The sequence below is a fragment of the Ascidia mentula genome, chromosome 4, assembly GCF_947561715.1.
Source record: "Ascidia mentula chromosome 4, kaAscMent1.1, whole genome shotgun sequence".
NCBI classification, from domain to species: Eukaryota; Metazoa; Chordata; class Ascidiacea; order Phlebobranchia; family Ascidiidae; genus Ascidia; species Ascidia mentula.
The window spans coordinates 2,946,568-3,068,814 of NC_138569.1; the positions used below are offsets into that span (position 1 = coordinate 2,946,568).

Genomic DNA, 122,247 nt, shown 5'->3' on the forward strand with positions numbered 1-122,247 from the left:
TGAGCTGTAAGAATGCTTTTCCGATTGAAACTGTTGGCTTAACACATAATTAGTTTTATATACTGTGTGTCGTCGCAGTTTGTTGCACCTTAAATTGAGCCGATGCTGGTGTTATAAATTTAATAAATCAGTCTTTCTCAATATGACCGATAAAATTAAAAAAACTTTGAAATCCAAAACACATCTTTTTGATAACTTTCACTTGCGTGCCAATTGTGCGATTAATTTCGTTAACATTATTACCAAAAATGAAGCGGTATAGATTTTGCTTTTGGAACCACACCAGCAGACAAAGTAAACAACACTTCACAAATCATTGTCAACCTATATGTTGTACTGTCCGCTTTGCAGGTTGCGGATTGTTAACATTTTACAATTTACAATTCTGGCCATTTTCGTAAACCAATGTCTCTTAAAACCAATCTTTTTCGAATAAGCTTACATGTTGTTAGCAGCAATTTACTTTCCGATTTTATCTCTGCCCTTTTCCGGGGAAAACAACCCCTAATACGACCATCTTACGTATGCGTTAAATAAGCGTAACTGTGCTTAATGCAGCATCAGGCGAATCACCCCGTGTCAATGCCAAGTTTAAGCTGCACTGGTATGCTTTTACGTTGACAGTTAACATTAGAGAAAACCCTTTCAGCATGCGACTTCAAAGATTTTCCACGATAGATATGGGCGTGTGCAGCAGATACAGTGACAAGCACGTCATGAGCAGCAGCAGTAAATTGTAAACATTCAACGTGTTATGACATTATTTCATACCCACAACTTTGCAAAATTTATGAAACTTGCATTACTAATTTATTTCTCCTCGATTGTGAAGAAGTGAAAGGGGCCAATTTGGCTTGAATTTATGAGTAAAATATCATACCACTATTCTGATCATTAAAACGCTTGGGTTTATCTGGGGTTAAAAGGCTTTGACACTAATTGTACATCGTGAAGTCGTGACGAAAACCTGCGAAATCATGAAGTAAAATCGTATTCTTTCCTGTTTAAATACATACTATTTACCCTCCAACCTTGATTATAAACAGAAAAATACCTTGGAATTGCACTGTAATAACAACACACGACTGACCCGTGCTGTGCTTTAGCGGTTCCGCATTTGCTGTAAACAAATACATTTCCATGCGTGAAGCGTTTACATGCAGATTCGACTTCGGCTCGCTGCGACTTGTGCCTTGTCGAGTCATAACATCAATATTGCTATTTCACTTAAGCCGGCGGAAAACAAGCAGTGCTTCTAGACTGGTTTTACAATAATTTCACGACGTCTGTCACCTCCTATGCTCGGTTGTTCAGAAAATGTTCACAATACGAAGCAGAATCTCGAGCCGACTGGCTATCTTCCGGTGAGTAAAGACCTGCACCATGAGTGTGCAAACTTTTCGACTCAATGGCCAGAAATTGTCACAAATTTGACAGGAGGGCCATTAGACCGCGAGAGAGTATAAAGTGGAGAAGGAATGTTCACGTTTACACTGTAGTTTTTATGAAGTAGCCTATAGACAATAATTTACGTTAAAAGTGACCGAAAAGCACAAGAACGTGCATGCACTATAATTAAAGTAAACTCGAGTGTGAACAAATTTCACAAAGGTCACTAATTTACCTCCTGAAGCTTGCTATGTCTGCCAGATTCTGCCCATGTCTGCCGTACGAAGGCCATACATGGAAATCTGTATCTAGTTTCAAACCCGGAACTGAAACTAAAACTGAAACGCCCAAAAATCGTCTCAGCAACAGTAACTTTTTTAAACTTGCCAATACAGCAGAAACGACACGCTGTAATAATTTCCCCCGAACATTCTGCTTACAACAAGTTGCAATAATAAGTTTCTATAAAATAGTATTTCTCAACCAGTACATAGACATGTATACGCCGAAAACCTTCCTTACGCAGCAAACTTTCATCAAACCTCAGTGCGCGAAACGACGAAAGCCGAAGAAAGAAAAAATAACAATAGATTATTACTTAGAAAAAAGAGTCCTCTTTGTCGCCCTGCACGTACAGTTTAAATCCCAGCAAACTGTTCTCTAATTTTGATATTCAAGGATTTCAGTAATTTCAGCAACTACCCCCGTCCCTTCATAGAAACCGATTCCGCGAACCTGGCGTCAAAATAACTTCCCATAAAACAATCGGAACTACATAGTAATAACTTCGCTGAATGACTCATAGCTTTGCCTGTAATTTGGAAGATCATTTGATCGACCTGTGCCGACAAGACGGGGATGCGTCCACAAACTCTTTCGAAACGTGTAAAAAACTTGCTACCTATGCTGAAGCTTGACAGCACCGATGTGAAAACCGCTTGAATTTAATTAACGCCTTGTCGCTGGTGGCGCCTGATCATCAACGAAGGCAAATTAATTCGTCGCGACCTTTTTTTAGCTTTTGTCGGTGGTGGTTTGAATTTAGGCTTTTATAAAGCGTGGAGCTAATACGATTGTTATGACGATTCAAAATTGTTTCAGAAACAGCGAAATTGTTTTCGTAATATCGCAAAATTTTTGCAAACTAAACCTTAAAACAAAAAAAAATTGTATGAAACACAATAAAACCTTTGTTCCAATAAAAACGGTACGCTGGGGGAGAGAGTACGCGAAGGTTAAAAAACAATGAAAAAGAAAAAACACCGACGCACTCCAATTCGCCGTTCTACGTAAGCTTAACACTGAACGAAGAAACATGACGCAATGACGTCACCTTCGACTTGAGAAGACCGCCTTCGACGACAAAACCGGCAATTGACGAACGGCGAGCCCGGATGCGGGCTGGCACACACGACCTGCGCATGGAACCTTTTCGAATCATCAGCAATTAGCATTAGGGCGCCACAATCGAGTGCGGTTGTTATGCTGACGCAGGAACCGCACCACAAGGCTGAAGAGCGCGATTTTAATGCTGGGTAAAAGAGCATTGCGACAAGCTATAGTTTCAATACACACTTGAATTGCCTTGTTTCTTTTCTTTCCGCAATGGTATTTCTGCGCGGGTGCGTGAAGCCATCTGAAAAAAATTTAACCCCAAGGCCATCTCTTTCCTTTTTTATCCAGTTTGGGGAAAAATCTTCTTGCTGAAAATGAATTTACGTTAGGGCTTCGGGCAAAAAGCTGTTTATTTTTGCTTTTAATGACCCGTCGCCAATATTCTAATTGATGTAATTCACATTTACACAGCGGGTTGGATCGATTTAGCCATGTTGGCATGACAAAACCCAATGTCAAAAATAGGACACTTTGAACAACGGATGCTAATCAATGGAATATAGGCTTTAATTGTGACTTTAGGAACATTTCAAGTTGGTTAAGAAATTCCGTGGTGTGCAATTAGGTTTTCTCACGAAACTTATTTTTACTACAAGGACCTGGTTATAGTAACCCAGCGTTGTTAACAGTTAATTGACTGATACTTTGAGAAACTCGTTGCTCGCGTGTCTGTAATGTTACTTGGACAAGAGTGATGTTGCAACAAAACTTCGAAAGCCTCGATTTGGGAATTGCGCGGTCTGAAACTATTTTCCACGAAACGTTATTTTTATGGCGTAATAGCAAGGTAACAGTATATTTGCATATTAATTACATTTTGTTACATTGGATAAGTGAAATTGCTGATGTCCTTGTAACCCACAAGATTCTAATGGGGCGTCGCGATACTTACACGCACTGTATAGTCTCTAAATAAAAAGATTTTATTAAAAAGACACTTTTCTAAGCGCGCAAAAGAAACCTTTGTAAGTGTCGTTGAAAAACGGCGACAATTTAACCCGATTCTGGTCTGACATTAACCTATAACGAAAGTTTTTGGCTGTCAAAAATATCGAAGTGACTGACATGAACCTGCCAGGTTATGTGTATTATGAAGACTAGGGTAGCGTATGACATTTTATACGTGTATGTTCGAAATTCATTGGATAAAAGATTCTTAAACGGCGACTAACCGCATTAATTCTGCGAATTTGGCGAGTGTATGTGAAGACCGAATCAAAACTTCGAGAGAAAGTGTTTAAGACTCTGGTGGTACGGACATAATATCGAGTGAATCTGCCATCTGCGTTGAACGGAAAGAAAGTAGTCTGGTAAATTTGTGGTTGGTCTGAAAGGACTGAAAGTAGAAGTGTGATGAGGTTTTTCTCCGTGTTGTTGTTAGTTTTCTTGGTGGGAAATGAACTACATTTTAGTGCGGCCAAGTCTGTGTTAAAGGATAGGAAGAAGGACCAAGGAAAACTTGACAAAGAGGTGCTGTTAGAGGACGAGGATTATGAAGATGATGTTCTCAACCTGGAACCAGAGGAGCAAAAGGAAAGGCTGAAGAATCTTGTTGAAAAAAAGATTGACTCAAACCAGGATGGGTGAGTGTTCTTTCACATATATTTTGAAGTGCGAAGTTAGTTTGTCAGTTAACATCTGTCCTGCCATTTAACCATTATTTGTGAAATATTATATCTAATTGCAGAGGTCAGCTTTCTTTCTTGGTAAGGAAAACAATGAAGTAGTATTAGGGTAGGTTATGAACTAAAATAAAGGCAATTGGGTAGATATGAACCCAGTAAAGTGTGATATAATAAATATTTTTGTTCTGATAGACGCGTGGATGAAAAGGAATTAAAAGCGTGGTGCGTAAAAGCATTCGATAGATTTGAAGTTGATGACCTGAATGAGGAGTTTCCGCTGATTGACACAGACAAAGATGGCAAGATTTCTTGGCCTGAAAATTGCAAGGATTCATTTGGACAGAATTACAAGGAAAATGATCCAAGAATCATGAACCCTGATGAAAATGATTCCGATGCAATGGAGATTGCAAAGCAGTACCGAAAAGAGAAAAGGTTGTTCAAAGTGGCTGATCATAATCAGGACAATTTGTTGGACTTTAATGAGTATCACAACTTTAAACACCCCAGAAGGGATAAACAACTCAAACTGGTCCTGATTCAAGATAAATTGCAGAATTCCGACAAAGATAAAAACAACGCTATTGACCTGAATGAGTTTTTGGATGACGAAAAGCACAGTTTGGAAGAAGGTGAAAAGGACGACACGGATGCTGAAGAGGAAAGGTTTCGGGATGAGTTGGACAAAGATGACAATGGTTTGCTTGAAGAAGAGGAGATAGTTGAGTGGTTGGATCCTTCCAATGAGGAAGAGGCTCATGAAGAAGCAGATCATCTGATGGAAGAATGTGACACTGACAGTGACAAGCAGTTAACCTTAGACGAAATTCTCTCCAACCACGAAATTTGGGTGGAAAGTGATGCTACAGATTATGGCAGACACCTTATGATGAATCATGATGAATTTTAATGTAAACAACTCAATATAGTTTGACTAAAAATTGTTGTTGTATTGTCCAGTGAACATGTGAATGTAAAACGCTCTTCATTTTCTTGCAGTATTAGTACAAGTATGAATTTGGTGCACTTTTTCTACTTCAATGTTGGCTTACTCAGTGAATATTTATCAAAATTGCATGTTTACAAATTCTTGGCTCCTAGTGGCAAAGCCCATTTTAAACACTTGCTAAAATATTTATCATGCAGTTACTCGCACCTATTTGTTGCAAACAATGTACATTGCAAAACCATAGTGCCTATCCACACTTAATAAAACCTCTACATTGAAAATACAGTTTATTCTTACGAAAGCTGCCTCAAAGTGAAATGGGATTTGAGTCCTATGTCCTCAACTTTTTTCTGTGTCACCGCAGGCAGCGTTGGAAGATCGATTAAGTTTTTAAAAAATGGTTCTTATAGGTTTTTTGTTGCTGGGAGTCCTTGCCTAAAGTGTGTTTTTGCCGTTTGTATGTAAAAGAACTATGAAGTAATTGCTCCCAGAAGAATTTGAATCCCTAATGTTATAAATATATTTACCCAAAGGCATGCCATTCTGACCCAAGGGGTAAAGTAACCCCCGGTTAAGAATATGTGGGTTTAAGTATTCTAAGTTGTCATAATGCAGCGCTTGCGTGTTAGTGGTAGCGGCAGCTGTATTTCGAATTACAAAAGCTCGCGGATAGCCTCAAGTGCGGAAATAATTGCCTGAGCAAAAAAATTATAGACCGTCAGTTTATCCTCGGCAGTTGTATTAAGTCGATGGCGGAAAATCGAAGAGTTAAGTGACCATCAGTTGAAAGGTAACAATGCATAAACAAGTACGCTGTCGCATTGAGATATGATATAATTAACTTTTCGCCACAGGAAACAGGATCTCCCAAGGTTAGCAATTATTATTATCCACGGATACGGTCTTAAAAGTGAAACATTCAGATTTTGTATGATATCCAGGTGGTTGTAGCATGCATTCTACAGGTCTTGTTACGCAAATTACTTCTATAAATTCGTATTTTTTAAATCAAATTCTCCGACTGGTTACAAACCCCGTTTTTTCGTTGCCCACGACACCGCGTGTTTCTTTTCATTTCCGCTGTATAGTCCATCACATAAAATTAATTTAAATAAGCGTTGGTTGGCTACCGTTGCTACACTTGAAAGAGGAATCGTTTGGGGGGCATGGCCCAACTTAAATATTCTAGGGACTCATTTTTGTTTCTTTTTGAAATATTAGCTATTGCATTTTTTGGTGAACGGATAATACGTCCTTCCATTCCCATTGCCGCGAAAGGACAAATGAATCAAATTTGTCGCTTATTTTTGGCACGTATTGCTATTTTACAGGCTGAGTCATTTTTTGCTTCATGATTTACTCGCCTCTAAACTCATAAAATACTTGGTCCCCGCCTATACTTTAGGCTGGAAAAGTCATCATTCACTCTTCTGGAAAGAAGAAAACCTTCGTAATGCTTTGAGTAGGATCTTACATTATCTCCATACATAAAATTGCACACTATAAATCGACCACAATTATTTACCTTGCGGCGTTTAAATCATCAGGTATAGGATTTGTCAAATGCCGCTTTGCCAACGGCCCATCCTCTGGCACTTGAGTTTCACGCTTTCAGAAAAACCGGATACCATTCGATTTTTGACAATGCGTTCTGTGTAGTTCTTTTGTTCCTGATTTCGCCACTTTATTGAAAGTTACGAATTATCGAGGATTGTTCTTGTGTTTATGTTATTTATTTGGGAGTACACGTTATCGAAAGCGCTGAATTTTGAACGGTAAGAAATTCTTTACATATTTCCAGCGCTATATAACTATACTTGTGCTGATAGGGTCCGTATTGTAAATTGTTACGTAACGGCATATCGCGAAGTTGTCTTCGTAAACCACATGACATCTTACTGTGTTTGTTAGAAGTGTAGAACAAGCAAATCAACCTACTGTGTTTTGCAGGTTTATTTCCATTTCTTGTCTGCAATAAAGCAAAAGTTTTCCTGGGTGAGTCAAACAAAGGAACCAAAGTGGAAGAACAAAACGAGGTCTTGACTCGATTTGAGGGGAGACGAAACACACATTCGCCTGCTGGAAATCCAAGGTACGCATCAGTCTAATTGGAAGTGTGCAGAGGATTATTTCACATGTTAGATTATCGAAATGGGTCGATAGGATTAATCCCAAATAGCAATCTACTAAGAGGTGAACAAGTATTACATTCAATCTCAATCACATGATTCGGTGAACGAAACGAGATGAGGTCGATGCATATTTATCCTCTGCTTACATGTTTCGCATTTTTACCCACAATCGCTCAAAAATATTCAACCTAATGAAAACATTGATTTGTCCATGCAATCAACATTTGCCTTTGCCAGAAAAATGCTCTAATTCCAAGTGTTGCATTTGTCAGTACTTTGACAAAAATTAAATTGTTGCTGTGAGTGGGCAGGGCATTAATTTTATGTGTAGGTAGACTTGTACAGCACAAGTTCCATCAAACTTTCAAAATGTTTTTTTTTCAACAGTCCAACCTTGGGAAATTCCTCCACCCAGCAGCGATGGGTTCCCCCAAGTTTCAGAGTAAGAGATTTGAGCATTGACCCAAACGATTCCATTTTACGCAAGACTCGAAGGTATTTACATGATCACACCAATTGATACTGATAATATGTGTTTGGTGATCAATTTTTTTTCCAGCATTTTAAACAAATTGACCCCTGAAAAATTTGACAAATTGTGCCAAGAAATTCTCAACATTGGAATTGACAACAAGGCCATATTAAAAGGAATTGTTATTTTGGTAAGCTTTTTTTATCAAACTGTTACAAAGTTTGCAATGTTAAAGTATGTAGCATCAGAGTTCTAAGATTTGATTAATTACAGATATATGAAAAAGCCATTGATGAGCTACGTTACAGCTCACTTTATGCAAATTTGTGTCGACGTCTGTATCATGAGGCCCCAAACTTTGACATCAACACCGCAGTAGTTCAAGGCAGACCTGCACCCAAGCCAAATGTTAGTTGTTTAAATTGTTATATTGTAGTTTTTTTATTGTCAGACTGAAAATTTTAAGTTCACTAAACTGATGAAAAATGACCAACGACACCACCTGTCAGAAACATAGGAAGTTTGCAAAACATGTTTCCAAGTTTTATTACACCTTCCTGCTCATACATTGTCCTAACTTCCATATTACTGTGTGTACGTTGGTGATAAATGCAAAAGTTTGTCTTTTTAAAGAATAAGTATTTCTAATACCATTGGGTATTATTTTGTTGTGATGTTTGGAAGTTAACATAAACGTAATTAACATTTAAAATTATTAGCTTGACAGTTGAAGCTAGATCAGGATCGAACATAACTGTTTATCACAAACTGCAGACCTTAATGCAGGATGCCTTTCATGCAGACATTACGTCGAATACTCATTGCCAAACTTCAAGATGAATTTGAAAACCGGAACAAAAAACTTGAGTTGTTCGACTCAAAGGAGGGAGACCTCACGCCTGATGAGGAAGAACAAAAATTACGAGCAAAACAGCACATGCTGGGAAACATTAAATTTATTGGTAAATTGCATCAAGTACTAACTTGTCTGTAATATATTTTACCTGTTTTTTTTTGTAATATAGTTTACCTGCTGTCCTAGCAATGTTGTCGCAACTAATAGCCAAACTATTGCTTAAGTATTTCCTGCGAATAGGATATGTTACTTCAAAAGTATTATTTGTGTTGCTGATATGCACGAGCACGAGCACTCTACAGACAGATGAATGAAATTATTTTTTTAGGGGAGTTGTACAGACTTGGTCTGTTGCATGAAAGCATCGTGCACAAGTGCATCAAGCAGCTTATTAATAAGAAAAAGAAAGGGACGGTCGATGACCTTGCTGAGGACCTCGAGTGTCTGTGTCAGATAATGACCACATGTGGTCGACGACTTGACCATGAAAAAGCCAAGGTTGGTGTGCTATGTCTTTATGAATGACATTGTAATTTACTTCCTTTAAACTAGGTACAAATATTTGGGTACCATGTTAGTTTTATTGACCAATGTCACCTTGGCAAAAACAAATTTATGCATTATTTTGTACCAGCAGAATTTTGTTTACAGACTGGTGAAGTAAAATGGTGCCATTTAGTGGCTTTTTAGTGAATGCTTCGCATGAATGTTTGTGCACTTCTAACAACATGCCCTTGTTCACTATTTCTACAGTTATTGATGGACCAGTATTTTGATCGTCTAAAAAAGTTGCAGAAGCGAAAAACAGAACTGCCATCGAGAATTCGTTTCATGCTGCAGGATGTGATTGAGTTGCGAGCTGCTGGGGTGCGTTCTGCTTATATTGTGTTTTAACTTGAATTCCAGGAAGTCAATGGCCAGCTTTTGTGTTAAAACTTGTATATACATTGTGGAACATGTGTTGGTTTGTCTGGTGTTTTGTAATTTTTGTGACTCTTAAAAGCTTTTGGTTTTATTTTGTATTTTTTCCTAAATATTCCATACATTTCTGAGCTGATATTATGACTCATTTGCTTTAAGTTTGTTTTAAGAAATAACCACCAATCTTTAATATGTCAGCTAATATTACATAAAAAAAAAACTTCAACATTTGTAGTGGGTTCCACGTAGCATTTATGTGCCACAAGGACCCAAAACACTTGGTGAGATTCGTGATGAGGTGGAGGAGATGTACCCAAGCCTGGTGTACGAAAGTCACGGTTACAGGCAGTCGCAGTCGAGACCTCCAAAATCCAAATTCGAAGACCACAAGGTTGCTGCTGGTCTTGGTTTCTTTCCAATGTCAAAAAAGCAACAATATGGTATGAAACAGCTACTTTTTCGCATGGCATGTGCAATTGCACATGTAACTGGCCCTACTTAACATGTGTAAAAGTGTAAGCATTTTGTACATTGTAAAGCAGTTTTTGAGTAACAATGTACTTGACTACATTATTGATAAAAGTACACATCCCTATTGAAGCACAACGAGGAGATGTGATTTTGTTTCATGAACTGTGTTGTTTCTGAACGGAAGTTGGTTAAAGCTTGTGGTGGAAACGCACACTTGAGTCATAACATGTTTTTTGACATAAACTTCTGCAATATTTAATTAGATGGTTTTGGAATGCCATCATCACCACCTCTCGTCCCACCAGCAAATGGAGAACCAACTAGTCCAGGGCCAGATTTTGACTTTTTTAGCTCACCGCCCAACACAAAAAGTAAGCTAATTATGTGAACACATTCAGACCTAAATTTACATCCAGTATAATGTAATTTTTGTAGAAAAAAAATTTTAGCTACAGAAGGACATTTAATTTGTTATTTTGATTCAATCCCAGCTTGTTTATTAAAGATAAACTATTACAGACAATACTGACAAGCAACTGGGAAAATCTACAGCCTCCCACAATCAGTTTGCACCTCCATATATGAACCAGATGAACCAACGAAATGGAAACCACTCATCATCGTATGTGCAACCATCCCAATTTCGCCAACCTCAACCACAGATGGCGTATAATGGATATGGGATGCGTTATCCGTCACCCGGTTTTATACCACCGATCAACAATCCACAGCAAGCCAACAGGCCAACCCATGCAACACCTTCAGAAATGACGACTGAAAGTTCAAAATCCCAGAAATCAAATAATTCCCGTGGTAAAAATTGTTACATCAATGCCTTTCAATGTTTTTTGGCTTACAGTACACCATAGATATTAAATTGTTTTTTGCTGCATACATAGGGGAATCCAAAATTGTCATAATATTTCCATAAAAACAACGAAAATTTCCTTAGTGAATACAGAGAAAAGCTGGTGGAAGAGTTAAAAGTTTTAAATGGAACACTGGTTAGGACCCAATATACATGAAGGATGATGTGTTTTACCTATCTACCTATGTACCTATCTCAAAATTCAATAAAAACATTCTTCACACAGGACACGGAAGGGTCCTCCCCCCACGAATGGTGAGACATCGCCAAGGCAACAACATGGATTCACCTCCTGACGAGGAATTGTCTTTCGGTAATTGTCATGATATAATTAGTTTTACTGAACACGGTAGACAATTAGACATAAATTATTGATCACCAGTTGTTGATGTGCTTTGTGTGACAATTGACATTGCCTTTTTTGGGTTGTTTTTTTGCTTGCCTTCAAACCAGACAACAGCAGCAACTATTCTTAGGCCCTCCAAAACCATTCACCAATACTCCAGTGACCTCCAGTCAAGCTCCAACCAAACAAATGTACAACAACTCATCTTCTTCGAACCCAAATTCTCGAAGTTACTCACCCAAAAGTGGTCATCGTGGATCCCCCACGAACATGAAATCAAATCCTATCGCGTCTGCAACAGCTAACACATTTCAACCCCCATACCAACATGTATTGGACAGAGCTCAGGTTGGAACCATTTTTCTAAGGAATGTAACAAATTAATTGGCCCCTGAAACTGAAATGCAGCAAAAAAATGGTTGATCTAGTCCAGTGGCTCCCAAACTAAGCCATGGTCCAGTAGTGAGCCACAGAGTTTTTCACAAGTGTTGGTAAAATGCAGTATTATGTACCATTATGAAAATGATAATTGTGCCATGTTGGAGTTGTTTGCAAAGTTGTAAATTTCACAGACAAAACCAACTCGGAAATCCAACTCAAATTCAAACATTGAGAAAAACAAAACCAAGAAAAGTTCGATGAACGTAAAGGATGCCAACGAGCTTGTTGACAGCTTGCTCACGCTAGAAAACTTCACAGATGTGAAATATAAAATCATCGCAGCTAAAATACCAAAAAGGTTTGTTGTACTTTAAACGACAACGCACCAAGAAACTTCATGTGTTTTTTCGTCTTTACTCAGACACATGACAATGATGTGTGAGAAGCTGTGCTTGCACGCCTTAAAAGGATCGGATTTGGACCGTGAGAATATGTGCAAACTTATTGAGGTGTTGGTAAAGGAAGGAGCAGTATCGGATGAAAACCTCCTTGAGGTAGAGTGCTGTTTCATGTTTTGATTTGGTGAAAAAAAATTTCATTGTTACTATTTCACTTAAATTTTTGAGATACTTTTTTAAGACTAAATGTCATAAAAACGTACAATTGTGATTATTGTTAAAAAACATGCTTACTTTCAATTCTCAGTTTTTTTATGGTGGTAATGTTGGTAATTAGTAGATTCCCAATAGGGTTTTGTTGTTGTAAATTCATCTCTATGAAAGGTCAACATCATTGTCATAATTATTGATAATTTGGTCATGGGAACTAACATAAATCAGAAAAGCAAGTTGTAATCCATTTCATCAATCCCACATTTGCGAAACCTTAACTCACCCAGCAACAAGCTACATTAAATATCAAACCTTATTGAATGGTGTGACTGTATGCTTGTGCTGCAGCAGTCAAACAGTACATTATTTCCTTCTTTCCTATTTTAGGCAATAAACAGTCTTTTCGAAAAGCTCAAAAACCTGGAAACGGAAATGCCTCGAATCAAATCACTGATGGCATCTTTACTGAGTCATGCTGTTTCATATAACCTTGTTATGCTGAGTCAAGTGGCAGAGGGCTTGGAGGGGGGTTATAATTTTCCACTTTTTCTCCTAATGCTTCAACACATGAGCAAAGCAAAGGGGCGTGATTGGTTGTCGAGCGTTGTCAAGGAGAGTAAAGTTGAAGTGATAAAAATGCTGCCAGGTTAGAGTTTGTTCATCAACTATAATCTTAAACCTTCTGCAGTACAACTACAAAGATATGCTGAAACTTATAACTTATTGGAGAAAAATTGTATTGCTTCCAAAACTAGTATGCTGTTCTGTTCTGTGTGTTTAAATCGTAAACTTGTTATGTTAATTCTGAGAATAAAAACACTGGCCCATACTGTTATTAACATTGCCATATTCTCAGAATTATGAGTATGAGTAAATCTGTGAATTGTGTTCCTTGTTATGTTAAGTTTTCATATAGTAGTACCACAGCAATTTTGCAGCTAACTACAAAAATGATGGGAGCTTAGACTTCCAGAATCTCTTGGTTGTATTAGCTTTATTGTCCACAAAGACTTAACTGAATCCTTGTTGCAATCGCATGATGTTTACCTCATATAAAACCTTACGAAAAACCAAACATTGCATTTTGTACAATGTACATACTGCCCATTCTGTAACTATGACAACAATGCTATCAAATTTTCAGAGGTGTCTCAGAACAAAAAGAGCATGCTTGAGATTCTGGAGATGAAAAACCTTTCTTTCCTCTTCCCTCTCTTGCACATGGAGGCAAGACTCGCTGCACAATTAAGCACAGACGCCACACCCCAGGTTGTGTATCGATGGATCAAAGACAACGTCGACTTGGAACTTCACGCCGATCCCGGTTTCATTAGTGTTCTCATGACAAGGTATAACTGCTCTATATATTTTGTGCGATTGGAGGTGGTTACGAGCATGATTATCATGTAAGCAATAGAGTAGTTACTTGGCCATAGTGTGTTCCACCCAACAGACGGTAGCGACTGCTAAGTCCCCTCAATGTGGAAGTCTTGGCTTGGTTATTTTGTCAGTGATCAGTCAGCAAGCTGATGCACAGATAAAAGTTCATGGACTGAAATAGTGATGCTGTCCAAAGCTTACAATAACAATTAAATTTTGAAATAAATTCGAAGACAACTACAACTGATTGTGATTTAGACATTGCTGCTGATACTTTCAATATCTAAAACACTGCTCCTTGTGGTCACAGCTGCCTTCAGTACATCACCAAACAAGCAAGCATGGCTCCTGGCATCGATCACACACAAACTGCACCCAAAGAAATTCAAGAGAAAGAGAAGTCTCTGCTGTCCGGGATTAAAGTTATTTTGCAGAAGTTCATCCATGACAAACCAGGCCTCCAACTTCGTGCACTTTATGCAGTGCAGGTTTTCTGCCATGCAGCGAAGTTTCCAAAAGGTAAGCAAGACATTGGCGATGGTAAAAGTTACTGTTTTAAAATGAAGATATCTCCATGCCGTCCTGTAAGTTGTACAACAGACTGCTTTGAAATGATAACTCAAAAGTAAATACTTCTGTTTGTCAGGTCTATTGTGTCTTTTTCACCAAAATCAAGACTTGGGAAACCCAGGTGATGTCTGCTTGGTATCAAATTAAAAGTGGCTTTTTTCTATGATTTCAAGGTCTCATGTTGAGGTTGTTCGACATGTTGTACCACGAGGACATCATCGACGAAGAAATCTTCCTTAAGTGGAAAGAAGATGTGAATGATGAGTTTCCTGGGAAGGGAAAGTCCCTGTTTCAGGTATAAACGTTTTTTTCAAGCTGTGAATCGGCGTGTTCCCCTTACAAGAAAAAACCCACAAAAATAAACCATACATAAATAAAAAAAACATGACGGTGACACATGTCATTTTTTTACTCAGAATTTTCATTTGTTTATTTGATATCATGGGTTGCTTATTTGTCACGGCAACTAATCTACGACCAATAGCCCAACAACATGTTGTTTGTATGCCATTGAGATTAAGTGACGCGCAATCCTTTTCCTCTTTCCTTGAAAGTTTTTTGTGTGAACAAATAAAAACATTGTGACCATACTACAATATTCTTAGCTATAGATGTGGGATATCCATTTTATTAAATCCGTTAACAGTGTTTCCAAAAACATTTCAACCGATGTGTTATTGAATCTACTTTATTTTCTTCAGGTCAACTCGTGGTTAACTTGGCTGGAGGAGGCAGACACTGAAGACGAGGATGACGAAGATTGAAGGAAATTACCGACTGAACATACAGTAAAGAATGCCTTTTGTACATTATTTTTACCGCAGTTGCAAGCAATCGTGTTTTTAAAATATCCCTTTGTCCGCAGTATCGTTTTTCTCTTACCGCCATCTACGTAAAACGTAAAACAATTGCTTGTGAGGCCAAGTTTGTTGTAAAAGTGTTGCTCTTTGACGTCACCATATGGGTAAACAATACGTTCTTTGCTCATAAATTAAAAAAAAATAAATTTAAAAAATCGGAACTGGCGAGTATGTTGCACATTTTTTGAAAACGTAATTTCGGAACAATTTACGGACGAAAAATCGGAAATTTCCAGTTGATATTTATTCGAGGTTTTTGCACTATCACTTTTGTAAATATAACCGCCATTGCTTTGCTAATGCTACCAAGATGGAGATTCTTACCTGCATAAAAAAACGCGCTTGCGACTTCACGCCCCTAACACCAAAGTTATATTGATTGCTTTTGAAAAAAAAAAGTATTTTGTTCGGTTTTCAAAATACTAAATACTGCAAAATACTGTTAGATTGTAAGTAGCATTGTACAGTGTTATTCGTTCGATCAGTTGTCGCTTTTTTTGCCTCGTCCCGCGTTAAACTACCAAGCCAGTACGCAAACGTGAAAACCTGAGAACTTTTTGCCATGAAACTCCGGTACTTGAGATCACTGGCGGTTTTTTATTCGCTGAAAATACGATATTTTGTCACCATATTAGTGATTTGTGAGCGTTTTTATCTGCCGACATGGAGTGAAATTTTGTTGTCAAGAAATCAGAATAAACTAAAATTAAATCGGAACTTTTGATTTTTGTACGAGGTCAATTCTCACCATTGTGGGATTTTGCAAAGTGTTACAAACCTCAAGGTTGCCCGGATCGAACGTTATGTAATTTGTTGTGGAAACAAATATGTTTGAAAGCCTCCAAGTAAGCTAGCGCCCCTTTTCGAAACCTCCGCCTTAACGACTTGTCTAACTTCATTAAAGACAAACGTTGCAAAAAATAAAAAGTTTCCAAATAAAAATAATCAATGAGAGCTGCAGACAGGGTGTATACACGCACTGTTTCGACCTGTAAGGTCTCATCAGTGCAGCTGTTGATGTGGCACTGTGCTAGCTGGTAGACTAATAATCGTCCGATTATGTTTACGCCGCGGCACAACTGACATTTTCTGGCGGCAGGTGAGTATACCGCGGCACAACAATTGTGCTAGTAGAGAAAATGTTGCCAATCACAAAAAATGCACCATGAGGGTGATATGTAATTTCACCAAGCACAAGCCCTACCTTTGTCCCAAATCTTACTGACAAAATAAACACTTTTACGAGATAATTTCTATTAATATATGCTAGACAAGCCGCTGTTATTTCTGGGCGATTTAATTTTATCGATATTTTTGCTGATGAGATCGTGTATCGTGGAGCAGGCGTTCCTCAGTTCAGCAACCATTAGTCGCAAACCAACGAACTGTTTTTCGTCCTCTTCCTCGACGAAACGAGCGTAATCCTTCACACCCGGTCTTTTAAGTAGCTGACTAACCACCTTGGCCCTGGAAAGAAAATACCCTGCTATTTCCTCTTGGTTCGAAATCAGATCCTGCTCCACAGTTTTCAGTTCATTCAGCGTCTCCTCTTGTACCTGTTTTGAAGGGAACTGTATGACTTGCACAGTACAAGGAAAAATTATAAATTTGCCGACGACAAACTGCTGCCCTGTCGAAATAATTCAACAGCTAGCCTATATATAATTTTGTTAAAAATTATGACATTTTATTATTAAAGCGCACTGGCCGTTTTCATTCGCAAAAAGTTTTAATATTTTTTTGCCAGATGTCAAAATGTCACTAGATTTATTTAGTGATTGGCGCAAAAGACGTTCTATGTTCGGTGACGCCAAGAACCACGAAATATCAGCAGTTTCTTGTTTCTTATTCCACGATAGAAATTTTAACGAGAAAGTCTGACCTCAACGCCAAAGTTGTTCCCGTCTTCGATCTTGGGAATGAGCAGCATAACCCACACTTTCACTGTGTTCACTGCCTCAATTAGACTCACAATTTCGGGTTTTAGCTTTTCTACCAATTTCACAATGAACTGGTTGCATGGAAAATCAAGGGATGCAACTTCGCCGCAATCTGGACGAAGCGAAACACTTCGAAGCGAATTTTCCGTTGATTCCCGAAGTTTGAAGATATTTCCCAAGTTAAATTCGTCGCATAGTAGCATGCCATCGAAATCGACGATTTTTTGGGGAAAAAAGTCCTTCACCAACGCCTCTGCGTCGTGGAAAATCCGGGTTTTGAAGTCTTGCTTCTGTTCCATTGCGTTCATTAATTTGTGGATGTCGATTTTGTGTTGCTAACGACATTGGAAAATGATTTGGTACCTCAAAAACTCCTTTCTTGCAAAACAAAACACGAATTGTTACCTAACAATTTGTATTTTCATGTTTCTGACAGGCATGCAGTGATGTGATATTACTTCCGCTCGGTTTTAATCTTTTATGTCAAATGCCGTCAGATCTTTATTCAGCGTATTTTTGCTCCAAAAAGGACTGAGTTTGTTAATTACCGCCATTACCCCGCTTTGATAAAATCTGAGTAAAGCACGCATGGACGCGTTCGGACGGAAAGTTTCTTCAATTTATGGCAAGCAACGGTTCCAGTCTGTTGCGCGTGTGTGTTTTTCGGCGAGGGCGCACATGGTGTGCGAGGAATGACCTTGCCGGGCGCATTGCGGCGAACGTGACAAAATTTGCGACTCCACTCGTTAACACGTGTGTGTTTACGCACTCTCTACAAACCCCCAGCAGCATTGGTTTCTGCGCCTTTCGGCGATGTAAGGGTGCCATTGTTCTGTGACGGTTTGATGCTGATTTTGTTTGTAAAATGTTTGTCGAAACTCGAATCAGGCGGTCAATATAATTGTTGTATTATGCAAAAAAAAACGTACTCTACTTATTTGCTTTATTTTGTGATTTATTTTTGAAAATATTTATTTTTTAAACTGTGACAAAATAGTTTAGGCTAGTATTTTACGCTCGTCCACAAATGATATTTTGTTTTAAAAATATGTTGCAGTATTAGCTGATAAGTGAAATGAAAGCATAGCTGTAGATTTTGTGAGATGTCAGCAGAATTTTTTGCTGGGAAAAGCATTTATTGACCTTGTTATAAGACATAAATATGAAACAGTGGCAGCAGTCCCACTTGATTATAACTGCCACCACTGTTCCAGTGGCACTGATTTTGTGTTGGTTGATATACAAGAAAACGTCCTCTTCAAAGGACAGGTCTCCTAATAAAAACAAAGAAAAGCTTGCAGCAAAATCTTCAAAAGACGATACAGTTGAAGATGTAGCTTCAGTACCAGAAGATGAGCCCTCTGCAGAACAAATGCCCCCAAGCCTGTTATCTGCACTGCCTGAAGGTGAAACAGAGCAAGAAAACCTGGTAACCCCAGAAGCCAGCCCTTCCCCCACCAGTTCAGTTGTCGATGAAATGGTAACACCTGAAAATGAAGACGTTTGCAATGCTAGTCATTCAAATGTTGTACCTCCTGCACAGGACACACCACTGCTCAAAACACATTCTCAAAACACTACTTTAGATGCTGACTACGACGTTGGAGTAATTGGCAGCGGAGAACCGATGATGCAGAAATTACTTGATAACAGTGCTTTTGAACAATGTTTGCTAGATACAAACAATGAGGCAATTTCTCAGAAAGACAGCTGCACAAAATCCCAGGACACTGAAGAAGAAAGGGAAGATACAAGCAAGTCTCCTATGGATCCATGCCAGACAGAACCTGAATTTAATGAAATGGAGACCCCAGGAAATGAGAAGACTGAAGCGGTCGATGAATTTTGCAAAGATGTTGCTACAACCGAGAATGAAACTCCAGAGGATGATAAACCTGATGGTGACGATAGTGAAGTGTTGAGTTCAGACTCACCGCTCTCCTCCGAGGATAATTCCCATGACGCTGATGACACGGTGTGTTTGGGTGAGGATGACAGTGTTTGCGAAAAAGATGTGGATATAAACGCAAACAATAATAACAACACTAAACCCGCATCTTCGGTCGTTGAAACCATGGATGTGAACGGTTCTGAAGACAGTGGGTGTGAATGCAAAACTGAAGCTGCCAGGGAAAAGGAGCCCTCCACTAATGGCTGGCACTCTAATAGCAATGTAAGTAAAATGGTTTGATTGAAGTTGTGAAGAATAGTTTTTGGACCTCAAATTATTTTGCTGCATCTCTTAATATTATGCTTTGTACACTAGGTGGCTGTATTGCTTTTTCATTGCATCAGCAACTGTGACGATGTTAGAGAAATGTAAACTTTGGTTGTTACTTTATATTTGCTTTACATTGTGTACTTTTTAAAGTAACAAGGTGTTTTTTGTTTTATAGTGTGAATCTGGGGAGGAAATCAGTGATGATTGCAGCACAAACAGCAAGAAATCCTCACATCGACCGAATGCATTGCCACCGCTTGACACGGAAACTAGTAACAGCAATGACAGCATTGAAGTCTTTGTTGAATTCCCATCCGTAAGTACAGTTTATTTTGTACCCACAGCCTGTAGTTAGAGTGAAAATGTATTTCTAGGAGCGTGTTGGTCTGCTCATAGGAAAACAAGGACGAAATATCAAACAGTTGAAACAGGATTCTGGTGCAGATATCTTTGTTCATGAAGCTCCAATGAGAGAAGACATCCAAGTGCTGCAAATTTGTGGTGTGTATTAAACTGTATTAACTAAATATATCCAAACTGGGTTTGATTTTATTGCTCGGAAGATTGCAAGCCTCACAAACGGTATAAGCCATGACTACCAATCAAGTAAATATGGTTTATACATAAATGTTTCATAAACATCTAAATTGAATCATTTGGGAATGATAGATTGTACAACTTTTACAAAAGAATGATGGACATACTGCATGGCATTGCACAGTTTTTAAAATCAAAACACCAAACATATGCTTCGTTTTTAAAGGTTTCTATCTTTTTTACTGTAGGAACGCAAAGTGAAATTGAAAGCTGTGTAAGTCGCATCAAGCGAAGATTTACTGACATCTCATTGAACCAGTTTGACACAAAGGATATGGTGATACCTTCACCCAACTCTGCCATGTCACCCATGAACACTCCGCCTCCAATGATGTATCCAGTTAGTAATATTTCACAGGTGAATTTATGGAAACTTTTATCTGGTGTAGTAGTTTTAAACATATTTACCATCATGATTCTAATTTGTATGTAGCTATTGTCACCTTGAAAATCAGTTTGCAAAATTTCTCTAGAAGTAATATTTTGTGATAGTAAGGAAAGGAAATAAAATATGTATATGCACCACAGTGTTATATACAAGTGTGTAACAAGTGGGGCAACACAAACTGTCCAGTATTTAGAGTTGTGCTGCTTCATGACAGGAAAGCATGCTCAGCTTCCTGTACATTGGGGGTTCAATGATTTATGACCTTTATGTAAATGTGCTGGGGGCATGCTTTCAATAAGTATCAAATATATTTTTTTTAAGTCTGTTAGCAATATTCCATTTACACAATTATAGTCAGTTTGGTATGTGAACGTCAAAAAATAGCTACCTTTACCACCATGACATACACTATGTTTTTTAATCTGTTACCTAAAAGGAATTTTTTTGCATAATGGTCACTAAATTAATTTTTTGATGAAGCTGCGACTCCCCGATGGCATTACAGTGGAGGTGATAGTTTCTGCGATAGCTGATGTCGATTGTGTGTTCGTGCAACAATTCACGCATCCCACCTTTCATGCGCTTGCAAATCTTGAAAGGGCAATGTTAATGTGCTACTCAGAACCCTCAACTCCTGACATACCCCATCCCGTGCAAGGTAAATTAGGTCTCTGTAATCATTTGTGTGACACTGTCTTGTTGTCTGTTGTCATTTTTCTCAAATTGTTGCATCACATTACTTTTTTACAGTTAATATGAAAATTGTTGACAAATTTGTGTGCAAAAAACTCATATTTTTGGTGCGCTGGTTGTTATTATTAAAATAATGCTTCTGTAAATGAGTGTTAAGTAAAGTTCATGTGTTATAATTTTAGATTGCTTAAGCATGCTTTGCCAATCATCATAATCGGAAGTTAATGTTCTGTGTGACAGTGAATGACATACAACTTGTTAATTGCTCTTGCTTCCTTGTTAAGGCCACATAAGATAGATTTTAACTTTCAAAACTTGATAAGCCTGCATTATTATGCCCCTACATTAAAAAAATAGCAACTATTGAAAACTAATGCTGTTTACAATGAAGAAGTTAAATAAGAGTAAAATTGTTTTGGTGAAATATTGAAATAACAAAATAAGAAGTATTTTCCTTTATATTTTGTTGTGCAGTGGGTCTCATATGTGCTGTCCAGCAACAGGATCTCTGGTATCGTGCACAAATTGTCCAAGTTTTTGAGGAAAGTGAAGACGTGACAATCAGGTTTATGGATTATGGAGGATACGCAACTGTCGCAGTCAAGGCCTTGAAACAAATTCGGTAAATTATTGAGAAATTGAATTCTGAATAAATATTTCAAAGTTTGTGTTTTAACAATTTGTCTATTTTTGATAAAAGGGCGGATTTTGTGACACTGCCATTCCAAGCTACTGAATGTTACATTGACAACATTGCACCACCAAAAGGTATATGTAGAAATCATAATTTCTGATCAATCAAGCTATTTTTTAAAGCTGCAAAAAGCTGCATGTTTGTGAAGTGTAGCAACTTTAACATAATATCTAGTTTCGGGAATATATACAAATATGCACAAATGAGAATACCCATATTTTTTGTTGAGTCATAAAGGGCGTGCCCAGTTCCCTAATATGAAAAGTCAATAAAAATAAAAGCAATACAGGCTTTAATTCCCTGAAATATATCTTGTACTAATCTTATACAACGCTACAGCAGGCAAAGTCAATTAATGCATCATCATGACCACATATTCCAGCCTAAATAATATTTTGATAAAATTTCCAACGCGAGATATTTTTAGATGACAAATTTTGTGAGGATTCTGTGAAAAGCTTGCAGGAAATGTTACAAGATGGAAGGTTCCAGGCTAGGGTGACTGGTTACAGAAGTGATGGCCATCCCCGTATTCATCTCTTCAAATGTCTGCCTAACAAGGTGAAGAGAAAAAGATCAGAGTTTTTGAAAATCTTTTTAAAGAAAACAAGAATTGTGTGAATTTATTGGTTTAGATTCCAAATTGGTGATGTAATAATGGGCTAAAACAGTGGCTCCCAACCGGGGAAGAATTCCTCCTCAGGGAGGAATTTCATGAGTTCAGGGGAGGAATTTCATAAAAACTTTAAGATTTTTTTTGCATTGAAAATGTTACCGCACTAAATATCTTCTTCAGATAGGTGCAAAATATTTAGCAAAGATTACGGTTTTAGTAATATGGGGAGGAATGAATAATTCCAAAATGGGCAAAGGGAGGAACGTAACAAAAAAGGTTGGGAACCACTGGGCTAAAACATCTTTTACATTTGTGCAAGCTGATTTAGGTTGGAGTTAACATTGTAAAATAATTGCAGGTTCTTCTCATTAACCAAGAAATGGCAACAAAAGGTCTTGCAACGTGGGTTGAACCCGCTCCTTATGCCAGAGCCTAAACTTCTCTGCCCTGCTATGCATTTTATTGGGCTTTGCACAAAAATACGTCACCGGCCATTTACAAGTTATGTTAGAAATCGGCCACTCCACAGTGTTTCCGTGTCCCTTCAACACTCGGCGGCGATAAGAGTGCTGACATGTGATTGTATAAGAAGCGCAGTATGTACATCACTGAACGTTCGTGACTTGCTATTTCAAACTCGTAAGGGAATATAATGGTTTTAGTATGTCAGTAAACAGGTGTAGCCTGACTCACATGGGTCAATCTGAGCACAAGGCTTGGTTGGATATCTTTGTACTTTTGCCTTTTAGTGATAATCATTTTCAAAAACCAATGTAAAATTTATGTGGTAATATGTTTATAATTGACATCTGCTTTTGCCATGTATTGGAATATATTCAACTGTGCGTCTAAAAAGTTCATAAAGCAAGTTCACACCTAATAAGAATGCAAAACAATTTTGATTTATGGAAAGCATTGACATTCTTCCATTACATGTCCATATGGCTTGCTGCTAAATTGTGGCATAATAATCTATAAATTGTTCGTCTAGAAAGGTTTTGTCAAAAGACCAGGGTGAAAAATTGATTCAGTCCCTATGCACACATGCTTGTTTTGTAAAATATAAATAGCTCATGTTCATAACTCTGGCACAATCCTTGCACTGTGCTTGTTGCCGTGCGGCGACCGTCACTGTAAAGCCAGCGCCATGTGTCAGGAATTAATTTGAGTTCTGTGTCAGAAACATTAACCTCCCAAATTGAATTTGTGCTTGTACTGTACATTGTTCCAAAACTTTTAACGGTTGTTGATGCATTGTTTGGGCATTTAATACCTGGTGAAAAAAGTTTGGGAATGCAATTCCATATATTTGTTAAACTAACTTTGTTGTCATTATCATAACCGCACCATATATTATGGCAATTACCTATTTTGTATGTTGTTTAAGTAAATATTCTGACTAAATAATAAAAAACCTTTTTCACATAGTTAGAAAGTTGTTGATGCATTTCTTGTAGTTGATTCCACAAAACAAAGATTTCATTATACTGTCACAATGCTATCAATACATCGGTATGTGGATTTAACATCCCTAAAACAGCGTGCACCGCCATCTTTGCCCATCTGTAATTTGGTTTACTATTTTGTCGTGTTATTCGTTTAGTTACTTCATCTTCTGCATAATATGATGTAATTGGCCAGAACCTCCCAAATTAATGCACTGTTTCATGCTATTCCATTTACAGCACACTTGATATCTTTTGATAACAAAATTTCTACCTATCTTTTGCTGAAGAATGACAATCTATTAAAGTTGATTTCTTGATGTAACACCTATATCTAAAGTTTTTGTTTTGGAAAATTCTTGATTCTTCATTTAGATGTGTTCTGTCTGTCAAGTAGCGTGGACACAAAATCCTTACAAATACTCACTATTTCCTGAGTGCCAAATTGATTATTGACAGTATGAAATGCCAGTATTTCTCGCCGTAACAATATTTGTTTTACCCAGACACATACATACATGCATACCTGTACTCACACTAAAATCCCTACATATCAATACATTAGCATCAATGCCTTCTAAATACTGAAGCTCCAGTTTCATTGACTCAGTAATTGTCGATTAAGTGCTTGCTGCTAGGACCTGCATGCGTCCTCATTTATTTATTTCTTGGTACTTCTCTGTATAATAGCTTGCGTTTTCAGCTGTGCTTTAACGTGTGTTTTGTGTGTGCGTGTGAATGTTTGTGATGTCCCAATTATTAAAAAAGTGTTGAAACCCGTGGTAGTTTTACTAGAAGAATATGCAGTTATTTATTGTAGTTTTATTCCCCTGGTGACAATATAGCAACAATGTATACTCCTGTCCAATGCAAAACCATTACTTTGCATTTTAGTTATCATACATTGGGCTCAGTCAGTAGAGCAGTGACCAGATGCATCAAGGGTTGTGGGTACAAATCCCCCTAGGAGCTTGATTTTGTTGGAATAAGAAGCTGTAACGTTGCATGAATTTTTTCATTATGTTGGTTGAAAAAGTAGCTGTGATGCCAATCTAATCTTTTTGAGTTGTTACGCTTATTTAAAAACTTTTAAAATAGGTTGTGCAACACTAAACAAAATATGTTACCCCAATAAAGCAGGCTGTAGTATTTTTGTCATATTAGCATTGAGATTACGACACCATATCTAATCTTGGCAAATAGTAAAAACTTTTGGAACACTTTTGCCAGAAACCTACGATAGCCATCACACTGGAGTTAATATATACTGAAAATGGTTTTTGTATTTTCAAAAATGCACAAATTGTACAACAGTGATCGATATGAAGAAAAACACTTATGAGGGAAAAGTTTCCCTCGAAAAACGAAAATAAAATCTACTTCAAATAGATCAGTTTATGACTAGTACAAGCTGAAGATAAAACAACCACGCTATATGAGGTTGGGGGGAGCTCACCACTGCCCATACCCCCCTGCCTCACGAATGGAACAAATCAAAACATTGTTGGTAAACCAAGAAAGTTGTCTTACAGTAACTTTGTTAAAGGGTAAAAAGAACAGCATGTATATTATTTTTGTACTTGTAAGATAAGCAACAAAAATATTTCATTCAAACCAAGGGTTTGTGAGATGCTGATGCTCATTAGTTAGTATTCAACACTCGAGTTAACCGTCATGTGTTCTAGCACGAAAAAGGTAGGAAAAGTAGGCAAGGCCACATGTCAGTTAAAAAAGGTCAGTGTAAACACTGGACAACAAAATGGTGACTTTGTAAAGCACCAGGTGAGGTTTTGCAACACAAGATTGTGGTAAACTCTGCCTGCCTGCAATAGTGTGTACAGACATGTACAATCTGGCCAAAATAAGGAACATAGTGAAAATATATTTAAACAAAGCCAGTTGGTAGCACGAAAAGCAAGCAACATGTGCGCAACTTATTTAAAAAGCTTAACTACTTTCTGTTTTAAGTAAGATATGCCATTGGTGCATTTGCACTCGATAAAACTGCAATCAGTGAAAATAATTTTGTCTGAAAAGTATGTGTGTTCTGTGTAAATTTAAACATGAGCAGTTTAAAAATGAGGATGCAGCAGACTGGAAAGTTTTGTAATAATACACATTTTGAGGAGAAATTCGCCACTCTGTGCTTTAAACTAATTTTTCATTATCCAGGTTATTGTCTTTCGCAATACATTGCTTTATGATTGACGAAGAAAGGTACAGTAAGGCAGGTACTGCTGCCCACTTGTGGAACAGGACAACAGAGGTAAAGGACCAGTAGGTGGCATCACTGTGCCGTAATACGCTTTAGATGCTGCAGGCGGTGCTCAATATTAGATTTGTCTGAAAAAATTGAAAACATTATTCAATTTATCTGCTTAACACCACAATTTTTTAATCCAAATAACTAGGGTTTCACAAACTGGGGTCCGCAAAGACTATGCTGGGGCAGACGTTGTGTGAAGAAATCCAAACTTATATATTGTACAATGCATACATTACTTCAAATACTTGCCACAGCGATGTATAATTAAAATGATTTTGTGAGCTTTTGCGATTGGAAATACATGATTTATTTGGTGCTTTGTATGAACTTTCCATGCTGGTTGGGTGGAAAAGTTGAAGAAACATATGATAGGGGTGGAAGAAAATAAATATTCATAAACAGTTGTGTTTGGTTTAAAAATTTTGGGCAACCCTTGATTTAAATTGATGAGACAACTTCTTTGTTTACATAGAAATTATTACCGTTCACTTACATTTGGCAAGTCTCTGTTTGTCAAGGTTGTCAGAAGCACACATAGAAATTCCCTCGAATATGACAAGAGCCCGCTGGTATTTGGTGATGCACTTCTGAATACTTCCTTCAAACATTTCATCCAATGCAGCAGTTCGACACTAAACATTGGGAAAATTTTTTGTTATGTTGTTTTTTTAAATTGGATTTTGCAGCAGAACAACAATAGGGTTCACTTATACTGCAAAAATCAAAGGTTTAAAACACAATTTCGCAAAAGATTTGTGTTTCCAAACTATTTACTCTCATAAACAAACTTTATTGCAACTTTTAACAACACAAGATTACAACCAACATTCTACCTACATCATTGACAGCATAATGGTAAAGAAGGCGATCTGCTGATTTAAATGTCTTCTGTTTGAGTGCTTCCATGTCACAACTCTTCTTGGCCTCCTGACACTTTCTGCAGGAACTTTTGTATTGTTTGTTGATGTCAACCACCACTGCAAAAACACAATAAAATTAAATCACTTACATAACAAATTTCATAACTGTTTTTATCAAAGATATTGAAAAAAACAAAAGTAAAAGTAAATTATAAACAATGACAGACAGATAAAACTCATATATTGTTCCAATTTACTGGAACTGGTTGCTGATGTTATTACAACACAATGACCTAAAAGTTAACTTCACAGAAAGTATGCTCACATTGTTTCATGCTGTTGGTCAGTTTTAGATCTCCCGCTTTTACTTTGTTACGTATCGTGTGCAAAGCTGTGGCAAGAACCTGCACCGATCTGAGATGGAGCAGGACCTGCTCAACTTGTCTGCAAAACAATTGAAATGCATGTATTTTACAACCACATTTAAAACATGACTAATGATAAAAAAAATACTGGTCAGTCCAGTGGCGCAACTAGCGGAATTTAAAGGGGACAGGCAACGACCACCGATATCATTTGTTTCAACTAAAACGACGCTTAAATAGGTCAAAACGTAAAAATAATAGTTCCTATATAGGTTACTATAGTATACTCTGCTTGACCAACTTTCGCGTCAGTTTCTTCTGTAACTACAACAGTTAGCCTCAATAACAATGTCTTGTCCACCGAAGAAAATGAGAAAAATTACGTCATTTTGTGTGGTGACGTATGGAGTAAATCCTTAGTAACAATCGAAAGATTACCGCCGTTTAGTAAATGCGAATATGATTTGGCGCTGTACCAACATACGCAGACAACAAAGGGACCTGGCATGCCGACAAACCAGCCCCCCTAGGTGCGCCCCTGGGTCAGTCAGTTTATGTGTTATTGAAAGAAACAAGATTAAATATTTTTTAATTTGAGCTGCAGACAGTGCCACTTTTTCGACCTAATATCTCTCATCAGTGCAGCTATCAGCTCTACTGCTTATACAAGTTTAATATCATACACAGAGAATGTCACATTGACAACATAAATGAAAGACTTGGCTGTAGTAAGATTCCCCAATAATAAGCGATACTGACTACAGACATGCAAAGCCAACTGATTCCCAGGGGTGACAACATTAAAGTGTATGAAAGAAGTTCCATTAAATACCTTTGCTCCTGTGTAACATTGTGCAAGGGGTCGTTAGAGAACGTCTCATGTTGTCGTTTTACAGTTGACTGACTCAGAAATCCACAAGCAATTAACTGGGTGTCGAGGGGGAGGGCATGGTGTTCAGCTACATCGCTTATCGCCGATGACAACCGACAGTAAAATCCTAACGTCTCTTCTGTGATGTTTGATGGAGGCCCAATGAGGCTGGAGGACATTTGTGATTTCTGTGGAATAAATATGATGTTTATGGGACAAGCAACCTAATTAATGAATCAGGGAGTAGAACTTTTGTAATTGCAAAAAAAATCGTTTTTAAATCTGGCAGGTGTTATGATATATAAAAAGTGTGATACCTGATTAACGGACAACAGGTCTTTTAATTTCGAGTTGCTCGTTGAATTGGAAACACTATGTCCATCGTGTTGTGTGGGTGGAGTCCCAACAACGAAACCAGCGTTTACTCGACCTGAAACACAAAACCTCCAACTTAACTGTGTCCAATTTTTAACAGTTTTGATTGTCAAAGTCATTTAACTGACTTAAATGCAAAGTTTTGAAGTTTCACAAAGGCCTAAAATCATGCTGAATGCAGACAGGTTTTACCTGGTGGGGAATTTTCAATGAGTTGTTTGGCCTTGTCAGTCAAACCAAGGCCAGGTTGCAGGAGGTTTTTTGAGCTGTTGTATTTCAACAGTAAGAGTTCATTGGGAGGTGAGTTTGGTGGAGTAATACTGGACGTGATGTCGCAAGAAGAGTGAGATTTAATACGTTCAATCTCGTTTGGTGACAAGCCAAGTGCCAGACTGCAAGAAAGAACAATTGGGTTTGACATGGAAACATGGATAAGTGTGTTGAAGTGGTGTTTATTGAAGTTTGATTTCATTAAACTTACCCCGCGGACAATGCATTTGGGGCACCAGAAATCATGGCATTCTGCTTGGAGTTGAATAACATCCTCATTACTTGCTCAGATAGACGACTTGAGCTGTGACATCTATATAGACAAAAAATTTTGCATTATTTGTTTTGAATTTATTATTGTACAACTAAAACTACACAACACTATATATTCATCAGTTACTTGCACCATGTAATGAACTCAACAATGTACAGAAATACTGAATGACGACCTAACGGCACCACGCACCTCATCATAGCATTTACGTGGTGAAGTTTGCCATACTGTACAAGGTCTGGAACAGTTTGTGCCTTGCTCATGGAACTGAATGTGGGTGTGGGAGACGGTCGACATTCTGGTGAGCAACACGTACCCGTCGAGGGGTTGCTGTTTTCTACAAGATCAAACACACACTTGAGTAGTAGGCACATAAATTTTGTATTTGTGCTTCATCTTTTTTATATTTTGTAATTTTGTGCTTTATCTCTTTTTAAAAACTGTTTGAAGGCTACAGTTGTTGACAAGCAAATTGTAATAGAAAGTTATATTGGCTTAAGCTACAATGCTTATTACCTAGTACAACATTTTGTATTACAAACCAATAAAAAAAAAGAAATTTGACAAAGGCAAATATCACAGCCAGGGCCACTGAAGCTTGCAGCTTAAATTAGTTAAACCTTATGCCAACAACAATTAAACTCAATTGCCATGGTTACCGTCAAGTGGGTTCTCCATGATTGTGGAAAATTCTGCAGGTTTACTGATTCCCGACAATCTCCTTCTACAGCAGTTGGGGGACCAGTCTTTGGGGGAGGGAGTGTCCGGAGTGTGTGGGGAGGATGGGTTATCCAGGTTAGACTGACATCGAGTGTTCACATCGGGTGATGGAGTTCCGAAACTGGATTGTGAGTGTCTCCGCTCCATTTTCTCATAGTTTTCCACCTGTAAGTAGATTTTTGTTTAGCGAATATTCAATGCGTAACTGTACATGCAAACGTTGTCTGCACAGAACTATTCATTTATTTTCTCAGATGGAAGTTTGTGCTGTTGGACTCTTCTATTAGCTTTATGGCCTTGGTTAAAACTTTTCGTAAGACATAAACCCTTTAGGACAAATGACTTTAGATTTTAAGCAAAAGTTTACTTTATTTATTTATTTTACTTTAATTTTTTTTACAATATCAGTCATTTGCTAATTGTTCATTATCCTTGAAACATATATTTCCTTGTTATGTTTTACCTGAGTAGGAACAGGAATGGGAGTCGGGGAAGGTTGCAAATCTGATCGACTCGACCTTCTTGAACCTTCCACTGGCGAACTTGAATATCGCACTGCGTTCAAAGAACCTTTTCTCCCACTAACAATTGTCGCCTGGCTGTTTTTTCTCACATTAGGGGGAGTAGAAGGAGGTGGGGTAGCCAGCGATCTTCGCCGGCCTCCGTAAGATAATACAGGGGACGAGGCGACGACAGTTAAAGGGCTGTTACGACCGGACCCGGTTCCAGTGGATGACTTTTTCGGCCACTTCTTGTTATGTTTGCTGTTGGATTGGTGGTTGTTATTAAGTTCGGAAGTTTCAGCTAAATAAAAAATATTTTTTTTTTTTAATTTTGATACTAATAAGGGTAGTTGATTAAATTGATTTAAAAGATGGCAGTTACATAAAATCATTTGTAAAGTCTTTTTTTCATCTTATTTTACTGAAACTTATGTAACAATCTATCTAATGTGTTTGACACAGCTTGACCTTATTAGGTAAAAAGCCCCCCAATGACCTTTAATTACAACAAATTAAGTAAGGGTTATTTAAATACTAGTTTAAAGGCAAGATGATGAAAAGTTACAAGGGCAAAAGACAAAACAACACTTCAACCCTTTTAACCATAGGACATTCCTTTTGACAAACCAACATACAGTGTAAAGTGGATTTTCAGACAATTGAGAATGGGACTAAACTGCATAGAAGTGCCATCGATCGACAACCTCTCAAAATAAAACCAAACAATACTGGTTTAAAGGGGATTCTGAAACAGCTGTTGCAAGCTGTTCCTGTGGTTCAGTAAGAATGCAGAGAATTGAGATAAGTTAAAGGTTGGAATCTTAAATGCTCGTTCGGAATGCGCATAATTAGTACTGGTACCTAGCCACAATTATCCACTTAGCACTTTCATCTTGGCTAGACACTGAATAGTAGAAGGGGCATGCTTAACACAAGTGGAAATTTTTTTAAATTTGTTAAAAAAAGCCAATAAACCTTGTTGTCAGGGAAAAAGAATTTTTAAAAACAGACATCAACCAACTGGAAGTGCACATTTTCATCCTAATATAAATCAATCATAATTGCAAACTTAAATGCAAAACATACAACCCATTGAAATCAAACACATAATATTGATAATATCCACTATGTATCCTACTATTGTGACATAATAGAGACATAAGTTGTTCAGTCAAATGAAAACACACTTCAGACAACTAATATCCCGTTTACAAAACCAACAGGACTGGGATTGCAAAGCAAACTGATATCAACATTCCTCGAAACCAACAGATACAAAAAAAACTTACACGATCCCTCAAGTGGGTGGGATACAATGACAAAGTCCTCTGAATCTTTGCTGGAATTACTGACAAGGGACATGGTGAGTGCCTCCGATGAACTGTGCTGACCTATCTGCAAAAACAATTTTAAAAGTTTATGCACACAAAAGTATCCGGACCTTTATATAAAAACAAATCATTGGACATATAATAGTTGAGGTATAATGACACTTTTCAGTAACTTTAAGCATATTATTAGAACAAAAATTTAAAAAAGAACAGTATTTAGGAAAAACAATATAGACCATATAACCGCCCTGAAATTCACTGACTTATGTTGTTAAGTTTATAAGTTATATTACAATTTCAAAAAATTTGTCATTTTGGAACATCAAACACAGATTATGACGATGCCCTATTTGGATAGCAGATGCAACATCGGTAAATAAATATTAGAAAGACAAATTCTTTGACATGACAATATGCATGTCAGCAACACAATAGTTATTGATTTGTGGATTTTTATGTTGCAAAGGTAAATCTAAATACACTACTAAATCATACATAGCAGGATTCTTACCTTTGGTGAAACAGGCATAACAGCCCTTGGGTCAGAATTGTTACTGGACAAGGGACTCGACTCTGATTGAGGCAGTCGTGTAGGAACGGGTACAGGAGAAGCTGAAAATCAAGATAAAACAATTTTATGTTTGCAGATAATGTGTAAAAATCTGATTTACTTACTGTATCACCTACTGTACACTGATTAGTCTTACCTACTGTATTATTTTTACAGTATTATACATAAACATTGACTTTAGCAATTAGCATTCAGAATTATTTAAATTTTGTTGAACTACAAAGCTTTGATTTTTATTTGAAAACTATAACAACTTTCGTTTGATGCAACTTACACTGTTTGGTTTGTTTCGATGCAATCGCCACAAATGGGTGGTTGAAAAAATCCTGAAAACTAATCCTATCCTGAATGTTTTTCTGCAGCAATTTTAACAACAAATCCTTAAGTTGTGGCGAAGTCCCCGGGGGAATTCTGTGGAACAAATGAGGCCAGCATTAAACTGTGACTACAACACAAGCAAATACATTTTGTCAACACCAAAAACCCTCGCTAAATATGCACAAGGACTTTGATCTGAAACTAATCTAACCCTAGCACTCCAATGGAAGCAATGCAAAACAACGCAAGTCTTTTCTAAAGATGCAAGGAAAAAACCCTTCTCAAGAAACCGGGTTATTCCCCATTTGTGGATTTACCACTTCCTGTGTTGAAATCTTACTGTATTTATCGCACTATCATTGCTTGATGAACAGAAACCATAGCCCTTTTAATATGTTTAGTTATTTCTTGCGCCACAAGGTAGTAATTCAAGTGTCGCGTGACACACAAGGACGTCATTGCTTCCCAGCATGTGACTACACATAGAAAGAGGCTGCCTGTCAGTTTCCATACTACTTTGTAAGGTGCATCAGTACAGTTACCAGTGAGGAAATTAGTGAGATAACAGGTACAAAGTTGCCACAAACCTTGGAACTATTTGACGACTTCGTTCGTAGATATTTCGAAGCTCTTGAGGGGTGCTTGCCTAAATGTACGCATGTATTTTGATTTCTATAAAGATGTGTAAGCAGAGAAATAGTGGTATCTAGTGCAGAGGTTCCCAACGTTTTTTGCACTTGTGAACCAGCAAAATTTTAAACTAGTTTTAAGGCCTATTGATTTTGTAAAATCTGAACGAAAATGTGATGAAAGGAACATACTAACACCTAACAGAAATCTATTTATTTTAAAAAGAATACATTTTTGGGGACAAGTGAACAACTTTGGCGGTTGAGAATAATCTAAACACTGTTTTATAAGTTTATTGCAGCATACAGTAATCCAAATAAAAACTATATGTTTACCTGAAAGGGCGCCTTGCCCACCAAGCACTGGTATATTATGGTTCCTATACTCCATAGGTCGGCTTTGGCATCATAATGTTGTGAAGTAATAACTTCAGGTGCCTGAAAACACGTAGATTAACCATGGTGTTGCTTTTGGCTTGACAGAGAATACAACAGCTTATAGAAAATTAGGCAGAAATATGCTATGCACAAACCATTAAAACAAAGGAGGTGAGATATTAGGAAAAGATATAATGGTCAGCTCATATGCTGTCCAGTATTACTTTTTATTTAGTTCTGTCATTATCATGGTCAATTGCTTTAGGTTCTGTGTAATTTCCACCCAGAACTTGTAGCTACAAATGTTCAGCAATGTTCAAACCAGCCACAGCACAAGTTGCACCACTTTGCAGCCATGATTTAAACCCAAAAGTCTTTTCAATTGGATAAATAAACAAGAAATACAGGAAAGTGCAGAATTGCCTTAAGGCACGGCACTTACAAATGTGGTACAGATCAATTCAGATCTATTAAATCTAAAAATACAGCGCAAGACATAGATATGGATGAATGTATTTACATTTTTAACAAGTAAACTTGCTCCAAGCACAATTTACCCTGAGGGGAATACTGACTGCTAATATTCACTGTGTTCATTACTGTGTTATTGTTAAACAACAGTTTGGATAAATTAGGATGCCAGAAAGATGGTACAGAAATGGCAGTGACACAATGAACTTTGTGGCCTAACCAACTGGTCAGCCAGTCACAACCCCTCCCAGGTGGGTTTAAATTTGTCACTTTCACCAAGGTTACTTACCATGTACATCGGGGAACCACAGAGTGTGGCTGCCATCATGTTGCTCTGAAGATATCTTGCAAATCCAAAGTCAGCTATAAAGCAAAATAAATGGGTGACGGTGCTTGACCAGAATGCTGCTGATGTAATAGTATGCTGTTGCTAAGTATTTGAATACTATTGTATAAGCATCACTATTAAATACCGGTAGAATCTGGCCCTTGGTCAGCCTTTGTTTGTTTAGCAATAGAAACTTACTACATAAATGTTTTTTTAATATTACAGTCCAACAATACAAGCTATATTTTTATGTCTAATGCACACATGCTAAAGTGCCACAACACTTACCAATTTTTATTGTAATTTCATGTGGCTGTGGTTTGGGGGTTTTGTATGACAACAGAAGATTTTGTGGCTTCAAGTCCCTGTGCAAGATTCCTTTTGAGTGGAGAGCAGCCATTGCCGACATTATCTGCCGCAGAAATATCCTGATCGTATCTTCACTGAGTGTCCCTTTGGCTGCATGAAATCGACAGTTATTAAATTATTGATCGTGTCATTCAGACTGCAGGTAAATGTGTAGTCTCGCCCATGTTTGCTTTCAAATGATGGGCAGATGGTTGGAAGTCAACCCACAAACATTAAAATACAATGAAGAAATCTGTTTACCTTGAAGGTAGTCAGCCAAATCCCCACCGTTGCAATACTGCCAAACAAAAAATATGCATTTACAATATAAGCAATTGTAGAATTGAAAACAGGTGAAAGTTTATACAACACGCTTTTTATTCAAAAGCCTACACAATTACTGACAAAGAAAATATAACCCAATAACCATACAAGTCATTCCAGTCCATGTCTATTTATCCACTAGGATTAGTTACACATATTAGTCTGCCACCAATATGTATGAATACACAAAATGTTCTGGGAATTTTAGGGTCACTAATGTTTTCAATAGATATTCATATGTAAATGCTTATCCAATTACACCATGGCCCCTACATTGAGCAACTCAACACCCTGATATTGTGGACTACAACTTGTTGCATACTGGAGAAACAGAGTGACAGTTGATATATTTTAAAACTTGAGCATCACAGACGAAAATGTTTGGTAAATTGTAATTGAGCAAATAGCCACTGGTAGTGCATACCAACATAGTATTAAGTGATGACTAATGCAATGTGGCGTGATTGCATGACAAGCCTTGTAAATGTTTACATAACAATCTGTCATGATCCAGTCCTGCAGTAAACAACAATGAATGGAAAGTTTTTAGTTCAAAAAAATTATTCCATGACTTTCAACAGACAGTTTAACAATCTTAATTTAAAAAGGGTTTCTTCAACTGCAGTAAATGCCTGCTTACCTCCATGACCAAGTAAACATTTTGTGATGATTCCTGAAAAACATTCAAAACAACAAGGTTACTTGTACAGCAACATGCTAAATTTGTAATTGAGGAAATGATAAAAACAACAAAAAGATTTATTCGATTTTCAACAAACAATCGCCCAGAAAATGCCTAAATGTTAATATGAGATACGGTTTCCGAATGGTTTTTATAAAATGGTTTTTAAAAAAACAGTAAAAGCTCACCTTGCACTCAAACAGTTGGACTATGTTCTCATGCTGTAGACCCTGGGGTAAACAAATCATAGACGTTGATAAATGACTGCAAGTATGACACAAGTCACTGCTGCCCCACGATGTATTAATACAAGGAAATAGCTTATTGTCATGATTACTCAGTTGTCAAAACGTCATTCACTATAAAATATACTTTGAATTTATATTTGGGTACTGGGATATGAATAGTCCAAATTCATACTGATTGAAAATAACTTATATTAAAAAATTGTTATATATACTATGGGTTAACATATGGAACAATATTGGATGCCTAAAAAGGGCATGGTAATAAACATGTAAATGTATAGCATAAAATTACCTTAAGAATTTGGATTTCTTTGTCCAGAACAGTTTGGGCACGTCCAACTTTCTTCTTGTTGATGCATTTTATGGCAACAATTTTATCTTTTCTCTGTTAAATCAAATGTAACAACTCTTTTTTAATGGCTTAATAATAATAACAACACCATAACTGGAACATTTTATTTGATTCATAATTAGAGAGTACAGCAACAGAATGGTTCACTATGTACTGGTAATTTACTATGCATGTACATGCTTTAATAATACATTGTTTTATAGTCATTACCTACCTTTTTATGGCACCCTTTGTACACAAGTGCAAATGCCCCATGTCCAATTAAGTCGGACTTGCTAAACTCATAGTCACCGACAGACTCCATGGGCATTGGTTAGCACCTGAACTGTTGTCGATCGAAAAACGTATTATTGGCATTTATAGGAAACATTGAACACCTAAATATACATGTTCACTAAAAAAATACAAGACTTGATGATAAATATTTATATGTAATGACTCTAACAAGCAATACATTAAATACTTTTAAGTGTATCAATACTTAATTGGTGGTGGCCAACATGCAACATTTTAGTTCAATAATTGATTTTATTTATGAAACAAAATGATTTTGGCTAATAAAACCTAACTTACATACATGACTGTACTTTTGTCTGTTTTTTTTACAAAAATCATCTAGTCATGCTATCTATGGAATTATGAGACAAAACAAGCCTAAGTTTAACACAATTTTTAAAAAATAATGCATTTCGGGCATCGTATCAGCAACGGCCGTGCAACAAAACATTGTAAACATCCCGAAAGTATCGTCCAGGAAGTCGCCACTACAATGTCCTGCCCCGTCGCTTTGAGCACAATACACCTCAAACTTTTCGAAATCAACCACATGCGCAGCTAAAGCCTGGACGCTTCCGTTTCTGAAACATTAGATTAGCAGCGAGCCTGCTGCGCTGCAAAATGCCTTATTTAACAGTTGACTTATGCTGTGCAACTGCTTAAGTGACAGTAATTTGTCAAACTGTGAAACCTCCGTCACAGATCACGGTATGCAATCAAGATAATGACCATCGCATAGTCGTGTGGTCGTGTCACGAACTTGTAATGAGCGGTCATCTGCAGAGATGATGCAACAAGTCGCAGCGCAAATGTACTTCATCCATGTAAAACGATATCTCGACCTTCAAAAAAAGTTTTGGGGCTTTTATACGTCGTCGCGCTTCACTGATTCCGAGCACAACAAAGAAATCACGCGTCCTCCAGCTGGTCGTCACGCTCTAGTTGAACTGCCTTCGACTACCAGTCGCGTGTATTTCTAAACGACCTTATTATTATACGTTCGTGTCGAGACTCTGGCGCAATACAGCCGTCGTTATCCCCTAGATTACACATATGCGCCACTCTCGAAATTGCTTTGGCAACTCGAAAGACCTTTTTTCTTTCAAATCGATTTTGCGATTTGCGTCACAGACTGAATAGGCGGATTATTCGTCGCGGATATGTACCAGTTATTTCCCACGCAAACTGCCCCAGGTGGTTGTGACAAATGGCTCTCGCTAAGTTGCATCATCCCAAGATGGAACGAAAAACAACAATGGGCAATAGAATTATTCTGTTGGTCGTTTTTGCTCTTAAAAAAACAATTTATTTGCTTTGGTTACAAACAGTTTTAAGTTAAAATTCCTCTTCGGAGGAGACAATTGACCGCTACAAACAGTAATTTTACAACACCAAACTGGCGGTTTACGACTTTGAACGAAACCAAAAAGCGCACGCACCTCAATTATTTTCACTTTCACAACTGGGATTCAGAATACCGAAAAATAGGAAAAACAAACAACAAAGCACTATTTTTTTGCTATTTCTCACACAAAACTGTCTATTCTGGTTTCACTTCCTACGACATACGCCGAGCGCACGATCTGGCGCTCAAAAACGGCGCCACAGATGCCAAAATATTGTTACGTCACAGTCAAACACGCAACACACGCCAACATGGCGCAGATGACCTTTTAAGTGCCAGCAAACGAGTTCGTTCTTTGTATGGAATGTTGGAGCTTGCTCTGCCACCAAACGTCAGCTCAGCTAGCTGAGGTCAACATGGTTACGTATAATGTTTCGCATCTTACCCGTTTCTGTTTGCCAAGGTCCGTTCGTTCGATCGATGTGGGGCCCACGAGGTTGTCTATTCCATACCCTGTTTACCAGTTTGACCTAAAAATGTCGTAGGATTGCTCGCAAAATTTCCACGGGCGATTGTTGTCATGTCATGATGACATTGTCAAGGGCCAACATGTCAACGGTTTTGGGCATTTTTAGATAAACTTACGCGAAAAAATGTTTTATGTTGACATTCAACGCGATTATTGCTAAGAGACAAAAGCGTACCAGTGTTACAGTTACAAAAGCATTTTTTATCGCAATCGTAAACTGAGACTGCAGTTTCGTGAAAGAAACAGAAAAATCTTGGCAACAACAATCATCGAAGGCGGAAGTATAATTGAAGCAAAGCGAACACGCTTTCGAGAACTGGCTGTTGTTGTAATATTTATAGATGGAAAACACGCGAAACTCAACCACGTGGCGATGACTGGGCAAGTCGGAACGTGGAGTAAACACTCTTGAGTTCACCAACCGAAAACAACTCAACCACCTTCTCCGAGGCTGCTTGTTTCACTTACGTTCATAATTTTTACCCAGTAAAAGAAAGGCAATTCTATCTTTAAGGGGCTACTTGTTTTGTATGGACATGTTTAGTCGGTTCTTGGAATTATAAACATAAATACACGAACCGGTTGTTAACAACAGTGTATAGGCCTATGTTTTCATTCGAGCAATGTATCTCCTCGGTTACTATGGCATGCTGCAGGTGAGATAACCGGATGCTAAAATACTTGAATTCCGCCACTGGATATGCATGAGTTGAAAGAAGGGTCGACAGTATGGTAACTGCCATTCTTATTCTGACGCTTTTGATCCGCCGTTCCAAATATTTCCGAAACCTTACGATGCTTCTTGAAGCAAAGTGTTTTATAAAAATATAACTGACGCGTAATCTGTTTTTTTATTTTGTCAGCTGCAAGCAAAAAGTACCAACCGAAAACAACTCAACTATCCTTTTTTTAACGCTGCTTGCGTCACTTGCGTTTCACGATTTTTTTCCAGCAAAAAACGGTAATTGAATAACTTTGGAACATAACTCACGATTTTATAAATCTTCAAAACGAACAGTAAATCCCATTTGACTGCTAGGAATTTCGCTTTTCAGACGTTTCGATTGTAACTACAACCATTCTCAATGTGAAATGTTTTTTCATTGTTACTTCACCGTACCATTTTGTCCGTTTGCATGCATTTCACATTGATAATTATTGTAGTTACAATCGAAACGTCTGAAAAACAAATTTTTTAGCAGTTACATCGGCTTTACTGTTTGTTTTGAATAACTTTGTAGGTAAGAAGCTTCAAAAAACTCTGTTATTGATCGTATCTATATATATAACATATGGTCACATAAGAGCGAATTTGTCTTCTCTTCAACACACTTCTGGGCAGATCTGTACATCCCTCATACAGCAGTTTCCGTCCAGTACCGGGGTGTGTTCGTTGGATTAAGCTTATTACACCTCCCTAAAATTCACGTTCTGCTTGTAGCTGACAGTGAAAAACAGATACCGCGAAGCAGATATAATTTCATTAAAACGTGAAACACTTTGCTTCAAGCAGCATCGTAAAGTTTCGGAAATATTCGGAACGGCGCATCAAAGTGTTTAAGTAAGAATAGCAGTAGCAACAAATGAGACATTGAAATACATTGTTACGGTAAATACAAAACAACTTAAGACATGGACAGATCAAAACCAGACACAAATGTTTTTTTACAAAACAAACTATAAGCTTGCACAGAAAAACATGACGAATTACATTTATAACACCAAGACCGACCGATGCAAAATACATTTGACCACAAGTGTGATGGAACTACTTAAACACCCAATGCTGTTAAAATGTAAGTTTAATATTGAAGGACACCAAATACTGAACCACTCGCTTTCAATAACACGTGGAACGTTTGATTCCTAAAACAAAAATGTATACACAACTTAAAAGCTACAAAGATATACTTTCTTTCAGTGAAAATCGCTACAAATTCTAACAAACTGGCGAATATTAGAATGTAACAAAGCGCACACAAGCAGGGGGAATGGTTGCAGTAAAAAAGTGATGACATATTTGGTCAGAACCAAAATCGAAGTAACAGCAAATTTTGGTCAAATTGTTCCTTACAGGATAAAGTAAACAGCAGCCTTAACATAACAGTTGTCACTCAAACAACAATAAGTTTACGTGGGAATGCTGCATCCAAAAACTTTAACGATGTTTGACCCACAACGGCCAGTGATACGATATAGCCCGTTCATTGCTAATATTTCTCGCCAAGTCATTGAAGCAAAAGCAGTTAAGCATTTTTTCCATACGGAGAACTTTCAAAGATAGGCTGAATTCTCATCTGGCTGCTTTCCTCGCAAATTTTGGGGTCCTGCGGCGTTTTCCCGTTGCCTGGAGGACGGCAAGATGCCCAGGATCATCCGGAAGAACGAGACTGTGCCACATCTCACGTTGTCTGCTCGGGTTCTTCACGCAATGGAACCAATGATGGAGTTTGTCCCCCTTGCTGTTGATTCCAAACATTAAACCACCTGCGAAAATCGAGTTCCATTAAAAAGTGTACGAACCGATTCCGAACATTGGCAACGTGTCCTAATATTAAAATCGAATCAGAATATAGGATCCGAATCTGAATATTGGCAGCGAATCCCATTATTGAAATTGAGTCCGAATCTGAATATTGGCACCGAATCCCAATATTAAAATCGAATCCGAATATAGATCCGAATCTAAATATTGGCACCGAGTCCTAATATTAACATCGAATCCGAATATAGACCGAATCTGAATATTGGCACCGAATCCCAATATTAAAAATGAATCCGAATATAGGATCCGAATCTGAATATTGGGACCGAATCCTAAAATTAAAATCGAATCAGAATATAAGAACCGAATATTAATATTGGGAACGAGTACGAACATTACCACCGAAACCGAACATAGGAACCGAATCCGCATATTGGTAGCGAATCCGAATACTGACAGCAAATCCTACGTTCAATGTTCATAACTCAGAACAACAACTTAAATTTATGTGAGATACATAAATATAGAAAGCATCAGCAAATTTAGCACAAGAATAACGACACTAAAAATAATTATGTGACTTTTACGATCCATATACAAATTACATCACTAAACATTCGGATTCGACCGAATTTACTGTGTCGACACTATACGATGAAACATTAGACTTTCTTAACACAAAACGTACCGATCAAATGGTCCCTCCCCAGTGTGTCTCGATCCCAAACTGAAACGTCAAGTCGACATTTAACCAGCTCTTTGACGCCACCTGGCAGCGGAAGTCGCATTTCTTCGTTGAAAATTGCGTTGGGACTTTTGGTCGATTTTTTCCGGTCGGATTTTCTGAAGGTCACCTCGCTGCTTTCGGGGTCATCCACTTGCAAGCACCTGAAAAGCGGGATAACAGACCACGGTCGAAACAGTGCGTGAACACACCCTGTCTGCAGCTCGCAAGTATTATGTTTTTTTTGCACATAGACTACGGTCGTTTCGCGGAAAACAAAACGCTTCAATACAATCGGTAACACAATGGCAATATCTGTAAAGTTTTCGTGCCAAGGCGCAATAATGACCCTACCAGCACGGTGTATATGTTACACAAAGTTTGTGTGCTACTGAACAGCAACAACGGTCATTGATAATGTTTTTTTGTGATAAGGGGGTGCCCATTCTATTAGAGCTAGCCTTGTACGTTGAGGTTCGGAGTTAAAAAAGTTACGTCTTCCGCCACCCCCCAGCATTTATATGATAGAATATTTACAAATATCTCTGAATATAGAGAATATTGTCCAACTACAATTAATAAACAAAACTAATGTTGAGAAACAGACATCAAAACTTTTGTAAAACATAAAGTTTGTCCATCAGCAGTGTGATATTTTGCGTGCAGAAGCCGAACAACCCGTGGACAAAAATCACAAACTTCCTCCAACAAAACCAAAAAATGGTAAAACGAAAGCGGATTTTGGCACGAAAGTGTTGTTTTTTACACCTTCTGCAATGTATTGTGTCCCTCCTTTTTGAATATTGTGTTGTATTAAGTTAATTGCTGTTTAAGACCCTACTGAAGTCTTGCTGTACGCAGACGAAACGTCGGAGAACTAAGGTATGTTAGTTTATGACGGGAGAGCAAACCTGTTTGAATTGTAGTTTGCCTGGCAGTAAAAAGAGCACAACTGCAGCAATTTAAATATGTTCAAAGTAAACACGACTTACGCTTTAATCTGTGGGTCGACGCTGTTGCCCCTCGCTGCGTTAAGCAGACCGGAGCACCGGGTGATTGTGACGACCAGAATCGAGTTTCTTTGTTCGTAACAAAGGGCAATCAGCATTCGACCTCGTTCATTGTCTTCGTCGTCTTTGATCTGCAGGGCACAAAATAAGGTCGTAAAGCAGGGGAGGAAATGAGTTCGTTTATGTATGGACTTTTTTCAATACATTTTGACAGCTCAATTTGCTTCTGTTCTACACTACATGTAAAGGATTCCAAACGTTTTACAAAAATGACAAACTCATTAGCATTAGTAGCGATACCTACTAACCCATATTTAATGTTTTTTTTTGTTTTACCAGCTACTACGATAACATAACGAGTAACCGTAAGAGGCACGGTTATGTATTTTTTTGCGGAAAGGCGGAAATCAATTTTGTAAGAGACAGGCCTCAATGCGATGAATAAATGAAATGAAAAATACGACAATGTTAGATCATCATCATCGAAAACGTTTGCTTTTGTAGGAACCTTACCGGCTGGTGGCGCTCGAGAGGCAAGTTGAAGTTTTTAGTCTGGTAAGGTTCGACCACACGCAGTGAAACCAAAACCTCACCCAGAAATTCGTTGTGTCCAAATCTACAACACGGAAGTGTTACATGCAGTTCCCAACACTCGTTAAACGTCAAGCCCCAAAACGATAAATCGTTAAAAAATTCAAAGATCTTCTGGCAAAACTTATTTATTTGGTCGGCGTTTCAGTCGTTATCCAACCGATCTTCATTAGGAGTAGTACGTAAACGTAAACACCACGATAAATACTAAAGCGTAAAAAAGGCAAAAAGGAGGGTGATGGGAGACAAAAAAGATCAAAAAAATAAGTTTTGCCGAAAGAGCTTTAAATTTATTGAAGAAAATTATTGCCTGGTAGTGTCAGCACGAAATTGTTTAACAATAAATCGTATTCGTTCATTTCTTGCCACGAAAATCAAACACGCATGATAAGTAGAATTAATTAAACGGATGTATAAAGGTGCAGGTAACGCGAAAAGACGACGAAAAGCCAGCGCTCCCAGATCGTATGCTGTTTTTAATATTATGATTATATTTTAAAAGATACTCTTGCGACATAGTCTCAGTATTCAAAAGTATGAAACTAACTCACGTGTCCTCGTCCTGCATCATCAGACGGAGTCGCTTGCGCTCGATATCGGTTTCGGTGATTCCCCAGTAGGTGAGTGTCTCGTTGAAGTTGGGGTTGAGAGTTTTCTTTTTAGTCTTCGTTCGCATCTTGGTCGCCTGTTACGTAAAATATTCTGGTAAAATTTTACTTATTCGAGCTATTCCATTCCAATCCAATCCAAGCGCGCGCAGTTCACATAAAAGCGAAATATCCTTTTTGTTCCTAAACCCAGATTTAAAATTCATTGAAGCAAGTTTGCTTGTCGAAATATCGCCTCAGCGAGTTTAAAAGCATGCAAATACAGTTAACACACACGTTCCAGTGCCCAGTGCACAATCAGCTTGATGGTACATAAAAAGTGACCATCATGTGACAGCATAACGTAAGAAGTTCGAACAGAAAAACAATGTAAGCAAACGTTGTGGTTAACAGACCAGTAACAGCCACATGCTTAGTAGTGCGTGAGTCTGAGACCAGATCTTAGTCCTTTTTAGCTGAAAAATTAAAACGCTAGATGGCGTTGCCGGGCAAGTTATTCCGCCAAACGAGGCGGGCAATTGGCAACATCGGTCAGGCGCTCGACGCATGTACCAAGTCGAACACCAGCCCAGGACGACCAGGGTTCGAATCCCGGTGTGGTCAAAAAATAAATTGATCGACATCTTGCGCCCGATCCATAAAAACAAAAATTAAGAATAAAAAGACTCAAATACAAAGAAACGCATTTAGGCAAAAACTATAATAGCAAACCGAAAATATATACTATACACTATAGTTGCAAAGTTAATGTCCGGTTGCTGCAGTCATGTTCGACAATATCACGGCGCTGAAACAAAATATGTTGTAACGCGGCAGGCACATAAACAAACAACATAATGCTTTGAAAACTGAAAAGAACTCGACAGAATGCGACGTGCCAACATGCTTTTACATCCTTACCTCTTCTGCACCCTTGTGTGGAGTAAATGCGAACAAATATGTTAAGTTTGGGTGTCGATACAAATAGCTGGCAATCTTATATAGTTTCCAACAACCAATAGGTTTTACATACAGGTAAAAACGGCATGAAGACAAAGTTAACCAATGGGTCGCTTATAATATAGAAAAGATATCTTCATAATAATTGTACACATTATGAGGTTGGTTATTTCCCCCATGTTTATTGCTGATCCGCTGTAATCGTATCGATTTTCGTACACCCATATATTACGTTTAAAAGGCATGCTTATTTTTTTTCTAGCTGCAACGTATGACTGCCCAGCAATCTGTTCACGTAACTTACTTTCTTTGTACCGGGAAAAAGATGCATTTTAACGTAAGGGTCAGAATATCCGTTGATATCCATCGACTTCAGGTTCTGTGGAAAAGATTTAACGAAGAATAGTCTTGCCTCGAAAGCGGGGGAAATATGTACAACAAACAAGCTAAATGAAGCTTACCCTGGCGTTGTTAACGTTTACATGGAGCGCGAACTTTGTTGCTTCGTAGAAGAGACTGAACTCAATAGTACCGAATGGAGCTGCACAAAAATATTCAAGGGTATTTCGTGAGATTCTCTGTAACTTTTGTATTTGGGACAGTGGCCCTGTCTGCAGTTTACAAGTAAAATACATCACTAGCTGTATTGCTTATACTTTAAGAAAAAAGTTTATGTCCTTCTGCTTAAATGAGTATCATAAAGTCAGGCTGTTTTAGGGAATCAATGTAGTTGGTCATTTGCCTGACTCAAAGCAAGCACAGCGAAAATATAATACAATACATAAATTCTAGAAGAAGTCCAAAGCTTTACAAGCAATCTTAGGAACAGGAGAGGCACAGTTTTTTAACTCACACAACAAGATAAATTAACGGATTTTTTAGCAACCTTTCGCAGGGTCGGCAGCCTCTTTCCCGTTGTTTAGTGAATCTGGGATTCCTTCAGGTGGTTGGGCGACTCCGCTTGAATGAAGGGAACTCATGTCCTGAGGACTTACCACCAGGTGCGCTACAGAGAAACCAAAGGTGAATACGAAATAAAAATGACGTCGAATTTCCCAATAAATGTATGGTGTTCGTGTGTAAAATATTGTGGACGTATAATCAAACGACTAAACACTACAAGTTTGCGTTAAAAGTAACTTAAAATCGTATCAACTACACTAACTTTTGTGTTTTGGCAAAACTTGATTATGTAACACCAAGCTACATTAAGCTGTCATACAATATACAACGTTAAAATTATTCCCGACCGATGAATTTGTTCCAGTGAACAATAAGAAATAAAAGGCCGGGCAGTCTGGAACCCAGTGGGGGGGCTCAATAAAACACTGGGAATGTGGAAATTAACCTAGTTTGGCGCTTTACAAGGTTGACGCGAGAAAAGATTTGGTTTCGCTTAAAAATTGAAAAACAAGGTTCCACGAATTGATATTTTATCGGGAAATGAACAACGCAGAAAACCGCGTGGACACACACACGTTCGAACACTGTACGTCTGTCAGCGTGGCTGAAGAGCGCAAGTTGCGGTTTTTATTGTTCGGCGATCGTTTCGTCGCGAATTCGGGTTTGGTTTTGTGATCAGGAAATGTGGTAAGTGATAACATATGGGAACGGTAGATCGCTTGGTTGCTCGCTCGAAACGCCGCGAGGCACCGTTCTTCGTTCGTTATCTACTCCACATGGCCTGACAGCCGCTTCAACAGATACATTTTCCGCGTGAATTGAGGCTGCAATTCATTTAGTTGTTGCGTCAGCAATTTTGAGTCAAACTAAATCGTGGTGTTGCGTAAAAGCAAAAAATAACGATTGATAGGTCGAGAATTTACGGGCTGAAATCTTATGGGTCGATACAGTTTATACACTATACTGTCTGCAGCTCTCAATATTAATTCGGGTGATATATAAAAAGCAAAAACATAACCGTTGCAAGGCGATGACAAATGAAATCATTTTGAAACTTTCCCACGACTCAAACACTTCATTGTATATCGATACTCTCATCCATAATAATAATGTATTCAAACGTCAATACATGATTCATCGCAACTGGTAATGTGTTTGTTTGGTTCATTAGCAGAAAACCAATGAAGACACGTAACCGGAATAAAGTTATAATCCCTCTAATGGTTCTTTACTGAACAAGCGTTGAGTGACGTGGAGCATCTGATCAGCCACGCAAAGTGGGTTATAAATCTATTCCTAATGTATTTAATACACTTTTAAAACGAACAACAAATGCTGTTGAGGACTGTGTGATTAAACGCCCGATGGGATTGTAAAGAAAGAATTTAACTTGAAGCACATGCGCTTATGTTGAAAGTTCTGCGTAAAATCTGTGTAAGTTATGTTCCTATACTGGCTGCAATGTCGGTGAACCTTATGATGGAAATGCGAAAGCTGTGATTGCCAAATATTATGGGAGATCCTGCGCAATGTCATGCAATTTCTGCGTTTCCTTTATTTAATATTTATTTTGAATCTCCGGTAAATTTCCTTCGCAAAAGTGCGACGTCATCAACATCTTTAACACTCACATGACGGCGAAGGACTCCCCTCGGGTGTGACGTCATATCTAAAAGCACCGTCATTCTCAGAGCCGATACTTCTTCCGTTTCCGTTGCGAGAGCCCCGAGTAAAACTGAACCTTGACCGTGAAACTCGGGTGGGTTCTGCACAAAAATGTCCAGTTTCATTGTTTATTTATTTGTGTCAAGATAGAAGACATCGTGTCCGAATGGAAAATGTTTTGGAAGAAAATTGAGGGTCAACATCACATGGTGTGGCGCAAAGCAATTTGTGCTAAGCCATTCTTTAATATTGAATACTGTTGGTTACACATATATATAATACACAGAAGCAAAATGTTTTTATGTTTAGACACCGATATTGATGTGACAATTCCGCTTTCGTTTCCATTTTTTTTTAACTTATACAGTTTGGGAAATCGCATGGTCGGAGACCCGACGTTAAAAGTGATGACAATTGTGAGGGGATCCTTTTATAACGCAGGAAATTACACAGCACCATAGCAACGAACCAGCACATATGCCTGAAGTGCAGAATCTGGAGAGTTGGTCGTAAAAAACTTAACTTATACCAAATACATTATGATCGGAAGCACATACAGAATACGAGCGACCGCGTGGATTGCTATTTCACATTAGGGCGTTGTCTCAATAACGTTAAGAGTGTTTGCTTGTCAAGGTTCCGTCTGTCGCCCAATTACCCGTCCCCGCACATTACACAAAGCGATTTGTCAATTTGAAAGGCATTTCATGCTCGTTTGGTCATTTAATGGCAATTATATAGTACTTTGGCGGCATTCAACTCAGTTGTGATGTGTTTCCAGAAATTACAACGCAATATATGGAAAAAAAACTATTATTTTTTGCTTCCAATGCCTTAGCTCAAAATGTGATACAAAAACCCATTACGAGTTAATCATTAAAATAGTGTGCCAGCAAAGATATGTGGAGTTGGTCAAACGCTCTCGGGTAAAGGGTTTGATTTGTATGAGAGGTAAAACATCAATAAGTGTCTGACTGAGCATAAAGTTTGAGGTTTGGTGTACCTTATATAATTGAGGTAAGATGAAATTAACGGAAAAACGAACTACTGAAAAATAGAAATCACATTAAAAAAATCTCAAAAGTGGGTTAGGATAGCACTTGTTCTTTGAATATTTCCCAGAATAGGCAAAAAATGAACAAATGAATGAATGGATTTTTTGTTCACTATTAACCGTAAACGTATTATTAATGTTTACATATCATCATTCAAACCTATTCCATACACTTTACAACACACTCATAATTATAGGATCCATATCTTCTTACCTGGAGTTTCCTCGTCCAGTATAGGTGACATTGGTTGGCTAAGGCGGTTCGGGGTTCCAGAGCTGGCCAGTGAACTGTTTGAAGCAAGGCTGATTCGACTGCGACCTGTAGAAGAGGTTGGATGGCTTGGACTAGGTCTTTAACTATGGTTCAGGGTTAAAATTATTGAAGATGCGACAAGGAAAGGGTGCTGAAGGTCAAAAACGTTTACTATTGTAGTAAGACAGAGGTTCCCAACTATAGGAGTTCGTGGGCACCAAAGGGGTCCGATATTGAGCAAAACCAATAAACTTCGCATTGAAATTAAGGTATATTTAGTAGTGATGTGTTGCGCCGGATCCGGGTACCCGGACCCGGCCGGATATTGACCAATTTTCAATACCCGGACCCGGCCGGATAATACACTTAATTTTACCGGATAGTTGGGAAAGCATTTTTGTCCTAAAAGCGGACAAACATTTCGCAAATTACTCGTTTTTAGGACCCAGTCTGTGATACTCGCCGACTTACGATTTTTCTGTTGTTTGTTATCAAGGTTTTTCGTGACGTGTTATACCATATTAATAAATACCAACGTTTATTTGTTCCACTCATGACAGGCTAACCTTAATATAGCATTCTGTTTGGCAATCAAACATTTTTGCCATAATACACGAATCGGTGTTAACAAACTGCCGGATCCAAATTATCCGGCCGGATTTGATGAATATCTATCCGGATCCGGCCGGGCCGGATAATTTGGAACTGGGAACATCACTAATATTTAGGGAATAGGTGTCCACAGATTCTAATATCCGATAAAACGGATGACTGCAAAAACTTTGGGAACCACTTTGCCAACTGATTTGCGGCACATGGAAACTTTACGTCTGTGCATTGTGTTATTTATTTTATTTTGTTTTCAGATAAGCCTCCACCAAATTAACAACATTTTGCCGATATTTTCCAGTAATGCAAATCTTTAAAATTCAATTCTGGTTTCTCATTTCACAAATATTGAGCAATATTAATTATTTACAAAACTGTTAAGCAGGTATAGATTGGTACTTTGATTATTCATGTGATGGAGGGGGAAGGGGTACAGGCTTACTTTGATCCCCAATTAAATGCTTGCAAAACGCCTGATGTTAAAATTTAAACGTTTTTTTGGCTCTTCATGTCAAATAACGACAATAATCGTAATATAAGAGTTTGTCTTGCTAGCTTATCTTGTCAAACATAAAAAATCGAAAAGGCATTGACACAAATACTCGTCACAGAGGGGCATTTTTGACAAACACAGGACATTGTGATGTAACAATCGCACTTACGATTTCTGCTTCCCCAGTGCCTTTCATCATCAGATGTGTCACTGCTGCTTGACCTTCGCCGACCTTTCACCAGAAAAAATGTTTTCGTTAATTCAGGAAGCATTTTAAAGGCAGTTATAATTATCAGGTCGCATTTGTTCATAAATATTAAGAAATATCGAATAAAAAACTGTCCATGTTTTTATCACAGGATTTTGTGTTTTCCTTACAGGAATGCAACATCTGTCGCTATCACGTAAAAAAAAAATTACATCGTGTATACACCAATTTATACAAGAATCACAACAAAAATTGTTGTGGGCGAAAATCAATGAAGGCAACAAACACGTTACGCAAGAATAATCAATGCGACCTTGGCACCATAAATTCAAACAATGCAAGTGAACCCCCGGCCAAAAGGTATCACCCTTTTCCATGGAGTCACTTGCATGTTATTAGTTCTAAAGAGTGTCGTCCTCAAAATGGTTAATCTCACCGACGTGGCTGTAAGTGATGACTGGACTTGACGGCATTCCGTTCCTGGAGCTGCCCGAGGAAGAAAGTCGCTGTTTAAAGGGAGGTGTGATGGTTGACCTACGGCCGCGATACGACGTTCTCGATATTCTGGCCTCTGGTAAGATATACCTGCGGATGTAACACGACATATTGATTGTATGCTGGCAGGGAAGAAGTTTCACAACAGATGCGTGTTGACCCTAGGTGGCCTATAGAACCACCTCGTCGAGAGGCTTAACTTGCAAGCACAACAAACGTAAATAATTATTCAGGTTTTTTTCTACGAGCCCAAAGCTATTACGTCATTTATTGTTGGGGAAAATGTTTGTTGAATAATGCTAGAAGACATATTGCGGAAAATTCAGAAACCCTTTATTGCATTGACAATGCTTGGTACTAACATAATAATAATTGTTGGATAATTATCAACATGGGAAATCAAGATAGCCAATGTTGTGGTTTAAACCGGTTTAATGCGGTATTAGAACTACACTATATATTGCTATAGGCAAGAAACAGATGACGCAAAGGTTGGTCCTTTAACTCAACTTGTTGCCTGAGCGTTGAAACTTTTAAATATCACTTTGATCATTATCACGTCACAGAGAGATAAGAGTTCTGCAATAATGAATTTGCCTGTGGGCCAGACGTGGTTTAAGAAAACGTCGATTCGTCGAAAATCCACAGAAAATTTGAAACACTAACAGCCCACGGCAGTTCATATGAAATTTTAAGAACAAAAACACAAAAGTTGTTATTGGCCGGAAACTTTTATTCATTTCACACACATATTTTTAAAACGACCCGCAAGCACAGAAAGCGATAATTTGAACTTAACGTTTTTGTTACGTTTAAACTTTAACAAAACTGAACGGGATTAAGCCACTGCGCTTAGAAATTGGTGCCGTGCGTTTTACCTGAGGGAACCGCGGCGATTTCTTGTAATTTTTACGGTCACGGTCCATCTGTTGCACAGAAAAGTATGCCACGTCATAATAGAAACGAAGCAATGAGAATTCCCCTTTAGGTCTGCGCCATACGATAATATTTTGTCCCGAAACACTGCGGCTTTTTGGCAGCAGGGTTGAAATTTTTTCAGGCATTACACGTCACATATATGACATTGTTAGGTGAATAGAAGAAAAAAATTCACGAATGCATGTTGCACAAACGTCAGTAATTTCGTTTGAAATTTTACAGCGGTAAAAGTTGTGGTTTGGCTTCTTTTTCTCACCGATATCCAAATTTTAAGGCTTGTCAAATTTGCGACAGACAAAGACAAATTTGACACCGTAGAGCCGGTTTTTGGGAAATCCGAGACTCGTCGTTGCATTAAATATTAAACACCCTTCAACCGTCACATAAATTCCTTTTAGCCGGGACAAGTTGTTAAAATCTAATTAAGACCATGTAAGGTTTCAGGTTAACAAAAAACATGCAAAAATCGGGACAAGGTCCAAGCAATGATGTCAGATTTTCGTGTGCCAACTCAAAAACGCGTTTAAATTGAAATAAGTGGAAAATATGTTGGTTGGTGGTTACAAGGACTTGTTACAAAAGCCCGCAGACTATACCACTTCATTCGTATAAGGTATCACGAATAACTGAATTATTCACACAGGTCGCTTTTGTTTACTTGAGGTAATCCGATGAGCCGTAGGAATATTATCATCTTGTGTAAAATCGAACGCAGCCAAACTTAATAATCCCTTCTTATGTTCGCAACGCAAATTCGTTTTATCCGCGTACACGCTACAGTTGCAAAGTAGTAATTTTGTCTCTTTTCGCACATTATTCTTTCGTCATATCGTTGTTAGGGTATTTTGTTTCACATTAACGCTTGTTAAGCGTAGTTGCCATGACCACAAGTTCATGGCGTGATAATGACGATGTTTCAAGAAAATTTGACTGCATCGTTTTTTTTCACCAGGGAATATGCAGCATTTTGTTGTTACAAATTTTCGCCCTGTTTTCAAGGTTGCAGTATGAAATATGCCGATGGGCTAATGGAGTTTGACCAATAACAACATACGTTATTTTTGTGCCACCGGGACAGTTTTTGAGTCTTTTGGCTAATAATGCTATTGTGCAAACAAGGATGTCCCATTTTTAGATGTTTTACATGCGTCCATGCAAATATAAGGCCAAGCTCAACTTACTTCGGTAAACTTCTGAAAAACCAGGCGCCCGATTTTTTCCACACTTCTCGGCTTTCGTTGCAGATCTTGCACAACCAGCTTGCGTTAGCGGTTTTTCTTCTGGACGAAGGCTGTGGCGGTTGACGGCGCATCGAGCGGGGTGTGTAAGGTACGCAGCATTTGCTGCAAACTCGCTGCAGAGACAGACAGACATGCCCATGTGATTGTGGTTGACGCAGGTCCCCGGAGCCACGCTTAATTGAATTTTCACCGTACTCTTATTTGCGCTTGGCAGGTGATAGCCATGTACAAGGCGGATTAGAGGTTTTAATTCTATTTTGTATTTTTACTAGTTTGCATTTAGCGATTTTATCCAACAGCAAAAACCTATTTTTGGCTTTTGGTGAACTGTCTATGTAGTTGCTACAAAATTGTTTTTTAGCAGAAAAGCCAAACATTTTTTATAATAAACAAATAAAATTAACCGGTTGTAACCAATAACATAAATATGTTTGATATCATTACAATAAAAAAAGTACATCCCATATAATCTCTCCTATAATTCACCTTCTTGCAGTCCTCACAAACAACAAAAGATGCACCAATTATTTTCCCGAACTCTTCCGCACATAAAATGCATCTCAATTGCCCATCACCCAATGATTTAGACTTGATGGACTCCAAGTTATGAACCATGTTACTGAAGACAACAAAACATTTATTTCGTTTCAGCCAATATCACTTTAAATTACTTATTTTTAGAGAGATATTGGAATATCATATAGCTTCGTAATGGCATGTAAAAAAGATTTTGTGATATAGAATAGCCTCAATATTCACATACATACCAGGTAGTTACAAAACCAGGTTGAGAAGGAAACAACATTTTTATGTGATTTTCAGATTTTAGTTCAAACTTTCTGTCGCAATTGGTACATCCACATTACCATTGCTTTCGCAACACAGAAATTGAATGTGTTAATTAGATATTGATGGCACATCCCGCTCCATCAAATATACATCACCATCCACAAATAGACAGAAAAATCAATAGCACAGATAGCAACACTAATAAACATACCCAACTCTCTTCTGTTCGGCCTCAGTCAATTTGTCTGCCCGGGAAATTACAGCTTTAATCTTTTCAAGCTCATCTGTTGTCAGTTTCTCATTGTGGCCCTTCCCAGCCTGTTTTAATGTCCGAACTGACCAACCAGTCCTGAGAAAATTGTTTTTTCATTAATTTTTGATTTCCAGTAAAGTACATGCACTCCATATCACATTCACAATATATCCTATTGTTAATTACATCCTGAACGAGCTTTGTTATTTCCTATTGGAAATCCAATCATTATTATGTTTTCTATGGGAAAAGCTATAGCTATTTCCACATAAACTTGCAATGTGTTTTGCCTTGAACTTTGTGTTACAATGTAGTTTGTTGCTAAATTTGTGTTTATGTCAGCCTAAGCAAGACTAATGTCAACACTTTTATTTTGCGGAATTTATTCTACAGTTCTTTTAAAGAAATACAGATGATTTTTCAGGCTTGCTTGATTAAAACTTCACACTCTAAATAAGTTTTCAAGTTTAAAATAAGGTACACTATTATGTACGAATCTTGGCGTCACATAATCTAAGAATAGAGTTACCTGAGCTTCGACCGCAGTTGTAAATGACGGTCCGACGGACAGATCCAATCTGCATGTTCCGTGTCGTTTTGGATGGCATTGGATATCATAACTAAACATGTGATATTCCTTTCAAACAGCTCAACAACACGCTGCGCCTTTCACAAACAGTTTCTTAGAGCTGCCGCAGCGATAAGTAATGCCTTAAATGTCCAACGCCATTATTTATGGCCTGGGCTAGCCTACTTCGTGTCGCTAGTATAAACAAATCCAAATCCTTTCCAGGGACTTTTTTCTTGTTGCGCACAAAGTTGTACTGCTCTCTCGTGACTTATTTAGTTCATGAACATTTACCGCTTGATAACGCCTCAGAGTTTGCTGCACGTATCGGCCCAGACCAGAGGTCGGAGCTCTGAATAAATACATTGGAAACATTTCAAAGTTATGGTGCACTTGGGTTGGGTGTCCCTGTAGGGTTTCCCTGGAAGTCCACTGAAAATTTATAGTGACGCTTATTAGGTTTTGTGTGCACTGAAGGATCAAAATAATCCCTGCCAACTTAAGTTTTGTGGTTACAAACATATTTTCACCTGGTGCAAAAAGAGTGTCACTTAATTAACGCACCATGTAAACGGGCTTATATGTCAAGGGTTGCCGACCTCTAGCTTATTAGCCGTAGCATGGTGATCCTTTCGGCTGAAGTTTACCCTTCAAGGTAGATTATTTGCGAGGAATGATACACCGGAACAACAATTACCCATTTTTAGGTGTAGCGAGGTAAGTGGTTCATAAACATGGTTGATTTCAAAAAAACATCTTACCAGAACGATTAAATTTACAGGAAATAAATAAACCATTGTGTATTTGTATACGAGACGCAAAAGAAGTGAATAAATTTACTAAATGAAAGTTTCTCATAACTATTTGGGAAACAACAATTGAATTTGAAGACAACGTATCAGATTTCATATAGCCTAAAGCCTACATCGATAATTACGTCGTTGTAACGGTAGCGTCGCACGACATCGTGTCAGCTGTTATGCAGGAAGTGATAACGTGGTTATCGGAGTTCCTTCGAGCGACTTAGGATGACAAACGATTAGAAAACGTTTTCCTGTAAGTAATCGAGGATCCGTTTTAATTACGGGGTGAAGCAATATGGTGAAAACAATACAGCATAAACAGGATACTATAACACGAAACTGTAACATTTTACAAGAGGAGTGGTTAAGCTTGTATCAACTCTAGTCCGTAGCCTGTAAGCTACAACTGCCTCATCGTTTCAGAAAAGAAGCTCCATGATGAAATTGATTTATGATTAGTCAAACTTCCTAATCGTTCTCAAACTTTTTCGCGTGACAAGATTTGCGCTACATTCGACGCTCAAATTAAAAATCTATCAGCACGAGTTTGTTCCTATGTTTACTATTATACCAGTCGCAGAAATGACTTGATATTTGCTTACATTTTGCAAAAATATAAATTGGTATGCTTTGCACCTGGAAACTTATAAAATGACGCACCAGGGCGCCGCTAGGCACAGTTTGAGAACCAGTGTGCTGTAAGACAATTGTCATGTTTCACAAGCAAAACTAGTTCCTTATTATAAATTGAGAGAAAATATAATTTATTTACTCATGACACCAAACAAATGAACCAAGTGCAGAAAATTAAAATTCCATCAATTCTCTAAAAGTTATTGCACAATCGACACTACAGAAATACGACACGGTGTGCATCAGGCAACTGCCAAAGTCTGTTACGTCACAATAATCAACAAATATTGTCCAATGCAGTGGCATGTTGCAACAATAACAGTGGCCCATTGGGGAAACCACCAGATTCCCGATGGTCGAGGGCAAACCACGAAGCTGGCTTTTGAGATCGACAAAATCATCTAAAAATTTAAGAGTTGAAAAAAAAAACTGTTTACCTGCACGTTTAACACAAGTTACTGTTACTGCACGGCTGTCATACCGTAAAATAAGCACAACCAAGTCATTCAAATGAGCTGCTTAGGTGCCTAAATTCACAATCACATAATGCAAAGACTATAATATTAAAACCTTATCCCAACATTAGTTGCACCTCTGTATCGATGCAACGCAAGTGCGGCCACATCTTTCAACGACATCGGTTGACGTTCTTCACACGTGAATACATCTCGAGGCACAAGTGACGTCACTGGGCCCTGAGCCCCATCGAATTCCACCAATTTCATTCCGAGATGGCTAGCGATGTCCTTGGTTAGTTGAGTTCTCCATGAACTACATACAGACAGGTTACATTTACACGGCGATCGTTACGTCAATGGTTCTTAATTTGTTGGGCGCATGGAAAATTTCAAACAATTTTCACCTCACAGAAAACATTATCAGCGCAAACTGTCAAGTAGGTTAATTACATTGAACGTAGGTTGGTGTATCTCTGTACAGAGCTCCTACTTTTAATGAATACAAAGAAACATGTGAACATAAGTAAGGCATCCTTATTGGTTGTAAACATACAAGGCTGGATTACACAAAATAAACACTGATTTTAAGGGTTTATAAGCTCTCTACACTGCGAAATAAAACGATTACTTTTAGGTGACAGTTGTACCCAGTTTATGACTCACCAACCAAATCTTTGCACCTTGTGTTTCAAATAATGAGGAACAGCACAAACCATGCCATTCTGGTCCATGCAAAGTGAGCGAAACACATGTGACTTTCCAAAATCAATGGGCATGGATGTAATCCTAAAGCAAAAAAGTTTAGAAAGAGTTGTCATGGCAATAACTAAATGTGTTGTTGCAAACTCTGCTTACTTATTGGATGAGAGGTTGACCTCTATCAAGGTCGGTATTTCACAGATTTGGCGAGGCAAGGTTGTCAGACGGTTACGATTAATCCACAGTTTCTCCAGACTTTTGCATTTCCCAATATTTGAAGAAATTTTGTTCAACTTGTTGAATGAAACATCAAGATGTCGAAGAACTCCCATTTCTCCAATTCCTGATCACAGAGGATATTTAAACACAAATATGACAATTGTAGCTTTAAAAAACACCTGTCCAAATATATGCAAGGCTATGAGCCTTTGATTGATGTCAGTCAGTTCAGTGCTCTAGAAATATAATTTTCGCTTTTGTATTCTAGGCCTCATCAGTTCATTACCACAAAAGAATTTAAATTAAACACAAAAATAACACAACTTCTTTAAATTATCACAAAAGAAATTTAAATTAACACAAATTAACACAACTTCAAATAAAATCATCTTCTTTACAAATAATAGAAAATTATGAAAAACTTACCACTTGGAATGGTTTGAATGGCATTGTTTCTTAAAACAAGATGATTTAATTTCGCCAAATGAAAAACGCTATCTGGAAAGTCTTGCAATAGATTGCTATCAAGATTTAGGTTTTCAAGATTAGGCAACTCCCCAAATGATGGAGGCAAGACATGCAACCTATTGAAAAAAATTTACAAATGTAAATTCTTTTTTATCGTTTTGGTCATTGTATATATATATATATAAACAAAAGAGGTAAATTGGATCAATAAGTTTGAAAAGCTGTGTTAAAAAGGTAAGTGAGATTCTTCTACTAATTCAACACAAAATAAAATGACTCAGATTACTTGAAAAGGATATAAAAAACATTTGGCAAACCTATTTGATGGGAGATAGAGTTCAACAACATTACCAAACATGACACAAAAGTTATCAGGAACCAATGATAACAGGTTGCTTTTCAAATAGATTTTAGTGACCAGCAAGCTGTGGTGTTCACATAATTTGTCTGTTGGAAGTGACTTCAGGCCAGAATAATTGAAAAGCAAGCAAGAGCCAGTACTTTGTAGGCAGTCGAGCCATTTTGGATGGCATCCACAACCATTCATGGGGGTTTCATAATTCTTTAATGTGGATTTAACAAGTTCAAATAAAATTTCAAAATAGTGAGCTCTGCAAATAAAGGTATTGGTTTTGAAAATTTTATAACCTGGTTGTTTTAACCCAGAGTAAAATTGAGAAAAGGTTTTGAGAATGTTGCCTGAACAACCGCTAACAGCGAAAGTGACACAGCATTTAAATTTGGCAAACAGGCACATTAAAATGGCAGGCACTACATAGGGTTACAGAAAAAATCACTTACTCGGAAAATCTATGTAAAATGGTTAAAACAAACTTTGAAACCATAATATTCCCAAAATTGTAGAGTTCAGACATACGTTTTGGTCACAAAATTACACAAAAAACTGACAGTGTATGTTCAGTAATTGCTCAACGTCATTTTTAACATATACATTATTTGCTACACTGCTTTGATTCGAAACAACATACAACAGGTGTACAAAAACTTATACTGCCAAACAGGTAATACTGCAAAATTTCCCCAAAAACATCAGACCTAATTTTTCTACTCAACCATAGCAAAAAAGAAGGTTAAAGTTCATCATGATTTTGTAGAAGTTGCTTCCCATAGTCAGTTGCATCACTATCAAGCCACAAGGCATGATTGTTTAATATTTCCGCAACAGTTAATTTAGAATCACCGTTACTATCACATTCACTGAACAGGTGTTCAGCTTCTTCGCTTGCTTCTTCGGCAGAATTGTCATTTGCTATCCACCGCAATATCTCCTCTCCTGTTAGTTTTCCATCTCTATTTAAATCAAAATCGTGTTTGAATTTGTCTTCTTCCATACTGATCCAATCTGGATCTGCCCCATCTTCATTTTTCCTATAGTCACCCAGGAATTCAGACAAACTTATAGCGTCGTCTTTGTCCAGGTCAGAAGAAGCCAAGGCATGTTTAATGAGCACAGACTGAGTGTCAGGCGTCAATTTCGGGTGTTTAAAGAAAAGGTACTCAGAAATATCCAAATTTCCGTCATGGTCTTGGTCAGCAGCCTCAAACATCAGTTTATCTTTTTTGTATGAGCCAACGATGCTTTGCCATTCCTTTGTCTCAGATTCATAGTTTATGAAATCGTCCGAGTTTTCGTCAATGTTTCCGTAAGTGTCTGCGACATACTCCGTCCAGCTAATCACTCCATCTTTATCTTTGTCAACCGAGGGAAAATCCTCTTTGGCATAATCCATTTCAAACTTGTTGATGGCTTTCAGTGCCCACTGTTCTAATTCCGAATGGTCAACAAATCTGCAATATACGTTTTTCTTTTAATGGAAAATGCTTGGTATTCAAATGAAAAGTAATACATCAAAAATATGTTTATAACAAGATCCATGAAATTTCTTGATTGGTTGCCTTATTTTGACAGAATCTAGCCCTTGTCTTATTACAAGTTACACAAATGTATCGAAATATAAATGCACTCATTTGTAGATATGCACAATTCCAACAGTCATTCAAATAATAAATTATTTGAAACAAGGTGTATCAGATTGAAGTAAGCTAGTTTACAGCACCATCAGTTTCTTATTTGAATAATTTTGAATGAGAAACTAAATTATTTGAATGAGAAACTAAATTATTCGAATGAGAAACTAAATTATTTGAATAACAAACTAGCTTATTTAAAAGGAAAACTAGGAGAAAATTTTCTATTGTTTGCAATAAACTAGCCGACTCCAATTCCAAAAAAAACTTGTTCCGAACAATTTAATATTTAAATGAATGTTGGAATTGTGCAAAAACTACAAATGAGAGCACGCATTGTGGCTTAAAATTTTAGATACTATTGTAACAATGGATCACTGGGAGAAAACCACTCATTAAGCCATGTATAAGCTAACACACAAAAACTGGTGCAGTCTAAAAGGTGGAAATACATTACCCGTCTTGATTTGCGTCTATTTTTTTCTCAACAAGACTTTTAAGCTTGGATTTTTGTTCTCCAAGAGGCAACTTGAACACTGCATTGTCGTCGTCATCATCCTCTTCATCACTGAAAAGTACTTCCTTATCATAAGTTGCTTGTTGCTCCTTGGTTTTGGATTGCACAAGGCAGAACAAGCCACACAGAACAATGAAAATCCACAGTTTGAACATTTTTCTATAGGGAGCTATGCAAACTGAAAAGTGAATAGTGAAAGAGGTTAAATGCAAAAAATACAAAAGTACAAAATGCTTCAATAATAAGCTCATCAATGTACATAATATAACTTGTTGTTAAGAAACACACAAGAAGAAACACTTTTAAGACAGGATTAGTACCGTATAAACATTGATGTTCTAAATTACAGCCAAAAAAGCATAAATTTCCTTCTTTGGGCATGAATTGCTTCAACAGACATAAAGAATTGGCTTTCCAAAGTCAATAATTACTAATTTGTGACTTAACCAATACTTGCTGATGGTGCAAATGTAATAAATGACTAAGAATTTACACAAACAAAGTTACCCGGTATTACTGCACAGGAAATGGCAATGCAACACTAAGCTTATTCTGTTCAGGAAGAGCCTGGTGTGAAATTTTACGAAAAAGGAAGTGATTGCTACATTATCGGTCACCGATTTTGGTTTCAGACCAAAAATATAAACAACCAGAAGTGGTCAAAAGAAACAAACACTTTGGTTTTGTGCAATGCTTTTGTACCAAAAAAACTACGAAAGTGCACTTGTGTTGTCATTGAAAACCAACATACGCTGGCCAAGTTACAGAAATATACAGTGCATAAATTACAAAGAAAAGTGATCAGTGCAAGCTTGTGACAAACAGTGCTTGGATATATGACAATGTTAAAATATCACAATCTTGCATACACAGCTCTGGTATGTAAATGTGTGTAAAGGCAAAATTAACAGCGGAGATTGCATTAAAACTGGTAACATGGTAAACAACAAGCACCTCTACCAAAAACATTCCACAAAATTGGAGAGCTCCTAAAACAGTATTTCCCTTAAGGCACCACACTCAAAATATGAATGTTTTCAACAACAATAAAAAGGTGAAACTGAGGCACATTACTTCTGAGGCAAATATATTGATACATGTGGTTAATATCGATTGGGTACATAGGCGCCTAGTCGGGGGGGGGGCGGCGCTCCCCCATGTTTTTTAAAAAAAAAACGAGTGGCTATTACGCGCGGCTGTCCGCACCATGTAACTCGTCACATACCTAACGTTCGATGAAAAAGCACCTAAAAACAATGTGTTTCTTACACGACGCACACAAAATATATTGACCTAGTTTCGCTTGCGTGGCTGACATCGGTTGTTGCAGCGTCAGTCTCGCAGTATGATATGCCAGCAGCAACAGGTACTTCGTCAAACTCATGTGTTCATCGTTAACGCCGCCCTTTTGGCTAATACGCCTCATGCATTGAAATTCAAACACAGTTTTTCGATACTTAATGACGTCATAATATAGCCGCCCCCCCCCCCCCTGGAAAAATGAAAACTAGGCGCCTATGATTGGGTAAATATAAATTATTTCGCACAGCATCATGGTTTAAACACTAAAAATTACACCAATCTTCACTCAGCCAACCAATACACTGATGGTTGGAAAGTTGTAAGATAGCCGGTTGCTGATGTCATGTACTATGTGACAACTTCATACAAATTTTCATGTCTATTTTTTTTGAGATATAAAATGTCACTTTTCCACAAGTAAAATGCACCAGCACCTGGAAGTTAAATTTATTTTATTTTAAAATTGTTTTGGTAATAAAAATTCTATAAAAATACCAGAAAACACAGTGAAAACAACCATTGATAACTTTTATGAATATTATTGTAGTAATAAACAATGTCATGATAATTAAACATAATTGGTTCAGAATGTTTCAAATACCAATCTGAAATAAATAATTTTGTTTTTACATAACCATTGTTAGTACCGATTAAAATTACTCCGATAAGAGTTCCAATGATAATTCCAGCCACTGCTCCTTGTGAAAGACCACCTAAGAAAAAGGCAAAGTTTGTTGTTAGATATGCCAGATTTGCCAAATTATCGACAATATTTTGTTGGCTTCGGGACAATGAGAAAGACAAGTAATATTTTTCTCGTTTTACACGTGTTAATGATCAAAACAAAATATAACAATTTAACAGTTTCGGCCCACTACAGGTGTCGCAAAAAATAAAGATTGTTAATTCCATGACACATAAATGTCATTTGCAGTTTTGTAAACTAGGTAAACAATTCTTACCTGAGGAACAGGAGCAACTCGGCAGTGCTGACCAAGTAGCATTAAATGTGCAAGTTGCCCCTGTTGAAAACGCACCACAGCCATCTTTACAGGAGAGTGTTGCATTGCAATCGTATCCACAAGGTCCTTCATTTGCATTAGTGACAAGAATAATGGGATATTGTGTTTGACATTCTACAAAATATTTTGCTACAATTTTAAGTAGTGCAAACACATATTTTTGAAATTGTGGAAACATGTGAGTATTCAGGGATTTACTGTAAGTACGTTATTTTATCCTACTGAATGAAAAATACTGTGGAAGAAGATTTCTGTTTTTTTTGTTGTATCTTACTAATGCATTTGTTTTTCATAACATTAATGTTTAGTGAAAACAATATTCCATAAAGGATTGCAAGAACATCAACTGTATAACTTTTCATACCATGAACATTGATATGGGGATGAGGTGTTGTGAAGCAGGTTTGATTAAAACCATCGAATTTGATTTCAAACCAGGTTTCATCCATATCCGATGAAAAACCGCCAGCATAAGTGAGATTTGTCTCATAGCAAGTATTATTTAGCCGTTTGCATGAGGCACTATAATCCTGCATGACTTCACCACTTTGTAGGCAATTGTGAGTTGAATTGTGTAAAAATGTGACAATCGGAGTGCGGTCATTTGCATTGGTCAAGTTGGCAATTTGCCATGTGAAACTGTCAAATGGCTTCTTGCAAATGTTGGCAGAATAGGTGACAGGTTCATTGTACCCCAATGCAAATCGGCTTCCAGCAGATACAGAAGATAAAACACTGCAGTCTGTAAGAAAAAAATGACTTGGTGTTGTCATTCGATTCAAGGATTAGAATAAATTACTGCATTTGTTAGGATTGGAGAGATTATCAAGTTACAGCCTGCTGTAAGTTTTCCACAGCAATTTCAATATCAAAAATTGAGTTCCAACTTGGGTTTATTTGAGGAAAGGGTTTAATTGGTTGAAACTACCTTTAGTTGTAATATTTTACAAAAAACGTTGGCAAATATAACAAAAACAACGCAGCAGGCAAAAACTTAAATATTGGAATATTATATAGTACTTTGTACTTACCTTGGCTGTTTACAGTTTCGATGTAGAACATGTTCAAAAACAACAAAAACAACAGAAATTGCATGGCACAAATACAGAACATAACAAATTTAACTGCAATAAAAACTAATTGGTTCAAAAAGACTAGAAAATAAAAGAAGCAAATCAACTTAGAAACGCGTTCTGCTGCTTTCATCACGAAGAAAACAACTTTGCAGAGGGAATTTCCCGGTACATTTGGATTAAAAATAAAATGGTTTTATCAAAGGGGTTCGACAAAGGGTATTTAATTGTGTGTACCATAAACGTATAAGTTGATGACATAAAAGCACGAAACGACTTGTGTTTTTTTTATCTTTTTTGATGAAAAACTGTTTACAACTGCAGAATAAAGCAAATCTAAATTCGCAAACTATCAACCCAAAATACCAACCACATAACTTTTCCAACGATGTGTAGGCAATATTTTTTAACAAAGAAATAGTGATTTATAAATTAGATGTCAAAATTAATGGTAATTAATTTTCTTCTTGTCGGCGTTTTGCTTCGGTGTCCACGTGGTGGCAGCATATGCTCCGTCGTTGAGTAAACATCACGGTCCAAGCCAGTGTTGCCAGTTGGGCGCTTTTTACGCCCAATTGGGCGTGTTGTCTTGGGTGTTTGCGCTTTTTTATTGCACCTTGCGCTTTGGGCGCATTTGGGCGTGTTTAAGAAATTTAAAAATTTGATAATTAACTCATTAATTAGGTAACTAAACGCTGTTTCAGCCGTATTTAAAATACTGCAAACTGACCACACAACGAAATATGACGTCATAATCATATTGCAATGACGACTGTGATCAAAATAATGAGTGTTTACAGGTGTTGCGTCCTGCTCACGGTCTTAGTTTACGGTTTAAGTGTTCAACCATAAGCATAAAATGACCGTTGGTGTACGTAACTGATATGTGTCAACTTCATTAACATTGGGCGCATTTGGGCGTGTTGTTTTTCCAGAAATTGGCGCTTTTGGGCGTGTTGTAACAAAAAATTAGGCGCTTTTGGTAAAAAAAATCTGGCAACACTGGTCCAAGCGAAGTGTTGGTGACGAACCCGTTTTACAAGGAAACTCTTTCGTAAGTAGTCTTGTTGGGCTTGGTTACATAATCTGTGTTTTCAGTTTGCAAGTTTGCTTGCCATTACTCATGAGTGATGTTAAATTAGTTAAAATATTGTTTACACGGATAGAGACTCAGTTTGTTGTAGATCGTAAGTTCGGTTTTACAAGATGCGCTTTCTTATTTGCAGAAAAGCTGCATAGTAATTCTGGTAATTCAATAACGTTTGCATTTGCGGGACTGGATACAACCCTCAGTTATGGTGAATCTTATGCAAGCACAGCTGAAACGCCTTGACCAACATAAATACAGTTCAAGTGGAAGCTCTCTGGTTGAGCCAGTATTTCAAGTTTATTGGAGATGGCTGGTTGAATTCTTTCCAAAATGGGTTGCTCCAAATGCCATCACCATTGCCGGTTTGGTAGTAAACATTGTCTCATCTATTCTGCTAATGGTTTACTGTCCATCAGCAACAGAGACAGCCCCACGATGGATATATGTGTTTAATGGTGTTGCATTGTTCATATATCAGTCACTGGATGCTATTGATGGCAAGCAAGCAAGGAGAACAGGTTCATCAACCCCTTTGGGAGAGTTGTTTGATCATGGTTGTGACTCTGTGTCTACTGCTGTTGTTGCATGTGCAATTTGCATCTCTTTAAAGTTAGGCCAACACACTTGGGTAATGTGTTTTGTGTGTTTGTCATCGTATGTTACTTTTTACTTTGGTCACTGGGCGTCCTATGTTACTGGAACCTTGCAGTTTGGATTAATTGATGTAACAGAAGTGCAACTTTCTTCAATGCTCATATTTCTTGTGTCTGGCTTGTACGGACCAGATGTTTGGGCAACGCAAGTTCCAGTGTTAGGATACCCTTTGCATGCAGGCCCAGTCCTGTTTATTGCAGTAGGCACCCTGGCAACATACTTCCGCTTTTCAAGGCTTATTTTGGCTGGTGGCTGTGGTGAAAATGGAGCAACAATTGCAGATACCAGTGTTCTCTCTCCAGGCTTTAACATGGCAGTGGTTGTAGCATTTGCCCTTAGCATTGCATCCCAGTCAAAGTCATTCCTTGTGCAAAGTCATCCTGTCCTTTACTTGTTGTTCATTGGACTTATATCTGCCAAGGTGACGAACCGTTTGGTGGTCGCACACATGACTAGAAGTGAATTAAAATTGTTTGACACATCCTTGATTGGACTTGTCCTCTTGTTTCTCAACCAGTACTTCGGGTCATATATTAATGAGTATATCCTTCTGCTGGTGTGTTTTGCTCATGCTTGCTTTGACCTCATTCAGTATCTTGCCCAAACTTACACCCAGATTGCTGACCATCTTAACATTTACATTTTCTCATTGCAACCTAGAGCGGCAAAAGAAAAATGACTAGCAGAGTCACAGAACAATGCAAGTGTTTGATTTTACATGAAGGTGTTCTTAAGTACTAACTATGTGTTTTTCTTGTGTGAAACGTTTGTGTATTTTGGGGGTTATTTTACTGACATAACATGTAGTTAACAGAAAACAGGTAATCATGCTCAATTTTTCTGTGTACATCATTGAAGATTTTAAACTGGCCTTGGTAGAATTTATATTTATTTCTTATACTATGATCATATGTTGTGCTGCACTAATAAAGTCATCTTATTTTGACCATAAACTAAGATAAATATGTAATACTCTACTATATCTATAAAAACTTACTGTTTTTTATGTGTCGTATCTTTCAATTTGCCCAATGTTCAAAGAAACTGGTGGAACATGTTGTGTACGCAGAGTTTTACTTCCTGTCACTACATTATTCCAACACATTTCCATATTTTGATGACATGAGTGAAGTCTTACACAGCATGTTACACCCAAAAAATATAGAGTATGTTATTTTTTGCCTCATGTGCACTATTGCAATAGTACATACATCTGCCGATTGCTGGGCCTGTAGCATCTACGCTAACAAAACTAAATATTTGTTTGTTTTGAATGACTTTGCTTCACATTTTATTTTTTGCCTTTTGATTTTACCGCTTGGATTTGTGTTATTGTAGGAGTTTTACCAGTTGCATATCCATAATTTCCAGTTTGGTCTACTTGCTTTATGGAAAATGCCCTGAGATTTGTGTGATATAAGTAAGCTAGCAATTTGTTATGCAAATCAATTTGTGCATGTCAGTGACTCGTGTGTGCGTTTTTATTCTTATTCCAGGTTGGTTAGGTACAAAATGTTGACTTAAACACACAATAAAATATACCACATACAACTGCCTTACTTATCTGTCTGCGATAGAAACTATTTCACTATGGTAAGTGCAACAGTTAGAGCTGCTTTACATTGTGTTACTTCTAACAAGGGTTTTAGATTTCTTATGCAATGTTTTTGCTTCTTTCTGTTGGGGCATTTTTTGTTTCAACATAATTTTTTTTTTGTTCGTTTAGGAACTGTTTGTTCAAGTTCGCCGCCACAAAACAACCATGTTTCTTGATGCCAAAGGTTCAACCACAATTTTTAAACTGAAACAAATGATTGAAGGAATTTTGAAAATACCCCCTGAGAATCAAGTGTTGTTTGATTCTACAAACAATCAGGTATTGTCTAGCTACTCCTAAAATTGTGCTTGGGTTTGTCTAATCCTAGTTAATGTAACAATGCAAAACATAAGGAAATTTTGAGAAGAAAAAATACATTCATGGTCGCGCTGCTGTTGCCACCAGTTATAATGCAATTTACAAAAAAAATGATTTTCTGTCGGAAAAGTTAGATGATATTTAAACAATGTTTCATCTGTCATGTGCTGTGACCTCTACATAGCTTTTTGTTAAAAATTGCTTTTTCAGGTCAGTTTTGTTAAAAACTGCTTTAGTAGAGACAAGTGGTTCACAAGAAATATGTCATAATGTGATAGTTTTTGCCATCGGCTGTGTGACGGATCGGTGTCTTACAAAGGGCTCATACATCACATTACTTTTTCAGAAATTAAACGATGACAAAACCTTGACTGATTGTGGCTTTACGCAGCAAAATGCAAAAGCTCAGGACCCTGCACAACTCAACCTAGCTGTTATTGTTGACGGTATGGTTTGTTTTTATTTCAAATTAGGTTGTGTATTAGATGCTTTGTGAGAAGCGGATTTGATGAGTCATACAATAACACAGCATTTAAGGTTTACTACATAGTTAAAAGGATGGCAACGCCATTGTCTGAATGGTTTGTAAGAAAAACTGGTAATTACTTCACACAAAAAGCTTTAACCCAGAATAACTTTTCATTTTGTATTTGGCAAAAGTTTTTGCCTTGTTAGTAGAAATATTTGTTACTCCGAAACTACATGGAAACAATTCATGCTGGCAAAATGCTGACATATGCCTGACCTAATTATATAGAGAGTAACAGTAAACAGAGTTCAAAGTCCACTGTGTAACATGTGGCACCTGCTCTAGGCCACAGGGAATCAATTAACTTGATGGGGGAAAGTTGAGTTGGTTTAAAAGATTGGTCACATAGGATAATAATTATTATAAATAAATAAAACCCCAAATTATAATTGAGTTTGATCTACTAGCTATGTTTGCCTCATATCTCTGCATAATAGGTGCCCTTGAGCAAGTTCAAATTGACGACTACTCAACACCTCCTGAGTTGCCAGATGTAATGAAACCTCACGATGGCGCTTCTGCATCCTAAGCTTTCATTTAGTTATTGAAATCTGCCTAGGTTGCACTAGTGTAACTATTGTAACAGTATTTGTCAGTAATTGTGCTGTTCTTTTTCATCAAGTTGACTATTTAAAAAAATTCCTTCTCAAAATGTTTTTGTCTGTTATTCTTGTTACTTGGACACAATTGTTGGTGAAAACATAATTTAACTTCACCTGTTACCACCAATGCATGGAAAAGTTATAGAAACTTTGTTATGTAACAGCTGCAATATCAGTAGAAATTTAAAATCACCCATGTTTGACTTTATGATAAATATGAAACAACATTTTTGATTTGCCATGTGGGACTTGTTGGTTGCCATACTGCTCATGCCAAATGTTAGTACTTTTAGTTGCTCACTATTTAGCACAACATGCTGCCATACCATAGCCTCACACTACTGAATGCATTGTCTTCCTGTGCCTATAGTTCATGCTGTTTTTGTAACACCAAAAGTACTTTTTTTTCAAGTGGAGCAACGATTTGTTTTGTTTGGCTGGCAATCAACTTTGTGGGAAAAAGTTGTTTCATATATATATATTTAATTCTTAGTTTGTTACCACCACCTTTTATCACATTGTTTTTGTTGAAATTCAACAACATATGACCATCAGTGTTGTAGCGTGTAGATACATTTCCTTGTACACAACCAATATTTTCTTCCAAAAGATCTCATTATGTACAAACTTAATACTGCTCTTTCTTTGACCACTTACACAGGATGATCAAGCCATTGTTCCTTGTATACTCCCTAAATTGATAAAAACATGTTGTCTTTTCAATCTGTGTATGCCTGTATATAAATGCCTGCTGCCATGAATATAATCATGTAAAAATGTTGTTCAAAAAGTTCTACTCGATCATCTCAAAAACATTGCACATATTATTGCTGCCTTTCTTTCCTGTTATTTCAAAACAGACTTGTGTCAGCGGAAACTTTCATGTTGTTGCCATCTTCGAGAGTGTAGTGTTATTTGAAAATTTTGTTTTTTGTTTCTTCTCGACAAGTATTCAGAACTAGACAATGTGAACTGTTGTGTGTGGTTAAGCTGATACATTGCTGCTTTTCCATTTCATGTGCTTCTTTTTTCTTACAGGTATAGGAAAGATAGGGTATTTATTTGTGTGTTTGGGAATTTAAATGGAAACAATGGTAAGGAACCTTGTGTTTGTGATATTTTTGTGCTCACAATATATTTATACTACCTAATTTTTGGTTACTGTTTTAAAGAATACTCTACTCAAATTTTTCAAAAAGGATTAATGCTTCTTTGTCTGCTGTAAGAAAAATACCTTATTGGTGTATGTCAAAATAAGTGTAACATTTTTTGCAATTCAAATACTTTGTGGGTAGATTTTTCTCTTACTAAATAATTTATGTGCAGGAAGTTTTTCTGACAATACGAAGACACAAAACTACTATTTTCACGGATGCAAAAGAGACAAACACGGTTTTGGAATTGAAAAAGATCATCCAGGGAATTTTGAAGGTGGCACCGGACAACCAAGTTCTCTATAATGGATCCACTGACGAGGTAGAAGGCAATAGTAGTAATATAGTGTTACTGTTGCTGCCAGGCATTAAAATGTAGGAGAACCAACTTTTAGCAATTTCATTTTAGTTTGTTCTTCCACAGTTTTAGTGTTGTCATTCCAATTTGTAATTAAAAAAAATTTCGACACGATGTTTAGGAAATGTTGTTTTTTAGAAAAATGACATGAATGTTTAAAACAGGAAGTTACCATTTGCCAGTACTTGTTTATGTTTTTCTCAGCATTTGGTGTATATCCACTCACAGACCTAGATATCCACTCACAGACTTTAAGTCTAGATTACTAACTGCATATTTGCTTTTGGTGACACTTTACATTGTACACAGGTTTTGGATGATGTGAAGACATTGTCTGACAGTGGTTTTACACAAGTAACTGCAAAAGCACAATCGCCAGGTTACCTCAAGCTAGCTCTACGTGAAGGACGTAGGTGGCATAAATGCAATCGGTTTTTGTTATGATTTATCCTATTTCTGTTCCCCCATTATGACTCAAGACTACTTGTTATTCTGGATGTGATTTTTATTGATAGTCATCACATTCTGTCTGTTTACAACAATGCTTGCCCACATTTTAGCAAAGGTAAAAAATGTGGCTTTTTCGAAGGGTTTGCAATCAGGCTAACGACAGTTGACAAAATTTTAACTTGTGTCTGAAAATATATCAACAAAGTTCGATGAAAATCCTAGTGTCAAAATAATACAAAATAGGTTATGCTTATGTGGCAAAACCAAAAGTAACAGATTGGAAACTGTGTTTTATTAGCAAATGAACCAGTGGAAGGGATTTCTGTTGAAGATTACTCAAGTCCCCCTGAACTTCCAGATGTTATGAAACCTCATGATGGCGCTGGAACGGGAGACCAGAAAAAATAAACTGTGATATATTTTGTCTTGTGTACTGATATTGTGCTCTTTTCATTTAAAACTTTTATGGTGTGAATTTGCAACATGCTGCAGTTGTCAAAACAGATTTTTGTAGTGAATGAAAGGCCTATTCGTCCCCCAATTTTTACGTCCAAACTCATAAAATTCCCGTTGCTTATACTACTATTGACTTCAATTTGTTAAGTTCACATAATGTTTCACAATCGCAACACTTTGGTGCACGTCCAAATACAGATTACCTTTTTTATAAAATGTGTTGTACGGTATCGTTTGTTTTGATACAGAAGCAAGTTGGTGAATTTGGGGCCCATTTTCAGTATTTCTGTACATTCTGTTGCTGTTTTTTTGGAAAGGAAAGAAATAATTGGCCTCAAATTTGTACTGTAATATGACACATCTTTGTTTTAAGAAAATATTTTTCCTAAAACACACGGGAAAGGATTTTTTACTTTCAACATCAGCAGTGACCAGTCAAGCGTGAAGTGTACAAATCTCGCGTGTTTTCGTTAATCTGAAATGCTTCTGTTTTAATGTTGAGGAGGTAACTTCGTTGTGAAACCGCTTAAGCAAATCAGGTAAAAATGACTTTGTCAACGACCAGTGTATCCTCGACTTCATCAAGTCGCCGAACCACAGCACTTAATCCGGATGAACTGGACCTTTGGGAACTTTGCTATTATGCGGGTTTAACGACAGATCCGAAAGTTTTCCGTATACTTGTGGATTTATTGCGCATGGACGTTCACCCGCACGCTGTATTTGAAGTTCTAAAAAACGTAACTTCAAAGTCGAAGTACAATGCACATGCGGGTAAACAAGTTGAAAAGACTTCACCAGAACAACCTGCGAAGAAAGGCTCTGCGAGTGTTTCTGCCACAAAAACTAGCTCGAAAACTTCCAAGCCCTCAAGTAAATCACAGCTGTCCAATAAAAATCCATCTTCTGGAGAGAAAAGGACATCTAGTTCAGTCAGAAGTGCTGGATCAGCTACCTCAAAAACTAAATCTAAACCAGCATCTGTGAAAAGTGACCCTGGGAAAAAGTAATAGGCTAATTTTCAAATGAATACTTTTGTTTACTTTCATGGTTGACTATGATGCTACATAATTGTAATAAAGTTGCTTCGCAATGAGGCAAAACATATTCATGTAAAAGTATGTTTTTTAACTGTCCAAAGATATTAGGTTTATGTAGAATTGCAACTTTTTTGCTTTGTGGTATTTTTGTAGTGGTAATATTTTGAACACTATGTATCATTTATATTTGTATTTTTAGGTTGTAAAAAGTGCTTAAGCTCCATATTTGCTTTTGTGCATGTTTGACTCAGCATGATTGAAATCACATGCAACGATAGGTTGGGAAAAAAAGTAAGAGTTAAGTGTAATTCAGACGACACGGTCGGCGACCTGAAGAAGCTTATTGCTGCACAAACAGGAACAAAGTACGACAAAATTGTGCTCAAAAAGTGGTACACTATCTTTAAAGACCACATTACTCTTGGTGATTATGAGATACATGATGGAATGAACTTGGAGCTGTACTACCAGTAGATATTCAAACACTTTATACAATTTATGCCCTTCATTTCACATTTTAAACATTTTTGCAATGGTGGTTGCCATTGACAATTTTTTTGGCTGCTATTTGCTTTACTGCAAGAACTGTAAATACAAGGGAAGAACTTATATTGGTTTCACTGTTAATCCAGAGCGTCGCATCAAGCAGCACAATGCTGGGAAACTAAAGGTAAGAAGATCTGGAGTACTGAAAAGCATTTGGACTATAAATTTTTGTATTTTGCTGCAGGGCGGTGCATGGAAAACAAGTGGCAGAGGACCGTGGGACATGGCTCTTATAGTACATGGGTTTCCTTCAGACATTGCTGCATTACGGGTTCGTAAATTTGTGAATAGTTTTGTTTTGTCTTATTGTAAGAATTTCTGTTGTTGTCCAGTTTGAGTGGGCCTGGCAAAATCCAGACAGATCAAGAAGACTTCGACATGTCTCTGGAAAAAAGAAAAAGGAAACCGCTTTTGCCTTCAAAGTACGAGTGATGTCCAACATGTTGTGTCAAACTCCGTGGAAAAAGTATGTGGTGAAGGTTTTGTGAAAAGCTTATATATATTTTTTTTATGGAATAATCAAACTTTGCACATGTTGTACACAAAGTTAGCTTGTATTTATTGGGAATTATTATTAGATTGCCGTTGGTGGTCAGATGGTTAAAGCAGGAATATGCCATGGACTTGGATCCTTTACCACCGACCCATGTACCCATTGCCTATGGACCTGTGACGGCCAAATGCAAAAAGCACAAAATCGATAAGGCCACCAAAGAAACGACGGTCAGCCAAGTAGAAATCCCAACTAAAGAAGACTCATCACAAGAATCTGATAATGACATGTCAGATGAAGAATGTATTCCTCTTATACAACGTCTGGCAAGAATGACAGAACCGCCTTTGTCCAGCAAACCACAACCCAATCAGCCAGTGTCAATTTGCGCCATTTGTAATTCTCCAGTGGTCAACCATGATCAACTCTCTTGCTTAAATACTGAATGCAAGTCTGTTAGTCACCTGGTATGCTTGGCAAAGCACTTTACAGCGAGTTCTCCATGTCATGATCTTATACCTGTTGAAGGTGCTTGTCCAAGTTGCCATGTATCCATGCTGTGGGGAGACCTCATAAGGGAAACACAAGGTTTTCATCAGTACCTTAACTAAATCATGCCAGTCATTTTCTGAATTTATATGTAGATAAAAATAATTACTGGATTTTTGCTGCATGTAATATAGAATGCAATAACACCCTTATGTGTGTTTTTTGGTCAAATACAAAGAAACACTTGACAAGTTTAGTTTAATATCTCGCCAACAAGGCTCAGAGCAAATTCAACAAATGAAATAAAATCAATGAACATTTCTATTCATCATCATCCTCTGCAGCAGCTTTCATCTGCATTATCTTGGGTTCCAAGTACTTGAATCCTTTCTGGAAAGGCACGTTGCAATGATTTAAAAAAACATAGTGACAGTTTTTAATAGTAACAGTCGAATATTTTTTGACCAAAGCTTTACATCAGTAGGCTGTTGTCAATACAAGAACCTTTTCACAGTATTTTTTTTATCAAAATTTAAAAAATTTTTGGTAAACCTTACCCCTTTGTTTATTACATCGAAGAATATGTAACTTGTGGATTTGTTAAACGCCGATTCAAAAACTAGTCCGCCAGCCACAATGAACAACGCAAACGTCGAATTCCTCCTAAAAATTGGGTAAAATGCATCCCAGAAACCCATTTCGACTAGACCGTAATCAAGATAGCAACAAAACTTCTGAAATTTCCAATTTCCAGTCAACCAAAAGCAGGTAAGTTGTCTCCGAAGGACGTTCAGTTTCTGACCCTGGTCAACAATTTGCATACGATTTATCCCACGCTGTACAGCACAATTATTATTACAATTTTATTCACGTAAACAACACTTTCAAATAGTTTTACAAATTAATATATATTAAAAATTATAAATATAATTTTTGAGAACATGCAACCGTTCTTAGTCAGATCACATTAGCTTTAAAACGCCTCGTAGTTGTGGATTACAAGAAACCGGTGAAACCGGTAAAATCGGCAGGGTTTGCTTTGATTTTGCTAAAATTTAATTTGGAATAAAATCTGGGTTGTTTATGAACTTTTAGTTCCAGATTTTCTCTTTTAAGGATAGTACTTCTTTCTAAGACGTTGTCCCTAAAAAAAGGACAAATATTGGAAAAATACGACATGATACTCCCCTTCATGTTTCTGATATTTAAAATGGATGTCTAATGACTACTTATTCTTATCAATTTAGTACAGAAACGTAACTCACCATTGATGTATGTTACACATGGATTCCGTATTTTAAAACCGCTAGATGATGCCAACGCGCAAGCTCGTTTGGTATGTGGTGTTTCTCTTCATCTCAAGTAGGCCAAGTTGTATCAAATTACGGTATGTTGTCGACATAACATGCTTTCTCAAGAAATTCGCCGCAGCCATTGTAAAGTTAATCGTCGCAAAGATTCGTTATGGCATTAACATCGCACACAAGTCGGCACGTGGATATTTGGGAAGCAATCTTTGCGGATTAATACGCGACCGTTAATTAATAAGTTCGTCACGTGAAGCTAATGGACGAATAAGTCAAAGCCATGGAGAAAAAGCAGGAGAAGGCAGGTCGTTTACAACAAATGAGCGAAGATATGAAGGAACATATCGCACAACTGAAGGCAGAACTTAGCAACACCGAAGTTGAACGCCGAAACACGGTAACTATGCACGCTTGTTCAGTGTATTACGATTCTAAATTAAACTAGCGCTTGGGTGTTTGGCAACTTGTAATATGAATATTGATATACGTTTTCATTATAACAACGATGTTAATATATTTTTTAAATGACTTTAAATAAAACCTGTCTGGTTTACTTTTTGGATAAAAATAAATGCATTACAGGATGTGGAAAAGGAGTTTCGTAACAAAGCAGTAGCTACAGCATTGAGGCGACACCTTGAAAACTCAGTCAGGACTAAGTCAATGGATGATGGCATCCTTATGGTAAAACTACATTGTATCATATATCAAGTTGACATTTGATTGACAGCACTCCTTGAATATGTCTCAACATAAATTGAAAGATATTCTCAAATCAGCCTATAGTAACTAATTCAGAGAAGCAAAGGTTTTGTGTAAATATGTCACTTTATTGTCAGCCTGTCATGCATGTTTGTGTTTGTGTACACCGACCCAAGCGGCCCATATTTCTTTTATCTTGTCGAGTACATCTGTTTTGTTGACCTTTCGCGCTCCCACCCATGTTTCATATCGACGCCTCTTCACTCATAGAAATTGCTCTCTCTGCATTGAGACACACAATGACACTTGAACAAATATGCTCAGCACTTCGCTATTCCATTTGCTTCTGTTGGTATCAAGTCGCCCAATCAAGCATTTGTGTACAATAGGCAGGGCCTTCCATTGTAAGAAATAATTGTTTGTTTTGTCATAAAGCTGTTTTGTGTTGCCCCGCTTACGGCTTTGTTTTGTTTGGTCGAGCATGGTTTTAACGGCGGGCACACTTCAACCCTTTCAAGCCATTACCTGAGCAGTAGCAGTCTGGTAGCATAGGATTGATTTAGCAGTAAGATGTGCTTTTAAGTTATAGTACGATAATGGAAGGCAGGGTAAACAGATAAAGTTGGCATAGGGCGGCTCACTGGATCTTGTATACCTAATCCTTTGACATTCAAGCCACTTTGGTTTTAAAAAAGATACAGTGGCACTTGGTGAGCACTTCAGAGTTAAAGGCATTGCTTTTAATTTCAAAAGCATTGACCAAAAGCCGCGTTACCTATTAAATTTGGCAAAGGAAATGATGTTTGTTGTCAAGCACAAACTTTGAATAGATCACCAACAGACCATAACAGACAATTGATTGTTTGCTGCAAGCCTTTGTCCACCTTTGGCTTGTTGGTGAATAAGATGTTTTTTATTGTGTAGTAGCTGTATGCTATGCTGGACAATGGTGTTTAACCAAACTGCCCTCACAATAGTTTGTAGACTTGTGTCTCTCGTTTGTTGTGTGTCGTAACAATTGTTTGGTCATACACTGTTGAAATCTTAAGGGAGTTTGAACATACTTGTTTTTACCTCCAATTCAAATGTAAACTACTTCATTTTTGAAACAATTATCACACATGCTACAATAGTCATAGAAAATATGGTAGATGTTATTTATCTTTGTGCATTATTATAATACCTCCATGTGGTTTTGGTAGCAATAGTAACAAAACTGCTTTGTGTTTTATAGAAATCTGGGGCAACTAGTGAACCACCTCCACTGAAACAACAACATGAGTCTGAAATCCTGGTGCCCATTATCACTGACCAAAGTGCCAGTTGCAAGTCGTACCAAAGTGAAACCAGTCGCTTACCTGAAACTAATCCTGACTTGCTGATGGAGTCAAACATTTTGGAAGAAAACTTGAACGATCATAGCAATTTAGGTTCAATTACACAACCTGATGAACCAAATATTCCACAAGATCTTGACACAAATATCCCACATACATCTATGCAACCAAGTAAACAATCCAGTGAGAGCTTGGTTGATTGCAATCCCTCTACCTCTAATAGCAGTTTGCCTGCACCAGTTAACGGCAGTAATGAACTGGCCAGTGGGTCTTCGCCACAGAAATTAAGTCAAACTGTGAAACGTCGCACAAAATATAGCGATTCAACAACTGATACATCAAGCAGGTATTGCTTGTTTCAAATTACATTTTTCAATATTTAGTAAAACATTTCTGGTTAATGATATGGTCCACCGTGTTCTCAAAATAGAATGTAATAATTATATAGAGCTTTAAACATTCCATATCATTATACAGTTTAGCAAGGCTATTGATTTTAACTGAAGATGCTTATTAAAGCGAAACTTCTTTCCCAAAAATGAAGCATTTTGACACAAAGCTTTTTATTATTTTTAAAATTGATTTTGAAATTTCCATTTGTGTCATGCAAAAGAAGTGTTGCTGGAATAGGTTGATTTCATTATGATAATCTTTTCACTGCTTTTTTTCATACAACTGATATTTACAGTATTATTGTTCCAATTTATCAGTTCCCCAAGGTCTATAGTGGAAGGTGGGGAGGAAGGGATCCCAGTTAAATACTTGCAAATGTCCACGGCTTCTCCGAGGGCAGCAAAGAGAAAAAAAGGCAGTCGACACTTTCAGCGTCGTTCTGCAAGTGAAGACATGTTAGGTGAGCGAGAAGGGGGTGTTTTCATAATAGGGAATCTTGTTAATGCCATGGGATTGTTTTGTGACATGTAAACTTTGACCTCAGATCCCGGTCAAAATGTTACTGCTTCCCAATTTGCTGAACTTGAGGCTAGACTGACAGAGCTTCAGGAACAATGCGAACTTCTGGCTGAGGAAAATTTAAAAATTGTAAGAGGTTATTGTCTTTTGGAATATTTGCTGAATTTAAAAGATATTTATTTAGTTATTTATATATTTTTTAATTTGTTAAAAAATATCATATTTTCTTTGATTATTTTCTTCATGCTCACAACTAATGGATCATCTCAAGGATCTTGGAAGGTTTTCTTGTGTATAAATTATTCATTTATATTCAAATGCAATTTTAACAAGTCTTAACAAAATATGCAATCGAATTTAGAAAAAAGAGCAAAGATCTAAAGCAGAAGAAAAAATCTCATCACTAAAAAAACGGAATGGTGAGTTGGCAAATATTGCCAGAAAGCTGGAGGAAAAGGCCAGGTCACTTCAAGAACAGAATGTCAAGGTGACTGAAACTGAACAATTGTGAATTGTGATAGAATTACAGTTGATAACACAATGCATTTTAAAGGGCTGATTTGTAAGGGTAAAAATGCTCATTCTAATTTGAATAAATTATAACAACTTTAAAACCATACAAAAAAACATTTTGGATTCCTTTTGTAAGAGTTGTTATTTTTTGTGCAATGCAGAAAACTCAGGAGATGGCCGCAATAACAAGGGATCTGCAGCAACAAAAGCGATCACATCAGCGCCATAAGGGACGGTGTGATGCTGAATATACACGTCTTCTTGCTGAAAAAGATGATCTGCTTGCAAACACCCAAGCACAGCTGGAAGATCTGAAAAAAGCTCTTCGACAAGCCAGAAGGGAAAAATTCCTAAAGGTTCATTAAAACAGTTCAATCTTCAAATGTACCATATGCGTTTTAAGATGCAATATTAGGAAAAACAAGAATTGTGAAAGTGATGAAAATGGCATATTGATAGTTGGATCAATATACACAAGCAAGCACAATTATTCCCGTCCATTCTTGAACATAGGATATATGTACCTCACATTCTTGAATGTTCTTAAATTACAGTAGCCTAGAGCTAAGTTTTGTCAACCTTCTTAACTTCTTTTATCTATTGTGAAGTGAGCGTCATCCTTGGTTGTATTACACTACCATCACACACTGACACATTGTTTGTTAAGAACAAAGTGCGTAAATATGATATGTTTCTTTCTTTGTTTGTTACCAACTGTACGTGTGACCCTAGGTGTCAGTATAGGTCCGTAAATTTATTAACCTGGACAATGGTACGGTCAATAATATTGGTCATTAAACAATACCAAAGTAAAATTATGTTTTATTCTCTATCTGTTATTAACTGGATTTGGTTGTTAAAAATATTTGTACACTTGGATGAAACATGTCTCATGTTGTTTCCGTACAAGAAGGGACTATCACATGCTAACCCATTGTCTAACAAACAAGCACAATCATGTTTTTTTTCTTGTCTGTTAGCCCCTGTATGTTTGACACTAGGTGTCAGTATAGCGCTGCATTCTCCTCTACAATACGACCACACCACAGCCAACATGTTGTGGTAAACTCTGTAACAGGCTCGGTCAACAAAATTACAGTGTTCTTAATAATTTTTGGCAATCCATTATATGTGACTAAATGGGTTTATACGTTTGGATGTTTTTGTACGAAAATAAATCAGTGTTATGTTTCAGAGCAAAGAAGGTGACATCGACGCCATGAAACAAACTCAAAAGGAAATGCTCCATCTTCAGAAACTGGCTGCTGCGGCAAGCTCCAAGGTTTGTGAAAGTTAAAAGCAACAACACTCTATGTTTTAACATATTGTTGTGAAGATATGCATCTGAAATGAGAATGTCTATTGGTTTCTTGCAGACCTGATATATTTGTGTGAATTTAAATATATTTTTTTTTCCACATGTTAAAATGTATTTTAGCTCCAGTTATAAAATGTTTTGTTGATTGTTTACACGAATTTACTTCCAGCAGACAAAACAAATTCCACCCCTCCCATAGTTTACAACTCACTTCCAGTGTTCAACACAGCTGGTGGTCTCTTATGTACAAATACTGCTAGTGATTCTTGTTTGTTAGATAGTCAGTTAGAAGGTTTCAATTGCAGAATTTTGATACTCGCAATGCTACTATCTTGTTAATACAGTTTGTGATGTTTGTAAAAGACAGGAATTAAATGCAAGTATATTTATGGCATTGGGATGCATGGATCCAGGGTTCTTATATACACAATTTGAACCTTGCTTGCTTGGAATTCTGTATATTAGTAATACAATATCAGTCTTGAGGATTGGAAAGTGATGAGAAAAGTGTTTTTGTTGGGTAGGAATGTAATATTTAAATAGTAAGATGACGTATGGCAAGCAGATGGTAAGCCTGAAATCATGTTACATTGATATTTTTCTCGGAAATATTTGATGCACAAACACAGGCAGCAATCAGTTGATTTATAACAGTCAGTTGTTAAAATAACAAATGGCATGTATTGTAATCCTGTGCAATTCAAAATTACTGTTAATTGTAAAATTCACAATTTTTGGTTTTAAATCACTTGGAATATTTTAAATTGAAACCAATTTAATAGACCTTTTGTTGGAATGCAGTGAACTTTAAAATTCCTCTGACAATCAAATTCACTTTATTTTAAGCTCCATTAATTTCCCTCCTAAATCCAAACACATTGATTTTTAATGTAAACTGAACCGTGTTTTAACAGACATGCTGTAAAATGTGACCAGATCAATACCACTGAAAAAAAAACGGGGAAAAAAAGGTGTTGCACCTTTACTTAACAGCAGTGCATATGGAGGACATGGCTGTTAGCGAAATGTTGGACATGTTGTGGCCTTACCTAAGCAGGGCAAGTCAGAAAAAAATTGGCCCAAATTTGTTGTAAATTATTGATGAATGCATTTGCTGGTATGCAGAATCACTGTTCATGTGCATAGCCTTCTGTGAGGTTGGTGAGAAAATGGCAACCGACAGAAAAAATTCAAGCATTAGTTATAATTAGGACAGGATGTATAAATGCGACAGGGAATGCACGTTGGCTGAATGGATTTTTTGTTTGCAATGAGAGACTACTTACAGTTGTCTTTAGTTGTTGTGCTTGGTTTTTGTTTATCAGACACAGAAAAAAAAACAAGCTATGAGCAAGGAAAATAAAATTTGGCAGGCAGTGTGCATTTTTATATATCATGTTGGATTCAAACACACATATCATTAATATGTTGTCGTAGGTGGTGGTTAGATCATTGTCAACACCCGTCACAGCAAGGCAGAAAATCCTTGAAGAATCAAACAGAAATCTTCGGAGACAAATCACCACACTAGAGGGCACTGTGCAAGAACTAGAAGCCAAACTCGGACAAGTGGAAGGTTTTGATGAAAAACTGAAGTCTCTTGAAGCAGAGAAACAACAAATTCAGATAGACGCCGACAAACGAAAGCAGCACATCTTTAATTTGGTATGTAATGTTGTGTTGATCATGTACGTGACTGGAGTTGTTAGTCGATTTGATTCTTATATTATGTAACATTTTTGGGGTTGGTTTGCATACTTTGCCTTCTTTTGAGTCAAAATTTTATTTTTAGCAGTTTACGCTCGACAGTTGTATAAAATCGTGTAGTGGATTAATTATTGCCCAAATTTTCAGGAATCTCAACTGCAAGAATCCAAAGTAGAGGCAAGCGATTCCAGCGTTCAACTTCACGAACTGAAAAACATACATCGCCAGGTACGTTTATGCTAACGCGGAAGAAATTCTTACAAACAACCGTTTGGCACCAGTGGAAGGTGACGAACCTTTCCTGTTATTGAAATAAATAATTGTTTATAATGCAGATGACAAGGTAACCACGTGCGCAATTTCGTTGCATACACCGAAACTAAACACGTGGTTACTATGCCAACTGCGTACATCGGTATAATGTACCACCGCAGTTAAGCAGGTGGCTATGCAAAGTGTCCTATTGTAAAACAATGCAAAACATAATAAGCGGCAACGAATTCAAATAACCTAAACAACACTACGACGACCAATTACACGCGAAAAGATACAAATCTTCAACTATAGACTGTAGTACTTCTCAGTCGCATATTAAAAACAACGCGACCCGATGGAAGGAATGCATTAATATTTTATATGGAAGCCATCCTAACCCCCCTCTGCTTCCCACGTGCAGCTGCAGGACGAATACAGCACCGTACACGAGCAATTGTCCGTGGCAATACGGGAAAGAGACCAGGCTGTTTCTACCTGTGTCGAGCATGCCCACAAAGTAAGCGACATGGAAACCACATTAAGGTTTGTTATTAATGCGTTTTTTTCTTTGTTTTGGATATTATACGGCTGGGATGGCTGGATTTCTTTTGTTGCGGGTGCATTTTTTTGCCTGTCTGCATTTTGAAAAAATCAGCTTCGGCAACGTTTGTAAAGCTAAAAAACGCATGTATAAGTTTAATCTAATGTAGTAAACCTGTAGCTTTTTCCCGTGCACTTTTGGAAGATTTACGCCAAATGCGTACGCGCAAATTTAAAATCGATCAGCACACTCTGTTTCTATGGCTACAAGTATCAGTCTGACTTCACATAAAATTTGCCTCCATTTTTTCCCAAAAATAATCTTCCGAAAATTTTATTCTTTCAATTATTATGCGACGCCCTTCACAACTCGAAAACGAAGAACCAAGTCTGTGCAATGCTCAGTTCGAGAACTACCACTGTGTAGACCAACGGGAATAGTAAATGGTCCTAGTTAAGTTTTGTTCATAGCGTATCCAGTAAGGGACGAAATAAGTCAGGTTACATGCTATAAAAAAGTTGTCGTTAAGCCACGATCTGGATCTTTTGCTCGGTTAAACCCGTCAAATATTTTGTCCCCACCAAAAATTCGGCCTTCGCTGCTGTTTTGTAGATTAGTGAGAAAGTGAAAAAAACCTAAACGGTAAGTTAAAATTCGTGTAAATGCACATACTCGTTTTTGCCTGTCTTGTATAACGCTTAACAATTGTTTTCCTATTTAAATTCGCAAATGCTTTGAATTACACAGACACACTACATTTACTGAGCAAAATCAAACCTTTTCTTCAAAAACGTCACCTTCAAATCAAAACGTGACCCGATACAAACTCGTATTTTCAATATTGATCGCCTTGTTACCACAGAAAAAAGTGCCCTGCCCAATTTCGTCTGGCATATCTGAAAGGGGTCTGTCTATCTTAATGGGATGCCTAATGGGTGCAGGAAGCAATCACGTAACTCCGTCTATTACTTGCAAGTGCTAAGCCTGCTTTGTTCATGTTTCATCCAATCATGTTCCTGCAGCTTTAATTGAACTAAGTTTTGATTTAATTTTGTGAAACTTCACTGGAAATACTGTCCTAGTATGAAATGATTGATTTTTATTTATTTGTATTATTTTGTAACACTTAATTGTTGGATATTTTGATATACATGTTTTTAAATATCGGCATATAAATATTCTCTACAATTTAAAACAGTTAATGGGTTTTAAAAATGCTACAGTGTATAGTCTTCTACCGAAACAAACTCGTATCGATTTCAAAACTGTGTTAAACTGTTCCGGCATTTAACCTACAGAAATTGGAAATCGGTAATTGCCGAAATTCACTTTCAATTTTCAACTCCCCCTTCAACGCGTGATAGCTTTTAGGTCGTCGGCCCAATTTTCCAAATCGCTGCCATCTTTAACAAGATTTCGGGACAGCGCGAAAACCGGGTCGAAATATCGATTTCGTTGCCACGGTAACACGATTCGTCTTGTTATGTTCGCAGGACGCTACAAGATGACAAACAAGCCCACGCGAACCTACAAACAGCGCACAAGGTGGCGACAGAGAGCCACCGCCAGGAGATCGGTAACCTCACATCGGTTCATGAGAACATGGTGGCCGGATACAAGCAAGCGCTCGAGTCCCTGCAGGTCTGTGTTAGCTAAAATATGCATCATCAAATTTTATGATGTAAAATCATAATTAAATATCAGAATACTCATTTATTCGGCGGAAATAATGTTTTTTGTAGTAGGTTGGCTTCTAACCGTGGCGTGAGCAATTAAACATACCTTGAATCGCTCTGGATAAAATGACCTGAAATTGCCAGAAAAAAGGCCTTATTAGAGGGGAAAATATGCGCAGGCCCAGCCTACACATACAGATAAACTGTGTCTAAAGTATGTTAAATTTTTTTAAAAAAATGGCGCCTGGGAACATGGTAATTTAACCATTTCAGAAAAATTTAACAAACTGCTGTGTCTAAAGTATTCACTTAAAAATTTTCCGAAGGTAATACAGAATGCAAACGCTGGAAATCATTTCATTCATTTGATTCCTATTAAAAAGAGACAACATTTTATGCTCGATCGAAAATCTCTTTAACTTTTTGTTGATTCGTGAATATTTTCAGACAAAGGTGAACATGCTAGAACAGCAATGCCAGGAGCAAGATTTAAACAACAAAAACTTAAAAGATCAGCTTTCATCGTTGGTGGAATGGACAAAGCAAAACAGCAAGCAAACTACAAACACCACAGGTTTGGGAAAAAGTTTGCGGTTTCATCGTAAATTTGCCTTGGATGTAACACCAAAATTTGTTTATTTTAATTTAGGTGCATTTTGTACCGAAATAGTGATATTTTTTACTGTTTGGCGCACTCAGCTGTTGGAAAACGCCAAGTAAAGACATCATTTTTTCAAAACTCAAGCTATATCACATTGTAAAACAAGCAGAAACATAACTCGTCGTTTGGAGTGTTGAAATCCCCAGCAGGTGGTTCCCCTCAACGGATAATTACTTGATATTTTCCAGTTCCCGAAAATCGCAATGTTAATAACAACAACCACGCAAACGACCTCCTCCAACCCATCAGCATCCCAAACAACAAGACGGTCCCAGATGGAACAGCCAGGGCACCGAAAAGCCCGTTGGCACCTTCGCCAACGCGCCAATTCACCACCAGCGGTCCGCTTTCCGCTTTCCGAAAACCCACAGTGACGTCACGAAATCCCCCGACTCGTAAAGTGACGTCATTGGCAACGTTAAGCTCATCTCACAGAGGTTGGTTTATTATTTGTTATTGAGTGTCCATCGTTGATGTCTTGCAGTCAGTAATTATGTTTTTAACTTGTCGCTTTGTTGATTCGTCTTGGGTGCGGATTTTACTTTCATACAAGTTGCGCGCCTAACACCTCTCACCGCTGAAGATAATGGGTAAAAAATCTTTTTTGGCGGTTACGAAAAAATATTTATTGTTGATTTAAGCGCGACATCTTAGCAAACAGAGTTACTCGGCAGATTGTCACAATGCATTTTTGCGTCAAAACTTTTCAGCGTAACCATGAACTCATGGTGGTCCCGTATTTCCTCTTTAATATTAATGACACGCTGCTACTCGAAAAACGCGAATTGATACAGAACCCTGGAGACACTTGCGAGCGATTCTGGTGATGAAAGAGGCGTTTGGGTATTGATTTGGACTTGTCACTGTGCCATACAAACGTTCAGACTGAATACCATGATTAAAAAATACGATTTTGGCACTGGTTTATGTGGTGTAAAATCTACACAGAAGCAACATCTAGTTAACACCACAATTATTTTATTGATAGCCTTGCAGGCAAGTTTATGGTGACAACTGACGGAAAAGTTGTAGTACGTCATAGTTGATGACGCAGATGACTTTTCCCAAAGAGACCACAGTTATTGGGCGATGATTGCGTTCCAGTATTTTTGCTCTAATTTGCGTAATACAAGACAGAAGGTCGAGCCCTGTCGGCGGTCTGCCATTAATTATTAAACAGCTGTAGACGGTGGAAATGCACAGGAGTGCAGTAGATCCAGAAAATCGGTCGCTTACTTATTGTCGGGCAGCGACAGAGGAACAACTAAGAAGGTGGGCTGCGGGACAATTGCATGTACAGAAGGATTGCGAAATCTTATAGTCCGAAAGACTGTTAGCAAATTTGTTATAATGAAAGGTCAGCAGCTGAGTTGTATATTGTCTGCATTGTGGACCAAAGGTAGTGGAATAAAGTCAATTTTGTTCGAGAAAATGCAAGAATATGAATTTATTATTTCGCTGTTTGAAGACCCGTCAATGTAGAACTTTTAATAATGTTTTATCGCGTATAAAAAAACTTGAATTTCTACTCTCAGTTATCAACAGAACGATGTCACTATTTAAATCATAACAGTCAGTATTGGCCGTGCTGGAATAAAGGGAACGCCTATATTCTGCCTCAACTGTATTTACCTCATGGGAATTTCGCTTACAGACGGGGAATGCAGCGATTGATTTGCTCATGGAGTTGAACATGCAGAGACGGATTTTTAGAGAGTTAGCTCATGGCTTGCTGGGTTTGTCCAGCCGGATTGACATAGTTACGTAGCTTCTGCATAAGTTTACATATTTTTTTGAAATCTGTTTCAGTGAGTTATATTTGGTTTAGGTAAAACATGTAGATTTTTTATGTAGCTTTAAAGTTACAGAAAGTTAAACTGTGGAGGTGTTCGGCGGCAGTTAGTTCGTGCTAGGCCAAATTTCGAGCAAAAATACAATCATTGTTTTCTGCACTGACAACTACCGGATAAAAATATTTATGAAATCTAGTTGTGTTTTTGATATCTGCCAATTGTAGAACAGAGAAACGTGTTCATTGACCGAAACGTGTGCTGTACTAAACCAAGCTGTCGTGGAACGGAATTCTCCCAATTTATTGATCGATAAAGCGCTACTTGCATAACTGCTCCTCGCGTTGCCTTGTATAAGAAGATGTCTTTATTGAAAAATTTTCGCATGACAGTAGACCTGCGAATGGTTATTTATTATTTGCCAGATGTTTAGACCGAATCAGCATTAAATATTATAGCAAACCTATCAACGCAAATGTGCCATGTGCTTTCTGCGTTTATTGATTTGTTTCGTCGTATGACGTCATCGTCTTATGAGTCATAATGCTGCTTTGTTTTGACGTGCATGCTTGTTTGTGTGACTGTTGTTTCAAGTTCAGACAGTGAGGTCTGCGATTAGACTCGTTGTTGTGTTGGTTTCACATGGACTCGATAACTGCATCGGGAGGTTGTTCAATGTTTCGTACTGGGTGTTGGCTGCAGTCGTTGCGTGTATTTCTGCACTGGAGATACACTTAAAAGCTAGTTAGGAACGAATTCGGCGTATTTGCAGTTTACGAAGGATACGAGACAGCGGTTTCTTCAGGAAATGCAGTTAGTTTGTAAATTATTCAAGTCTACAGTTTTGAGGCTCTGCTGGTTGTAAGACTAATTGTGCCGAATGGTCTGAAAATATACATGTATGGCGCTTACCAAGGATAAGGCAACACTTAAGAATACAACGACTGATTCGTCATCAATATTTCGAAGTCGTGAAAAATAACTTTTGACGCGAAGTCGACGTTACATCATAAAGTTTTGTAGGTGGTCTGGATTTGGGAAGCTTTGTTTGTGTAATGGTTAATTCAGAACTTACATGTTTCCCAACACCTAATTACTATTTAATATCTTGTTGTTTGGACAAGAAAATTTTCTTGGGTTCTGTCGCATATCTTGTCCTTTGCGGGATTTCCAACTTAAATTAAATTTCGCCATAAATTATGAATGCTTGCAATTTTCCAAAGCCGGTTGTTTATCTTTCCAAGGCAGAAAGGAAAACATCATTTTCTTTTGGCATTTCACTTTAACGTGTATATTTACTGCAGAGTAAACAAAATCCAATTTTGAGATCTTTTGTGACTTTTAACAGTTTACCTTTTGCCATTTGGTCAATAAAACGTCAAGCAAGGCAAGACTAGACTAGTTTGTTTCGGATTCAATTACTAATTCACTAACTTCGTCCAACATATTTCGTTTAATTGATACTTGTTTTTCAGTTGTTATTTGATATTAGTTTGTATTAATTTTGAACCCATTCCTCATTTGAGCTTCTGTTTTTGTCACACAACTACAATGACACAATGAAATTCAATTGCCCAGCACTGGACCTGGACGATACGGAGGCAGAGGAAATCGAGGACGAGATGGCCCCGACGCCACACGTCAAGCGTGACCCGGCCCTGACGACCGACCCTGGCAACGGGGACTCCCCACTGCGCGTGTTCATCGCTAAGTACACGTACAACCCATACGAGGGACCGAACGAGAACCCGGAAGCGGAACTGTCGTTGGTCGCCGGGGATTACGTTTACGTACACGGGCTGATGGACGACGATGGTTTTTTCGAGGGTGGGTCTTGGGTATCATTAAATTTGCCATAAATTATAGAAAATATGTGCAATCACTCATATTCAATTTAAACCGGTTAATGCAAAAAATAAAAAGCAGTTGATGTCGAAACTAAAAACTTTTGTTTCCAAAAACTTCGATAATTGTTTGCTCTTTTCAATGTAAATCCTCAGCAATTCACAACATAATGAAACTTCCAGGTGAACTAATGAACGGTCGTCGCGGTCTGGTTCCATCCAACTTTCTGGAACCCGTCCAGGACGCCCCGCCCACCAACGGCCTTGCCGGAAACGATTTCCCTACCGATGACGTCATGGCTCCTACGTCACGCAGGTCGAAAAGCAAGGAGGAGGGAGTTCCCACGATCGGTCGATTCAGGTGAAAGCTTGGGTGATATTATTCTGAGCCGATTTTGATTGGTGTAAAAAATTTTACACCCAACTACTTTAATACCACAATATGAATACATTACTACATACTAAAAATAAAGCAGTAGCTTTTTAATAAAGGATCAGCCTAGCTTTTTTGAGTAATATATATTTCGCCCCATGGGCACCTTCGAATTCTATTTTCTGGTATTACGTGTGACCTGTATGCCATATTTCTGTGTAAATGTTAGGACAAAGGGAAATTTCCTTCCCACAAAATGTCATGTTCGCCATTGTTACGTCACAGATCGATCGATTCGGACGTTAGTCACAGCTTTGGAAGCAGCAGCGGCGACCTGGAGTCACGTGATCTAAACACGCTCTCGAGCGACGACAGCGCTCGCACGCCACCCAGTGTCCTCCCGTTCCCGCATAAACTTCGAGTCGACAAGAAGTTGTCGCACAGCCTCATCATCGGTATGTTTCAAAACTTTGATTATTTTGAAAGTATTTACAATAACAGTAGTTACCATCGTGTATCGGAGTTATCTGGACTGGCATCTTGTAATAGAGCAGTAAATATATTCACAATGTATTTTGTTTCAACATGTACGTGTATTAGTATATTGTATTGCATCATCTCGAGATTTCGGTTAAGATATTATAGTTTGAACTCGTATTTTAAAGTTGTTTGTTGTATTTTTTACCTCTGTGGGTTTAAATGAGCAAGTACGTTACTAAAGTTAAGCGGAAAGCGGTCGTGACCGGTTTTCAATTTCCAATAAATTAAATTTGATCTCTCCCCACAGGTTGGATAGCGCCCCAACTAAACGATGACGACATTGTCGAAGAATATCACGTGCTTGTAGACGGTTGCTTGGCAACTGTTGCTAACGGCAGCAAGAGCAAAGCGGTGGTCGAACATATCTACCATGACAAGGTATGGTTTATTTTACTTTCGCTGTTCAGAAGTGTAACAGTGAGGTCGATCTCAACACTCTCACAGAATTACTTTCAAATAACTTTTTGTAAATATCCACTAAAAACACATTTTTTGCGGTAATTTTGTGTTTATGGTTTAGTCAGCCCAGGTTTATTACAGTATATTGATCAATCCCTGACCGTATAGAAAAAAGCGAACCATACATAGTGTCATACAATGACATTTGCATCACTTCCATATGAACCCGCATACCTAAAAAATCCTACGCTGCATTAACACATGTCCCAAAAAAACTTGCTATCCCTTTTTTGCGCATGCGCAGAACTGCTACGCCATCAGCGTGTGCGCAGTCACTGAACGTGGTCGGTCAGAAGCAAACCACTGTACGATCAAGTTCGGTCACAGACATGAACATGCGAACATCGACAACCTGAGGGTGGAACATGTCACCACTGGGTGCGCTAGAGTGGCATGGGAACCGGTTAACAGCAACTTCGTCCACAGTGTGGCGGTAGGCGAGATCACAGAGGAGAACAAGCACATTGATAGGTGGGTAACGCTCGTTGTAACAATGTTGTTTTTATGTCCCCACATATGTTGCTATCATGCTGCAGTTTTAGGTGATTCCCCATGTTAAGTGTTTGTGAATGTACCCATCTTTTTTTGCAGCCTCTAGAAAAAGTAAAATGAATGAATTTATTAATTGCCAAGATCTTAACGAGCTACAAATGCCAACAATATCACAACACGACGAAATTTAAATGCACCTTGCATAACTCCCAAGCATTAAAAACTTCCGATCGCATTTTCGAAATTTCTCGTTTGACTAAACTTCCAATCACGTGACAGGTTGATCCAGTACCAGCGTCAGATCTTGGTTTCCTGCCCCATGTTCCGCCAAACCATCACCGGCCTTAAACCCTCCGCTACTTACGAAGTCATGGTTAAATGTAGGAACGCAAAGAATGACGTGGAATCATCATCCTTACCTCTCAGGTTGGTTCAATATACAGTACATGGGAAACCGACTGACGGTAATCAGAAACACTTGGTTTCAAATATTTCCTATCGGCTAATTGCGGTCGCTGGTTTTAAGACAGTGCCACATCAGGGGCTAGATTCTGTCCACTATAGAGATTAGATTTCTGTACATGGGAATGTATGATTATGCACGTTCGAAGTAGCGATCGTATGACAAACAGTTCTATAGATGTCGTACGCTATTCAGAAAATGTATTTCGCCATGTAAGGCATCGTTGGTTTCACCAAGAATGCTTAGTTGGTTTGATCCAGTTATCTGTGTATCGCACTCACTTGCATACGGGCACTTGTGGTTGTTTTTTTAAGGAATATTTGTTTGAGGGAGTACTAGCAAGTAAACTGTGTTATAAAGCGTAGAAAAACAAAGCTTTTATGTGATAAAGTATAATATGTCACTTCATCTTGTGATCATTATATGTGTCATTAAATCAGCGGTTTTCTACATATAACAAGATTTGGACTTTAATAATTGTTTACTTTCTCTCAGGTTTACAACTCCAACCATTGGACCTCCAGATCCGCCCCTCAGCGTCCAGGTCCAAGAGAATCTATCCGGGTCCACAGAGTCGGTACAAATCACGTGGTTGCCAGTAACACTTAAAGAAAGTGGTAAGTGTTCCTTAGTAAATATTGGCTTGAAACCCAACGCTTGTTTATAGTTATTAAAAAAAAACTGTGTAAATTGATAAAAATGATGGAATCCACATTCATAGGCCAACTTCAAAAAACGCCTTTTTTTAAAACACGTTTCGCTTTATTAAGCATCCCCAGTTCTTAAATAGATTGTATTTGAAAATAAAGAAATGAAGATGGGTATTAAAGCGAAACATTTGTTCAAAAAAATAAAAGCGTTTAGACACAAGGTTGTTTATAATATTTTAAAACTGACTTCGAAATTCTACTTGTGTCACGCAAAAGCAGTGTTGTTGGAATAGGTTGATTTCCCGAAGAAAATGTTTGCCACATTTATAAGATTTTTGCTTTGATATTAGTGGCTTATGAACCAATACCGACATAAGGCAAGACATAAAAAAGTCTAACCTTGTCTCTGAACCAGGTTTATCGAACGGGGTGAGTGTGAAGGGTTACACAATACACGTGAACGACTTCCAAATCGCATCGATCGAACAATCCACGTCAGATCAGTGTCGGTTAACGATAGAAACCCTCTCCAACCACGTCACCCGTATTGTGGACGCTGACCTGAGTTACCAACAACGAACCGGTTCCGGTGCTACGGGTGGTTTAAGCAGTAGCAGCAGCAGTAGCGTCTCGCAACGCTCTCTGTACGCTCACTGCTTGCCTTCAGTAAAGATATCTGTGAGGACAGTGGCGACCGGAGGCCAGGTTTCCGACTTTTCAACCCCCTACCACCTCCACCGGAGTCTGGTAACTCGACTCCTCCGCACTCTTCCGAAACAAGTTGTGGTGAAACGCTCCCCAGCGATAAACGGAATCGAGTCGCGTCTTGCGAAGGAAGAGAGCTCTTCCGCCAAGAGGAAAGCGGACAAGAAGAGTCAGCCCGTCGTACCGTCCATAGAAATCACGTACGACACCAGCAGCGGGGAGGAGGAAGGTAAGGAGGAGGAGGGACGCTCCTCCCTTCATAATTCGAACGCCAACATCCGGAGGACGCGGTCAACTGGAAAGAGCAGTCACAGGGAGATCCCCCCCGCGCAGTTGCAAGAAATCTCCAGAAACTTAAGATCCAAGTCCACATCGAACATCCGCAACCACCACAACCGTTCCTCCGCAGCAGCTCCCGCTCGTTCAGATGAGGAATCAGAGGCCTCCGTGTCATCCGAAGGTCACGGAAGCACATCGTCGGGGTCATCACGTCGCTTCAAGGGAAATTCCCGTGGTCAGATGTGGGTCAACGGGGTTGGAAAAGGGCGCAAGACCGGATCCAGCTGGAGGGAGGGTAGAGAGGGGAAGACCAACTCCCCGCATTCCCTGCACAGTGATGATCGTGTTGCTACTGGTAAGTTATGTTAAGTCTGTCTCGGAAAGTTATCATATGTTCTCATGGTTTCCGTTCTTGATTTCCATTTTTTGAAATAACACGTGGTACTGTTGTGTTGACAAATTTGACACTAGCCAGTTGCTTGGCAACGGTTGTCAACGTCTGTTGAACAGATGTTTGGGGGAGGTTTTCGAATTCTACACATGACTTTGTATTAAATTTCCTTCTGGCGGAAAAAAACCGCCCCTTGTGTAAATTTTGGAAAAACGAAACTATGGCATTATCGTGAATGAGTAATGATGACGTAACCAGTTTGATGCGTCATCGGGGAAATCTCTGTGTATCGCAGATGGATCTTGGAACTCCAACAACCAACGCGGTTCCAAATCTGAAACTTTGAGTAGGAAAGCTTATCACAATCAACAGCAACAACAACTTCAAAAAAGACTGCAGAACGCCAGTAGTCAAAGTGGAGGTTCCGCGTCTGAAGTACGTGCTTCTTATTATGTTCACTTTGTAAGGATTTGAATATGTGGGTCTTTTTAGTCACGTTGTCCACCCCCTACCTCGTTTGTGGCATTTTATTCTTCAAATACTGTGAACTAAGGGCGGCCTGGCTGATATCAGTCTATGTTAGTTGCTTTGGAAAGACCAGTTATCCACCAGTGCAAAAATTTGGAGTGGACCATTCCTAAACCGGATATAAATATATAATGAACGGCTATAATACATGCCCATCACATTGCTCCAATCGATGATACGGGTCCTTTGAATATTAAACGACACACATTGGTAAAACAAGTGAATTATTGGTCGTAGCAATTTCATCACAACAAATAGTTTGCAAATTTAACATTTAATCGTACAACGTGTGTTTTCTTCAATGCTATTATATACCGAAGTGTTGTTGAGTACAAGACAAAATACCAATAAAGAAATTAATTATGCAACAGTATTTTTACATAATCTGTCGCCATTTTTAGATCGATATCGTCGACGATTCCCGCGTATCGTTGTTTGTGGCTTTGTACGATTACGATCCTTACGTGATGTCACCAAACACGGAGATGTTGGACGACGAACTTTCGTTCACCGAAGGTCAATTACTCAAGGTACGGTTTCTTGTATTTGCACTATACGAGGCCTTGATGTATGTATAACGCAGCAATACAGCAAATAAAAAAAACATTGCGTTGTCAACTTTGGCAATTAAATCCGCCAATAGTTGAGTAATGTAGCAATGTTCTTGGGCATACATGGGGTTCTTATTTAATATTAAGACAAACTTACTGATTATGCACATTTAGCTGTTGTTTGATCTTGGAATGTAAACACATGTGCCTTAAGAAATAAGTCCTGCAATCTCGTGCGGACATAGAAATATTGAAAGGCTTTTGGCCAACGTATAGTCGATAGTTTTTCCTATAATATTGCATTTACACTGTGGGGTCGTAATTTTCGCTCTTACCAAAACTTTCATGAGATTTTTTGCATTTGTAATTACTTATCGAAACATTGGTTTATTCCATCGCCGGATATATAACTTACGCTCATTATATTTTAGGTTTACGGCGATAAAGACGCCGACGGATTTTACTTCGGCGAGAAACCGAACGGAAAAAGCGGTCACATTCCTTGCAACATGATTTCCGAAGTCCAGGTAATAACTATACGTTGTTGTTATTCTGGATGAATAAATATCCGTAATTATGATGGAAGAAAAACGAGATTTGATGAAAATCAAGTTTTCTGACACTTTTTAGTGGCCAGTAAACAATATTGTTTGTTTGTTACAGTTGAAAGTTGCAACTTTGTAGGCTATGGTTGCCATGTCGTGCACGTTTCTAATATTTTTGCTTCTGTTAGAAAATAAAAATCTGCTTAATTCTAAAAAGTATTTTGGATTTAAGGAACGCCGTTTACGGATTTGCTCATAAGTCTCCTCATTCTAGGGATTTTTGATTTGTTTTCTATATTTCCGGTTGGTGTTGTTGCAATCCATTTGTTTCGTCTCTTGACAGGTCGACGATTATACAATGTTGTCGGAACTTTTCGAACGCGGTCACCTGCCATCCGCTTCACCGCGCGACGTAAGAATGAACCACAGCTCATCCGACCAAAATCTCAATGCGGATGAGAGCCGCGGTAAGTTCGTGCAACACAAACACTTCTCACCATTTGTTTCCAAACATTTTCATCAGTGACGTAAATGTTGTTTTTTAACAGCAAGTCGCACAAAATATCGGTGGTGACCTTTTTTTGGTATGCGCTCGTAAATTACAGCGCCCTTTTTCAGTGTGGGCCCCCTTTTTATCAAATAGAGCGAATAGTGAATTTCATGAAATGACAAGGACGAACTAAAATTAATTAATTAAAAAAAATCAATCCTGTCAATTTTATCAAATATTAAGTTCAATCTATTCAAATAGCTCCTTCCGAAGAAAGGACGAAACGTTCCGATTCTCCCCGGGATCCGGTTCGAACTTGTGTCGCGTTATTCGATTACGACCCGAAAGAGTCTTCACCCAACATCGACGCCGAAGCCGAATTATCTTTCAGAAGAGGAGAATTCGTCAAAATATTCGGGAGCATGGACGAAGATGGCTTCTTCCGGGTAGGTGTTCGTAATTGATGACGTAATGGATCGTAATTTTTGACGTATTGGACCAACTGCGGCCCAATGTGGCCTATTGGCTCTTTGGATTTGTTCCGCCAGGGGTAGGTAGAACTTAGTGTCACTTAGAAACTTGTTCACACTGCAGTTTAATGTGATGTTATTGAACACTGTTTTGCTTTTCGGTTGCAGTATTTAGTTGATGTAAATGGGTCAGTTCATATAATGTACTGTAACACCTCTTTTTTCACTTTTGGTCACTTGGCCCGCCTGTCAAATTTTTGCTTTATTCTGGCCAGCGAGCCGAAAAGGTTGCCCAACCCTGGTTTTGTTTGAGTATTATGCATTTGTTTTGAACGAATACATTTGAAAAATACATTTGACTTTTTAAGTTTTTTGTCCTATTGTGACGTAACAACCATTTTCAGGGAGAACTTAACGGAAAAATTGGCCTCGTGCCCTCCAACTTTCTGGAGGAGGTCACTGAACAACAAATATCGGCCATGAAGAACTCAGACCGGGATAATTCGAGAAGAAACAACGCTGTTTCTGCCACAACGATGACGGACGTTTCAACTCTTTCTAAACCGTCTTCCGCTCCCAACCACCACACGCCCTCTAGTGCCGCATCAACGAGCAGCAATGCCAGTACGCAGAAATCGGACTCGGTAAGAGAGATTCTCCGCAAGTTCTGATGTTCCGGAACTCTCAAAACTTTATGCATAAAAATGTTTTTATTTCAGAATTTTATACTGTTGCCAGGAGTAGTGATTTAAATTTTTCCGATATATGATGTATATACCGTCAATGACAATCGACATCTCTTAATTAGTGCATAGTGACGCAACAATAGCTATGCAATATTCAAAAAAAATTAACATAGGAAAAAGCTTTCACCCAATCACCCAACCAATGTACGATATTTTTTTATGTCGATTCGAGATTCATAAAACCTCGTGATTTCTGGCGCCCTGCTACTTTCTGTGTATTGTGTAACAAAAATAACGACGATATGAATATATTATCGCGATATTACGAACAATACGAAATCGTCTGTCAACTTTTCGCTGACCCTCTCTTATTTGCTTTCAGTTTAAAAGGAAAAGCATCATCTCAAAGGGGAAGAAGTTCTTTAAGAAACTCGGGACCAACGACCCGAAACCCAAAAGATGAGGAAAAAACAGTGTTTCACAAAGAAAAGTGTCGATTTAACATTTGGATCAGTGTTTGCTTATAATTTTCATCACTGTGGATGTAATTGAAAGTTTCTTTAAGAGCAGTAACGCCGATTCTAAAACGCCTTTTCTCGACATATCATGTATGTTTTCGGAAACATAAAGTCAAGACACCTCGTGCTAATTGTAACAACATGTCATTAGCAGTGGTGAAAGTGAACCGAAACGGTCTGGAATGCTGTTCCGGTAAAAATAATTTTTGCAGCCGTTGTGTCCCAAATAGATACGAGAAACTTGAATTTAATGAATTTATTCAATTTTTCAAAAAAATCACACCTGGAATTTGAAAACACAATGGTTTATTTTTTTTGTTTAAATTCAATCGACTCAGTCGGACCACTTTACTTCCACCACTGGCTATTAGTAAATATACGAAACCGGGGACAGAACTTCAACTGGGTTGCGCTTTGCCAGGCATCAATGTACAAAGCCTTTGTAAGAGATTTTGCGTTAATATAATGTACGCTCTTCCACAATAACCTTATTTCGAAGATTTTTTGTTTTGTAAAAGAAACCCGCTCGTTATCCTGACTATTGCATTTTTACACGAAAACGGCGTTTTATGGTGACCCCGTTTAACCTTGCACATTTTTGTTTTGGGAACGACACAAAAACTTGGTTTATTCGTAGTTTCCAGGAATGTTGTTTTATATAACAGCATGCTGGTGCTCTTTTACTTAATTCATTTTCTCGTATATTGTTCGGATTTTACGCTGGTGTCAGTCCGTTATTTGGTTCGAAACGCGTTTTGCTTGATTTTACCTTCACGCATTCCCAATTGAAAGTCAGGTACTAGACAAAATTTATACAGTATACACATTTCCAAGCGTACTCACCGGTATTTGTATATTGCACGACCAAATGTGTGCTGTGTCCGATACAAATTAATACGGACAGTTAGCTTCTGTATGAGTTTCAAGTTACTAGCACAGTAGAAACCGGAATTTCTTTATTTTGCAATACGCTTGCTCACATGTGCACAATTCCTCAATACTACCATTCCACGACAAACACAACTTTATGCACGATAGTGTGCACACCACTTATATTCCACAAACAACGGCTGCTAACCTTCCACAGGAACTAGTTTGTTGCTACATTGTGTTCTCCGCCATAACAGTATTATGCGTGCTACTTTCGTCGAGAGATCGTGTTTTCTTTTTACATTTTTCTGTTATTTTTGTAGGTTAGTCGTTACCGGATGACGTACTACATCACGTGGTTTATGTAACAAGTGCTTTACACAATAAATACATAGTGTTGATATGGAAATCTGGTTGCTATGTTGCTCCAAGGTTGTTGCAATATTAACAGGCAAGTACTATCTGGTCAAGTAGAACTGTGGTTTTGTTATGAAACAGGGATTTGTTGCTGCCATAGCCCCTACAGTCTGGCCTGTAAAGGGAAACAAAAATGTATAGCACACGAACAACAAAGGCGTACCATAACTGTATGGCTAATAGCACAAAAAAGAGCACACTCAACTAACTCTTGGCCCTGCTTTATCAAACTTACACGAAAATAAACATTACTACACAAACACCCTATGCTCAAAATACCATTGTTTCGTTCATTAGAGGCAGCAAATCGCTTTTATTTGCATTAAGAGTTCTATAAAAAGACCTTGCTTGATCTCAATAGCATCACACGACCAGGTGACGTCACTAGTCATGTGGACACGGTCACTCAGACGTATGAATCACCAGTGACGTAATCTGTACATTTTCCTCGCAATTTATCCGTGTCGTTGGAAATACTACTCCGATAAAGAACAATATAACACAACGTACAGGACCCAGTTATTTAACTTTTATAATTTCGTTTTAGTTTCTTAAAGAATTTTTAATGAGGTATGTATAGATTTGGAAGACAAATAAAAAATGTTTTACGCTGTGATGGTATGGAAATAGAGCAGATAGTCTCCTGTCTGGTAAACTCAATAATATCAAATACCATGCACTTTGTGATTAGGACCGAAAGTTTGGTTGTTCCTCCTGCTAAGAAAGGTAGAAATAATTTTAAAAATATGTTGTATCACACAAATATTTTGTTGGCAATGTTTTGTTGCTATTGTAAGTATGGTGGTAGAAATTAAAGTAATAAAAGCTCTTGCTCTAAATTTGCAGTGCCAGCGTCAACTGTCAAGTAGCCTATATTAAGAAATACGTTTGCCAATTGCTTACAGTTTTACATATAGAAAAGCACAATGTTTAAAAAGAAAACTGTAGAGCAACAGATGAAAGAACAAGACCGGCAGCTGAGGAGGGCTCAGCGTGAAATTGGTCGGGATCGTGGTGGCTTAGAAAAGGAAGAGAAAAAGATTGAAATGGAAATTAAGAAAGCTGCCAAAGCAGGAAACAAGGATGCATGTGCCATCCTTGCAAAACAGCTTGTCAATCTACGCAAGCAAAAGACAAGAACTTACAAAGCAAGCTCCACAATTACATCTGTCGGAGTTCAAACGAAAGCCATGCATTCAAACATGAAAATGGCCAATGTCATGGGCACCACTGCGAAGACTATGGGTCAAGTTAACAAGCAAATGGACCCTCAGAAAATGGCGAAAACCATGAAGGAATTTGAAATGCAAAATGCCAAGATGGAGATGAGTGAAGAGATGATCAATGACACTTTGGACGATGTCCTGAATGAGTCTGGAGATGAGGAGGAACAGGATTCAATTATCAACCAAGTCCTTGGAGAAATTGGCATAAGCATGACAGGAAAAATGAACGAGGTTTCTGTTCCAAACAATAGCCTTGGTGAATCCAGCTCCACTGCTGAACTAAATGACATTGAGAAAAGGTTCAATGCCTTGCAAGAACCCTAGCTTTGTTGTTAATGCATTTTGAAGTGCACTTTAATGGTAATTGTTTCTGCAGCAGTAAATGTTTGTGTGTTTCAGTGGCTTGAATGTTCTCTGCATTTTTATCTTTTTTTGTCACATTGAAATGGGTATGTTAAGTAATATTGAAATGAATTTTAGCTACAAGCTTGAATTAATCCATGTATTTGTAAATCGTATCTGTTGGCACAGGTCTATTATTTGTAAAAGGCAACAGTGGGATATTGTATATGTTTTTCACTGTTGAAATTAGCTTTTATAAAAGTGTGGATAATGATTACGCCTTCAGGCATCACAGTATGCAGACTGTGTGGTTATGTTTCATTTAGACAAATATAGCCAACAATTCTGTGCACAGCAAAATTTGTATTTGTTTTTTATGTTCCCATTTTCTTTACTATGAATATTTTAAAATAAAGAGACTTGTAGGCTTTTTCTGCTGATTACAACTGACAATCAGTTAATTTGTCTATGCTACCCAAAATACATACTTATATGTAAAATAGTACTATCTGGTACAGACATGTGAATACACTATGCAAAAAGTAGTTCTTTAGCTGCATTTACTTTGCCACAGTTTTTTTTGCTAAAAATCAAGTGTGTCTGTTGGGCAGCTTCAAGATTAGATAATAAAATGTGACCAGAGTCTCGCTCTATCAACGTCTGTTAAGCATTTTTCGCCAGATCCGCTTTTTTGTATTGCAAAATGATAGGATTTAAAAAATGTTACTGTTGTAGTAGCAAAGACATAGTGTTCTTTGGCAGTAAAGGCCGGCATATGGTCCTTTACGTCAGAGTTGCAAATATACAATGCGTTTTCGTTTGTCACACAAACGGGCTGTAACATCTGTTGTAATTTTGCGTTTTCAACGCCTATGTAAAAAAATATGTAACGTTTATTTCGTAAATAGGGGTGTGGTTTACCAATTACATAGCGTGATTTGTGGCGGAACCTTGAAAACTCTTGGACGATGGACCCCAGGTTGGAAAACTACTGCTATATTTGCTTCGCAGTTGAGTGCGCATGCATTAAAGCGAAACGAGTTTTTTTCTCCACATGTGTTTCGTGTTGAAAGTTCCAAGGATGTAAATAATCAGAAAATGTCGGTGAAATACGGTGCAAGTGTTTACGGTTAAAGTTGATTCAAGGAATGTCTTCACCAGTGCAATACGCTCCAAAAGCGTACAAATTTCTCAACGGCGTCTTCGCAGTTCATAAACCAGCCAACGTCACGCATTTTGCTTTATTTCAATCAATCCAGACGAAGCTTGCATTAGGTGAGTTGCGTATCTGAAAAATATGTCTCTGTTTCTCTAAATGTATACAAATGTGCCCTCTGTTCTGTGAACATTTTTCTATCGTACAAAACTAGAATAAAAATTTTGTTACACAACCACTTTGAATCTACAGTCAAGGTTTGGTTTGAATTGTCCATTTTTGTGTGCAGTCATGGTGTCAAATATTTTGTGTAACATACTTTGAACTCATCAACTGTTTTTAGAAATTAACAGCCTTGAACAAAGACCACAAAAGAAAATAGTTGTATTTAAACGACCATCAGAGCTTAGAGATGACCCCGCAGTGGACGAAAGTGTCAGACGTCAATTCCAAGAATCAGAGGAAACAAATCTGGACAACTCTGTCAGACCTGTCTGTGTGCCAGACTGGTTTGACCACCCATTAGGTATGGTACAATGTTTATATATATGTCCGTGAAACAGCGATTATATATCTTGGTATGTCTCCGATTGTCTTAATGCCTATTTGAAAGTTTGTTGCATCTCAGGAACAATGCCATGTGAATACTATATTATTTGAAATTTATGAAGATTACTATAACAACGTTTATTTTCATAGTGCAAGGTCCTAGATATGCACATCGAGATTTTGATATCAAAAATGGTCACATGCTGGATACTAGTGCTTGTGGTGTAGTAGGTGGGTATTTGAAAAATAAAGGGAAGTGTTTGCCAATATAGTTTCAAGGATCAATATTAATGCCACATTTTTTAAATAAATTCATTTATAAAGTTATATTAAAAATTGGACTTATAGACATGTTGTGATTGGAGAGTTTAGATCCAGACCATAGGGGTGGCTACAGAAATGTGAGTTTTTATTTTAACAACTGTTAAGCTTACAACCGTCTAAGAAATTGTTTTCTGTCAAAAGCTTTGTAATATCCTGCCAAACTTTGAACACCTCGGTTTCATTTAGTTGTTGGTCTGCAACGTTACGGTTTGACAATCACTGAAAGGTTGTGGAGGGCTAAACTTCCAAGGAAATATCTTGCTCGAGGTCACCTGGGCTTGGCATCCTTCACATTCACCGGAACGAGCAAAATAGTTGAGCGAAGCACCTGGCAACATGTTACTCCGGAAAAACTTAACAGAGTCTTGATGCATGTGCAAAATTCTCACAGAAAGGCTTGCATAAAGTAGGTTAGGTTGTGTTAATTGATTTCATAAACTACATTATCTACTTACTTGTGATTGTAATATTTAACTTTCCATAAAATTGACAACTTGCAACCTATTGTGAAACGCAAGCAAAACTTTATTGCACCAGTGTTTTGTTTTGCTCATTGTTAAATATATTGTTATGGATAGATTACAAATAAGCGAAGTGGAGCGAAAACTTTTAAATATTTGTTTTTTTAGCTTTGTCATTCAGGTTGGAAAACAGTACTGACAAACACAATAAACCAAAGGCCTGATATCTTTACGTTATGTTTGCATGAGAAGCATTTTGAGCAATTATTTTGTCCATTTACAACAGAGAGTCTGGTGTGGAACTGTCAAGTCAGAAGGCTTACGAACTGGCTTCAAAGGGTCTTTTAAAGCCGACAACATATTGTGGTCCTGTGATGTTGGACCTTAAACTTGTAAAGTTTGAACCACCAGAGTTTGAAATTGGTAAGAATACGATGGAAGTATATCCAAAACACAATTGCAAAACTACAAATATCTTTTGTTTTATGTTTTACAAAATTTTTGCTATTTTTTTTGCAAAATCATTTTGCTCATATATTTTACAATGATTCTTCATGCAAAAAAAAGCTGATTTTGAAGAATGACTCTTTTGCAGAGGTTGTGTGCATAGACGAAGCATGTACAGACATTCGACGCTTGATACACGAAGTGGGTGTAATGTTGAAAACCAACGCCATCTGCACTTACCTCCACCGAAAGCAGGACGGACCTTTTCTTTTCGACGATCCACATACGTTACTCTTGGGACAGATTTCCATACCGAGGGTCCTAGAGTCGATGCAATACTTTCGTGATATGATAAGTTCAGGGCTTTTACGCCGAAAGAGACATTTTCGCAGCGAATCTGTGGTTATTCCCGTCCGTGAAACGGTGGAGCAAGACCGCAAAAGTGAACAGGTTTTACTCTCGGCCGGCCCAAGAGATGAGGTTGAAACAGCCAGCATAAATCTCCAATAGACACGATGGAGTTTTAATGTTTCTTATGCTTTGTAATACAGCTAGAATAAACGAGTCTGTCGGGGCGTTTACGTTCACTTTTCTTGTGCGAGTTACGTTTTTCTGTTTCAAACTTTTACCACGTCGTTATGTTTTAACATGCCCTCATCAAAATAAGTATCGCGTCGTGCTTTTCTACAAAACCGATGTCACAGCACAAACTCTTGCTCTAAAAATTCGCTGTCGCAAAATGCGAATATGATGTTAGCAAAGAAAATGTCAGACCCGGATTTTAGCACAAACATTGAATTAAAAAATATTTTTCAAAATTTGTCCAGCGCGCATCGTTTTTATGTTTTACGAGGAACTTTCCCGTACATGAACAATACACAATCAAAATTAAAAATGACATGGGAACCTATGAAACTGCACGGGTTATAGAATCAAATAAAAGAAATTTTCCTGGTTTGGCAAACAAAATTAAATTTTGCCCAGTTTTTACGCCCAAATCAGAAGAATATTATCCTTTCTTTTTTTGTTTATTTAAAAAGAACTTCGTATTCCCATTTTCCCAAAACAAACAACCGGTAGTGTTACGTGTGACGTTGACGTACAAATACAGGGCCTAAAAAGGAACGCATATTGTCTGTTGTGTTTTGAAGTTATTTTTGCAAATAATGCTGAAAAATAAAAGTCGAAATGGTCAAATTTCAATGGATATGAATTCCCGCATCATTTGGCAGTTACGTTGTTACGTAAACACAGCACATTACTAATATAACAACGCGAATCTGTGTTGAACGTTGGACATGTGACATAATTTATGTTTCATATAAATACTGCTGTACAGACACATCCCGGTGAGAATAGAATAAAAACTCTTGTTTAATGCTCGTTTCCTGCAATGGCTGAGGATGGTTCAAAGGCTCCAGAATCACCAACCGACATACAAGAGGAAGAAGTGTTTGAAATCATTGATTTCACAAATGCAACTGACTTTGAGAAGTTCATCGCCCAAATTGACGAGGCAATAATAGAGTGGCATCTCAACAGATACATAAGTTTGCCGCCACTACAGAAAAATGAGCTGACCAGTGGGGAATGGTTGACTAAAACTGTTTCATTGAAGTAAGACCAGTAATGCAGAACTTCCCATATTACCATTTAAACTTGAACAGTTTTAGTTCTGGATTTAATATGATATTGGGTTTGTATATAGTCCCATTTAGCATTCATGCACGAAGAATTATTGTATGTTTGTTTTACTAATTTTTAAATAGTTAATCTAGTATAACTGGTTATTGATTTATGTTTGTAAAATCACCTGCCAGCAAGCGACCTTTCCATGGCAAGTAATGATCCAAGGTTGTTTTTGTTTTGCTTTTTAGTTTCTCAAATGTCCCATTTGCCCTCACACTTCATAAGCTGAAACAGCAGGAAAATGAACATTTTGAAGAAACTGCAAATGCTGATGATGAATTTCAACTTCCCTTGTATGGCAAGGATGCAATGGACAGAACTAATGACTTTCCAGCTAGAGCTCACTGTTTAGCAAGGTAAATAGTTGGACAAATCCACAAAGGTTTCACAGAATGTATGGTTGTAATATTTGTCAACCATTTAATGATCAATAAAAATAAGGTCATATTCTGTGATTTATTTTGGTAAATCAGTTTGTTATCACTACTACACAAACAGGGTTATCAATCCACTATGTAAATTTATTTGATGTCATTGCAAACTGAAACATTAGAAATTGTTAGTGCAGTAGTAAAAGTAGTATTTTTGCATTGCAACTTCTAGGTGGTTTGGTCTTCGGTGCTTTTTGTTGATCACCCCTGATACTGAACCCGTGATGACAAAGTCAAAAGTGAATCTACTGAGGAGTTCCGCTGCTGTTTCTTTGAGCAACACTGGGTGCAACGTACCAATGTTTGTTCAGATTCAGGAACAGTGGAGACGTTTGTATGTAGGTTAGTAAAGAAAACGTTTCTCAAAGTTGTTGCTATAACTCAGTAACACTTTGTGCATTTTTAATGTTACTTTCAATTCATAAGTGGATTGTCATGCCTTTTGTGTGCCAGTGTAATTTGATATCAGGCGGACCCCTGTAGCTTATTGAACAAATTAGTATTCAGGTTAGAGTTTATATCTTGCTTGGAGCCTTATTTTTGTATTTTTGCCCCAACAGCCTCTGAGAGAGAAAGTTTGGGGGATTTTAAACCAAGTCACTTAAATTTATGACATGTATAAAATATGCAGACATTACAAACCCCAACTACATTCATCCACAGTGCAATATTTGTAACTAACTGGCACCAGCACTCACCTAACACTTGTTTTGTTAACCAACAATAACATATCAATTCCTTCCAAATGGTTTTTGTATCTAAACGCAAGAGGGCATACACAAATAACCACAGCAAAGATATGTAACTTCCGTAGGTCATGCTTCAAGTCCAGGCATGATGACCAAATACGACATGGTGCACTTAAAACGCTGCCCCGTGGAACACGCACACGTGCATGGTCTCCTCTACATGCTTAAGGCCAAGCTGGGATTGGTTTCCATGCCTTCCACGCAGTGCGAAGTTGCCAGCAGGTTTACGTACATGCTAAAAGACTGGGGAGACGACGGAAGATGGCCCGCCAAGGTCCCTGACCCCGAAGCGCTGGCTAGCAACTTCAACACGTTGCTTACTGGTTGCTTGGAGGACCCAGTAACTGAACTCCATTTGGCCGCGACTTGGCCGTACAGAACAGGCGACATGATCATAGACAATGACGTGCATTCAGATTACGACCCCCTCAAAGCTCCACGCTGGTCGATAAGGCTGCTATATGCCGATGACGTCACCTGTCTGCTTGGTTACTACCTTTCGGAGTTTATGAAAACGGCGGATCGCAGGGAAACGCTTTCGGACTTAATGCACTTCAAAGAGAAAGAACCAGAGCAAGATATAGGCCAAGCCTTGGACAGACTAACCGACCCCAACGCCAAGACTGTGATACCCATAGTGCCCACTAAGCTTGCATCCGGAATATCAAAAGTGGTCTCAAACCCCCAGAACTTCATACGACGGGGTGCATACGCAATCAGCCGCATCTCGAAAGGCGTGGAACGCATCCGACCTGACGTTTTACACAGCATAATTCAATACATATTTTCCAACAGCGAAGAGGGGGTGTATTCCGCCAGTAGGGACGTGCTGTTGCAGCATAAGCTTAAAGCAGCGCCTGTGGGGAGCCTCACACACCGGTTAGCCATCTGCGCGATAGTCGTGAACCTCTGTCATGGTGGGGTGTGGGCGCTCGCGCAACTGTGGCACGCGTTCGTGACTGAACTGAGGCAGATGTTGGATTCGGCCACAGTGCTGGCGGCGGTCGACGTCGCCCCGCCGGATCTCCGCACTTCTCTGCTCCACCAGAAGCTGCAGATGCTCAACTGCTGCATTTACAGAAAGAACGAGCGTCGGAATAAGGAGGAGGCAAGGGATCACGAAGATCGCGCGTCGGAAAGTGATCAAACGAAACAGGTGGAGGAAAGTGATGGGAATATTAGTGGGAAAAGTTCGATAGATGTTACGAAGGAAAATAATATACCACAGACTGATGTGCCCCAAAACTCGAGCAAATTTGCGGTGACCGAAGAAGTCGACGAAGAAGCCGGTGGTTGGCCTGACGACGAAGTGGTATTTGATGACGATTTACTCGATAATGAAGAGAAAAATGATGTAGCAGCTCCTGAAAAGTCGGCGAGTGACAATGAAGGCGAGAGTAGTGAAGTTATTGATGAAACAGAGAAACAGGAGGAAAATTTGCCCAACGACACGGATGTCGAAATCCTGTCTGTGGAGAATATTGATGATGATTCTCCCAAGAAAAAAGAGGTGGGCTCTTCCTTGCGGAAAATTCCCTCCCTCCAGTCCGACTCGGATGAGGACGAGTTTTTTGACGCCGATGACGTAGCTGGTGACGCAATTCCCGGCGAAACTGTACAGGTGGACAAGATGGCGGAACAAAAGATTAAGATGGAGACAAATAAGAGCATGTTTTTACAACACGAAGCGACCGGAAGACTTGAACAATTAGATTCCCAAAAGCTTTTATACGAGGACTTGCCACTGTACATTCCCATAACTCAGGAGCACGCTCCTCAAACGGAAGATCAGCTCGAGGAGCAAGCGGACGTCTTTTCGAAGCTTGGAGACACTGCCGAAGGATCCCAGGTCCGCGCAAAGATGCAGAGCACCTCCCTCTTGTCTGACATGGAAGCATTTAAAGCCGCCAACCCCGGATGTGTGTTGGAGGATTTTGTTCGTTGGTATTCACCCAGGGATTTTGAGGAGGGGTGTTTGTCACAGCGCATGCGCATTCCAGGGAACCTGTGGGTGACGTCATGGAGTAACGCGCGTCCAGTTCCGGCGCATCGCCAGAAGCGAATTTTTGACGACACCAAAGAAGCAGAAAAGGTTTTACATTTTCTCACTAACTTAAAGCCTTCCGAGATCACGCAACTCCTGCTCCCGATGTGCATCCACGAGACTCTTCTCATCCTCCGAGCGTCCTCCTCCAACCTCCAGCCCTGTCTTCCGAGTCTTCCTCCAATGTGCGACCAAATCGAGTCCAAGGCATCCCAACTCTTCCAGGGCTGGAAGATGTCGGCTCAGGTCGCCAACCAGTTTGTTCCTTGGGGCAGGGACAGCAAAGGGAGGATGGAAGACCTCCTCCGACAAATCGCCTTCGCCGAAAATCTTGTCGAGCGCGCGCGTTCCCTACAGCACAAGTTCTCTAATCTCGGCAACGTAAAAGTAGTGAACGACTTCGTACGGACCCTGCTCGAGAACCCTGAGGTTGAATTACCCGGAAGTGCGAACGGCAAACCTGGAAAAATCGTCAAACACTTTTTCCAGGAAGATCAAATAAGGCAATACGCCTCCAGGCACACAAGCACCGACGGCGGACCATCGCTGGAACCAACTATATCAGCTCTGCCGAAACCAACAGGTCGGGAGTTTATCATTAGAACAATGGCAAGACATCCATCACGTATTTCCCACGAGGTTCCGCATCGTTTGTATTCCGTTATAGCGCCCGGCGAATTTCGTCTCGCGTTGTCGTCTTCTTACGACACAACCTTCTTTTGATCGCGATTCCCAAGTATGACGTCACTGCACTGTTGGCAAGTAGAGTGTTTTATTCTGTCGTTTGCTTGCTTCGCTGCTGGGTTTAGCACAATTGCGAGCTTTTGCATTGGTATTATTATAATGAAACATAATTAATCTAAACAGTCCTCAAAGTTTCAGTGCTAGCTTTGAGAATGCTAATTGTCTCTGTATTCATACAAATCGCCATAGTTGTCATCGTGTCCGCCACTCTGCTCACTTATGTTCCCAACTTGCAAACGCGAAATGTGTCTATTACTTGTGGTTGCGGCGTGCGCGTTCTGCTTCTGGCGCATCGGACATAAATGGCTGGAGTGGAATTGTTGTGTGTCGTTAGAAAGTTAACGCGTATTACTTGCCCTGATTTTCCCGCCAAAACAAAGTGCAATTTTATTTTGTTGATTTGTTTTATTTGCGTGGTGCAACAGAGTAAAATCGCCCCAAATTAAATTTCGACGGAAAGCATTGGTTCCAAAAGTAATCATATTAGAAAAAAGTCTTGAGAAAAACAACACATTGATGTTAATGGATCTACACCACAAACAAACTCTAAAATTGACCGAATTCAACCTAAACACAACTCACAGTACGTTCAATTGAGGTCCTTACATTATAAAACACCTCTATTGATCTTCAGACAAACTAACACAAACATGCTTCTGCCCAGTCTCCTAATCAACAATTAAATTAATTTGTGCGAAAATTCAACATCGAAAACTGAACATTTTCTGAACAAGTAAAAATAACCCCACACCTGATGTGAAATAAACTATTTTTAACTTCCGCTAGACGAAGCTAAAGAGTCTGTTTCAGGGAATGTTGAAAATTAGGGCGATTGGCAATATTGTTTAAGACTTAATACACCAAGTAGAAAACCTGATCGGGATTCTTGCTAAAACCCTAACACCCTGTGTCATAATAAATATACATAAGCATGAAGCCAATAAATCCTATGAGAGCTGCAGACAGATGACCACTGTAACGACCTTTTAGGTCTTTTCAGTGCAATTTCGCGTAACTATTGTTGCTTATATATACATAGGAATTGAAGTTACCTTGACATTGTCCATAGCAACCTTACGTCGCCATATACCACGCGCTTGTCAGTTAATGTAGCCTTAATACTCATGAAAACAAGGTGTATAAAATATAGTGTATGAAAAGATTGAACCTTATACATCAACTAGGTCAGTGACATTCATGAAGAGGAAAGAATCCAATAAAGTGAACTCTTAACTTTGAGGTATGGTTGCATCAGCCTCAAACGACGCCGTTATGTTTTTACTTGTGTTTGCTCACCGATGAGTCGATTCCACACAACTCCGTGTTTGCCAGTCGAAACCGGGGTTTCTGCCTGCGTGCTTTTCGCTAAAAAATACGTTTCTCCTTTGCGTCCCGGGGGCATTTTTTGCAATATTTGCCGATTGTTAACCATTAAGGTAAATGGTTACAAGGCGAAAAACGATGCGTTTTATGGTCACGTTGTGGTCAGTGTTTAAAAGCGCCCAAGGCAGAAAACGACCTGTGGAAATTCCTCCGGGAAAAGTATTTCCACATTACCAAGCGCAAATGATCCGAAACGGGATGAAGCTATTTATTTTGTAATTACGTGTTACCCAACAAAACAACTTACAGCTTTAATAACATAATCGCGAACTTTAACTGCAAAGGCCGTTCGGACTTCATAGAAATGCTGTTGATGAAAAAGTAGGGATTTGGCAGAGCGCCGAAAAGTTATGACGAAGTTGCCACGACAAGAACACACGCTCTCTTTACTGAACACACAAAAAACGTTTGTTTTTTATGATAAAGTTCTGCCTTCACATTTCACTGGGATCCAATTGTTTGAAAAGGAATCAGTGGACAAATGGCATGCCAAAAAAACCTTATTAATGTTCCCATCGTGACGTAACACACAAAAGAACCGACTCAGTGATTTTATCTGACGACGGAGCGATGTGAATAAATATCACCTTACCGGGAAAGTCCAAATTTGAAAGATTGCTTCAAAAAGGCACACAAAAAAACACGTTAAACAAGTTTTCCGGCATTGCTTAAATATTAATCAAACCGGCGCCACGCTTTTTTCAGCATAGGCTATATATATATTGAAAAGTTTTTCGTCATTGCTTAAATATTAATCAAACTGGCGTCACAGTTTTTGAGTATGTAGATATAGAAGTTTTAACGACAGATTCGTCGGTCGCTTATCGAGCAACACTGGGCGATCTCTGTTAACGTTTATGGCATTTTTTGTGCTTAATATTGTGCAAGCTCTAGAGCTTAGATGCTATAGCATGGCAAGGTTTAACAATCCAAACCAACTGTGATCTTTACACACTTCACGAAACCTGGATCACCAGTTGCTGCAAATTTGGACTCCACGGATTGGGGGGGGGGGACAACAAACACGTGACAGAGGTTTAAAAAAAATGGTTTCAAAAGTCCACCGAGCTGATGCAGGGCTAGCCATGCAACAATAGGTCCATATGCAGTGGTGACATTCCGGTTCTCAATCTTGCAGTTTGCCAAAGTGACCGCAGGAATGCAGTGTTTTTGAAATAAAACTTATAGGCCTATACAGCTTACGCTTGTTAACAAATGGAACAAATTAGTCTTCATATGTGAGGAAGTAACTTGGCAGAACTGAAAGGACATATAACCAGCACGCAAGCTCCTGAATTCACATCCGCTATAAAACAATGCTTGTATCTAATGGATAGGAAGTGACAGGCTGTGTCTTGCCTCGTCAATGCGGTGGCTCGGTTACCGCCAAGTAAAAAAACAAAAAGTTGCTGCTCAGGCATATTTTGAAAATTAATATTTTAACGCGGTATGTTGGCCGCCCAACCATATTTCTGTTGTCATAAAATGGGTCAACAACAATTAGTTGTGTATCTTGTCAAATTCACAGTAAACTTGGTCCAAACGTGATAATTTAGCCTTTTTCCCTAAATGGGCCAACAACACCAGGTTTGTGTTATTAACCTGGTTGAACAAAATTGGCAAAACAGACAGCACGGTGACGCTTTCAGGCATCAGGTTATTGTCCATAAAATTGACAATAATAAATCAACTCTATGTTTTCCACAAAACACTTTAGTCCCTCGTCGTTGAGTTTGCCACATAGACATGACTTGGCAATTTCAATCGATCCTAAAGAATTTTGGCTGCGGAGATAACTGAAACACCCCAGGGCATATGTAAGGTTTGGCATGCAGCGAAAAGTCCAACTTACTTGAAAAAGCGGAGAAGCATCACCTACCAGGAATCCAACAAATGCTGCTTGAGATCGGCCCTGGGCGATTTAAGCAGCAGATACAATGTATTACATCATGCCGCCCTCATGCGAGACCAAATAAGGTTCGAGGATAAGTGCAAGTACAAAAAACTGCAAGAAACGCCTTGATTCGATAGCGTACATCCTTTCGCATCTTAAACATAACCACTACAGGTACCAAGTGAGGATTTTCTTTTGAAAAAAAATAAGGAAAATATCCAGATTTCACAAATTACAGTTTCTCACAAACAACACAGATGTTATTCGTGACAAAGCTGTAAGATAAACCGACGGCGAAGGATGTTTTCTCATCAAAGTTTTCGTGTTTTGACACATAGAAAATATGACCGGTTTTTCTATTGTGGAAATCTTTTGGCGGTGACCGATGTTCACCATCCGAAAAAAGAAAAGAAAACAGTAAACACCGAAACGTTTTACATAAAACTAATTCTACGATTGGAGAAAGCTGTGCCGGAAAAACAAGAATTGAATTACATTAACTATCCAGAGGTTGTATACGGAACACTCATGTGATCATTAACTAAGTCTAAGCGGTTGCCACGTGAATACACGTGTGTTTTTCACGTCATGGAAAGTCACGGATAGCAACGAGAAAAAGAGAAGGTTGCCCGCACGTCACTATGGTGACTGGTTCTCCACTGTCTTGCGTAATCACTGAGGGAAAAGAAAAAAGGCGCTTGCTGTCAGGCGGGCACCTCCCAATTCTGCCGCTACTGATCAGACAACAGAGTCACGCCACGGTATACGGACACAGCGACAAAATTTCTGCAAAACGAGACGCGACAAGCTCCAGAAAAGATTTAGAAAGAACGACGAATTATTAAACAAAAGTTTAAAAGAAGATATCTGAAGAAACTCGAGAAGCAAAATGTCGATCCTCAAGCAAACCCTGATCTTCGCACTGGTTCTTTTCGGTAAGTTGTTTTACTTTTTCGGACTTCATTTTAAACTCACGCACCCAAAGTAAATTGTTTTTCTGAATCATGGCCGAAAACGCAACTTATGTAACCAATGAACTTCCGCTTTAAATAATTGTATTAATAAGGCATTTACATAGGGTGGCATTTGGTCATGTTCTATTTTGGCAATCAAACTAAGCGGCAACTTGTTTGTGCATCGGTTATATCCAAACCCCAATCTGTCAAACGAGCTACGACAGACGCCCGGGTCGAAACAGCGCCACGGAAGCATTTCAAGTTACCAGCGAAACTCTTTATGCATTGTTCCATCTTTCTTCGCGTCCTGTCTAGTTTGTCAAATTAAGCTTGAATCCAAGAGCGCGTGAGGTCATATTTCGTTCAAGATTGTTTTTCAAAATTTACTGCCGCGAAATAATAATCAAAATGTCACTGTAGTGCGTTTGTGACGTTCTTCCTGTTCGGTCGCGATGCTCAAAATTGAAAATTCACAAACAAACCATTGTTTGTTGCTATCCTGGAAACGACATGGTAAACCTCATTACATATTCTGAATAGTGAATCAGATATTGAGCCAGTTTTCTGAAACACGACAATCTTTTGAATCACATTACGCCAGTGCGGGGTTCTATCACAGCCTCAATTTGTCGGGGAGCTGCATGTTATCGGATTTTCGTTTTTTTTTCAATTTTCCGATGAGGAATAATTCCTGTATGATTCGATCGATCGATTCCTTGCTATTTGTGATTGGGAGAAAAAACAGTTTCGGTACCTTTCGAAGCAGAAGTGTACATTTTGTTAAACCGTAAATACTCCAAGATTACTAAAACTTTTAACATCAGAATTAGCCTGTACGTTTTCAAGCGGTAAATAACAGAGAACGAATCGCGGAAGAATTCGAACTTCACAATTAGCACCAAATTTGGCGTTACCAGTAAAACGCGCAACAAGTGTCCACTCAAAGCAATCAGAAAATCTCCGCTTAATTGCGCGCCATATCTCCCGAACGCGAATTACATTTTTACGCTGAAAAGCGATTACAATTGTGACGTAACTTATCGCGTTAAGAGATGTCGCGCAGAATATTGATTGCGCGCGATGTTTGGTTTTTGAATTATGGAACGCAGCCTGATGGCCCGCGATGGAATAACTGGTTCGGGTCGCGAGCTTTTGGAGTGTTTGTCGAGGCTTTATAATTTATAAAGCGACAATTCTATCCATTAAGAGGAATTTGAAGTGCCGAGAATTGTTGTTGTCACACAGTCATTACAACCAGTTGTATTTTTCAAAACGTGTCGTTACATCAAACAACAACCAATCCGGCGTACGCGTTACACATGTAGGGTATGTACTTTTGCCTACTGTGGACTATCGTTGTACCCGAAGATACTGTATACACCGAGTCTCCAAACTTGATTCACTTTGTAAGCCAATGTAACATAGAAATTTGTGCGAATATTATCGCTATAATTTGGTGTAGTTTTCAATTCAAATATGTAACCAAAAATAACAAGAGGTTGCTTTGTACACACCTGACCATTAACATTTCCATTTTACACACACAGATTTCCATTTTACACAGACTTATATGTGGATCAAGTTATGACTCGGTGTATTAGCGTTTTCCGTTGTATACAGGGTAACGTTTGTACGTACACGAACGCCAAGAACCCTCATGCAAGATCAATTTAGGGCGCTAACTGTATATCCGAGTACGGCTGAGGCAATTAAAAGTGACCGATGTTTACTTGAAGCTCTAAACACTCTGTCACTAATGGACTTGGCTTGTTTACTAACGTTAATTGGACACGTAAAAAGGTACACGTTCGGAAATTACCACGGTTCCATTAGGAATATTGGCTACCGCTGATGAAACAAACATTGCCTCAGTTGCTTAAAGCTATAGTGAAAACGTTTTGTTTAACGTTTAACCACAACAAGTGTATTCACTATAGGCTACAAGACTTTGGCTAGCGATACTGTTGGCAGATTTTGTTTTCCGGAAAAAGCATGTTTTTTCCAGTTTTGTTTGCATAGCTCCGATGGCTGTTTTTCGGATGCCATGAAAACGAGCAACAGAAATGCCAGTGGTACCCAGAATTCGATCTCCTCTTTAATTATTTATTTACGCGATCCCAGGTTTGGCATTTTCGGCACATGGCCCATTGTTCAACTGGGAAACTTGACATGTAATTTGCCAGTCCGTCAAAATGTGTTTGGTAAAAGGTCATGACGAGCTACAGTAATCTTTAGGTGCCAGATTTGTGAAGGTTTTGTGAAACAGCTACTGACAACCACGATGGCCAAGGCGTTAATCGCTTATAATCACGTGCCACGTTCCCGCCAATCAAATTGTGAATTATTTATTGATGCTGAGGCCGTTTCCCACGCGGGAGTACAGTCTACGTATAAGTTGCACTCTTGTAAGTTCAAATGCAATGCCATGAGAAGTGATTAAACAAAACATTGGACATTGGAGTCACAATACAATCAAATTACAACGATGTAACACATTAGGTCGAAACAGTTGCCCTTTCTCAGCTCACTAAAAATAAACGTAAACAAAGCCAGTTTTGTCCAGCTGGGTCTATAATTTGTCCGATAACGTGAGTTTTACCTATCGATTATTAATAAACGGACTTTCAGTTTCCGTTCTATTAACAAATGTATTTCAATGATAGCCGACTGGCCTTTATATGTAGGAAAACATTACACCAACAAAAATTAATTATTTGAAGACAGAAACAGTCACTCTACCGAACGTTTCTGCTGATAACAAACTTGCTAAATCAAATGTGAATAAGTTGTTTGTCACAACCCATCGTCTGGAGATGTTGTCACAAAGCCACTACTGTGACGTAAGACAAGATCGCTTGAATCGAAATGAGGGGCAGTCAAATGGTAGAAGCAAATATTTGCAAGAGTTTCACGGCCACACTGATGTAACAAACGGTATCCTGAAGCGCAATAGTCCTCGACGTTTTTTTTAGCTTTATGATAAAGTGGGTAGAAACTGAAGGGATTGTAAAAATTCTTGTAAAAACTAGTAAAAATGGTTTATACCAAAATTTTACTCTTTTTTCATGTTTTATGACGATTTGAGACGAAATCTCATCGAAAAAACGTTTTTTCGAGACCTTTTGAGCAAAGTTTAAAAACATAACTTGCGTCATGGTTGAATGGACATCAGCGTAGATTCGCCTATCGCAAATCTAAGTGGGCTTTTAATTATATGTTAAAGTGGCCTTGAAATTGAAAAACGCGCTTATAAATGTTGGTGCAACTGCCCAGCAGGCTGTGGAAAAAAGGATACGAACGTTCTACGCTCGTAACCAAAACTTAGTAGCGCTCCTCGTAATCTATTACCCCACGCATCACGAAGCCAATTTCACAGGCGGGTGCCTTTGGAAAAACACCATGTTTAGGCGCCTTCTCCAGCGCTCTCTACAGAGCATTTTATCAACGAATTCTGTTTGTACAAGTTGGGGGCTGTTAAAAGTCATTTAACGAACAAAGGTTTGTTACGTCACAAACAGGCGACAGATCATGTTTGAACGCCTATAAAAAAAACGAGCTCCTAACGGTTCGTGTGCTTTAATAGCGCCTCGAATACGATTTCCTATTTTAACTTCAACTGTCTCGAATTAAGTGATATGTTAAGTTGATTCGCTAGAAGGGATTATTCGAACTGTTTCTTGTTTGTAAACTTAAGGAACCGATTAAAAATATTGACGCCTATGACAAAAATCACACCGGAAACTTGTCAGGCACTCATTAAGCGTAGAAGGCGTCGTATCCAAGTCACTTTCCTCAGGGACTCGCAGCCAACTTTACAAAACGCCCAAATGACACCCCACTATGGAATACCACAAATAGAATCTGCCGAAACCACAGCCAAGCCCGGATAACAATGGTTGTCACGGCAACGCACTGTCGCTCGGGGGGCAAATTGCTGCCTTGGCCGATAGTTAAAATTGCCGAGTTCCAATGGCGAAATTTGAGCCCAGTTTTTGTCGTGTGTTGCGTCACGTGATCCACTGGCATTTCTAACAAAAGGTTCCGAATGCAAATGTGATGTTTACCTAATGAATAGGTTTCCTTTTGTTTTTCCGGTGAAAAACAATGGTTTAATTGCATGCTAAGAATAACAGCGTTTAGGGAATTAGTCGTCATTTGTCATGGTTGAATAACCGGTGGTGATGTTTTGAGTCGCCATGCAATTTCCTTATCTTGAAAGAAAATCTTTCCCTATCTTGAAAAAAAGTTGCAATTTTCTTTAAAACAAGAATTCAAGACAATTTCTCGAGAACACTTGAGCCGCATGTAGCGTATCTTGTGACAACCAATCGCATACCTGCAGAGCTCGTGGATTACAGTCTCGTGATCAAGACCATCTTTGAGCCTGCAGCAAAATGTGCGGTTTCTAAGCGTGCAAGTATGCAATGTTCAGACAGCCCCAGGGCTGCACGCGGAAGATACACCAAGACTCACGTGTAGTTAGGGATTGTTCCATATCAGATAAATGCATCGACGTTTTCGGGGACGTGTTTAATGCAGTTTTATTGCCCTTTGACAATGCCGAAGGATTACAGGTTTGCCTATTATTGTAATGGGTTTACAGGTTTTGCCTATGGGTTTACAGGTTTGCCTATTATTGTAAAACCTTTTACTGTCATACAATTTCCACAATAAACGGTACCGCATGTGTCACACGTGGTTGTTTTTCACGTCACAGGAAACGTTCGGATCGACACAAAGGACAAACGATATAAATTTATGACGTAACAGTGCATTGATGTAACGAGTTTACAAATACCGTTTGTTATCAGTGCGCTTGCTGGACTGTCGTGCCAAAAAATGTTTTAGGCGAATGCGATCGGCGGCATTAGTCAACTTGCATAGTTTAATGACAAGGTAGCAGCGTACGGTAAAGGGCGCAGCCATTTGCACACGCCCCGGGCTAATATTCGGCGGCATTAACCGTCGGCTTCAATAAACAAATCCAGAAAATGTGGTATGCGACTTGTCCTCAAGTCGTAGTACACGATCCGTATTAACATATTAAAGTTTAAGGAATAAAACGAGTTTGTGGATATGCAAAGTTTAAGACACGGCTAATAAGGCATGATTTTCTCCATTGTTATTCACGGTTGACAATTTACTCATGTTGAAATAACCCATAAAAAGCCAAGTGTGTTAGTTAACTTTAACTAGATGGAGACACCATAATACCAGGAAAATCACATCCTCGGGCTACAAGATGTGTATTGTTTTTGCCACATAGGCGAAGCGCTTTAAACGATAATTCTAGAATTAGCATTTCTGAATTTATCACCCTTTCGAGGCCTCGCTTGATGGATTTGTAAAGGCGCCATATGGGCGTTCGGGTTTTTCGTAATGTGTTCCACCCAAGTGTGTATGTGTGTGTGTGTGTGGGAGGCGAATGTTTACTAAAACGATACAGTGATAAGAGGACGACTGCCTGACAAACTTTAGGTCACCAGACGTTAAGATAAAACTGCACAGGGTCCAAGTCACTTCTCGTGTCACTTGTCCTGCGATAAGCAGTGACAGCAAGGGAAGCTCGGTTCTTTCGGTTGCCCGGTAGGCGAGCTTTCGAAAGTAGTAATGAAAACAGAAACTCTCTGCTATTGCCGTCGCGATGGATTCTGTTTTCTTGTCTATGCTATTGCATGAAACGCGCGCTTTCGATATTAATATAGTTGAAAATAATTGGAAACTTGTTTTCTCAACCACTGTGCTCCTTTACCCACCCCGAACAATGTTCCTTTATTCCTGGGCGGTTAATAGAACAACGGTTATTTGCATATAAGCTTGCGTTTAATGAAAGTACGAATTTGGCCGAAAGTCAACACTAAATCTCGTCCATTTCTTTACTTTTGAACCTTTTGAAGCGTCGAAGGAATGTTTTTATATTTTTGGTTGTATGGACAATGTCAACACCCAGTACAGGAAAACAAGTTTCTGGTTTACTCCATAGCACAATGCACGCGCTTCCGTCTCGAGTCGGAATCTGAACAATGAACGAAACTCAATGTTTTCCCGCATTGTTAGAAGTTTCCGGCTATCCAGAAACGGAAGCCCAAGCGAGGAGGCAATATTGATGTGATGCAACTTACTTCAGTCGTCTTGAGTGCGAAATAAGCAGTGAGCACAGAAACTACACAACAACAAGTTGGGCGCGTAGATTCGGGGACAATTTAATGTGTCAGGAAAACTGTCTTTACATAAAAGTTGGAAATATATTTCAGGTTTAATATCGTCAGATTCTTGCTGGTTCTGTACGTGTGGGGGCTGCTGGACAGAAAACAGCAATTAAAGCAATAAATTTTAAAAGCTGTTTCCCGTTTTACGGTTTTAAATTTAGCATTTTACAACTTGTATTCACACAGGGTGTTCCGTTTATTTAAGCGTAATAAATGTGCCCTTGTAATTCACACACTTGACGCCACCAAAATTAATTATCCATAAAGGCCCAATCAAGGAAATTTGTCATCTTTGCTGCGAAACGATTTTGTGCAAACACACAAGGTACAACATGCCTGGGTTATATTATTGCCGCCCAATATACAAGGTAACCTTCTGATTGTTTTTCTTCCGCCTAAGTTCCACAAAATTCCACATCAGTGGACGCTATAAGCAACAGGCCCTCTTATCATATTTATCAAACAAGCGATGTCTGTTGTTATCTTATACCATCGCGTGCAGTTTATCAAACGTTACAGAATCCCGGCTTCCTTCCGACTCAATTGACCCTGAACACATCGACTAGCCTGGACTTGATCGGCGAGTTGGTCCCAGTGAAAATCCCACTCCGGTTTCGATTCGATTTGAAAAACGAACATTAAATACTCGGCTCGTGGGTAAACAAGAATAACAACGGACCTAAGCCATTGTCCTCTTATAAAAAAGCCGTTTCCATGGCTCCTTAATGCAAAGTCACTTTGGAGAGGTCAAAATAACTTTGGTATGTTTTTCTCCATTGACTAATGACTGACTGGGCTTGCGGGGGCACGCCGTTGTGTAAAAGACGGGTAACCGCGATGTGATTATACGGTAAAGATTACCATTATATCAGAAACGCGTGGTTCTGTGTTTGTAGGAACATCGGAATTGAAAATAGTTGGTTCTCAATTTTAATATTACGTTGAGTGTTGTAATCGTAAGCAGCGACGCCCGGAAAACTGCTTCAACCAATTTTAGTCAAACTTTCGCGTTCTTCTTGTCGAAAGAAGAGGGGTTTTGTGTCGGAATAACACCTCAAAAAAATCACAAAAATCGTTTACGCGGGTGCATGGTGAATTCCAATTCGTTCCGCAGTCTCGTTCGTCTCGCCGTACATCTAGCACGCGGTCGTGAAGGCCAAATGCATGCATTTTTCATGAGAATTCGCCGCCACCCTGCACCGTGGCATGTTACCGTGGCACATAACCGTCGGCTCCCAGAATCATCCGTCCTGCTTGGATGAGAGGAGAAAAGGGCCAATATTGGTCACGTCTTTGTGACACGTTATCTGTCATGCTCGTTTTGTTTTCCGCTCCCTCGTCATTGCACTTTTTTTGGAGGAGGTCAATTTTACTCGCAAACGCGTCTTAACGAAAACAAGATGGATGCAACTGCATTTTGGGATAACATTGTCAAGGGGAATAAAATAAAAAAACAAAGCAATTTGTTTTGTGAGCCGAAAACAGGGGTTTTGGGAGTTGAAAGTTTGAACGAAAGCTACAGGCCAGATAGGCTCAGTCAGGAACAATTTTCCACCCACTAACAACGCGTATAGGATCTGTTTGTGTATCACAATTGTCTTGCTCGTTGGTGTGGACACCCGTATTCGTTGCCTACAAACAAATTTCCAGTCGCTTGGGAAAGGCTTTCCATCCCATTATGACGTCACAGTCGTTGCGATCGATGGGTGAAAGGCAAAGAAGCATCTGGAGCGCGAAGCCATTTATTCCGCCTTCGCGAGCGGCGGTCGCATCACAAATGTGATCTAATAACGAGCCAGGTAAACGGCAGAAATAAAAGGTGTCAAAAAAAATTATCGTAAAACGCCGCATTGCGTCGGAAGCTGTTTCCTTCTTCGTGGACAATGTAGCATGTCACGGCAGTTGGTGGAAAATATAGAATGTTCGCTGTGTGTAAAATTTCAGTCTAAAATCACACAATTAATTGGGTTTTTTTGTCGTTCAGCCCTTGCATTGGTGACATCGGCACAGGACACTACTACAGCCGAGGAAGGGTCTGGAAGCTCACCCGAGACAACCTCACCCTCAGTAACAACCACTCCCGTCGGTACTACCAGCAGCGGTAACTCTGCTACGCCACTGTTCATAGCAGTGCTCGGGAGCGCCATCGTGGGGCTTCTCAACCTCCGTTAGAGTCCCAAGGTCCACAGATACTTTTAGCAAACTGTAGTATTCGTCTCGTTTTTTTTTTGATTTATTTTTCTGTAACTCCTGTGCACTAACCCCCCACCCCCCTCTCACCCCTTTTCATCGACAAAACTCGCGCGCTGACCGTGTTCGTGTCATTATTTTATCGCTGCAACCGAATAGAGTTGTCGTTTTGACGTCTCACATGTGTGTGTATGTTTGTTTGTGTTTTAAACAATGCGTATAGTGTTTTGTTCCAGTTTGTTAAAGTAGTCCATCTATAGTCCTTAAGACGACGCCAACAACTCAACCGCCCGTCTGTAGGCAGCGACGCTAATGTTTCATATTGATGGATTTACCGAACATTTTGATGCGCCGCTGTCATAATTTTTGAATATTTTTTGCATGGCTTTATCACCCCTCAAACAGAAACACTTTAGTGTATCGTCTGCCCTTAACTGAACAAACAGAACATTGCGCCCGAGGCCGGAATGGCGGACTTAGGTCCAGAACCGAGACGAGGGCGTGGTTGGCGACTATTGGTCATCCATGCTGTCGCGTGCATTTTACAAACAGAAATATACACGCTGTTTTCTCTATTGGCTGTTACCGCTGTTTTATGCTTGTTCCTTGAAACGATGGAATTTTATGTACATCTTGCTAATAAAAGAACAGCTATAGGAAAAGCGCGTTATGTTCTTAAAGTTCTCAAGCAAGAAATAGAGTAGAAAAATGTTTCCAAAAGTATGACATTACATTGTGGTACAACAATATATATTAAAAACACAACTAAACTGAAAAAAAGGGCATTGAGAAAAGATTAGAATGTCATATTTTCGTCAGTTTTAAGCTGACTGGAAAGTGGGTTACCAAAAGGTTCAACGGCCACGCCGACGTTTGCTTGTTGAGCGGTCGTGTTAAATTCCTTGACGCACAACCATCCAACTGCCGCCGCAACATGTAAAAGATACAACGCACTCTTGTTTGACAAACTGGAAAACAGGGCGTTGCCAGGCGGCACTCCAAGCTTCGGCGCAGGTAATAACGGAGTATGAAATTATCCGGAGTTTGATTTATTGCAGCACGATGCGCTGATTAAAAATTTGGCCCGAAATCAATTTGCTCCGCAAGCAACAAAAGAAATCCTTGTTTACCTTCACGTAAATTTTACTCATGATAAAGTTGTTGCTTTAATTGACCAACTGCAAAACTGCTGGCGGTGAACAGGATGTATGAACACAAACTTAGTAGACTGATAAATTACCAACTTATAATTAGTTCCGTTCCGATTTGTGGTGTCTTTTTTTTATCCTGAAATCTGAAAGCATGTGCGGTTAATGGTATATTATATATGGTAATAATCGTTAATAGTATTTTATATATGGTATATAATTGTTAATAGTATTTAATAGTGTTAAGAAACCTTCAAATCTTTTTCAAAAACTTTTTCAAAAACTAGGAAATCCGTGTTTTTGTCTTTGTTTAATCGATTTACAAAAAGTATTTAAACCGGAACACTCCGCCATCTCGAGAAGAACAATTTTGAAAGAGGCAGATGTGGTCCCATGACAACCGACGGAGCCTAGCATATAACAGCACGTATTCCATTTCACTCGTTTTAATTATTACCCAGCTGATCTATGCCCGCTAACAATCCCTATATATTGATCAAAGTGAATAAGCCGTTCCCGTATATATTGATTAAACCGTTGTAGGCGCCCGTCGATATTTTGCCACCGACCGTCAATCAATTCAAAGGGTTGAAGCATCAACTTTTTATTGACAAAACAAAAATGAACACGATGACCCAAAATGACCTTGGAATTGTGACGTCAAGTAGAATGAACTGCGAGCCGATATTCGAGACAAACATAATGTTTCTCTGAAAATGGTGGACACATCATGGTTCAAGCATGCTAAAAACTTTTTAAGGCAAGAGAATCAGTCATTTGACTGAACGTCGCCTATACCGTGTATTCAGCCCATAACAATTTTAAATCCGGTTTTCACCGCAATCTCGTCGTGCCTGTTACCGACCAAATTCCTGAGGCGACTTTTTGGGCAAACCGGTTCTGTTATAAATCAGCCTAGCGAATATTCACTTTTAACACCGCTCGTAAAAATAATTCAAACATTTTGGAAATTCCAAAATTATACAGAAAGGCGGTTCTCCTGTGGCCCTTTCGCCTATTTGCATAAGAATCGCGCTGGGTAAACGTTTACGAAGCTTTCAAAGCGGTTTCGCGA

General features: G+C 38.4%; 18 protein-coding genes and 1 long non-coding RNA gene across 22 annotated transcripts; 13 read left to right on the top strand and 6 right to left on the bottom strand.

Moving 5' to 3' along the window:
- The first annotated feature begins 4,071 nt into the window (after positions 1–4,071).
- LOC145898777 (reticulocalbin-2-like) lies at positions 4,072–5,632 on the top strand. The gene is made up of 2 exons (XM_082987384.1): positions 4,072–4,367; positions 4,602–5,632. The coding sequence occupies exons 1-2, from the start codon at positions 4,138–4,140 to the stop codon at positions 5,317–5,319; spliced, it is 948 nt and encodes a 315-aa protein (XP_082843510.1). The 5' UTR covers positions 4,072–4,137; the 3' UTR covers positions 5,320–5,632.
- A 1,681-nt stretch (positions 5,633–7,313) lies between these two features.
- LOC145897172 (eukaryotic translation initiation factor 4 gamma 2-like) lies at positions 7,314–15,943 on the top strand. Its single transcript, XM_082985359.1, has 19 exons — positions 7,314–7,450; positions 7,878–7,985; positions 8,050–8,152; positions 8,236–8,370; positions 8,765–8,924; positions 9,147–9,316; positions 9,572–9,685; positions 9,975–10,179; positions 10,474–10,581; positions 10,730–11,023; positions 11,305–11,391; positions 11,555–11,772; positions 11,997–12,163; positions 12,227–12,359; positions 12,804–13,062; positions 13,561–13,765; positions 14,107–14,315; positions 14,540–14,661; positions 15,068–15,943. Exons 5-19 carry the CDS (start codon positions 8,900–8,902, stop codon positions 15,128–15,130), a joined length of 2,379 nt encoding a protein of 792 aa, XP_082841485.1. The 5' UTR covers positions 7,314–7,450; positions 7,878–7,985; positions 8,050–8,152; positions 8,236–8,370; positions 8,765–8,899; the 3' UTR covers positions 15,131–15,943.
- Positions 15,944–16,482: 539 nt separating this feature from the next.
- LOC145899116 (proteasome activator complex subunit 3-like) lies at positions 16,483–17,465 on the bottom strand. Its single transcript, XM_082987833.1, has 2 exons — positions 17,109–17,465; positions 16,483–16,782 (listed from the first exon to the last, which is right to left on the bottom strand). The coding sequence occupies exons 1-2, from the start codon at positions 17,463–17,465 to the stop codon at positions 16,483–16,485; spliced, it is 657 nt and encodes a 218-aa protein (XP_082843959.1).
- Positions 17,466–18,227: 762 nt separating this feature from the next.
- On the top strand, positions 18,228–24,581 carry LOC145897738 (uncharacterized). Its single transcript, XM_082986150.1, has 9 exons — positions 18,228–19,339; positions 19,563–19,703; positions 19,762–19,888; positions 20,173–20,342; positions 20,853–21,030; positions 21,540–21,687; positions 21,766–21,833; positions 22,187–22,320; positions 22,734–24,581. The coding sequence occupies exons 1-9, from the start codon at positions 18,329–18,331 to the stop codon at positions 22,809–22,811; spliced, it is 2,055 nt and encodes a 684-aa protein (XP_082842276.1). The 5' UTR covers positions 18,228–18,328; the 3' UTR covers positions 22,812–24,581.
- A 508-nt stretch (positions 24,582–25,089) lies between these two features.
- Positions 25,090–36,798, bottom strand: LOC145897223 (serine/threonine-protein kinase ULK2-like). The gene is made up of 23 exons (XM_082985415.1): positions 36,519–36,798; positions 36,245–36,337; positions 35,893–35,934; positions 35,663–35,695; positions 34,960–34,996; positions 34,639–34,809; positions 34,312–34,385; positions 33,510–33,611; positions 33,132–33,190; positions 32,501–32,637; positions 32,167–32,267; positions 31,614–31,719; positions 30,285–30,625; positions 29,761–29,986; positions 29,294–29,438; positions 29,039–29,140; positions 28,750–28,949; positions 28,500–28,612; positions 28,144–28,370; positions 27,272–27,390; positions 26,924–27,063; positions 26,580–26,718; positions 25,090–26,163 (listed from the first exon to the last, which is right to left on the bottom strand). The coding sequence occupies exons 1-23, from the start codon at positions 36,612–36,614 to the stop codon at positions 26,108–26,110; spliced, it is 2,859 nt and encodes a 952-aa protein (XP_082841541.1). The 5' UTR covers positions 36,615–36,798; the 3' UTR covers positions 25,090–26,107.
- A 3,115-nt stretch (positions 36,799–39,913) lies between these two features.
- LOC145897457 (rabphilin-3A-like) lies at positions 39,914–54,464 on the bottom strand. Of its 2 annotated transcripts, XM_082985762.1 has the most exons (17): positions 54,243–54,464; positions 53,672–53,809; positions 53,158–53,290; positions 52,612–52,784; positions 50,433–50,581; positions 49,958–50,020; positions 48,648–48,752; positions 47,346–47,480; positions 45,698–45,817; positions 45,273–45,352; positions 45,116–45,190; positions 44,773–44,784; positions 43,816–43,949; positions 43,187–43,289; positions 42,656–42,804; positions 41,628–41,827; positions 39,914–40,941 (listed from the first exon to the last, which is right to left on the bottom strand). In XM_082985762.1, exons 1-17 carry the CDS (start codon positions 54,329–54,331, stop codon positions 40,748–40,750), a joined length of 2,052 nt encoding a protein of 683 aa, XP_082841888.1. In that variant the 5' UTR covers positions 54,332–54,464; the 3' UTR covers positions 39,914–40,747. The 2 variants fall into 2 exon arrangements, with proteins under 2 accessions (XP_082841888.1, XP_082841889.1); XM_082985763.1 differs by lacking the exon at positions 44,773–44,784.
- A 1,357-nt stretch (positions 54,465–55,821) lies between these two features.
- LOC145897224 (leucine-rich repeat-containing protein 28-like) lies at positions 55,822–58,318 on the bottom strand. Its single transcript, XM_082985416.1, has 6 exons — positions 57,879–58,318; positions 57,520–57,677; positions 57,031–57,217; positions 56,839–56,961; positions 56,310–56,488; positions 55,822–56,118 (listed from the first exon to the last, which is right to left on the bottom strand). Exons 1-6 carry the CDS (start codon positions 58,316–58,318, stop codon positions 55,892–55,894), a joined length of 1,314 nt encoding a protein of 437 aa, XP_082841542.1. The 3' UTR covers positions 55,822–55,891.
- On the bottom strand, positions 58,172–61,529 carry LOC145897225 (reticulocalbin-2-like). Its single transcript, XM_082985417.1, has 2 exons — positions 60,008–61,529; positions 58,172–59,370 (listed from the first exon to the last, which is right to left on the bottom strand). Exons 1-2 carry the CDS (start codon positions 60,316–60,318, stop codon positions 58,653–58,655), a joined length of 1,029 nt encoding a protein of 342 aa, XP_082841543.1. The 5' UTR covers positions 60,319–61,529; the 3' UTR covers positions 58,172–58,652.
- Positions 61,530–61,538: 9 nt separating this feature from the next.
- On the bottom strand, positions 61,539–63,566 carry LOC145897226 (uncharacterized). Its single transcript, XM_082985419.1, has 5 exons — positions 63,423–63,566; positions 62,756–63,133; positions 62,332–62,505; positions 62,017–62,082; positions 61,539–61,803 (listed from the first exon to the last, which is right to left on the bottom strand). The coding sequence occupies exons 1-5, from the start codon at positions 63,502–63,504 to the stop codon at positions 61,718–61,720; spliced, it is 786 nt and encodes a 261-aa protein (XP_082841545.1). The 5' UTR covers positions 63,505–63,566; the 3' UTR covers positions 61,539–61,717.
- A 428-nt stretch (positions 63,567–63,994) lies between these two features.
- LOC145899654 (choline/ethanolaminephosphotransferase 1-like) lies at positions 63,995–65,887 on the top strand. The gene is made up of 3 exons (XM_082988543.1): positions 63,995–64,010; positions 64,482–64,518; positions 64,691–65,887. The coding sequence occupies exon 3, from the start codon at positions 64,760–64,762 to the stop codon at positions 65,885–65,887; it is 1,128 nt and encodes a 375-aa protein (XP_082844669.1). The 5' UTR covers positions 63,995–64,010; positions 64,482–64,518; positions 64,691–64,759.
- A 657-nt stretch (positions 65,888–66,544) lies between these two features.
- On the top strand, positions 66,545–69,292 carry LOC145899656 (elongin-B-like). 2 transcript variants are annotated; one of them, XM_082988546.1, is made up of 5 exons: positions 66,545–66,628; positions 66,705–66,801; positions 66,935–67,084; positions 67,470–67,569; positions 68,090–69,292. In XM_082988546.1, the coding sequence occupies exons 2-5, from the start codon at positions 66,799–66,801 to the stop codon at positions 68,179–68,181; spliced, it is 345 nt and encodes a 114-aa protein (XP_082844672.1). In that variant the 5' UTR covers positions 66,545–66,628; positions 66,705–66,798; the 3' UTR covers positions 68,182–69,292. The 2 variants fall into 2 exon arrangements, with proteins under 2 accessions (XP_082844672.1, XP_082844671.1); XM_082988545.1 differs by lacking the exon at positions 66,545–66,628 and having other exon boundaries at positions 66,677–66,801.
- Positions 69,207–70,888, top strand: LOC145899655 (elongin-B-like). The gene is made up of 4 exons (XM_082988544.1): positions 69,207–69,348; positions 69,581–69,730; positions 70,076–70,175; positions 70,515–70,888. The coding sequence occupies exons 1-4, from the start codon at positions 69,337–69,339 to the stop codon at positions 70,622–70,624; spliced, it is 372 nt and encodes a 123-aa protein (XP_082844670.1). The 5' UTR covers positions 69,207–69,336; the 3' UTR covers positions 70,625–70,888.
- Positions 70,889–71,117: 229 nt separating this feature from the next.
- On the top strand, positions 71,118–72,035 carry LOC145897479 (uncharacterized). The gene is made up of 2 exons (XM_082985788.1): positions 71,118–71,678; positions 71,912–72,035. The coding sequence occupies exons 1-2, from the start codon at positions 71,218–71,220 to the stop codon at positions 71,916–71,918; spliced, it is 468 nt and encodes a 155-aa protein (XP_082841914.1). The 5' UTR covers positions 71,118–71,217; the 3' UTR covers positions 71,919–72,035.
- Positions 72,036–72,109: 74 nt separating this feature from the next.
- On the top strand, positions 72,110–73,448 carry LOC145897478 (structure-specific endonuclease subunit slx1-like). The gene is made up of 4 exons (XM_082985787.1): positions 72,110–72,382; positions 72,443–72,529; positions 72,591–72,724; positions 72,837–73,448. Exons 1-4 carry the CDS (start codon positions 72,245–72,247, stop codon positions 73,360–73,362), a joined length of 885 nt encoding a protein of 294 aa, XP_082841913.1. The 5' UTR covers positions 72,110–72,244; the 3' UTR covers positions 73,363–73,448.
- A 1,260-nt stretch (positions 73,449–74,708) lies between these two features.
- LOC145899870 (peripheral-type benzodiazepine receptor-associated protein 1-like) lies at positions 74,709–97,332 on the top strand. Of its 2 annotated transcripts, none has more exons than XM_082988801.1 (29): positions 74,709–74,944; positions 75,130–75,231; positions 76,484–76,932; positions 77,297–77,439; positions 77,524–77,627; positions 77,860–77,985; positions 78,173–78,367; positions 79,207–79,293; positions 80,767–80,994; positions 81,184–81,264; positions 81,713–81,834; positions 83,326–83,473; positions 83,956–84,082; positions 84,358–84,606; positions 87,538–87,786; positions 87,987–88,164; positions 88,462–88,631; positions 88,964–89,094; positions 89,420–89,646; positions 89,947–90,093; positions 90,626–90,747; positions 91,196–92,128; positions 92,451–92,590; positions 93,085–93,213; positions 93,666–93,761; positions 94,123–94,246; positions 94,531–94,715; positions 95,144–95,383; positions 95,808–97,332. In XM_082988801.1, the coding sequence occupies exons 1-29, from the start codon at positions 74,828–74,830 to the stop codon at positions 95,886–95,888; spliced, it is 5,430 nt and encodes a 1,809-aa protein (XP_082844927.1). In that variant the 5' UTR covers positions 74,709–74,827; the 3' UTR covers positions 95,889–97,332. The 2 variants fall into 2 exon arrangements, with proteins under 2 accessions (XP_082844927.1, XP_082844925.1); XM_082988799.1 differs by having other exon boundaries at positions 91,196–92,119.
- A 593-nt stretch (positions 97,333–97,925) lies between these two features.
- On the top strand, positions 97,926–99,227 carry LOC145898366 (charged multivesicular body protein 2b-like). Its single transcript, XM_082986796.1, has one exon. The coding sequence runs from the start codon at positions 98,157–98,159 to the stop codon at positions 98,778–98,780; it is 624 nt and encodes a 207-aa protein (XP_082842922.1). The 5' UTR covers positions 97,926–98,156; the 3' UTR covers positions 98,781–99,227.
- A 617-nt stretch (positions 99,228–99,844) lies between these two features.
- On the top strand, positions 99,845–102,880 carry LOC145898543 (pseudouridylate synthase TRUB2, mitochondrial-like). The gene is made up of 6 exons (XM_082987044.1): positions 99,845–100,073; positions 100,298–100,480; positions 100,654–100,734; positions 101,014–101,233; positions 101,575–101,711; positions 101,884–102,880. The coding sequence occupies exons 1-6, from the start codon at positions 99,947–99,949 to the stop codon at positions 102,243–102,245; spliced, it is 1,110 nt and encodes a 369-aa protein (XP_082843170.1). The 5' UTR covers positions 99,845–99,946; the 3' UTR covers positions 102,246–102,880.
- A 154-nt stretch (positions 102,881–103,034) lies between these two features.
- LOC145898542 (rab3 GTPase-activating protein catalytic subunit-like) lies at positions 103,035–107,824 on the top strand. The gene is made up of 4 exons (XM_082987043.1): positions 103,035–103,352; positions 103,613–103,780; positions 104,028–104,197; positions 104,670–107,824. Exons 1-4 carry the CDS (start codon positions 103,129–103,131, stop codon positions 107,369–107,371), a joined length of 3,264 nt encoding a protein of 1,087 aa, XP_082843169.1. The 5' UTR covers positions 103,035–103,128; the 3' UTR covers positions 107,372–107,824.
- Positions 107,825–111,414: 3,590 nt separating this feature from the next.
- On the top strand, positions 111,415–120,686 carry LOC145897831 (uncharacterized). Its single transcript, XR_014402402.1, has 2 exons — positions 111,415–111,604; positions 119,819–120,686. It is a non-coding gene; the product is annotated as an uncharacterized LOC145897831 (long non-coding RNA).
- Positions 120,687–122,247: the final 1,561 nt, after the last annotated feature.

Bases quoted from the DNA above. Each gene is read 5' to 3' on its own strand.
- LOC145898777 (XM_082987384.1), top strand. From the start codon at position 4,138: ATGAGGTTTTTCTCCGTGTTGTTGTTAGTTTTCTTGGTGGGAAATGAA. The intron at 4,368-4,601 runs GTGAGTGTTCTT...TTGTTCTGATAG, and splicing joins ATTGACTCAAACCAGGATGG to ACGCGTGGATGAAAAGGAAT.
- LOC145897172 (XM_082985359.1), top strand. From the start codon at position 8,900: ATGCTGGGAAACATTAAATTTATTG. The intron at 8,925-9,146 runs GTAAATTGCATC...TTATTTTTTTAG, and splicing joins GGGAAACATTAAATTTATTG to GGGAGTTGTACAGACTTGGT. The intron at 14,662-15,067 runs GTATAAACGTTT...TATTTTCTTCAG, and splicing joins AGGGAAAGTCCCTGTTTCAG to GTCAACTCGTGGTTAACTTG.
- LOC145899116 (XM_082987833.1), bottom strand. From the start codon at position 17,465: ATGGAACAGAAGCAAGACTTCAAAACCCGGATTTTCCACGACGCAGAG. The intron at 16,783-17,108 runs GTCAGACTTTCT...CCTTCAAAACAG, and splicing joins GGAACAACTTTGGCGTTGAG to GTACAAGAGGAGACGCTGAA.
- LOC145897738 (XM_082986150.1), top strand. From the start codon at position 18,329: ATGAAACAGTGGCAGCAGTCCCACTTGATTATAACTGCCACCACTGTT. The intron at 19,704-19,761 runs GTAAGTACAGTT...ATGTATTTCTAG, and splicing joins TCTTTGTTGAATTCCCATCC to GAGCGTGTTGGTCTGCTCAT. The intron at 22,321-22,733 runs GTGAAGAGAAAA...AAATAATTGCAG, and splicing joins TCAAATGTCTGCCTAACAAG to GTTCTTCTCATTAACCAAGA.
- LOC145897223 (XM_082985415.1), bottom strand. From the start codon at position 36,614: ATGCCCATGGAGTCTGTCGGTGACTATGAGTTTAGCAAGTCCGACTTA. The intron at 33,612-34,311 runs GTAAGTAACCTT...ACGTGTTTTCAG, and splicing joins GTGGTTCCCCGATGTACATG to GCACCTGAAGTTATTACTTC. The intron at 29,141-29,293 runs GTGCGTGGTGCC...TTGTCTATATAG, and splicing joins CACGTAAATGCTATGATGAG to ATGTCACAGCTCAAGTCGTC.
- LOC145897457 (XM_082985762.1), bottom strand. From the start codon at position 54,331: ATGATATCCAATGCCATCCAAAACGACACGGAACATGCAGATTGGATC. The intron at 47,481-48,647 runs GTAAGAAGATAT...ATTTTTGTGCAG, and splicing joins ACTGGACGAGGAAACTCCAG to AACCCACCCGAGTTTCACGG. The intron at 45,353-45,697 runs GTTGCTAAAAAA...ATTTTTGTGCAG, and splicing joins GGCTGCCGACCCTGCGAAAG to CTCCATTCGGTACTATTGAG.
- LOC145897224 (XM_082985416.1), bottom strand. From the start codon at position 58,318: ATGTGCCTGTTTGCCAAATTTAAATGCTGTGTCACTTTCGCTGTTAGC. The intron at 57,678-57,878 runs GTTTGCCAAATG...TTTTTTCAATAG, and splicing joins CTCTATCTCCCATCAAATAG to GTTGCATGTCTTGCCTCCAT. The intron at 57,218-57,519 runs GTAAGTTTTTCA...CTCTGTGATCAG, and splicing joins CATTCAAACCATTCCAAGTG to GAATTGGAGAAATGGGAGTT.
- LOC145897225 (XM_082985417.1), bottom strand. From the start codon at position 60,318: ATGAGCTTATTATTGAAGCATTTTGTACTTTTGTATTTTTTGCATTTA. The intron at 59,371-60,007 runs GTAATGTATTTC...CGTATATTGCAG, and splicing joins ATAGACGCAAATCAAGACGG to ATTTGTTGACCATTCGGAAT.
- LOC145897226 (XM_082985419.1), bottom strand. From the start codon at position 63,504: ATGTTCTGTATTTGTGCCATGCAATTTCTGTTGTTTTTGTTGTTTTTG. The intron at 62,506-62,755 runs GTATGAAAAGTT...AATATTTTGTAG, and splicing joins TCCCCATATCAATGTTCATG to AATGTCAAACACAATATCCC. The intron at 61,804-62,016 runs GTACTAACAATG...TTTAACTTCCAG, and splicing joins TATCGGAGTAATTTTAATCG to GTGCTGGTGCATTTTACTTG.
- LOC145899654 (XM_082988543.1), top strand. From the start codon at position 64,760: ATGGTGAATCTTATGCAAGCACAGCTGAAACGCCTTGACCAACATAAA.
- LOC145899656 (XM_082988546.1), top strand. The intron at 67,085-67,469 runs GTATTGTCTAGC...TTACTTTTTCAG, and splicing joins TTGATTCTACAAACAATCAG to AAATTAAACGATGACAAAAC. The intron at 67,570-68,089 runs GTATGGTTTGTT...TCTGCATAATAG, and splicing joins CCTAGCTGTTATTGTTGACG to GTGCCCTTGAGCAAGTTCAA.
- LOC145899655 (XM_082988544.1), top strand. The intron at 69,731-70,075 runs GTAGAAGGCAAT...CATTGTACACAG, and splicing joins ATAATGGATCCACTGACGAG to GTTTTGGATGATGTGAAGAC. The intron at 70,176-70,514 runs GTAGGTGGCATA...GTGTTTTATTAG, and splicing joins GCTAGCTCTACGTGAAGGAC to CAAATGAACCAGTGGAAGGG.
- LOC145897479 (XM_082985788.1), top strand. From the start codon at position 71,218: ATGACTTTGTCAACGACCAGTGTATCCTCGACTTCATCAAGTCGCCGA.
- LOC145897478 (XM_082985787.1), top strand. From the start codon at position 72,245: ATGGTGGTTGCCATTGACAATTTTTTTGGCTGCTATTTGCTTTACTGC. The intron at 72,530-72,590 runs GTTCGTAAATTT...GTTGTTGTCCAG, and splicing joins CAGACATTGCTGCATTACGG to TTTGAGTGGGCCTGGCAAAA. The intron at 72,725-72,836 runs GTATGTGGTGAA...AATTATTATTAG, and splicing joins TGTCAAACTCCGTGGAAAAA to ATTGCCGTTGGTGGTCAGAT.
- LOC145899870 (XM_082988801.1), top strand. From the start codon at position 74,828: ATGGAGAAAAAGCAGGAGAAGGCAGGTCGTTTACAACAAATGAGCGAA. The intron at 83,474-83,955 runs GTCTGTGTTAGC...GAATATTTTCAG, and splicing joins AAGCGCTCGAGTCCCTGCAG to ACAAAGGTGAACATGCTAGA. The intron at 84,607-87,537 runs GTTGGTTTATTA...TCAATTGCCCAG, and splicing joins GTTAAGCTCATCTCACAGAG to CACTGGACCTGGACGATACG.
- LOC145898366 (XM_082986796.1), top strand. From the start codon at position 98,157: ATGTTTAAAAAGAAAACTGTAGAGCAACAGATGAAAGAACAAGACCGG.
- LOC145898543 (XM_082987044.1), top strand. From the start codon at position 99,947: ATGTCTTCACCAGTGCAATACGCTCCAAAAGCGTACAAATTTCTCAAC. The intron at 100,481-100,653 runs GTATGGTACAAT...TTATTTTCATAG, and splicing joins CTGGTTTGACCACCCATTAG to TGCAAGGTCCTAGATATGCA. The intron at 101,234-101,574 runs GTAGGTTAGGTT...CATTTACAACAG, and splicing joins CACAGAAAGGCTTGCATAAA to AGAGTCTGGTGTGGAACTGT.
- LOC145898542 (XM_082987043.1), top strand. From the start codon at position 103,129: ATGGCTGAGGATGGTTCAAAGGCTCCAGAATCACCAACCGACATACAA. The intron at 103,353-103,612 runs GTAAGACCAGTA...TTTGCTTTTTAG, and splicing joins ACTAAAACTGTTTCATTGAA to TTTCTCAAATGTCCCATTTG. The intron at 104,198-104,669 runs GTTAGTAAAGAA...TAACTTCCGTAG, and splicing joins GTGGAGACGTTTGTATGTAG to GTCATGCTTCAAGTCCAGGC.